This window comes from Nomascus leucogenys, chromosome 8 (genome assembly GCF_006542625.1).
Source record: "Nomascus leucogenys isolate Asia chromosome 8, Asia_NLE_v1, whole genome shotgun sequence".
Taxonomy (NCBI): Eukaryota; Metazoa; Chordata; class Mammalia; order Primates; family Hylobatidae; genus Nomascus; species Nomascus leucogenys.
Genome location: NC_044388.1, coordinates 25,186,998 through 25,330,590, shown reverse-complemented (window position 1 = coordinate 25,330,590; position 143,593 = coordinate 25,186,998). Strand labels below are relative to the sequence as shown.

General features: G+C 46.3%; 2 protein-coding genes, 1 long non-coding RNA gene and 1 other non-coding gene across 5 annotated transcripts; 1 reads left to right on the top strand and 3 right to left on the bottom strand.

Annotated features, from left to right (window-relative positions):
- The first annotated feature begins 36,844 nt into the window (after window positions 1-36,844).
- Window positions 36,845-94,925, top strand: LZTS1 (leucine zipper tumor suppressor 1). 2 transcript variants are annotated; one of them, XM_030816885.1, is made up of 4 exons: window positions 36,845-37,083; window positions 85,813-86,291; window positions 87,535-88,338; window positions 90,718-94,925. In XM_030816885.1, exons 2-4 carry the CDS (start codon window positions 85,947-85,949, stop codon window positions 91,357-91,359), a joined length of 1,791 nt encoding a protein of 596 aa, XP_030672745.1. In that variant the 5' UTR covers window positions 36,845-37,083; window positions 85,813-85,946; the 3' UTR covers window positions 91,360-94,925. The 2 variants fall into 2 exon arrangements, with proteins under 2 accessions (XP_030672745.1, XP_030672747.1); XM_030816887.1 differs by lacking the exon at window positions 36,845-37,083 and having other exon boundaries at window positions 85,305-86,291.
- LOC105740156 lies at window positions 50,289-65,319 on the bottom strand. The gene is made up of 3 exons (XR_001116185.2): window positions 65,178-65,319; window positions 51,444-51,543; window positions 50,289-50,938 (listed from the first exon to the last, which is right to left on the bottom strand). It is a non-coding gene; the product is annotated as an uncharacterized LOC105740156 (long non-coding RNA).
- Window positions 94,926-108,525: 13,600 nt separating the features above from the next.
- On the bottom strand, window positions 108,526-108,629 carry LOC115836437. The gene has a single exon (XR_004031521.1). It is a non-coding gene; the product is annotated as a U6 spliceosomal RNA (small nuclear RNA).
- Window positions 108,630-117,053: 8,424 nt separating this feature from the next.
- On the bottom strand, window positions 117,054-142,997 carry ATP6V1B2 (ATPase H+ transporting V1 subunit B2). Its single transcript, XM_003265222.4, has 14 exons — window positions 142,780-142,997; window positions 135,070-135,125; window positions 130,207-130,305; window positions 129,350-129,443; window positions 129,143-129,220; window positions 128,472-128,611; window positions 128,037-128,138; window positions 127,592-127,689; window positions 126,892-127,015; window positions 124,833-124,983; window positions 123,304-123,386; window positions 122,472-122,576; window positions 121,517-121,646; window positions 117,054-118,476 (listed from the first exon to the last, which is right to left on the bottom strand). The coding sequence occupies exons 1-14, from the start codon at window positions 142,913-142,915 to the stop codon at window positions 118,337-118,339; spliced, it is 1,536 nt and encodes a 511-aa protein (XP_003265270.1). The 5' UTR covers window positions 142,916-142,997; the 3' UTR covers window positions 117,054-118,336.
- Between the last annotated feature and the right edge of the window lie 596 nt (window positions 142,998-143,593).

Sequence of the window (143,593 nt, the reverse complement as noted above, 5' to 3'; positions counted from 1 at the left end):
AAGATGTACTTTGCTCATCTTTAGCTAGCAGCCACTACTGTCACTCATCCTTCCTGCTCTCAACCTGCTCCCACATGATGGCAGAGACCATCAAAACACCACTCCAAGTATGCCTGTCAGGCCTCCAGCATCCACAGTCCTAGACTCAGGAGCAAAGCAAGCAAGAAAGAGAGCAGGAAGTCCTCTTTTCTACTCTCACACCTTTTAAAGGTCTACCTTTCTGTTTTCCACCTAAGACCCAAGAGAATTTTGCTCCTCAAAAAGAATGAGCACTCACTGCAGGGGATGCCAGACCTACCCAAAGGGTGTGGCCTTCCTCAGCAGGCCTAAATTTTAAAAATCAGAATGTAATACAACACATCCACTCCAATATTCACACCAGGGACTAACTAGATGTTTTTTTTTTAAAAAAAAAAAAAACATTAATTTTTTAAATTGACAAAAGTTTTATTTATTTGTTGCATACAACCTTTTGTTATGAAATATGTATACATTGTGGAATAACTAAATTGAGTGTATTTTATGCATTTCCTCAAATACCATTTTTTGCATGTGATGAGAACATTTAAAACCTACTGTCTTAATTTCCTCCCATTCTGTAGGTTGCCTATTCACTCTGATGGTAGTTTCTTTTGCTGTGCAGAAACTCTTTAGTTTAATTAGATCCCATTTGTCAATTTTGGCTTTTGCTGCCATTGCTTTTGGTGTTTTAGACATGAAGTCCTTGCCCACGCCTATGTCCTGAATGGTATTGCCTAGGTTTTCTTGTAGGATTTTAATGGTTTTAGGTCTAACATTTAAGTCTTTAATCCATCTTGAATTAATTTTTGTATAAGGTGTAAGGAAGGGATCCAGTTTCAGCTTTCTACATATGGCTAGCCAGTTTTCCCAGCACCATTTATTAAATAGGGAATCCTTTCCCCATTTCTTGTTTTTGTCAGGTTTGTCAAAGATCAGATAGTTGTAGATATGTGGCATCATTTCTGAGGGCTCTGTTCTGTTCCATTGATCTATGTCTCTGTTGTGGTACCAGTACCATGCTGTTTTGGTTACTGTAGCCTTGTGGTATAGTTTGAAGTCGGGTAGCGTGATGCCTCCAGCTTTGTTCTTTTGGCTTAGGATTGACTTGGCGATGCAGGCTCTTTTTTGGTTCCATATGAACTTTAAAGTAGTTTTTTCCAATTCTGTGAAGAAAGTCATTGGTAGCTTGATGGGGATGGCTCATCTGACAAAGGGCTAATATCCAGAATCTACAATGAACTCAAACAAATTTACAAGAAAAAAACAACCCCATCAAAAAGTGGGCAAAGGACATGAACAGACACTTCTCAAAAGAAGACATTTATGCAGCCAAAAAACACATGAAGAAATGCTCATCATCACTGGCCATAAGAGAAATGCAAATCAAAACCACAGTGAGATACCATCTCACACCAGTTAGAATGGCCATCATTAAAAAATCAGGAAACAACAGGTGCTGGAGAGGATGTAGAGAAATAGGAACACTTTTACACTGTTGGTGGGACTGTAAACTAGTTCAACCATTGTGGAAGTCAGTGTGGCGATTCCTCAGGGATCTAGAACTAGAAATACCATTTGACCCAGCCATCCCATTACTGGGTATACACCCAAAGGACTATAAATCATGCTGCTATAAAGACACATGCACGCGTATGTTTATTGGGGCACTATTCACAATAGCAAAGACTTGGAACCAAGCCAAATGTCCAACAATGATAGACTGGATTAAGAAAATGTGGCACATATACACCATGGAATACTATGCAGCCATAAAAAATGATGAGTTCATGTCCTTTGTAGGGACATGGATGAAATTGGAAAACATCATTCTCAGTAAACTATTGCAAGGACAAAAAACCGGACACCGCATGTTCTCACTCATAGGTGGGAATTGAACAATGAGAACTCATGGACACAGGAAGGGGAACATCACACACTGGGGACTGTTGTGGGGTTGGAGGAGGGGGGAGTGGCAGCATTAGGAGATATACCTAATGCTAAATGACGAGTTAATGGGTGCAGAAAGTCAACATGGCACATGGATACATATGTAACAAACCTGCACATTGTGCACATGTACCCTAAAACCTAAAGTATAACAATAAAAAAAAAAAACCTACTGTCTTAGCAATTTTCAAGGATACAATATATTGTTGTTAACTACAGTAGCCATGTTGTACAATAGATCTGTTCCTTCTATTTGACTGAAATTTTGCGTCCTTTGGCCAGTATCTCCCCAACCCTCCCAACCTCCATAATTGTTCTTAATGCCAAGCCACCCTTCTTTCCACAGGGTCACCTACCTGGACCAAATGAATATTCCTTCTACTCCCCCTTTTTCTTTCCACCCGAAAATCCATTTCCTGAGTTTCTTACCTCACCTCCATCACAAAAGCAGGGATATAAGTCTGTTTTGTCTTCTTAATATATGAGTATATGTGGTAATATCCCTTCTTTCATTTCTGACACTGGTCATTTATGTCTCTGTTTTATTTCTTGAGATCAGTCTAGCTAGAGATTAGTCACTTTTATCTTTTTAAAGAAAAAGGTTTTGTTCTTTTCTGTTGATTTTTATTTTCTCTAATTTTACTTTCACTGAAATAAATAAAAATGTCTGCTCCTTATTTTCCTTCTGGGCATTTACTTTGGGTGAGATTTAATTTCTTTTTTTTTCCCCCTAGCTTCTTAAAGTGAAAGCGTGACTCACTTAAGATAGTTTCTATTGTTGTGGGTTTTTTGGGGTTTTTTTTTGTTTGTTTGTTTGTTTGTTTTTTGAGATAGAGTCACTTTGTCCCCAGGCTGAGTGCAGTGGCACAATCTTGGCTCTCTGCAACCTCCACCTCCTGATTCAAGTGATTCTCCTGCTTCAGCCTCCCAAGTAGCTGGGATTACAGGTGGCTGCTACCATGCCCAGCTAATTTTTGTATTTTTAGTAGAGACGAGGTTTCACCATGTTGGCCAGCATGGCCTCCATCTCTTGACCTCATGATCTGCCCACCTTGGCCTCCCAAAGTGCTGGCATTACAGGCGCGAGCCACCACACCCAGCCAGATAGTTTCTATTGTTGTATCTTCAAGTTTACTAATCTTTTCTTTTGTAGAGTCTAAACTTCTATTAATCTTATTCAGTGAATTTTTCATTTCATATTTCTATTTTTATTCCATGTATTTATTTTATATATGTATATTTCTTTCTGTTCTTCATATGTTCCTTTGAATTTTTTAGCAATTTTATGCTAATTTTGAGGTGGGAGGATAGCTTGACCCCAGGAATTTGAGGCTGCAGTGAGCTATGATCACACCATTGCACTCCAGCTCTGGGTGGCAGAGAGGCTCTGTCTCCAATAATAAGTAAATAAATAAATAACTATATAAAAGTCCTTGTCTACTAATTTTATCATTTCTGTCATTTCTGCATCTACTTTCATTGACTGATACTTCTCCCCATTATGGTCTCACATTTCTGCTTCTGTGTCTATTAATTTCATATTGGGTGCTAGAAATCATAATTTATATTTCGTGTGTTGAATTTTATTGCATTCCTTTAAAACGTGTTGGGAGTGTTGCATTTTATTCTGGCAGACAGTTAAGTTCCTTATGGCTTGGCTTGCTACTTTCAAGTCTTGTTTTTAAGCTTTATAGGGCAGATTTAAAGAAGCCCTTACATTAGCACTAGTTTAGCCCCCCTATTATGACGAGACCCTCTGGAGCTTCCATTGAGCCTGGAGGCTCAGTAAGCACTCTCCACTCTGGCTGGTCAGAACTAAAACATCTTGCAGACTGGCTCTGGCAGCTATTCAATCTCCTGCTCCTTGGTTGTTCCTTACCTGGCCTGTGAGAGTTTCACCCTATGCTGTGTAGCTTAGTATTGAGCAACAAATTTAGGAGAATTCTTATGTGGGTTTCTGGATCTCTTTATCTCTCTTTTTTTTTTTTTTTTTTTTTTTTTTAGACAGAGTTTTGCTCTTGTCACCCAGGCTAGAGTGCAATGGTGCAATCTCGGCTCACTGCAAACTCCACCTCCCAGGTTCAAGCGATTCTCCTGTCTCAGCCTCCTGAGTAGCTGGGATTACAGGCGCCTGTCACCACGCCCAGCTAATTTTCATATTTTTAGTAGAGATGGGGTTTCACCATATTGGCCAGGCTGGTCTCGAACTCCTGACCTCAAGTGATCCTCCCACTTCGGCCTCCCAAATTGCTGGGATCACAGACGTGAGCCACTGTACCCAGGTGGATCTCTTTTTTTTTTTGAGACGGAGTCTCGCTCTGTCATCCAGGCTGGAGTGCACTGGCATGATCTCGCCTCACTGCAAGCCCCGCCTCCCGGGTTCACACCATTCTCCTGCCTCAGCCTCCCAAGTAGCTGGGACCACAGGCACCCGCCACCATGCCAGGCTAATTTTTTTGTATTTTTAGTAGAGACGGGGTTTCACTGTGTTAGCCAGAATGGTCTCGATCTCCTGACCTCGTGATCCGCCTGCCTCGGCCTCCCAAAGTGCTGGAATTACAGGCACGAGCTACCGCACCCGGCTGGATCTCTTTTTTTATGCAGCTCCCTCATCTCCTACACACTGCTCCAGAATTTCTGACTACCTAAGCCTCTTCAAATTCTATCTTCTGTTTGTACCGCTCAGAAAGACTGTCGTGTTCTCTTGGAATCACCTCCCCATGCTAATGTCCAGGAAGTGCTCCAGGTAGAAGGCTGGGGAAATCTTAGGGCTCACCTTATTTGTTTCCTTTCTCTTAGGACCACAATCCTATGCTACCTATTTTCCAATGTGCAAAAACTTTTGTCTCATATATGTTTCCAGTTTTCCAGTTGTTTACAGCAGGAAGGTATGCATGGTCTCAGTTATTCCAAAAAGGACAGATGTGAAAATCTTCGTCTGTTTTGTAAACTTAGCCACAAAACCCTCCTAGATTTGAACAGCAGAGAGCTCCAGAGATCCACTATGCCTCCTCCAACAGGACTAAATGAAAACCCCAATATGAAATATAAGGGAGAAAATTCAGGGCTGCTTTTACTGCCACTCTCTTTTACCTAGAGAGCTTTTCTTGGCTAAAACTTCAAAATTCTCTGTACATTATTTGGTTTTCAAGTATCTGTCAAGCACCTGATTTCAAACGCCCAAGAGCAAATAGAAGAAGTGAGCTCAGGCTTCATTCGGTGAAAGTGAGATAAAATGAGCCCCAAAATTTTTATTTTTCTTTGCTTAACATAAGTCCTTCCGACTGACTCTTTACTTCAAATTAGTACACGCTGGCTGCCTGTTGGAAGCAAGTCATCGTAACTGCCTCCTCTGTAAGGATCTCATAGAATGCAGGTGATACCACCAATCTTCATTTCTGAAATATCAAAGAGAATTCACACTGTGTGGTTATCTTGGCCTGGTTAGACCAGACTAAACCTCAACAAATCCTTGTACTGCTTTTATCCTACTTCCTCATCACCTTAGTCCTGGACCATGGTCACCAGTAATTCCCATTCCAATTCAACCTCCTCATGCTGTATGGTCATGTTTCCTATAATTCAACTCTAACCATGTTATTGCCTAGTTGGAAAACGTTTGTCATTCCTCATTGCTATAAAATTCTCCCTAAAGTTGGCCACAACCTTCTTTTCCAATGTTTTTTCCCATGATTCTCCTTCACTGCATTTCAGCATTAATTTCCGGTTACTGTGCATGAATCATAATTTCCCGGCTTTCTCTCCCTCTCCCAGCTCATACTTTTTCCACCTCTCTGGAAAACTTTCCTTATACTGAAAATTTGAACATAAAAACATAAAAGTCCCACTCTAAGACTACCACATTCATGAAACTTTTCATATTGTTAGCTACAAGAAATCTCTCTCTCCTTTCTCATAGTACTTAATCTTATTTATTATATGTATCATTGTCTACCTCATATTTTAAAACCACCCCAGCAAACCCCTTGAGCATGGAGTCTGTATCTGACTCTGCTTTGTGGCTCTGTAAGCATCTAATGCACTGATCTTCACATAAGGGTGCTCAATGAAATATTTATTGAGAGTGTGAGTGAATGAATGGTAAACTGAAAACCTAATACAGTCATGAATCACTAAATGATGGGGATATATTCTGAGAAATGCATCTTTAGGTGATTTTGTCATTGTGGGAACTTATTGTGTCATAGAGTACACTTACACAAACCTAGATGGTATAGCCTGCTACATACATAGGCTATGGGGTATAGCCTATTGCTCCTGGGCTATAAACCTGTAACAAACAGCACGGCACTGTACTGAATACTAAAAGTAGTTAGAACACAATGGTATTTGTGTATCTAAACAGAAATGGTACAGTGAAAGTATGGTATAAAAGATAAAAAATAGTATATGTGTATAGGGCACTTAGCATGAATGAAGCTTGCAGGCCTGGAAGTTGCCCTGGGTGAGTCCATGAGTGAGTGGTGAGTGCGTGTGAAGGCCCAGGTTATTACTGTACATGACTGTAGACTTTATGAGCACTGTACACTTAGGCTATACACTACATTTAATTTTTTAAATGTTTCTTTCTTCAATAATAAACTTAGCCTACAGTAACTTTTTTACTTTATAAAGTTTATAATCTTTTAAAATTTTAAAAAGAGATACAGCTCTCTTTTGTAATAATGCTTAGCTTAAAACACGAACATATTGTACAACTGTACAAAAATGTTTTCTTTTTATCATTATTCTATGTCTTTTTCTTTTTTTTTTTAAACATTTTGTAAAAACTAAGACACAAACACACACATTAGCCTAGACCTATACAGGGACAGGATTATCACTATCACTGTCTTCCACCTCCACATCTTGTCTTGGTGGAAAGTCTTTGGGGCAGCAACAGGCATGGAGCCTTACTCTCCTAGGCTAACAATGCTTTCTCCAGGAAGGCTTCCTGAAAGATCTGCCTGAGACTGCTTTGCAGTTAACTTTTTTTTTTTTTTAATAAGCAGAAGGAGTACACTCTAAAACAAGGATAAAAACTATAGTATAGGCCAGGCGCAGTGGCTCACGCCTGGAATCCCAGCACCTTGGGAGGCCAAGGTAGGCAGATCACAAGATCAGGAGTTTGAGACCAGCCTGGCCAATATGGTGAAACCCCATCTCCACTAAAAATACAAAAATTAGCCAGGCGTGGTGGCACATACCTGTAGCCCCAGCTACTTGGGAGGCTGAGGCAGGAGAATCGCGTGAACCCGGGAGGCAGAGGCTGCAGTGAGCAAAGATCGCGCCACTGCACTGCAGCCTGGGCGAAGAGCAAGACTCCGTCTCAAAAAAAAAAAAAAAAAAAAAAAAAATTTGTAGTATAGTAATACATAAACCAGTAACATAGTTGTTTATTAGCATTATGAAGTATTATGTACTGTACATAATTGTATGTGCTGTATTTTCATATGACTGGCAGTGAGGCAGGTTTATTTACATCACCCTCACAACATCTCAGTAATGTGTTGCACTACATTAGGACAGCTACAGTGTCACTAGGCAGTAGGAATTTTTTAGCTTCTTTATCATCTTAAGGGATCTCCATTGTATATGAGGTCCATTGTTGACTGGAATGTCATTAGGTAGCCCATGACCATATATTCCTTGCTGTTCCTACTGGTTAACTTGAGATACATTAATCTGAATCATATGAAATTGCTGTAGGTAAAAAATAGTCAAATACCAGGAATTTCAAACGGTTCAACCTGATACATCTTCTACTCTGTTTTAGTGCGAATGACTGTTTAGCAAATTGTATTACATTATTAAATTCATAGGATATCTAAATTAATCATGGGCAAAGGATGCTCATTCATTAAATTAAAATGTTGTCATTACAGGCATGAGCCACTAAGCCCAGTCTTGCAGTTATGGAGATAACTGTAATAAGAGAACTGAGTATAAAACGGACACATATCTGTTAAAGACCATATACCTACAAGAGTAGGTGCAGTGGCTCACGCCTGTAATCCCAGCACTTTGGGAGGCTGAGGCAGGAGGATCGCCTGACCCCGGGATTTTGAGACCAGCCTGGGCAACATAGCAGACTCCGTCTCAAAAAAAAAGTAAGAAAAGGGGTGTATATGCAAAAGAATAGATAGATCAAATCAAGCTAGCTTATGTCTACAAGTGAAGTGTCAGCAGGATGTTGGGGCATCTCAGAGTCTGAACAAGTGGCATTGGTAATGGTGGAGTCCGGGCAACTTTGAAGCCCTCAGCAGCAGGTCTTTCTGGGTTTTTCTTTCTGGAGCTCTAACTTCCAGACTGTTTCAGTTTGAGTTCCAGATTCTTGATGGAGACCACCTGAATGACTCAGCCTGATAGAGGGGGCCGCTGGTGCATTAGTGAAGATAAGAAAGCTGTCTGGAGGATGGCCCTATAACCCAGTAGCTAGAGAGAGACAGTAGGTAGAGAGACATGATTTTTTACAGAAAAAGCACACAGATTAAAAGAAATGTATGCCACTCCTAGGGAGACACCTACTCTGCTTTGCTACCAGGAGAAAAATTTAGGGAGCATCAAGCTAGATGATCTCTATGGCGGTCTTCTAACTCTAGCTTTTCTCATTCAATAAATCTCCATAGATAGCCCGAAGCTTTCTTTTTTGTTCTCCAAGCTAGCTCACGTTTTTAAAAGTTGGTCTGTAGGTGGCTGGTCGGCTGTTCGGAATGTCTGAGATACGGAAGTGGAATTATTGGTGCAAGTTGATAGTGAAACACAAAAGAACTCATTTCAGCTTTTTCTCTATTGTTTTTTCTCTTTTTTCTTTTCTTTTCTTTTTTTTCAGACAAGATCTTACTCTGTCCCCTAGGCTGGAGTGTAGTGCTGTGATCACAGCTCACTGCAGCATCGACCTCTGGGCGAGTGATCCTCCCACTTCAGTTTCCCGAGTAGCCAGGACCTCAGGCACACACCACCACACCCAGCTAATTTTTGTGTTTTTTTTGCAGAGATGAGATCTCCCTATGCTACCCAGGCTGGTTTCAAACTCCTGGGTTCAAGCGATCCTCCTGCCTCACTCAATTCTTTATAATCCATTTTGTTCATTTTTTTTATTTTTTATTTTTATTTTTATTTTTATTTTTATTTTTTGAGATGGAATCTCGCTCTGTCATCCAGGCTGGAGGGCAGTGAGTCTCAGCTCACTGCAAGCTCGGCCTCCCAGTTTCAGGCCATCCTCCTGCCTCAGCCTCCTGAGTAGCTGGGACTACAGGCGCCTACCACCACGCGCAGCTAATTTTTTGTATTTTTGGTAGAGATGGGGTTTCACCGTGTTAGCCAGGATGGTCTCCATCTCCTGACCTTGTGATCTGCCCCCCTCGGCCTCCCAAACTGCTGGGATTACAGGCGTGAGCCACCGTGCCTGGCCCATTTTGCTCATATTTTTAAAGCATCTACTGTATGACAAAATCTAGCACTTGACAATACAAAATAGTGTGGTGAGAAATAACAAAGAAATCTAAGGAATAGTCTCTGCATTCCAGAAAGTTATCATCTGATTAGGAAACCAAGATCAACACATTGTAAACATTAATAACCATGCAAGCTTAGTGGCTAAGGGTGCAAGTGTGTCTCCTCAAATGCAAATGCAAACATATATGTTATTTCATCATCAAACATGACATAGACATGAACCAAAAGAATTATTTATTGCACGGGATTATTTGCTACAGAAAATTGGCAGCAACCAGACCAACAAAATCCTGCATGAGCTATTTGCCAAGACTTGGAAATAGAGTTCTTCAAAGCTCACCTTGAAAGGTGATTGGGGCTGGACGTGGTGGTTCACGCCTGGAATCCCAGCACTTTGGGAGGCCAAAGCGGACAGATCACTTGAGCTCAGGAGTTCCAGACCAGACTGAGCAACATAGTGAACCCCGTCTCTACCAAAAAATAAAAAAATAAAAAATTGGTCAGGCATGGTGGCGTGCACCTGTAATCCCAGCTACTGAGGTAGAAGAATCGCTTGAACACAGGAGGCGGAGGCAGTGAGCAGAGGTGGCACCACCACACTCCAGCCTGGGGAATAGGGCAAGACTCTGTCTCAAAAAAAAAAAAAAAAAAAAGGCGACTGGATCTTTATGCCTTTGAGTCTGATCCAGCCTCAGTGCTGAAAAACACTGAGTCGTGTCTAAGCTTTAGGCTGCCTCATCATCCCCTTCCCATTAAGGAAAGACAGCAAGCATTCCATAGTCTCGACACATAGGCTTTAGATGGGAACTAAGGCCCAGACAGGGAGGAACTGACAAGAATCATGAATTAGGAAACAGAAAACCTTGTTTCTGGTCTTACCACTGACCCTAACTTACGGCAGTGCATTGAACAAGTCACTTAACCTCTCTCTGTCCTAGTTTTGGTGCATTTGTAAATCAAGGTGTGTAGGAAAAGCTTTAAATTCAAGCTTAAATTCGAGCTTAAATGTAAAACCCTTGGGGGCTTTAAATTCCATCGTAAGCCCCCAAGGAAATGGCTTGTTTCATTAAATACCTGTGGGCAAAATTGCAAACTGAAGTTTGAATCTTGAACCTCCAGACTGTCTAATCCTAGACAATTAATGGTGCAACATCTGCTCCGTTTTTCTAATCCCTGGCCCTATATCTGACTAGACAGAACACATGCCACCACTCTCCGATGCAGCAAAAGTCTGTCTGAAAATAAGTTAACCAGATCCTTTTGGGGACTTGCTCATGGCTCCCACTGAATTTTAACTTGCAAAAAGCTCTCCCTTGTGGGGGTGTTAAGAGGATCTGATGTGATACTGTACATGAGAGCACAGAAACCAGTCTGGCTTCAGAAGCATTTCTACTGGAAGTTTATCGTTGAAAGTTGTGGGTTTTGATAGAGCATTACCCAGGGACAAATCCCACCGCTCCCAACCCTCCTCCTCTTCCGCCTCTGTTTATGCTCTTAGTTCCGGTGCCTCCGATGATGACAAAGAAGGGTCAGCGCTGACTCACAACAGCGCTGTGAATACCATGACCCTGGTGGGCTGCAGGGCCTGAGATGTTTATTTCATTTCCCTTTCATTCCGTACTCAGCTGGGCTCTCAGGGAAGGAGAGGGAAAGTAGCCCACGCTGACTAACCAGTCAAGAAATACTTACTGAGCCCTAGTCAAGAACTGTGCATTATGAGAAAACATGAGAACACATCGAACGCCTAGGGCTTTAGAGCTGTGCGGGGACTCGATGAGAACCCCATGCCCCGGCTTCCTTAAACAAGGTCACCAGCCCTGAGAAAGAACACTTTGGCTGTGTTGGAGTGCTTGGGGGCTGGGAGAGGCCTGGGATGGAGGTTGCTGGAAAGTGTTCATGACCAAGGGGCATCAGTGCACTCATGCATTGCATTTAAACATGTCAACATATCCTCAACCTGGGCAGAGGGGCATGCACTTACAATCTCAGCTGCTCGGGAGGTGGAGGTGGGAGGATCCCTTGAGCTCAGGAGTGCAAGACCAGCCTCTAAAAAACAGCAAAAGAGTGAAACCTCACCTCTTAAAACAAAAGAAAAAATATATATCTTACCAACATCATCAGTCATTAGTCAGTGGAAGGACTTTTCTTCAGATTTGAATGCTTTGGAGGGTATAGATGAGTGTCCTGAACTAAACACTCTTTCACAGAAAGAGGTGGGGCAGAGGGAAGAAAGGAAGTGGCGACTGTGTATCCCTCACTCCTCTCCTCCAGCCCCCACCCCAGTAACGAATCCAGAAGCCCCAAACTCTGAGGGGCCACAGTTACTGTTTTGCGTGTTTGTGCAATTGGGCGAGCTGCCTCTACCCTATCAAAACGTGCAGGGGAGATGATTCCCAAAAAAGCAGAGGAAGATGTTAGAAGTCCAGCCCCATGGGACCATGCCTGACAGCAGAGCCAAGAGGCTGGGGGTTCAGCACAATAGGGTGCCTCCACACCACACTACCTGGGGTGAGCTTTTTGCCCAAAGGAGGAAATAAGAACAGCTGCTATCAATTTCAGACCACTCACCAGGGGCCAGACACCATGCTAAATGCTTTAGTTGCATTATCTCCTTAACTCTTCATACCACCACTACCCACGCCCTCCAGGGAGCTATAATTCTAATAAAGGCGGAGAGCAGGGAAGTGACTTGGTCCAGTTAACACAGATAGCAAGAAGAGGAGGGAAGATGCTTATCAGGTTTGTCTAATTTCGAATTCTGTGTTGATCTATTCCTGATACTGCTTGCCAGAAAAGAAGCTGGAAGCTCTAGAAAGAGGGTGGAGGAGGGGAGAAGATGATGACAGAGGCAAGAGGGAGTATAAGGGCGAAGGCTATTGATCTAGTCTGGGTTCAGCAAGGGGAGAGCTTCAGCTTTGGACAGGATAGAGCTTGTTTCCCGGAGGCGCCCTTTAGGTCAGGGAATAGCACAAAGTGGTAAGATCTGTCTTCTGTATCTGCATCTGTAGACAAAGGTCTTGGGCAGAGATTCTCCAGGAACTGAGAGCAATTAGCAGACTTTCTGAGAACTCGCGCTCAGAGTTCATGGACGCTTCCTAACTTTTCCAGACATAATTGCAGATCGAGGCACTTATACAGCACTCCCACACCATGGTGGGCAATGACAATAAGAAGGGACCACCAGGGACAGGGGCAGGTCTGTGAGGTAATCCAATGGTGACAGAGTATCCAACGGCCACAGGCATAGAGGGAAGGGGACCGGCTTTCCAGCGCCTGTTGCTGTTGTTGGTATTTCTGGACCCAGCCTTCCCCAAGTGCCTTAAGAAAACTGCCTGGGGAGATGAACTCTCCTCTGCCCTGTGCAGGCTTCAGAAACATCACTGAGAAGGAGATCCTTTTATTGTTTTCAATGCTCTCAAGACTTGAATGGCTAGAGGACCTCAATCAAGTGCAAAATCAGTGAGGTACACTCCTTTACTCATTATCATTGCACAAATAAGTGTCAAACATGACCTCTACCTTCAAGAAGCAGGCATTTTTATTTTGTATCATTTGGTTTGTCTTTTAAGAGATTTACTGAGATGTAATTCACATACCTTACAATTCACCCAATTAAAGTGTACCATTTAACGATTTTTAGAATAGTCACAGAATTGTGAAGCCATCACTACAATCAATTTTAAAATATTTCATCACCCAAAAAGGAGCCCTGTACCCATTAGTAGGCAATCCCCATTTCCCTTCAAATGATCCCCTTTCCCTGGTCCTAGGCAACCACTAACCCACTTTCTGTCTCTATAGATTTGTGTATCTGAACATTTTGTGTCAATGGAATCACACAAAATGTGGTCTTTTGTGACTGGTTTCTTTGACTGAGCATGAGTTTTCAAGGTTCATTCATGTTGTAGCATATGCAAGCACTTCGTTCCTTTTTATACTGAGTCATATTCCATGGTATGGATATACCACAGTTTGTTTATCCATCACCAGTCGATAGACATTTGGGTTGTTTCCACTTTGGGGCTCTTATGAATAGTGTAGCTGTGAACATTCATGTGTAAATTTTTGTGTAGATGTAAGTTTTAATTCCTCCTGGGTACATAAAAGAAGTGAAATTGATGGGTCATATGGTAACTCTATTAATACGTTTTTTCAGGAACTGCTAGACTGTTTTCAAAAGTGGCTACACTCATCAGCAATGTTTGAGATTGCAATTTCTCTGTATTCTCACCAACACTTATTATTATGTGCCTTTTTTCCTAGCCATCCTAGTGAGTGTGATACCTTATTGCATTTTTTATTAACACTTAAAAAAAATTTTTTTTTGAGACCAGGTCTTGCTCTGTCACCCAGGCTGGAGTGCAGTGGTGCACTCATGGCTCACTGCAGCCTCGACCTCCTGGGCCCAAGTGAGCCTCCCACCACAGCCTCCTGAGTGTCTAGGACCACAGGTGTGCACCACCATGCCTGGCTAGTTTTTTCAATTTTAATTTTTTTAGAGATGGGATCTGTCTGTGTTGCTCAGGTTGGTCTCAAATACCTGGGTTCAAGTGATCCTTTTCCCTTGGCTTCCCAAAGTGCTAGAATGACAGGTGTGAGCCACCATGCCTAGCCCTTTTATTGCATTTTGATTTATATTTTTCTAATGAATAACGATATTGAGCATTCTTTCATGTATTTATGGGCATTTCTTTGTCCTCTTTGGAGAAATAACTATTTAGATCCTTTGCCTACTTTTTAATTGAGTTATTTGTCCTTTTATTATTTAGTTGTAAGAGTTCTTTTTTTTCTTTTTTTTGAAATGGAGTCTCACTCTGTCGCCCAGGCTGGAGTGCAGTGGTGCGATCTCGGCTCACTGCAAGCTCCGCCTCCCGGGTTCACCCCATTCTCCTGCCTCAGCCTCTCCGAGTAGCTGGGACTACAGGCGCCCGCCACCACGCCTGGCTAATTTTTTGTATTTTTAGTAGAGACGAGGTCTCACCGTGGTCTCGATCTCCTGACCTCGTGATCCGCCCGCCTCGGCCTCCCAAAGTGCTGGGATTACAAGCGTGAGCCACCGCGCCCGGCCAAGAGTTCTTTATATATTCTGAATATTCTGATATCTTTTTTCAGATATCTAAGAAATCGTTGCCTAAACCAAGGTCATAAATATTTTACCTGTTTTCTTCTAAGAGTTTTACAGTTTTAGGTCATACATCTAAAGCTACTATTGTGAGTTTTTCCTTTTTTTTTTTTTTGGTATGGTGTGAGGTGGGGTCCAAATCCAGCACCATTTGCTGAAACACAATTTTCTCCCTTATTAACTGTCATGGCACCTATGCTGAAAAGCAATTGACTAGCTTACCATCCTGTTTGAGGAGCAGGTTACATCACATCACTGAAAAGGACAAGATACCTATGAGAATTGAGGTAGCCATAGGTGTTGCTGTTAGACTCAACAAAAAAAATTCAGATGATTAAATACTTCAGAGTCCAATTAAACAGTGCTAAGAATGGCAAAAGTTTAGAGTCAAGATAAACTAAAGCTTACAAAATGCAAGCATGACAATGTAAAGGGCTTTGTTGGTTTGTTTCTTTTTAACATATCTCTAGAGCAAAACCTAAAGAAAAGAAGGGATGGACTCCCAGTTTGGGAACTCTGTTGCACAGTAGATTTATCAAACAGCCCTCTTACATTCCTATTTAATGCAACCTCTTCCACTTGGATGGGGGTGCACATCCCCCTCATTCAAGATCCTTCTTCCATAGGAAGGTGTGACACTCCTGGACTCTCTGGACTTCTCACTTTCCAGGGGAAAATGTATATTTTAACAGGATTCATAAATTTGAAGAGAAGAAACAGAGGATGCTCGGCTCAGCTCAGTTCTTCCCTTTTTCATCTTGGGAGTGAGCTGCCTATGGGGAGCAGCAGTTTTTTAATTTAAGGAGTTAGGAAGCATACTTGCCCAAAGATGTAAGCAACATCTTAAGACTTTGCTTTCAGCCAAGCACGGTGGCTCATGTCTGTAATCCCAGCACTTTGGGAGGCTGAGGTGGGTGGATCACGAGGTCAGGAGATTGAGACCATCCTGGCTAACACGGTGAAACCCTGTGTCTACTAAAAATACAAAAAATTAGCCGGGCGTGGTTGCGGGCGCCTGTAGTCCCAGCTACTCGGGAGGCTGAGGCAGGAGAATGGCATGAATGTGGGGGGTGGAGTTTGCAGTGAGCGGAGATCACGCCACTGCACTCCAGCCTGGGCGACAGAGTGAGACTCCATCTCCAAAAAAAAAAAAAAAAAAAAAAAAGACTTTGCTTTCATCTGTATCAGAACTGAGGTAGGGAAAGGGGAAGCCATTGATGGAAAGCACACTCAGAGACACCATCATTTGTTGCATGGGTCAGGAATACTGAGAATTAAGACAGGTGTATTAGTCCATTTTTATGCTGCTGATAAAGACATACCTGAGACGGGATAATTTACAAAGAAAAAGAGGTTTAATGGACTCACAGTTCCATGTGGCTGGGAAGGCCTCAAAATCATGGTGGAAGGCAAAAGGCAGGTCTTACATGGCGGCAGGCAAAGAGAGAATGAGAACCAAGCAAAAAGGGACACCTCTTATAAAACTATTGAGAACGGTATGGGGGAAACTGACCCCATGATTCAATTATCTCCCACTAGGTCCCTTCCACGACATGGGAATCATGGGAACTACAATTCAAGATGAGATTTGGGTGGGGACACAGCCAAATCATACCAACATGAAATGGAGTTTTGAAACCAAAATAACACATGAAAAGGTTTTTTGGTAGGGCCAGGGTGCATGGGTATTGATCTGGGCAAGGCCCTGGGGCCTTAGGTGGTTGTGGAGGTTTATATTGAGCCAGTTAGATTTTTAGCCATTGTGCATTCGGCTTTTAACTACTGCACCCTGAGCAAAAGCTTGTAATGGCTTTGTTCACTGGAAAGAGGCTGTTTCCATAGAGTCGAAATGGAATTATGGGCCAGGCACACAGTGGCTCACGCCTGTAATCCTAGCACTTTGGGAGGCCGAGGAAGACAGATCATTTGAGGTCAGGAGTTCGAGACCAGCCTATCCAACATGGTGAAACCTAATTTCTACTAAAAATACAAAAGTCAGTCATGCATGGTGGTGGGCACCTGTAATCCCAGCTACTCAGAAAGCTGAGGCAGGAGAATCAGTGGAACCCGGGAGGCGGAGATTGCAGTGAGCTGAGATCACGCCACTGCACTCCAGCCTGGGTGACCGAACAAGATTCCATCTCAAAAAAAAAAAAAAAAAAAAGGGACTGAATTATGGGCAACTTCCAGCAAATGCTGCTCAGGCTGTAGCTGTCTTAAGCAAAAATACTCAGGCCATATGATTGGCCGGAGAAAACACCAGCCTAGTAAGTCAACTGTGGCCTCAACACAGAAACAGTAGTGTCCATGCAGCCTGCTGCAATTTACTATGCAGAAGCAGCTTAGACCTGTATCTCAGGCTCGGCTGAGATGGGACTTCACCTTTTCAGTCCTTAGAGGCCAGAGCAATATCAGTTCCTTTTAAAAAGCAAGGCATCTTAGTTCTATGTTTGTTACAGGGTACTACTGAGGTTCTAATTGTAAATTATTAGTGCCACTGCTGGGCATGGTGGCTCATATCTATAATCCCAGGACTTTGGGAGGCCGAGGCAGGCAGATCAACTGAGGTCAAGAGTTCAAAACCAGCCTGGCCAACATGGTGAAACCCTGTCTCTACCAAAAAATACAAAAATTAGCCAGGCATGATGGCGTGCACCTGTAGTCCCAGCTGCTGGCGAGGTTGAGGTGGGAGGATCACTTGAATCTAGGAGGCAGAGGTTGCAGTGAGCCAAGATCACACCACTGCACTCCAGCCTGGGCAACAGAGTAAGACCCTGACTCAAAAAAACAAATTATTAGTTCCAGGCCTAAGTTGGCAGAGCCAAATTTGCTTTCCTGAATACCATTTTACATTCAGGTTCAAGGAGGGGCCTCTGGAAGAAGTAATTTTGTATTCATGAGGCTTATTCTAAGATGCAAACAAAAAATAAAATAATAATATTTCCAGGTGACTTTCAAGGTAATTCATGTATTGTAGGTAGACATTGGGCACTGCTCGGGCCCTGTGGCCACGTGTCCAAGACATGTATAGAATTTAGAAGTCTAGAAAATGCAGTGCCTCGAGAAGTCAAGGTGGAAAAATTCGTTCTTTCTGGGTCATGGAGGCAAAGGGTTTAAAAGCCCATTGCAGCTCCTCACCAGAATCATCAGAGGGTAATTTTTCCAGCTTAAAAAAATGTGGACATGAGGTCAAAACCTTCTGTAGAAGGTTCTTGGTCTTAAACAATTCCAAAACAAGAATCAGTGGCAGCCCTTGTTGTGGCCCAGAACTGAAAATATCTGCTCACTTGATAGAACGGAGGCCGTGTTACCCATCAGGGCTCACTCCTCAATGAAGCACTGAAATTCCAGAACTCAGGGCTACAGAGACAATGTAAATGCGAATTTGCAAGCTCTGCAAGCATCTCAATGTCCTTCTCATACGATGCAGACGGTGTACACAGACAGGGTCCCGCCCCAGTTTAGGTAAATTTATAGTGCTGAAAATAATGCACAGTGCCAAAATTAACCTTTTGCTAGGAGATTTCTTCCAATTGAGGTTAAGTTCTTCAGATGTGGATCCCAGACAACTGACATCCACTGAAAGGCATGATGGTGAAGTGGAAACCAAGGTCTCCTCTGTCTATTCCTCTGCCCTCAAAATGGCCCTGGGATAGCACTAAGTATTAGAGTCTGAGAATATAACTTTACCTGAGATAAGTGCTAAAGGTTGGCTGATTTTCTTAACTGGGGGTGTAGGCGTATGGAATGTCTCTAACTGTGATCTTCTTATGTGTCCTGTTAAATGATCAAGCTCTTTAAAAATGAGGTGTCGCCTGCCGGGCACAGTGGCTCATGCCTGTAATCCCAACACTTTGGGAGGCGGAGGTGGGTGGATCACCTGAGGTCAGGAGTTTGAAACCAGCCTGGCCAACATGGTGAAACCGTGTCTCTACTAAAAATATACAAATTAGCCGGGCACGGTAGTGGATGCCTGTAATCCCAGCTACTCAGGAGGCTGAGGCAGCATAATTGCTTGAACCTAGGAGGCAGAGGTTGCAGTGAGCCCAGATCGCACCACTGCACTCCAGCCTGGGCAACAGAGTGAGACTCTGTCTCAAAAAAATAAAAATAAAAAAAATTTTAAAAAAAGCAGCCAGGCACGGTGGCTCACACCTGTAATCCCAGCACTTTGGGAGGCCAAGGCAACTGGATCACGAGGTCAGGAGATCAAGACCATGCTGGCTACCACGGTGAAACCCCATCTCTATTAAAACTACAAAAAATTATCCGGGCATGGTGGTGGCACCTGTAGTCCCAGCTACTCGGGACGCTGAGGCAAGAGAGGAGAATGGCATGAACCCAGGAGGCGGAGCTTGCAGTGAGCCGAGATGGCGCCACTACACTCCAGCCTGGGCGACAGAGCGAGACTCCATCTCAAAAAAAAAAACAAAAAACAGTGAGGTATCTAAGACTTGGCATTGCGTTAATAAAACTCCTAAGGCCCTGCAAGGATTACATGATCTAATGAGAATCCAGGTTGAGGCTGCTGAAAGAATCCCAGCTCCACCCAGCCATCCTGAACTCTTCTGGCTGAGTCTGAGCAGAATAAGAAATCGAAAAGGATGAATTTCAGACTTTAATTTCCTTGAATTTTAACTCACACAAGCAAGTGAATTTGATTATGGAGATTAGCTTCTTTGAACTTTGACTTGGCAAGGGAATTTAGACTTTGAGCTTTGAATTCTCCTTGGGAACTCAATAATGAGAGGCATTTATATTTGAATTTGGGGTGTTCTGAAATTGCTGGCATTTTATTACTGAATTGTCTTCATGCAGTTTATAACTAGAAGATTTTAGTGGATCACTCAATTTTGTTCAAGGACTTCTGATGTACTATGTTGAAAAATGGGGTTGGACATAATTTGGGATGGGAAAGGGAGTCAGTTTCAACCACGGGTACAGAGCAGTTTGGGGTTTATTTAACCAGTGGACTGTTATGATTTATTTCAGAGCCTTCAGGGAAAAACTAAACTGTCCTGTAGAAGCACCAGGAAGATGTCCAACAGTGCTGTAGCTGAAACCTGGGAGGTGGGGACTAAGCTGAGAAGCTGGACTGCCCTGATTGAGTGTTGATCTTCACCCTTGATGGAGAGAGCCATATTCTTAGTTGGCCCTCAACTTCATGGCTAAACCCTGTGGGTTAAGCATCCAGGGCTTGTTAAGGAGAAATGCTTTGTACCTGTTTTTGATGTTTCCTTCCATGTGATGTGTGGCTTTCCTGATTTTCATTTCCTCACAGGAGGGTTTCTTGGGGTACTTTCCCACCAACTCAAGCCACATTTTCCAACCTAGTCTTTGTGAATAATAAACGTGGAGTTTTGATTTTTCGTGCACCTCCATTGTTTCTTTGTCTTATTGATCAATTGATTCTGAGTGCAAAGTAAAAAAAAAAATCGTGTTTTTTAACCCCCAAAAGACCATCATCTTCAAACTGTACCTAGTTCACAAGGTCTATTTCAGGTGCTTACACTAATATATGTACCTATGAGAATTATATTAATATAGTACACAATATATAATAATATAATTACATATATACATGAAATTGTAAATATATAAGTCTATATAAACTTACACACACAACTGTGTCATTTGTCATTATAAACATCTACAATACACATTTATTTTGCCCTTTATTTTGATTACTGATATTTGCAAAAGTAAAAATGGCCCTGATTTCTCAGATTAAAAGCAGTGATTCTCAAACTTCAGTGGTGCCACAAAACCATCCAGGCTGCTTGTCAAGCACAAATAGGGCCAGGTATGGTGGCTGATGCCTGCAATCCCAGTACTTTTGGAAGCTGAGGTGGGAGGATTGCTTGAGCTAAGGGGTTTGAGACCAGCCTGGGCAACATAACAAGACCTCATCTCTACTAAAAAACAGAAAAATTAGACAAGCGTGGCAGTGCATGCCTTTGGTCCCAGCTACTCAAGAGGCTAAGGCGAAAAGATTGTTTGAGACAGGGAGGTTGAGTCTGCAATGAGCTATGATTGCGTCACTGCACTCTATCCTGAGTAACAGAGGAAGACTGTCTCAAAAATAAAGAAAGAAATATACAAAACACAGATTGGTGGCACCATCCTCAGAGCTTCTGGTTCTACAGGTAGGGGAGGTGCATGAGATATTGCATTTCTTTCTTTGTTTCTTTTTTTTTTTTTTTTTTTTTGAGATGGAGTCTCACTCTGACACCCAGGCTGCAGGGTCATGAAGGCTGGTGCAATCTTGGTTCACTGCACTTCCACCCCACCCTGGGGTTAAGCAGTTCCCATGTCTCAGCCTCCCAAGTAGCTGAGTTTACAGGAGCGCACCACCATGTGCAGCTAATTTTTATATTTTTAGTAGAGTTGGGGTTTCACCATTTTGGCCAGGCTGGTCTCAAACTCCTGACCTCTAGCAATCCACCCGCCTCAGCCTCTCAAAGTGCTGGGATTACAGATGTGAGCCATCAAACCTAGCAGAGATGCTGCATTTTCTAACAAGTCTCGATATGTTGAATATCACAGCATAGACAATAGGAGCACATTGATTTCACAGCCATACTTAAATTTCGTACTTAAAGAACTTCTGCTTTACTGATTTCAATGCGTGTTTTAATGTCTATAGCCAAACGGAGATTTTATGGAGGCTAGCGCTAGTTGACTTCACCTTCATTCCTGGCTTGCAAGCAACTCAAAGACGAATTGTATGTTGTGTTTGAAGCAGGGAGTAGCCAATGGACCCTTGGTGAGGTATGATTTTGGGTGGCAGCCTTCGAGTCCTAGAGATACTATAAAGCTCAGTCAAAAAAAGCAGATGTTAGAATAGCTGACTGCAGGGACCGCAGACGCATACATCTCCATCCCTTCAGAGAACCAGTCTCCCTTTTTGGTTACCCTTCAAAGGCTAAATGTAGAGACAAAAAGATAAGGTATAGGGCAAGACACCAAGTGACTGCCAATTCCACCACAAGTCTGGGAACATCTTTGTTGATGCATAAGACATACCTGTTAAAACAGACATCTTTTAGATTAAAAATAATAAATCTCTCCTGGTTCAAGTGACAAGTGGCTGGGATCATGATTTTTGGCTCTCAGCACACACATGAAAACTACTTATTTTGTAAAGGAGGTACCATGTCTGAAATGGAGACACAGAAGGATAAAATCCAAGAAACTTAAAACAAACATTTAAATAAACGAAATCCCTATATAGATGAGGAGCTAATTAAAAGCACTCAGACACTTTTAGTGTATTTAAGAGTCTGTGTTCTGGCCAGGTGCGGTGGCTCATGCCTGTAATCCTAACACTTTAGGAGACTGGGCATGGTGGCTCATGCCTGTGGTCCCTGCTACTCGGGAGCCTGAAGCAGGAGGATTGACTGAGCCTGGGAGGTGGAGGCTGCAGTGAGCCGTGATCATGCCACTGTAGTCCAGCCTGGGTGATAGAACGAGACCCTGTTTCAAAATTCACATCTCTCTTCTGAGAGATTCTTTATGTGCCAGTGAGTGTGCTAGTTCCCCCACGAAGCCATAGCCCTGTCCATAGCTGATCAGGACAGAGACAGTACCTCATCCAAATAGCCAGGACTATATGGACACATGATTCTTAACACAGGTAGCTGACTCAGTCAGATCTTCTGAGCATCAGAAGCAGCAAATACAGGTGACACAAGTGTATACAAGTGGAAGGAGAAAAATAAAAGACAACAGGAAGAGGCCAGCTGTGGTGGTCCATGCCTATAGTCCCAGCTACTCAGGAGGCTGAGGCAGGAGGATCGCTTGAGCACAGGAATTTGAGGCTGCAGTGAGCTATGATCACACCGTTGCACTCTAGCCTGGGCAACAGAGTGAGATGCTGTCTCTTAAAAAAAAAATACAGGGAAAAAGAAAAAAAAAACAGGAAAAGGCAACAGGAAGAAATTGTGAATAGAAACCACAGACAGAAGAAGAGGGAAGAGGGCCAGGCAAGGTGGCTCACACCTACAATCCCAACACTTTGGGAGGCTGAGGCGGGAAGATCACTTGAGCTCAGGAGCTCGAGACTAGCCTGAGCAACATGGAGAAACCCCGCCTCTACAAAAAAATACAAAAATTAGCCAGGCATGTTGGCACATGCCAGTAGCCCCAGCTACTCAGGAGGCTGAGGCAGGAGAATCACTTGAGCCTGAGAGGTGGAGGTTGCAGTGAGCAGAGATATGGCCATTGCACTCCACATTGCACTCCAGCCTGGGAAACGGGAGTGAAACCCTGTCTCAAAAAAAAAAAAAAAAAAAAAAAAGGAGGAGGAGGAAAAAGAACAGAGAATAGACTAGGAAGAAGAGGTAAAGGAGGGAGAATACTTCAGTGGTAGACAGGTCCCAAGGCCATTCTCTTTTTTGCAGCTGCTGAGGTCACCTCCTCATTTATGAATAATAGTCCTTTCTCTGGGAGCCCTCACTGGGAGTCTGCAGAAGTTTCTCTTGTCTTTACAATAAACTCCCATGAACTCAGATAACCTGAGCATGTTTCTAGTTCTTGCAAACATATCTTTGTTAACAGAAACAGAGACAAGAAGGGATTGTTACAGAGTAGAATCTTGAGCCAAACCAAAAGGATGAAATATAATATGTGTAAATTGTTGATTGCTTCAGTGCCACTAAAAACATTAAACAGATCAGATCTGACTGGACAGTAGATCACATAGATTTTAGGTGAGCTCAAGCTACTAGAAGCCAGCAATACCGTGCATCTGGGGAAAATGCAAACTCAGCCTTAGCGTGCCTTAACAAAGGTACAGTGTGTGCAAAAAGAGAAAGAAAGAGAGGAGAATGGCTGCTCTCTGCCTTGAACAAATGTTTGAATTGATACAACCTTTTCAGGGGCCCACACATTAAAGAGACCTTAACGAGATGTACATAAGCAACAAGGATTGTTAGTAGCAGCACAGATTGGGTGCCTTCCCTAATATGGCTTCTAGATGTCCTAATCCCTCCAACAGCATAACACTTGCCTCGCCTAATCTCCTACAGCATTACACTCACCACATCTTATTTTATTTATTCAATGACTACACTCCCCACCAGACTGTAAGCTTCATGAAGGACACACCTGAATGTTTGCTACTCTGTTCCTGGCACGTAGCACACGTTGAGCAGAGTTGGTTCTCCAGAAGTACTTGTTGAATGAATAAGAAAATCACATCACACAACAAGGATGAAGTCAAGTGGGAACACTAAACTTAGACAGGAGGAAACTGCAGTAGACGGGATTGTCACAGCACCATTCACAATAGCAAAGACGTGGAATCAACCTACATACACATCCATAGTGGATTGGAGGCTGGGCGCAGTGACTCACACCTGTAATCCCAACACTTTGGGAGGCCGAGGTGGGTGGATCACAAGGTCAGGAGTTCGAGACCAGCCTGGCCAGCATGGTGAAACCCCGTCTCTACTAAAAATACAAAAAATTAGCCAGGTGTGGTGGCACGAGCCTGTAATCCCAGCTACTCAGGAGGCTGAGGCAGGAGAATTGCTTGAACCTGGGAGGCAGAGGTTGTAGTGAGCCGAGATTGTGCCACTGTGCTCCAGCCTGGGAGACACAGAGAGACTCTGTCTCAAAAAAAAAATAGTGGGTTGGATAAAGAAAATGTGAAATGTGGTACATAGACACAATGGAATACTCTGTGGCCATAAAAAGTGAAATCATGTCCTTTGCAGCAATGTGGTACTGCTGGGGGCCATTATCCTAAGTGAATTAATGCAGAAACAGAAAATAAAATGCCACTTGTTTTCACTCATAAGTGGGAAGTAAACATTGGGTATACATGAACATAAACATCGAGTACACATGGGACATCTTATTGTTCCCCTGAGATGGGAACAATAGGCACTGGGGACTGCTAGAGGGCCAAGAGAGTCGGGGAAAGAGTTGGAAAACTGCCTAGTGGCCATTATGTTCACTATTAAGGTGACAGGTTCAACTGAAGCCCAAACCTCAGCATCACGCGATATATTCATGTAACAAACGTGCACATGTACCCCCTGAATCCAAAAAAAAAATTTTTTTTTTAAAAGGTAGACTGGGTTGTGGTTTAATTTTTTATTTTACTTATTATTATTATTTTTTTGAGACCGAGTCTTGCCCTGTTGCCCAGGCTGGAGTGCAGTAGCACAATCTCAGCTCACTGCAATCTCCACCATCCTGGTTCAAGTGATTCTCATGCCTCAGCCTCCTGAGTAGCTGGGACTCCAGGCACACGCTACCACACCAGGCTTTTTTTTTTTTTTTAGTAGTAGTAGAGATGGGGTTTCATCATGTTGGCCAGTGGCCAGGCTGGTCTTGAACTCCCGACCTCAAGTGATCCACCCACCTCGGCCTCCCAAAGTGCTGGGATTACAGACATGAGCCACTGCGCCCAGCCTGGACTGTGGTTTTCAAATCTCTGCAAGACTTCCAGGTGGAAAGTAGGCTCATCAAGGTTGCTCAGGTGGGTAGAACTAACCTGGTGTAGTCAGGCTAAGAGGACCGGACTGGCAGGCAGAGCCCTGAGCTCACCCACCCACTCATGGTAACCCCATTACTTAGACCTGAGCCATCATTTCATCATTTCTAAGATCTGTTTCAGCTTCAACATTTAATGTACCACTGACTGATGGGTAAACATTACTAGGAGAGAGATTTTTGTTTTCATTTCATCAAAACTCCCTCAACATTTACAGATGTAAAAAAAATAGAATGATCTGTCTCATAAAATAGTGAGTTCTTTGTTAACATACGTCTTCCTGCGGATTCGGAACACCACCTGCTATGTGCCTGGTAGTGAAGATTCTTGCATTGGGTGAGATGTTGGACAGGAAGACATTTAGCCTCATCAGATTCTGTAAAATTCTAATTACAGGCTGGGTGTTTCAGTTTTGGGCCAGGAATGGGAACCAAAGAAACAAGTGATTTCTGCCTCATTCTGTGACTTGTAGGTATGTGACTTAATCTTACTGAAGCCCAAACCTCAGCATCACGTGATATATTCATGTAACAAACGTGCCTCAGTGTTCTCATCTGCTAAGTGGGGATAGTTAACACCTGTCTGTCCCGCATTAAAAGGCTGGCAAAGATCAAATGAGAGACTGTTTGGACTTTGAACATATAAAGTGTTCTACAAATATATTAAGTCTCTGCTCCTCAGGGAGAACAGAAAATTCACGATGACACATCCCCCAATATCCAGGCCAAGATTCTGTCAGTCCAAAACAAGATTATTTTTCCCTTAACCACTCTCTCTTTCCCTACTTGGTGATAATAGGGCTATTAACTTGTTTTTCAGTTGTGGTGACTTAACTTGCTGCATAAATGTCAAGTTCCACTCAACTAGAAGTTAATATACAATATCTCTTCCCTTCCCTCACGAGTACAATCCCGTTAAATTATCCCTTTATGCTCACATTGATTTTTTTTTTTTTTTGCTTTTCAGTTTTAAGTCTTAAAATAGCATCTTCTACCCAGCCGCTTTACTGCTTTCAAGGCAATGAGGATCGTGCCTGGCAATGTGGGAGTTTAACGCAGATCAGAGTGAAGTTGGCCGTTCTTCAAGATAACAAGAGCACCGCCAAATGGGCATTTATCAAGGAGAGCCGACAATCCCAGGAGCCTAAATTACCTTACGTTTTCAGCTTTTCATTCACAGTCTCCTGTCACCCTCATGCAAGCCAAATGGAAACACAAGATGAGTTTTATTATCCCCATTTTACTTGGAGGAAAAAACAAGATTACAGAACCCTGAAGAGCCTGCACAAGGATCACTGGGCCTGACCGGTACTGAACCCAAGTTCGGCTTCCTCTTGGCAAATTACTCTTGCTACGAAATCTTCAGATGCCAGTGGAAGATTCTGCCTGTGCTGGGGGTCGATTCTGTCTCCAATTCACTCTCATAATTATAGCACACCAGTCTCTCAATCACTGGCCAGCCTTGCTAAGAAAGGCTGGGATAGTCTCCACGGTACCTTCGCAGACAGTCAGAAGCAGATCCAGCGAGACTGTCCCCAAAACAAGAGGAAGAAACAAGGAACAGCAAGCTTGTCTTTGTTAAAAATTTCAGTGTTTGACCCTTAAAGCAAATGGGAATATTGGGTAAAAGTATCAGCCAGAGGCTTAAAATCTGCACGAGGGAGGAGGAGATTCCCCAGTGAAAGGAATGCATCTGCCGTGTGTTCACAGTGACTTACAGGAGCAGGTGGCTTCTCTCCACTTTACAGAGAAGTCAGCTCACAGTAAATGACCTATCCACCATCATGCAGCTGGTAAATGTCAGAGCTGCCCAAGAGCTCCGGTCTGCAGATAACACCTGCCCACAGATGAGCCCCAAGAATTGACTATCAATTACAGGGAAATATTTAGTGGGGAAAAAGTCTCTTTTTGGCCTCTCAGAAATAACTCCACAGAGGTAAATATTGTCCACTATTCTTTCTCTGCAAACGCTGGCTCTACATTATTCATCGCAGGTTCAGTCACATCTTTCCCCTGCAAGGTGAGGGAGGCCCCAGTTCCCTAGATCTGGCTCTTCCAGGAGAACCTGAAAGAGGAAGGCTGGGAATATTTGTTCCTAGTTTTCAAAACCAGCTAGAGACCTCCCCATGCCCAGAAGGAGAGGGAATTTCCCAGAAAACACTCTTGCACAAAATCCCCCCCCCCCTTTTTTTTACCCACTATCCACGGCAATTCAATGGAGAGTCACTTTCTGCAACATTTCTTCATCACAAAAGCCGGCAGGCCAGGCCACACCTGCTGCCTTCTTAGCAAACAGCCTCTCCGGCAACAAAATTCAGGGTCAGGGTCAGGGTCGGGGGAGTCAGAAGCAGGTCTGAGGCGACGGGATGCCTAAGCCGCTCTACTGAGGGGCTGTCAGAGTCAGCAGCAGTGGCCCTGAGAAAGCCCCCTGCCCCTCCCAGCACCGGGCTCAGCCCTGCATCAACAGCTGAGGCAGTGGCGGCAGGGAACCTCACCGCTGCAAGTTGAAACAAGACTCCCAGCCTCCCCTCTCAGCAGCCGGGCTTTAAATAGGATTAATGAGAGAGAACATTCTAAACACTGCTCTGAGAGGTTCCAGAACAGGCAGCCGGCTACTTCCTCTCAAGCTGCCATTTTGGATCGGTTCCCCGGGCTGTCTCTCCTAACTTGGAGCGAGGGCTTTCGCTCTCTGCCTTCCAGCTCCGCTCTGTACCTAACCTTGGGGTTTCAAGGACAAGATGATGCTCCACTGTCCAACCAAGTACCTTCTCCGCCCACTGCTAATGCCAAGAAGTTCAATGCTGCCTCATTCATTTAGATTAATTGATTATCTCCATTGATAAAATGAAAAGACCTTAGGGAAGCTGTAGCTGGGAAAGAAACAACATTTCACTGTCACTGGCCTTCGCAGTAGTGGAAAGTCTTCTATCGTTTAGCAATCACTATCCTTGATGTTAGTCTAAGTGTGGTAGAAGTTAGTCTAAGCGTTCTATTGTATAGCAATCACTATCACCGAGGATTGTGGTAGATTTTAATCTGTTGTACGTTTTTCCTGCGTCCAATCCTGTGGAATATTATCGTTAATATCACTCAAGAGGGCACAAACTTAAGCTTATGGAGGCAAAAGACTAAGCCAAGGTCACTCAGCTGCTAAGTGCAGAATAGAATTCCAACCGAGGTCTTCCACGCCAGGTCTATAGACTCGAAATGTTTTTTTTCCACTGTATCATGCTGAATGGGCTTCAGGCCAAATCATGAGACCTTTTCTAATTAGAAGAAATAGGGTAGAAAAGGCTCTGGGTTCATGATTGCGGGAGAGGTGGCAAAGAGAACAACCACAACTAACACTTAAGAGTTTTCCTATACATTTTCCTTGTCCTGAGCTCTGCACAAGTGTTAGCCCATTTAACCTGCATGGCAACACTGTGAGGTAGGCGCAATGACTGGGAAACCTTAACCAAACCAATGCTACTTCGCAATATTGTTTCCATTGAACCCTGAAGGCAAAATTAGTCAACATTTACCAAGAGCCATTTCTGGATGGGCCACTCAAACTGGCTGCCATCACAAACCTTTTTGTTTTTTTTGTTTTTGTTTTTGTTTTTTTTTTTTTGCTGTTATTAGAAACTGGGGAAAAAGAGACAGAAAATTCTGGAGGCCAGACCCAGTGGCTCATGCCTGTAATCCCAGCACTTTGGGAGGCTGAAGCAGGAGGATCACTTGAGGCCAGGAGTTTGAGATCAGCCTGGGCAACACAGCGAGACTCCATCTCTACAAAAAATTAGCTGAGTGTGGTAGTGAGCACCTGTAGTCTCAGCTACTCAGGAGGCTGAGGCTGCAGTGAGCTCTGGTTATACCACTACACTCCAGCCTGGGTGACAGAGAGAAACAGACAAACGAGAGAGAGAGAGAGAGAGAGAGAAAGAGAGGGAGGAGGAAAAAAGGAATGAAGGAAGGAAGGAAGGAGAGAGAGAGAAAGAAGAAGAAAGAAAGAAAGAAAGAAAGAAAGAAAGAAAGAAAGAAAGAAAGAAAGAAAGGAAGGAAGAAAGAAGAAAGAAAGAAAGAAAGAAAGAAAGAAAGAAAGAAAGAAAGAAAGGAAGGAAGAAAGAAGGAAAGAAAGAAAGAAAGAAAGAAAGAAAGAAAGAAGGAAAGAAAGAAAGAAAGAAAGAAAGAAAGAAAAGAAAGAAAGGAGAGAGAGAAAGAGAGAGAGAGAGAGAACACTGGAAATGACCTCAGTGTTGACCTCAGTGATGACCTTATGCAACTGCCCGCCCCCTTATGCTCCTCCCAAATTAAGTGATTGGATTGAGTCCATCTTTTGGAGACTACAGTCAGTATTGGGAATAAAAGCAAAATATATGGTCAACGCCTATAAAATTTGATATGCAAAGTAAAGGCAGTGTAGTTAATGCCAGAAGACATGAGAGAAGAGTGGAGATGCTCACTGAGAGGGGCAGTGACCTGGAGGACTCAATTAGAAAACCAAGCAGGCCAGCAGGACCCCAAGCCCAGGGCAGTCCCTTGCCCCAGACAACCAGTCTCTGATCTCCCCAGCCCTTTGTGTGCGGCATCCTCTCCTCTAGGACTCCTGGAACCGCTTCCTGAGAAACCACTAAGCAAATGTGTAAATTAAATTGCAGCACACAGGGTTTCCAAAGCCTCTGCTATTTTTTTCTCCTCTCTGGGGAGAGGAAATGAGCACGCCAGCATTCCCCATAGGGGAACTAAATGATTTCCCAGAAGTCATGATCTCATATGCTCTATTTGTTTAAATGAGTTTAGGGCTACAAGCAAATGTGAGTTTGACAGGGCCCATTTGCAAAAGACCTCCCTCAGAACTGACAAGGGCCATGCCAGCTTCTTTGTCTGCATGCCATTCCTTAGCCCTGGGGGGAAATTAGCCCCAAGTCAATTAGTCCATTAGTCACCAGCCATGTGTTCAGCAGCAGGTGGAGTGTTATTAAAGATATAGAAAAATAAGAGGTGGTCTTTGTCCTCATGTATTTCTTTAATGTTTATTGAGTGCCTATTATGTACTGAGCATTGAGCAGAACACTTCAAATCCAGTAGGAAAATGAGATTCATTCACCTGAAACAATAGCACTTAAGTTACAAAGTGAGCAATAAAGCAATGAATAGTAGGATGTGTATGTGTTGTTCAGTGAAACTTCATTCAGTGGGGTGGGAGTGGGAGATTAAGGAGGGTGGGTCAGGACCTGGCGAGGGCCTTGAAAGACGTCTCCATCTGGCTTGAAGGAGGGCCAGGACACGGACAGATATGGACGTGGCTTGATGGTGGGGAGGCAATGTGGAGCTCTGGGGTGACATAGGAGATGTGCATGTTGGGAAGGTAGGGGTGTGGGAAACCTAAACACGGCAGTCTCAACTTGATGTTAGAGGGGAAGCTATCCTATGCCTTGCGCTTGCAGTGGTCCTAGAAGGGTCTCATTCATTTGGGGCGGGTGGTCTCCAGCCTTGGGTAGAGCTGAAAAGAGCAGACTCTGGAGAGACAGCCTGGAAGACTAGAGAGAGCAAAGGGTGTGGATAAACCTGAATTCCAATTCTTTCTCCTCCACTACTAGTGGTGGGATTTGAGGCAAATTGTTTAGCCACTCTGAATTGAAGTTTCTTCATCTGGAAAACAGAGATAATAATTTCTGTGATTATTAAGTAAGATACTGTAGGTAAAATGTCCAGCAAAGGTGTGGTATGTGATAGGCATGCAATGGCTGTTAGTTTTTTTCAGGCTTCCTTCCCCCTTCTTGAAGACAAAGGTGAGCTACACAGTTATGTTCCAATATCTATCTACCGCCAATGGACGGGTCAAAGCCAATCAGGATAATTTTACTGAGTGTGCCCATGACTGCTAGATGACGTGGCCAGGCTGTTTAGGGCCAGCTAAAGGCCTTCTGGGAAAGGTTTCCTTGATCTTGAAAAAGAGATGCAGGAATAAGGAATAAAGGTCCTTTATTCCTCAGCCCATTGCTAGTTCTGGGTGTCCCGACTAGACCAAGAGATTCAACCTGTGATCATGAAGCAACCATCCCAAGGGCAATCCAAGGCCGTGCTCTGAGAATGGCAGAACAGAGACATAGCAAGGTCTGATTCCTGATGACACTGGGAAGCCAAGGTACAAAAGAACCAGGGACCTGATCTCTGAACTTATTAATTCATGAGGTATTTTTCTACTATTTAAGGGATTTTGAGTCAAGCTTTTCTGTTACCTGTACATGGAAACATCCTCATGATTTATAATTTTGGACAAACTTGTCAAAACCACAGAGGAGATAAATTTCAGAACAAGTGAGAGGCCAGACCTTTCAGAGATTGGATGTTAAATTAGAACTAATCTGTTGGCCGGGTGCACTGGCTCAGGCCTGTAATCCCAGCACTTTGGGAGGCTGAGGTGAGGTAATTGCTTGAGCTCAAGAGTTTGAGACCAGCCTAGGCAACATGGCGAAACACTGTCTCTATAAAAAAAATACAAAAATTAGCCAGGGGTGGTGGCACATGCCTGTAGTCCCAGCTACTGGAGAGGCTGAGGGCTGAGGTGGGAGGATCACCTGAGTCTTGGGAGGCAGAGGTTGCAGTGAGCCAAAATTGTACCACTGCACTCTGGCCTGGACAAAAGAGTGAGACCCTGTCTAAAAAAAAAAAAAAAGAAAAGGAAAGGAAGGAAATAAATAGTCTATTATACACTATTGAAAAAGATGGAGCGAGGGAGTCAACTCAAAATACTTCCTTCTGATTTCTCTGTAATTTAGTTCAATCCTGAGTTTACACATCAAAGGGCTTGCTACTTAATTTTCAGATGAGCTTTGCCAGCTGGTATCTAAACAAAGCCGATTCACGCTCGCAGCCCGTTAGTGCCATTTGAGCCCTCGCATTGCATTAGCCAAGTTAGCTGTCTCACTATTCTCTGCTCAGGAGAAGGCTGCCTGCTTGTGGTCAACACTGCCCAAATCAAATCACATTCAGGCCCTGTGTCAGTTACAAGGTTTCTGAGACAGGTAGGAGGCATGTGCCGTTAAACCCTGATGTCCCAGCTCCAGTGAAGCTGGGTCAATTTCTTGTCTTGCACTTTGACTCAGTTTTCCTTTCACTGAAAGAGTAGGGTGGACATATTTCCTGATATAACTTGAGTGTCTTAGTTGAATAGGAATTATATGTCAGCAAGTTCTCCCAGGGCATCTAAGGTTATTTGTTCTCTCTGTAACTTCTCTGGTCTCCCTAACCTGAATACAGGTGAAGACTTAGAATGAAGTTATGAATAATAATGCTAGTGATGATGATGATTAACAATTTCTTGAAATCATGCAACACTTTCGAGGAAAGTAGAAATACTACTTTGATTTTATCTCATTTGTCTTTACAACACGCAGGGAAGACAGAGAAGAGATGGTCCTGGCCGGGCGCGGTGGCTCACGCCTGTAATCCCAGCGGTTTGGGAGGCCGAGGTGGGCGGATCATGAGGTCAGGAGATCGAGACCACCCTGGCTAACACGGTGAAACCCCGTCTGTAATAAAAATACAAAAAATTAGCCGGGCGTGGTGGTGGGCACCTGTAGTCCCAGCTACGCGGGAGGCTGAGGCAGGAGAATGGCGTGAACCCGGGAAGCAGAGCTTGCAGTGGAGCTTGCAGTGAGCCGAGATCGTGCCACTGCACTCCAGTCTGGGCGACAGAGCGAGACTCTGTCTCAAAAAATTAAAAATAAATAAATAAATTTAAAAAAAAAGAGAGATGGTCCTTCCAATTCAGAGACAAGTCCCCTGAAGCCCAGAGATAACAGATGCAAGGTGCTCAGAGACCTACAGGTAAGGAATGAAAATTCTTGTTATAAAAGTTGCACATTCAAAGCAACTCCACAGGAACTGTTTTCTACCCTGGAAAGACAGGGATGGTTAGACATCTTCTAAGGTCATGGGACCATTGGCTCTGGCTGCAGAAAAACTGGTCTTCCTGGTCCTTTCCTGGGGTCACTGGGAAATCACTAGTGGCCTCAGTTGATTCCTTAAAGCTTTGCTCAGTGTTTTAGTCTCATATTTTTTCACCAGTTTTTGGAGGTTATCCAACCTCACTTAAATATAGTCAGCATTTCTTTTCTGTTAACACAAGGCCCTGGATTTTTAGACTTGAAATAATATTTAAAAATTATTTGATATTTTGTATTTTTCATACTACCTTTGACTTTATTAATTCTTTTCATTTTGTATTGTTGCCAAAAGATAGATAGGGAAAATGTTATTAGGCCTCTTTTACTGATAGCAAACTAAGCCTCCAAAAGGTTGTGAGAAGACTGCAGATTGGATGAAGTAGGAATACATGCGGATTTTCTGAATTTGAGTCAATTTATCGCTCTGAAACATCATCTCGCCCCTCTCCCCTCATAGCACTCATTCTAGTATTTTTTGTGTGCTTGCTTTGCGCCAATAATGTGCTGAGTTCTGTGGATTCAATGTTGACTAAGACAGACATGATCTTTGAACAAGAAACTTGCAGAAGAGTTGAACAGACAAACAAGAAGCCAGGCAATTAATTAAATTGTGATAGGTGACAGTACAGGCAGAGTTGTCTGTAATCCAAACAAGCTGCTGGCTTAACTGGTCTATGGGTATGGTCCAGTGTGGCCAATCTTAGGTCCTAGAGAGGAAGCATGATGCTCTGTATCTCAGGTGATGAATAGAGGAGGAGGTTAGGAAATCTTTACAAGAAATGTTTTCTGACCCAGCTTTCTAGACTCGACTCAGGCAAGGGAGAGCCTGAGGGATGCAGAGTTTCACATAAGACACCTCTCAGGAACCCAGACACTAAGGAAGGGCAGCGCCCCTTCACTAGACAAGGAAGAAAAGGAGCCACACTGAGAACCCACCGGTGGTGTTGGGGGTAGACACACCCAGCCATTGCATTACCATACCCAACTGCTGAATCAGGGAGCTAATTATGGCTTTGTGCTGCTGGAGACCACATTCCTGAGGCTTTCATGCACACATACGGAACCACAATACATACACACATGCTGTGCTGTCCATCACTGGTCTCCTCCATTCTGCCTTCTCATTTCCACCCCAATTTTCTACGCATTCTGTCTCTAAAGTATCCCTTCCGCAGGGTGTTTCTGTTGTTCCATAGTGTATCCCATTTCCACCCCTCATACACAAACCAACACACTGCTCATACCGTTTGCCTGACTTAGTCATTCCAGGAAGGCTGCACATCATACCCAGCTTTCACCTAGAATGTCACTGACAAAGGTGTCAGTGCTGAAGGAGGGTCCTTAAGGAGTATCTTCTCATCCAAACCATCCACTTTCCAGATGAGGAAACTGAGGCCTCATCAGGGACTCCAAACCATCTATTTTCCAGATAGGAAACTGAGGTCTCATCAGGGACTCCAAACCATCCATTTTCCAGATAGGAAACTGAGGCCTCATCAGGGACATGGCTTGTCCAAGAGCATATAGTCAGCGGTAGGGCCAGAACAAAAAGTGGGCTTCCAGAGTCCTTTGTCTCTTCCATGGAATCTCACCTCTGAAGACATGAAAATGAGTTTGAAGTCTGGAGCCCACCTTGTCCCTTAATCTACCTTCCAGGAGTCTGCTCTTTCCTTAAAGTGCTGGAATGTTTGATCGATATTAACTCATTCAGCTAAAATTCTTGAGATACTCTCACCAGCAAGCAAGAATACATGTTCTCTGTCAATGAATGGAACACAAAGAAGCACGGTGCTTTAGAAAAAGAAGGTATTATTTTGCCCAGGACGATAAGAGAAGGTGTGAGTAAGGGTTCAATATTTTGTCTCAGATTTTGAGAGGTAGAGTTAGAAGAGCAGGAGAAAAGCTTTTCAGACTGAGGGGCAGGTATATACAAAGGTGGGGAAAAGGAGGTGATGTTCAAGAAAAGGCTGAGTAGCCTTTGGGGTTGACACTTAGAAATTGTAGTATTGCTTGTAATCACTGCCATGTGTATGTACTTACCACAAGGCAGTGAGTTTCATTTAATCATCAGAACAAACCTATACATGAGAAATTCATTCATTTAACAAATACATATTGAGTGCCTAGTATGTTGCCTGGCAAGTTCTAGGTGTCGGGGATACATCTATGAATAAAACAGACCAAGTCCCTCAGCCACCAATAAAAGAGAACAAGTTCCTGCCTTCAGGGAATTTACACTGGGGGACTTGTTACCTCATTTCACAAATAAAAAAAGAAAGAAAGAAAAAGAAAAACTGAGATAAAGGGAGGGGAAGGTACTGGCTCAAATAACAAGCAGCGAAGCCTGTCTGTGTTCTTAAACCCTTGCTGTGCCATCTTTCAGGAAGCCTAGATTCAAAGGTCAGAGTCTTCAGGGTCAACAACCCAAGGCAGTGAGGTTCCCTACAGGGTTTTGGGCAGGGGTGTGGCAGAAACCAGATGGCTTGTTTTCCTTTGAGCTGTCCCCCTGCCACCAGAATTCTATTTAATTTTTTTGTATTTATTATTATGTATTATTTATTTATTTATTTATTTTGAGACAGGGTCTCACTCTGTCATCCAGGCTGGAGTGCAGTGGCACTATCTTGGCTCACCGCAACCTCTGCCTTCCAGGCTCAAGCAATTCCCAAGCCTCAGCCTCCCAAGTAGCTGGGATTACAGGCTCCTGCCACCACACCGAGCTAATTTTTGTATTTTTTTTTAGTAGAGACGGGGTTTCACCATGTTGGCCAGGCTGGTCTTGAACTCCTGACCTCAAGTGATCCACCAGCCTCGGCCTCCCAAAGTGCTGGGATTATAGGCATGAGCCACCGCAGCTGGCCCCCAGGCTAAATATTTATAATCAGATCAGCTATGTCAATCCTAATCCATTACATCTACCTCCCCCAACACACACACACACACACACACCACACACACACACGCTTCTTTCAAAGTAAGGCTAACACTCTTTGGGCAGAGCTGCCACCTTCCCGCCAAGCCTGGTTTTAGCGGATTAGCCTCAGTGCACCCTCAAACCCCCAAGCCTCATGCTGCACCTAGCACTCCAGTTAACTGACCCTTTGCCCTACAAAACCTTGTAAGCTTGAATCCTCTCCTGGCTCAATTGCTGGAAGTTAAAAGTGAGAGTGGTGGAGAAAATGATAGTATTATAAGGGGACTGGGTGAGAGTAATAGCTATAAACTTGAAACAGACCCCTGCTTTCACCTGAAACTCAGCTCCCTCAGAGCTGGAAAAGTTTGCTTTTGAAATGTTTTGGGAGTGGGAGTCTCCGTGCTCTGGACTCTAGTCTGTAATCCTGGTGTGGTTTGCAATGCCCCTCACTTGGGTGCTAGTCCAGTCCTTGAACAAAACACAAGCCCTTTAGTGCGAGTCGGGAGCGGGAGAGACGGTATTAAGAAAAATAAACTGGCGAGTGAGAGGAAGGGGTAATGAAGCAAGGGGAACATACACAGAACGGGAGAAGGAATAGATTAAAAGAAAACTGGAGTAAGAATTTCAGGTAATGAAAGGGAAAAAAGGATGCGATAAGAGCAAGACAGGAACAATCGGAGAAAGGGGGCCAGGCAAGAAAGGAAGACTGAGGGGGCAGGCTCGCCCGATGGGGCTGATGGAAGTGAGAGCAGAGAGACCGGACCCGGGACCCCGCGCAGGCCGCGGGCGCGAAGGAGCCGCGAGGTCGCGAGCAGCCCCAGCTGTCAGCCCGGAACAAAGGCCGCCGAGCGGCACAGACCAGGCTGCCGGCAGCTCGCTGCCAATCAGCAGTGCCGGCGCTGGCCCCGCCCCGGGCCGGCCCCGCCCCGCCCCGCCCCGCCCCGCCCCGGCTCCTGGACCCGCGCAGAGGCCGGCGCTCCTGGAGCTGGCGGGTTGGCAGCGGCCGGGCGGGGAGGCCGAAAGTTTCTCTGCCCGCCTCGGCCAGCGAGTGGGAGCCGGGAGCTGCATCCCGCGCGGTGGGACTGGCCCGGCCCGCTCAGCAGCTCTGGAAAAAGAGAGACGGGAACACACCGGGAAACACTGGGAAAAAAAAAATCTCAAGTGCGCCCGAGGCTCGGGGGCAGGTAAGGTGAGGTGGCCGGGGGTCTCCTCGCCCCTGGCGGGTCTGCTGCCCTGGCTGCGGGAAACTGCGCTCCCCTCGCCGGGCCGGCCCGTCCGTGCGTCCGCGCGTCCGTCAGTCTTTGTCTGTCTGTGTCCGTGGCTGTCGAAGTGTCTTTGTCTCCGTGTGGAGCTGTCAGGGTCTCCCCTCTGCAGGGTGGGCGCCGCTTCTCCGGCCTGGCCCGGAGGAGGTAACTGTGGGTCTGTCCTCCTGTCTTTGTCTCCGTGTCTCCTGCAGACGGGGTTCGTCTATTCCCAGCCCCAATGCTGATCCTGGCGGGGACGTCAGTGTTAGGTGACACTGGTGTCAGAGGTGAAGAAGTGGGAGGTGGGGACGCGAGGCCGCGGGGCAGGGGCCGCAGGAAGAGGGTCCCGCGGTCGGGCCGGACCGCTGAACTTCGCCGCCTGGAACTTTGCAGATGAGCTGTGTCCACATCGGTGGGGAGAACACCGGTGCGATGCAGCGAGAGAATTGAAAGGTTTCCCTCAAGGAATAAGTCACACGGGCAGAGGTGGTTAGAGAGGAAGGTGGTAAATCCGAGTGTCGAAGTGGCTCCCTGGGGCTGCAAGTTCCTGGGGTCGGTCCTGGATGTGCAATTCAGGAATTTAGTCAAAGCACCATGCACACACAGACAGCCCCACACTACCTTCACTGCTTCCACCGCCACCCTAGGCAGCCAGACCTCACCCCTCTACCCTGCCACAGGCTTTGCTCTGGCTGGAGAGGCTTCAGAGGTCGCAGCTCGGCAGCAACAGGCACCCCCGAGACACCAAGGTGATGTCTCTTTTTCCTGCTCCAAGTGGAAAGGTTTGAACTGTGGAGCAAATGAGCGTTGTGCTCGCCCACGAGTATGTCAGGCCTGGGAAAGTGCTCCAGACTTGTTAGCTTCGCAATCCTCAATTTCCCAGGAATAAGAAGTGCTTAGGGATCTGGCCTCCTAAAGCGTTTCCTGTCTCGCTTATTCCCTCCACACCGTCCCGCTGCCATCAGCCCCTCTACTCTCTGGTCCCGGGCGCCGGGAAACTACTGAGGAGGCACTGAGTTCTGGACCGTGCTGGGCAGGCGCTGCTCCTAATAAGGATCCCATACTCTGCTGCAAGTGCAACCTAATAGGAATGCTGGGAGCCCAGGAGACCAGCCACAAAGAGATGAGCTATCTGCTTGGCAGTTCCTGCACCAAGACCCTGAGAAGAGTCTGCGGGTACCGGCAAGAGGGTGTTTGTAACCTGAGCTGTCTCTAAGTTCAAAAACAATTTTCTGCAGGCATCCAGAGGGAGAATGGAGGTGTCTGAAGAGTGTGGGCATATGGGTATTAGAGATAGCATTTACAGAGGGGAAAGGTGTTTAAGAGTGGAGTGGAACATAGTCTGTGGGTAGGAGTCTGTGGGCAGAGAGCATGCAGGCTAATCAGGCGTGGCGTTACACCTTGTATTTATCCAGCGCTTTTCTTTGGAGGCGCTTTCTGCTCATCATAGACGTTATCTCATATGTTATCTCCTTTATCCTCACAACATAACTACCAGGTTGGTGCGGTGGGCTCTCTGTGCCTGCCAGTGAAGAAACGGAGGCATCAGACGGGAAAGGCATTCCCAGAGGTCCCACAGCTAATGGGACGGAGCAACTGGGAGTCCTAGTAAGAGGTCTCAGCTGGGTGGATGTGAGTGTGGGGCGCTCACTCTGCTTAAGAAGAGAAGAAAACTAGAAGAAAGAGAAAGGGCATCTCTGTGGGTGTCTATATGCAAGCAAAAGGGAGGACGGGACATTTGATGTGCTGAAGATCGTTGTTATTTACCATTTATAGCAGCGGCTGTGTGCTTCACGAGGTAAACCTGTCTCAGCCGTTCAGCTTGTGCATTTGTGTGTCTGCAGCCCCCAGCTGTGTGTGCCTGGGTCGATGTGGGGCAGGGGTGCTGTCATAGAAGGAGTGCTGCTGCGTGGGCTGCGCTGGGGAAAGCCAATGCTTTGGGAGTGTGTGAGGGAAAGATGTGCCTTTCAGTTTTGAGAAGCCGTGGGTCAGCGTGTATAGCAAAGCTATACATGGGCTCCAGACGTATATAAATGGCTTTCTAATCCTGAAAACTTATTTATATGCCTTTGCGCTTATTCAACATTCATTTCATAAATATTCATTGGGCGCCTACCAAATGCAAGGCTCTGGGCTAGGCAGCGAAGCTAGGAAGATGAATAATGTAATGATGACAAACCTATGGGTAAGCACCTTATAGACTAGTGTAATGGATAATACCATAACACTTAATACCAGCCACTAAATACACTGTGCGCCCGAAACTTTTTATTCATTATCTCATTTAATTTTCACTGCAGCCCTGCGGGGTATGTGTAATTATCAGATGAGGAGAGTTAAGTAATTTAGCCAGGCTACAAAACCGAGGGGCAGGGATTTGAGATCAGCTTAGTAAGGTTCTGGACCCTGGCTCTGTCCATGTTATTCTGTTACCTTTGTACATAGAAACACTGTTTCTTCTGCCTAGAATATTCCTGCCTGGTCTCTCTACCTTCTCCACTTAACTGGCTCCCACTTTTTTTTTTTTTTTTTTTTTTTTTTTTTTTTGAGACGGAGTCTTGCTCTGTCGCCCAGGCTGGAGTGCAGTGGTGTGATCTTGGCCCTCCGCAACCTCCACCTCGTGTGTTCAAGCAGTTCTCCTGCCTCAGCCTCACAAGTAGCTGGGACTATAGGTGCCTGCCACCACGCCTGGCTAATTTTTTATATTTTTATTAGAGATGGGATTTTGTCATGCTGGTCAGGCTGGTCTTGAACTCCTGACCTCAAGTGATCTGCTGGCCTCAGCCTCCCAAAGTGTTGGGATTACAGGCAGGAGCCACGACACACAGCCCCATTGTGGGTTTTAACCATAGAGATTAACTCCTCTAAGAAAGTTTCCCCTGTTTTTTTCCTCAATTCTGGGTCAGGTACCTTCCTCGGAGTCCCTACCATCATACCAGTATATTATGGCATTTACCCACTGGCTCCTGAGGAGTCTACAGAATTCCTAAAAGCAGAGATTGCATCGTGAGTTCCCAGCTCAAAATACAGTGTTGGCGGCCGGGCGCTGTGGCTCATGCCTGTCATCCCAGCACTTTGGGAGGCTGAGGCGGGTGGATCACAAGGTCAGGAGATCGAGACCATCCTGGCTAACACAGTGAAACACTGTCTCTACTAAAAATACAAAAAATTAGCCGGGTGTCGTGTTGGGCACCTGTAGTCCCAGATACTCGGGAGGCTGAGGCAGGAGAATGGCGTGAACCCGGGAGGGGGAGCTTGCAGTGAGCCGAGATTGCACCACTGCACTCCAGTCTGGGCAACAGAGCGAGACTCCGTCTCAAAAAAAAAAAAAAAAAATACAGTGTTGGCTTTCAGTAGATACTATGAGTACACCCTTAGTAAATGCTTGTTTAATAAGGTAAGGGGAAAGACTAGAGCTCTCAGAGACCTTTGGCAGGGAGCACTGTTCCCAACAGTGGATTTCTGCATGGGTGCCCTTTGCTAGTGTGGCCACTGACTTTCCTTCCTCCGTTACTGGGCCAGCTCCTTCAAGGCCTCTCCCTAGATGGGGCCATCTCAGGCCCCACCAACAGTTCGGGAGTCCGAGGGAACCCTCGCCCCCAACCACTCTATCTCCAGGTCAATCAACCCACAAGCACAGTTATAGAAGGGGACCATTCTAGGTGTGACCTAGACCTGGGGTTTTAAAATCCTGCACTTTGAGCCCCAGGGGCCAGATGGTTCCAGGGCAATGATGAGATGTTTCTGGGATTTTGCCAACAAAGAAGTATCCAACTGCCTGGGGAATCTTGAGGTGATTTACATATTAGCTCTTTGAGTTTGCTGTTGAATAGATCTTTGTGCTGCTACGGTTTGAAGCCTGAAATGGACACTCCTAGACTTGCAGTTCAGAGTGTGAATTGCTACCATGTTTGGGGAGGTAATCTGGCTGTGATTTCTCCAAGGCCACGCAGTCAGGTGATTCTCCTTCCATCTCCTTTCCATCGTCCTGTTATTTCTCATATCGGAATTACTACCTGTGTTCTAGGGGGTCCATGGTGATTTAAGTTTTCCTTTTAAAGATCATTGATCAAGTTTGAAAAACTCTGCATTTCACTATTTATTAAAGGTCTTATCCGTGTGAGGTGCCAGGGACCGGGGAATAACGGCAAAAAAAGACGAAATAATGCTTTGAGACTAAAATTTGTGATGACAGTTGGGAAGAAGAACTGGCACACCTGAACCAATGACAAGTAAATTGAAAATTGGATTGTATTAGGTTGGTGCAAAAGTAATTGTGGTTTTTGCAATTAAAATACTAACTTTGAATACAGCAGTTTCTCAGCAGGAGGCAGGTGAGCCAGAACTTTCCTTACCAGGGAGGAGGTGGCTGTGAACTGAACCTTGAAGTTGAACCTGAGGAGGGTATGAAGGGAGTCAGCAAAGCAGGAGCCAAGTTCATGGCTCCAAGATGCAAGCTGAGAGCTGAGGAGACAGGGCTCTCTCTTCCAAGAACCTTAGCCAGAGCCTGTTGCCTCCTTATGCTGGGTTTGGCCAGCCACCCAGACCAAACAGAGGTGGTGCATAAAAAATGGGAGGTTTTCAACCTCTCACCTCTTACCACTGCCTCCAGCCAGTGTGCAGATTGGCCTCCAGATCCCCTCCTCCAAGGGTTGGAGAAGTTGATGGGGATGTGTCAGCTACAGTCGAACATAGCTGGTGAGCTTACGGCTAGTTAGCTCCCTTTGCCATTTGGCAAAGCCCTCTGTATTGCTGCAGTTTTCATCCTGTGTCTCTCCCACTGGTTTTTTGTTTGTTTGTTTGTTTGTTTGTTTGTTTTTTAGAGACAAGATCTTGCTGTTTCTCTCAGGATGGAGTGCAGTGATGTGATCACGGCTCAGCTTACAGCAATCTTGACCTCCTAAGCTCAAGTGATCCCCAATCCTTCCTCCTCAGACTCCTGAGTAGCTGGGACCACAAACGCATACCAACACACCTGGCTAATTGTTTTTAATTTTTGTACAGATAGGGTCTCGCTATGTCGCTCAGGCTGGTCTTGAACTCCTGGCCTCAAGTGATCCTCCCACTCTGGCTTCCCAGAGTGTTGGGATTCTAGGTGTGAGCCACCGCACCCAGCCTTGCACTCTTGCTTCCTGCTGGACACTGACTTCCACCATCCCTAGACTTCCTTAATAATGATTTCAATAGTGCTTTTTACTTGTACAGGACTTTACACTTTAAAAAGGGGAATAAAATTATTATTATTATTATTATTATTATTTACACCTTACAACAACTCTGTGAGAAGATTCCCTTTGCCATTTGGCAGATGAGGAGACCAAGTGCGCCTTTGAAAGTTGAAGGAGGGCTGGGCACATTGGCTCATGCCTGTAATCCTAGCACTTTGGGAGACTGAGGTGGGCTTATCATCTGAGGTCAGGAGTTCAAGACCAGCCTGGCCACCATGATGAAGCCGTCTCTACTAAAACTACAAAAATTAGCCAGGTGTGGTGGTGCACACCTGTAGTTCCAGCTACTTGGGAGGCTGAGACAGGAGAATCTCTTGAACCCGGGAGGTGGAGGTTGCAGTGAGTGGAGATCACGCTGCTGCACTCCAGGCTGGGTGACAGAGCGAGACTTTGTCTCAAAAAATAAATTAAAAATTAAAAAAAAAGAAAGATGAAAGAGTTTACGCAAGATTTTTAAGAGGAATGCTGAGATTTGAACACCAGCTGTTCTGATTCCCAATGTTGGGCTATAACTACCAAGTCACTGGGGTTCACTAATTAAGTGGATTTAGGCTCATCGAATTGTTGGCAAGTGTTTAATATGCAGGAAAAAGAGATTTTTAAAATTACAAGAATGCAGTTACTTTTGTATTTATTGTAATTCAAGCATGATGAGGGCATTCGAATCTTCTTCACTTTTTCTGTGCTCACTTCACCCCTCATCTCCCTTTTCCCTAAGTGCTTGTGATGCATATATGTTAAGCTCAATAAACAATAAGCTAGGGCCTGGCATGATGGCTCATGCCTGTAATCCCAGCAATTTAGCAGGCCAAGGTGAGCCGATCACCAGAGGTGAGGAGTTCCAGACAAGCCTGGACAACACGGCGAAACCCCATCTCTATTAAAAATACAAAAAATTAGCTGGTCGTGGTGATGCACGCCTGTAGTCCCAGCTACTCAGGAGGCTGAAGCAGGAGAATTGCATGAACCCGGGAGGCGGAGGTTATAGTGAGCTGAGATCGCGCCCCTGCACTGCAACCTGGGCTAAAAAGTGAGACTCTTTCTCAAAAACAAACAAACAAACAAACAAACAAAAAAGCACAATAAACTAGGATGTAGCCAGGATAATGGAACGTCTACTTGGCATTTGCTTTAGAGAATGAAATTTATCATATGTCAGTTCTTTCTTTACAGCTTGTCAATTCAAAAGGTTTAGTCCTCTCCACGTTGAAATTAGAGCAAATGTTGCCTCTGCAGAATTTGAATTAATGACATTTCATTGGAATACCAACCTTAATTGCATAATATATTTCAGTGTTTCCACCTTGTCCGTGAGCAAGTACGTTCTGAACTAAAATGGGATAGCAGTCTCTTCACTGGTAGCTCAAGCAATTTGTGGAAACCAGACTTCAGGGGCAATCACACATGGAGGCTGCCCACAGGGGAGAAGAGAATTGGATGGAGCATCGTGGGAAGGAGGGGAGCGAAGGGAGGTGGAAGATGGAGACAGAAGACAAGCAGAGAGGGAATGTGTGTGTTAGCTAACAGCTAAAGCTAATTGATCTAATCAATCCAGCAGAGAGGTGATTTTTCTTACTAAGTGACAGGCCAAATCGGTGTCTGAACAGATGTGATGTGGGTTGCGTCCAGCACCTGGAACAAAGACAGCAAAGAGCTGCCCCATGGAGATCGCCAATAGATGTGCTTCATGTCAGTTAATCATTGTGAAGAAGATAGGGCTGCCTTCAGGCCAGTGCCAGAGCACATGCACACACACACGCACACACACACACGCACACACACACGTGCACATGCACACACACGCACCCATTTTATTCATCCACTCTCATCGTCTCTCCCTCTGAGACGTGCTTTCTTCTGATACCCAAACTCACAAGCCCAAGTACATCACATTACACAAATCTTCAGAAACTCCCAAGATGTCAGGACCCAGGAGATCCACACCTCTGCCTACGTGGGCTGGCCAATCTGTGGCATGGGCTGAGGTGAGCTCAGACAGCCCGTCCCCGATGCCATGCCTGGGGCAGTCTTTGGGTGGCCACGAACCCATCAGAGTTACAGATCCTCTGGAGGAAGAAGATGGGCCAGTCTAAGTGAGACTTTCAGCCTAAGGGGGGTACAAGAATGGGGGCCCCTCAAGGAGGTTGAAAGTGGAGGTGAGATGGGGTTGGGAGTGGACATTGTTCTCAAACCCTCCCATTCCTGTGCATGAATCTGACCTCACGGAATAACCTCTCAGGTGGCTGAGGCCATCCCTGCCCAAGGCACCAGGGCAGGGCTGTGCACTTGGCTCCCTGGCCTGTTGGCTGGGGGGGCATTTTCACTCTTCTTGCTGCTGCAGAGCCGTTTGCTGCTAAATCACCCTCCTCTTGGCACCCTGGACTGCTAAATTGGTCTCAACTTGCTGTACTTCCACCCACCACCTTAGTCATTATTCGCTGGCAGCATTCAGAGAGTGGGTGTAAGGCAGCCGAACATTATATTCCTGCTGTAAAGAGAGAGAATTGAGTATAGACATGCAAGGAGAGGGGAGAGAGGGAAGGAGGGAAGACAGCCTGAAGGGGGCAGGGAAACAAGGCCTGGGGTTTGCCACCACCTTTCCCTGGTGACCCCAGTGACACTGGATTTGGGGGGCATTATGGGTGAGTGGGTCCTGGCTCAGTGGGAAGAGACAGAGGGGTCCACCTGCTACTGAGTGTCTTCCCACCCCGGTCTGGAGGCAGGAAAGGACATTAGCCATGGGAAGAGAAGGGTTCTGCCCTCTGTGAACTCCCTGTTCCTTGAATTCTACAGTGTGCAACATACTTGTCACTCCCGTTTGAGCACTTGTTCCCATGTATTCATATTTAGCTTTTCATCTCTATCCTCCCTCCCAGCATAGCTTATAAGCCCCTTGAAAGAGAATGTGTGTCCCGCATCTGATATATAGCACCAGGCCCTGGGGATTGTCTAGGGCTCAGTCCCAAATGGCAGAGATGGATGGCACTAAGGCCCACAGTGCTTCTTTCTACCCAGCCACTTCAGATCTCTCTGTGCCACTCAAGGGCCACAGAAATTGGAAAGCCAGGCAAGCAAGAGGAGATGGAATCACAAGGGAACGTATAGGGCTTGGTCTGCAATCTCAGTGGGAAGCTCCAGGGAGGGAAAGGGTTACATTGCAGAACAGACCAGCCAGGAAAGCAGAAACTTAAGAGACCTGCGGTCCTCGTGCAGAAGGCTCAGGGTGATCTCCACCTGGCACATGGGCTCTCCTGATAGCTCATCCATTGCCCAATGCCCAGGCATGGTGCCGGGACTGGCAGGAGGTAGGAAGCAGAATCGGTTCTCACATCGGGCAGCAGTGACAGCGTCAGGCACGGCAGACTGACCTTGACAGGAGGCTCTCTGAGTCACTGATAACATTTGTTTGGGCACCAAGGGAGAGGTTAGAAAGGGAACTGATGCCATCCCAAGCCGGCTTGGGACCTGTTGGGGCCCCCAACCCAGGCTCCTTGCCTCCAACACTCTGCTTGGGGGAGATAATAGGAAAACGCCAAGAACAGAAGCCTCCCTAGCTAGGGAGGCGGGGAGACTCTTGTGGGATATGGGGATGAGCCCTGAGGCTGCCCTTGACCTTCCAGAGAGGCAGCCCCATGCCTGGTGTCTGGAGGTATCTGTGTGGGGTCTGCCCTCCTGTCTGTCTCCCATGGTCATTCCCAGCAGAGGTCCAGAAGGACAATCTACTCACTCAGGGTAGCTTCCCTTATTTATTGCAACCTTCAGACACTCCAGCTACAGCTCTTCCCTGCTCCCCGCCACCCCAAAGGGCATTTCCGCAGTGCAAGGGGAGGAGGGAGGGAAGCATGGACTGGACGGCGCACACATCTTGAGGAGACAGCCTCCCCCTCCTTACCTATCAAATTCCCCCAGCCCCAACGCCTCCGTGGCGCCAGCAGACAAACCACACTGCAAGCAGGTGGAGAAAACAAGAGGAGCCGGGCAGAGCCCCCAGCCTCCACCTGCACTGTAAAGCGAGCCGGCCCCTGAAGGAGGCCTGGGAAGGACTCCCCAGCTGCCTTCCGCTCCTCCCCTCGCCAGGCCCGCAGCTGGCCCCGCTCAAAGGCTGGGCAGCCGGCTGGTGGCTGGTGGGGCAGGTGTAGGCAGGATACGTGGCTATTCCCAAGACAGGATTTCTTCATCTATCAAACTAGAAGCACCAGGCATTTGGCTTCTCTGGGCTTCTACCAGTCCCTCAGACATCTGCTGATTCAGAAACTTTTTCTTGATGTTGGACTTACTTCTATACTAGAGCCACAGACGGGACCTCCAACTCTAGGGTCCCAAGATTTGTCAGTACACAAAAGAGCCTGTGCTGAAAAAACTTCAGATACTCTACATGCAAACACAACTCTTCAGGGTTGAAAGGATGTTTAAAACCCACTCTATCCATATCCTCTCCCTGTCTCCCCTACACACACACACAAGTACTCACTGCCAAGAACTTTTATTTCACACCCCAGGAACCCAGTTCTTTCCGTTTTCTTTTTTCTTTTTATTTTATTTATTTATTTTTTATTTTTTATTATTATTTGTTTTTTTCAGGCAGAGTCATGCTCTGTTGTCCAGGCTGGCATGCAGTGGTGCAATCCCTGCTTACTGCAGCCTCGAACTCCTGTTCTCCCACATCAACCTCCCAGGTAGCTGGGACCACAGGTGGGCATCACCGTATCTGGCCCATTTTTAAATTTTTTTGTAGAGGTGACGTTTTGCTACATTACCCAGGCTGGTTTTGAACTCCTGGCTTCAAGAAATCTCCCCAGTTCAACCTCCCAAAGTGCTGGGATTATAGGCGTGAGCTACCATGCTCCATCTCTTTCTATTTCAGCTCCATCCTTTCAAAGTCACAGAAGGCTAGGTTCATGTCCAGCCCTGTGCTACACTCAGATGCAAGACGAGCAACCACAGACCCTGCCACAACGAGTCACTTGTCTGGTATTGGGGGTGAGACAAAATATCCAGAAAAACATCATTTTACAAAACAGAATCAGCACCGAGTCTTCACGGAAGATACAGAGCTGGAGAAGAGCCCCTAGGGCTGGGTGTGATTTCCAGGCAGACGAAATGGAGGGGTGGCCAAGATAGGGAAGAGCAGGTGGTAGGGAAAGAAACCTTTCTAGAAAGGCATGTTGGAGTCAGATTGAGGAGGCCCTTGCACACCCACCTTGCATACTCAGCTGGGGAGAGTGCATGCTATTTGGTAGACAGCAGGGAACCACTGAAGTCAGAGGCCGAGGGGCGGCCTAGAGCAGACCCTGGTTTTAGAAAGTGAATCTAGCAATGGAATATAGAATAGATTCCAGGGTGGAGAGAATTCTTTCTAGAAATACCATTATTAGAATACCTATCTTCATCTCGTTTCTCCTAGTTGATAGCACAGGTTCCCAGAGACCTCTTGTAGCTGGGGAATATTTGGGGTGACCGAGGCTTCAAAGAGAGAGAAGTTCCTAATCCAAGGTCAAGATGCTGGGTCCAGGATTATTTATTTAATGGGACACATGGATAATACCTCCCTGCTTTGGACCTGAAAGAAATCACAGAGGGCTTTTGTTTTTTATGTAGATGAAGACACAGAGGCCCAGAGAGGGGAAGGGACTTTCTCAGGATCCCATGGCTGAGGGACATGGCAGAGCCAGGATCGATGTTCCACATCAGGGCTCTTTCTACTAACATGCTGTGGGGCCGGTGGATGAGGACTGAAGAGCTAGCAGAATTCATCATACCCTCAGACCTCAGTGGTAGGCAGGTTTGCCCCAGGGGGCATGCAAGAACACAGCAATAGAGAGACGCTTTCAGTCTTGGTGGATTTTTCTCCCTACCCCAATCAAAGAAGCCCCTGGACTTTCGCGACAGCTGATACAGCGCTCTGTATTTTTCTCACCACTCTTCTGTCTTGTTTCTCTGAGTGCTTGAGGCATCTTATTTCCGTCTGTTCCTCTGCCTTTTCTGTCCTAAGGGTTCTGTGACAGCAAAGGCTGTGCTGGTCGCAGTTGCTAACAGTCGGTACTTTCAAAACTGAAAAGCAAGTTCTCTGCCTCTCTCATATGTGCACAGCTTAAGCCAAACGCAAACAAAACGGAAGGGTTGCTGGGTGCCAGTCAGCAGGGCTAGCCACCCATAGAGCGACACCACATAGGGAGAGATTTCCAGACAAGAGGCAGATACATGTCCTGATGCCAGGTGGGATGTCAGTGACAGGGCAGAAGAGGTGGGACATCCCTCAATCTCAGACACACCTGGTGCCAGGGGTCCCTCTGCCTACTGCCATGAAACTCTCAGAACAGCATCTCCCACCTTCCTCTAGAAGATTCCTCAGCCTGGTACCCACTCAGGCATTTTCATCTTGCCTTCTAAAAACCCGATGAGCTAAGAGAGGGGACAAAGCTGTAGCAGTGTCCCATAAGGTTTCCAGAGAGGGGACCCCTGGAGGCAGGGCCTTCCTCAGGAAACACCTCCACCCAGGTCAGGCTCCCCTGGTCTCCCAGAGCAACTCACCCTCAACCTGGCTGGCAGTCTCAGAAGCAGGTGGAAAGAGCAGGTAAGTTCTAAAGACAAGGCATGAAGTTTTTCCTGTGTGTTGATCCCGAGGCCAAGTTTGGGGAATGGACAGTGGAAAAAAAACACGATTTTGGGAATTAGATAGATCAGTGTTCAGATATCCTGGCTCTGCTACCTGTTAGCTGTGTGACATCAGGCAAGTCACTTGCCCTCTCTGAGCCTCAATTTTCTCATTTGTAAAATGTGTTAGAAATAGATAATCAGTGCCGCGAAGAAAAGTCAGCATGGAGACAAAAGGTCTCTCAGCAAGGCAATCTTTACTTTCTGCAGAAAGGGTGCTCAATCGCAGATGGAACAATGGTGAGAGAGATCCTGGCTCTGCTACCTGTTAGCTGTGTGACATCAGGCAAGTCACTTGGCCTCTCTGAGCCTCAATTTTCTCATTTGTAAAATGTGTTGTGCCTCATATAGAATTTTTATGAAAATTACATGGCCAGTAGAAGTAAAAGCACATGAAGCATAGTAGAAGCTCAGTTAATGTTAGTCTCACCCTCTTCCCCTCAGTTCCAAAGGGAGGAAACCAGGCATGAGACTGAGTTGCCTGTGTGGGAGGGTCATGAGTGCTTGGTAGAGGCAGGTGTCCAGGGGGTCACGGAGGGACAACTTTAGGGTCAGGTGGTGCTGCCTGTGGAGCTACCTCCTTACCCTCTTATCTTCTTACTCTGGCAAAGGGAGATGGTTTAACTGGAAACAGTATGGGAAGGAATCATTTGTACCTTGATCACTCTGGATCTCCATCTATGTGGTCAATCTGACTAGGTTAAAATAGATTGAAAGCCTATGAAGTTATGTAGAACGGGTAGCTGTGATACCATTCAGTGTCCTGAGGTCAGGACTTAGCACTGAAAGTGGGTGTCGTGCTCAGATTGGCTTATGCCAGATGTGGTGCAGGAGTGGAGGAGTGTACATTGGCTGTACAGAAGTGGGGTTATTCTCCTTTCCTTTCTTCCTTCCTCCTTCCTCTTGCTTCAAAGCCAATGTCTTTCCCATCTGGATCATTTTCTGGATTATGTAGCACATAAGGTCAGGAAAGGGAGAGAAAGAAAAACAAATAAAATGAAACTTCTCTCTTAGTTCACTTTATGGGGGTTGTACACGTGGGAGAGGACATAGATCCGGCTGAGTCTCACATAGGAAAACGCAGAAGTCAAGTTAAAGAGTCTAATTCTGCACTGGAAAATTGGAGAAATAGTTATTCTGCCTAAACAGCATTAAACAAGATGGGGGCAGCCTGGGTGGGCTGAGACGAAGATGCTGGTGTTTTGGACACACATTCCCTACCAGGAACACATATACGAGTCCTCCTACATGAAACAGGCAGGCTGGCATTTAATGATTTAATGTACCTTCCAGGAGCGCTCCACATTGCCTTCCTTCTCCTCTTTGTCTTTTTCTTTCTTTAAGTGGAGGAAACTTTTCCCTGTTAATGGTGTGGCCCAGGCAGCTGAGACACACAGCTATTAGGGCTCAGATCTGATGGTAAAAGCTGCATCGTCAAAAGTCCAGCAATTTCTCCATTCCCCCACCCAAGTCCTAAGCAGGCCCGACCCTGCTTAGCTTCCGAGATGAGATGACATCCGGCCTGTTCAGGGTGGTAGGGCCATAGACAGTTTCTCCATTCTAACCTGTTGGTGTCTGCGGTGGAGAAAGCAGTGTCTCCACCAACACGGGGCTCGCATGGCTTGTAGGAATGCCCAGGAGAGGGGATTCTGAGTTTGTTACTTGTGTCAGTTCAGTTGAGAGCTGTCTGGTTCTAGGACCAGGAGTGCTCCAGGAGATATCAAAGAGCTGCCTGGAACCAGGGAGCCCTGGGACTTCCCCCCAGGCAGTCTCGGCCCTCCCTCTCAAAATTACGCACTGGTGGGAACCTCCCACCTGTGGGATTGAGACACTGAGTTCAAAGGGCTGCCCTCTGCACAGCCCCAGGAACAGCTATTAAACTCCCACTTGACCTTGCTTCGGGGAGTCAGGAGCTGATGAGAGATGGGGAGCTTGTTAAACTCAGGCAGCCTGGAATTAGGCCTCACTCGCATTGGTATAAAATGCTTTTAGGGAAGCCTGCCAAGAGTTGAAAATCACGGTGCTGCGATAGGGTCCCTGCTTAATAAGCCTCCACCCAGGAGGGTCTTAGGGAGGTCCCAGGACAGGAGACAAGAGGAAATGGCAACACAAACCCAGAGCCCTCCCTGCTTTCCTGCCAGCAGCTGAGAACTGTGCTCCATTGCCTGACCCCTGAGCAGTTGAGGGACCAGGAGGTGGGTGGGGATCTTCTGGCAGCTGCCAATTGTGGATGTGGTTTCATTGCAGTGCTGGTCTCAGGGTCTCGCCCAGACCTGAGCTTCTGAGGGAGCAGGACAGAACTCCACAGGAGGAAGTGGCAGGAGGACCCCCACGATCAGCCACCTGTCTGCCTGGCCCACTTTCTCCTAAGGATCAGGGAAGGCTCAGCCTTTGCAGGCCAATCTGTTACATCCATACCCAATGAGAGAAGGACGCCTCCAGAAGGGAGGGTCTGTCCTCAGGAAATTTTTCATCTGTTGGTTAGATCGGTGACTTCCAAGCACTTTAAGAGCAATTCCTGCAAACAATTGATACATGATTACAAATCTGTTTCCCTAAATCTAATCTCTAAAGGCCCCAAATGGAATTGTTGTGAGTTCTTTAGATAAGGAGCCAGAAGAAATAGAGCCCATGGCCCTGTGAAGTTGGAAACAAATGTAAAAAGAGTTTGAGCCCCAGCAATCCCACTGTGTCTTAAGTCACCAAGTCCTATATGTCTTAAAAAAAAAAAAAAAAAAAAAAAAAACCAGCTGCTATTTTTAAGCTCTTAATTATATCCTTCTTTTACAAATACAATTTTACTCAATAGTTACCAAAACCCTATGAGGTGGGTACTACCCGTAGCTCCAGTTTACAGACAAGGAAATGGAAGCAGTGGCCTAAGACTTGGGGAAAGAGGATTAAATGAAGGGATTACCTGAACCCAGAGGGGAGGGTTGGAAGACACAGGGGAGGCAGAGGAGGGGCAGGGTTGAGGGCAGAGTTGGGGTGAGTTCTAGAGGAGCAGGGGAGCTGTGGGGACAGGGGTGCCAGGGGCCCCAGTGGTGGGAGGGCCATGTGCTCCATGCCTGTGTGTGTGTATTGCTGGATTCTGTTGACCGCAACCTAGGTTTGAAGCCAGGTACTGCCACTGGCCAGATATAAAACCTGAGGCATCATTTTTTTTGCATTCATCATTTGGGGTAGTAACAGTGCCCCTCTCGGGGGGTTGGGGTGAGCCATGCACCAGATCATGTGTGTGTCGTACCTAGTCCCATACCTAGTGCACAGGACACACGCAGTGAATGGAAGCCCAAGAGGAAGCTGTGTCCTCCCTGCCTTGGACTGGGCACTGCTGTTTCCACTTGGGCATCACCTCTGGCCAGAGGTGATGGCGGGGGAGGGAGGCTGTCTCCAGGCAGCTTCTCCTGAGCAGTGGCCACCCACTTCCTGAGACGTGGGATGCTGGCAGTCAGCCTTTGCAGAGGCTCCTGACAACATCCAGGTCTTGATTCTGCAGCGAGGCGGTGATTTCAGAATCCCCCAGCTGTGTGGGGGAGGGAGGGAGACAGTGGGAAGACAAGCTCTGCTCGGCTGAGCTAACAACACCAGGAAAGCTTCACTCCTCTTTGAGAAGGAGAAGGAGCTTGTAAGGCTGAGACGGAGCAGGAGACAGGATTGCATCTGGGGCAGGGAGAGGCAGGAGGTGGGGGCTGGGCAGACCCACAGTCGGGATTCCCCACTCCCAGCAAAGGAGTGGAGGACCCCACCCTCTGCTTGGGGGTGGCCCATCTGCAGGTGGGCTGGCCTAGAGAAGGGGAAGAAGCCGGGCAGCATTTTTTGTTTTTGTTTTTGGCTGGAGTGCTTTGGCGCGATTAGCTCACTGCAACCTCTACCTCCCGGGCTCAAGCAGTTCTCCTGCCTCAGCCCCCCAAGTAGCTAGGATTACAGGCCTGTGCCACTATGCTTGGCTAATTTTGTATTTTCAGTAGAGATGGGGTTGCACCATGTTGGTCAGGCTGGTCTCGAACTCCTGATCTCAGGTAATCCACCTGCCTCAGCCTTCCAAAGTGCTGGGATTATAGGCCTGAGCCACCATGCCTGGGCCCGGGCAGCAGCATTCTTTCTCCCCTTCACTCACTCTTCTCTCTCTGGACTGAGTTCTGGGAGCATTGCTGTAACCTCCCTGCCCTGAAGATGGCACAGATTCTGCAGAGGAGCAAGGCAGGGTTAACAGCCAGGGCAAGCTCATAGACCCTCTGTAGAGCCAGGAAGGGAAAGAGTAGAGGGTGGGTGCGAAAGAAGAACGAGGTGGGCAAGAGTTTACATTTTATTCTCACCTTTTACTTCTTGCTGAGCATCTGCTGAGCAGCAGTGTCCAGCCCTGTGCTAACAGCAAAGATGTGGGAGTTTAGATTCCCTGCCTTCCAGGGCACAAAGCTCCAGTGAGGAGCTGGGCCCCGTGAAAGGGTGGACTTTACTCCACCTACAGTCAGGAGATGGTGTTTAGGAACTCACATAGTTGGGCTTGAATTCTAGCTCTGCCCCTTATTTCCAAGTGACTGGCACTGAACACCTTTCTTGTCCTCTCTGAGACATGTTTCCTGATTGGTAAATTGGGCAGAAAGAACCACCTTGGGCCGGGCGCGGTGGCTCACGCTTGTAATCCCAGCACTTTGGGAGGCCGAGGCGGGCAGATCACGAGGTCAGGAGATCGAGACCACGGTGAAACCCCGTCTCTACTAAAAATACAAAAAAATTAGCCGGGCGTGGTGGTGGGCGCCTGTAGTCCCAGCTACTCGGAGAGGCTGAGGCAGGAGAATGGCGTGAACCCGGGAGGCGGAGCTTGCAGTGAGCCGAGATCACGCCACTGCACTCCAGCCTGGGTGACAGAGCAAGACTCCGTCTCAAAAAAAAAAAAAAAAAAGAACCACCTTGTAGGATTATTGTGATAATCTTTTAAAATCAATGTATTGAAGTATAATATACATGCGGAGGTGTGCACAAACCATAGGTGAACAAATAGACAAGTTTGCAAATTTTTCATATAAATAGAAGCCTAGTCAAGAGAGAACATTAAAAGTACCCCCCGGAAACCCCTTGTCTTCCTCTGCTGATCCCTGCTGCTCCCCATCCTGACACCATAATTTTTACCTCTTTTTAAACATCTTACTGAATGGAATTGCACAGAACGTGTCCTTTGTGAAACTGGTCCATGTTGTGATTGTAGCAGCAGTGCTGTCATTCGTGCCCGTTGCTCCCTGGGATCCACTCTACACATGAACCCCAGCCCATTCATTCTACTGTGCATTGGCATTTAGGTCTCCAGATATTCTGAGTTGGGGACTCTTATGCACAAAACTGCTAGGTCTTTAAGTGAACACACGTGGCCATTTCTGCCAGGTGTACATCTACGAGTGGGATTGCTGGGCTTATGTTCAACTTGGATAGACACAGCCAAACATTTTCATAGTGTGGCTGAGCATGTCTGCACTCCCTCCAGTGGTGTATGAGAGTTTCACTTGCTTCACATCCTCACCAGCACTTGGTATTATCAGACTTTTTCATTTTACCATTGAATAGCGGCCTAGTGGTAGGGATTTAATTGTGATTTTAACTTACATTTTCCTAATCAGTACTCACAGTGAGTACCTTTTTATATATTCTTGTCCATTAGCACATCCTAGCCTGTTCAAATCTTTTGCTCATTTTAAATTTGGTTTCTCTTTTTCTATTAGAGATTTATGAGAATTGTTTTCTATGTTCTGATATGAGTTTTTTGTCAGGTGTGTGTATTGTAGATATCCCCTTCTATTCTATGGAATGCCTTTTCATTCCAAGTTGACAGCTTTGATGAAGAGAAGTTCTTGATTTATTAATATTTTTCCTCTAGAATAGTGCTTTTTTAATGACCTGGCCAATAAATTTTTGCCTATCCAAAGGTCAAGAAGATATTATCCTTGGTTTTCTTCTAGACGCTTTAGGGTGTTAGCTTTTGCATTTATATCTACAATCATCTGGAAATATTCATGTGTGGTAGGAAGTAGGAGTCAATATTTACTTTTTCCTAAATGGATACTAGTTGACCCAGCCGCATTTTTTTTTCTCACTGCCCTGCCATGTCTCCTTTTTCATAAATCAAGTGATCTTATATATTTGGGTTTGTTTCTGAATTCTATTTAGTTCCATTGGTCAATTTATTTACCTGTATCAATACCACATTGCTTTAGTTACTGTTAAGTCTTGCTGTCTGCTGACATACACCCTCCAGCTTAGTTCTTTACCAAATGGTCTTGGTTATTCTTGCCCCTTTGCATTTTAGTATCTAAGCTGCTAGGATGTTGATTGTGATTGTATTGTCACTAGGTCAACGTGCATAAAATGTAAATCTTTAGATCATCAAGTCTGTGACCCATGAACCTGGCATATCTCTGCATTAATATAGATTTTCCTTAATTTATCACAATAATACATTAGAGTTTTCGGTGTAGAGGTCGTACACAACTTCGGTTATATTCATTCCCAAGCATACACATTTTGTAAATTATGTTTTTCAATGTCTTTTTTGATTTATTTGTTGCTAGTATATGGAAGTTCAGTTGGTTTTTGTATATTAATTTATTGTGAGAAGTAAATGAGATTATGGGTAAGCCCCAGAGACATAGTGGGGCTCACTAACTCGTATCTGCACATGGAAGAACTGAGGCAGGTCAGGGTGGCAGGCTCAGTCCTAAAGGATATGGCCAGTGAAGGAAGGCATCAAGGTGTGGAAGTTGATGAGCTCACAAGGGCAGGATTTTCCTGATGAGTAAAAGGAGGGAGAATCTCTACGGAGGGAAACAATGTGAGAACCACAAGAAAGCCATCTTGCAAAGACTTGAATGGATGGGAATGTTGGTACTGCACTTTAGAGTTTGTAAAGCCCTTTGCATCCATTGTATCATTGATCCTCACTGTGTGCCTATGAGGTCACCACCTGTGAGCTCTTTATGTCATTTTCAGAGATAAGGAGCTGGACTCAGAGAGTAAAGAGGCTCGGCCGAGTTCTCCCCATGAGGAAGTGGTTGTAAGATCAGTTTCGATCACAGCCTTTTCATTTCACCACTTAATGGAGAGGTTTTCTAAGACTATTGGATGGGAGCATGGGTCTTGATGAGATAGGCTATGGGAGAGGGAAAGGTTATCAGGCAGATAAGTGACCCAAGTGTTGAAATCTGTGTTTAGAATGACCTTTGTATAGAATGGGTTGGAAACAGAAGAGGTAAGCCGGCCGCCTTGGGGGTTGTCATTACATGCTAGGCATGAGATGATGCAGGCCCCAAGGTAGGGAGCAGAGAGGGTGAAAATGAGCAAACGCAGAGGGGAGAACCACAGAGTGTGGCCTGGTACCCCGAGGTCAGGTCTACAGGTCTCCACGGACAATGTACATGTACGAGTGAAGAACACTCTCTTGGGCTTTTGGTTCATAACACTCTCTCCATTAAAAAAAAAGTGAAATGTGCATGCCTTTACCTTCTCTTAGCTAATCTTGTGATTAAAACAAAAACAAACAATAAACTCCTTGTTTCTCATCCTCTGTTCTGATGGCTGCGGGCTCCCAGCTGTTATTCCACAGTGATCTGGTTATCTTCAGAAGGGCAGCTGTGTTCTGGTCTCCCAGAGATGGTCTGCCTTGGCTGTGCTCATCCTGTTGGCCCAGTCCTTCATCCAGTGACTCCCTTTTAAATGGCCCTGGCATGGCCGGTGCTTCTTCAACATGAGGCTGAACTTGCTGGTGGGCATTTGCCAACAATCCTTTCTTTCTTCTCAAAGTGTGTTTGTTTGCTGATCCAGCCAGAGCCTCTCAGTCGGGAAGAGCGGTTATGAGGCTGCCCATGGGGAGATGATGAAAGGAAGCCCCAGAGAGAATGACTCACTCAAGACCACACAACTAGTCAATGGCCCAGCAGAGCAAGTTCAAGTCCAGGATGCCTGACCTCCAGTCCATTGTCATTTCTACTCCACCATCAAGAAAGAGGGGTTGGAGCATCTATTGCTTGGGCAACCCTGAGATTTCCTGTATTCAGTTGGTTTTGCCTCTGGCGGAAGCCTGATTTGCTGACTTGGAAGATTTCCATTGATCCTAGGCCTGAAGGAATAGAGAGGTCTGGATTTGGGCAGGCAGAATGTTGTAGTTGTTTAGGCCAGATGTGCAGTGACCACAGCTGGTTACTCTCTCCTTTGTGACCTGAAGTTGCAGCTTCTTCTGCAGCCAGAAGAAGCCAGTTGCAGACGCTGAGTCCCTCCATCCTGCACTCCAGCCAAGCTGACATCTCAGCAGTGTGTCTCACACTCTCTCCTTGCTGGTAGGAGCTGCTACTCTACATAACTCATATTCCCTCCTCTAGAATGGACCATCTGTCTCCCCAGAACAACCAGGTGTGGAGGAAGAACTGAAGTAGAAACGGGCTGTCTGCTTGGAAATGGCTCTCCGTGTAAACTGCTGAAATTGCATCCCTCTCCGTGTTTCCAGAACAGACTCCAGTCTGTTCGGGCTGCTATAAAAAAAATACCATGAACGAGGTAGCAAATAGGCAGCAGAAACGTATTTCTCACAGTTCTGGAGGCTGAGAAGTCCAAGATCAAGGTGCCAGCAGATTCAGTGTCTGGTGAGGGCCCACTTTCTGGTTCATAGCTGGTGCCTTCTTGCTATGTCTTCAGATGGTGGAAGGGACAAGGTAGTTCTCTGAGGACACTCATCCCATTTATGAGGGCTCCACCTTCGTGACCTAATCACCTCCCAAAGGCCCTACCTCCTAATACCATCACATTGGTCACTAAGTTTCCACATATGTATTTTTGGGGGACACAAACATTCAGACCATAGTGAGCTACCGAACATCCCTTTCCCATGAGACAGTTCCAGAACACATCTGAGCATCCATGAAATGTCTTCTTTTCAGCCCTGACCAGTGAAGCCACTGGGGAGATCACTGGGTGGGGATACCTTCTCCAGAGCTCTTCTCAGGCCCAGTCAGGCTCCATCCATCCCACTTCTGAGTCCCCAGGGATGCTCCATGGTGCATGAGGATAGAAGAGAAAGTGTCCTATTTTATTCTATTCTATTCAAAGAATTCTATTCTTGAAATATCCAGTGGGACCAACATGTATGAGTATCTACTACTATATGCTAGACATCATCAGACAACTCCCATGCACTATCACATCCTCTCATCTTTAAAATCCCAGGGTGTAAAGATCAGTGATTTTTAACTGAGAAAGATTTTGCCCCCTACCCACCCACCTAAGGAATATTTGGCAATGTCTAGAGACATTTTTAAAGGTCACTACTGGTGGAAGAGGGGAGTGAGTGCAACTGGCACATAGTATGTAGGGGCCAGGAATGCTGCTAAATGTCCTGCCACACACAGGACAGCCCCTTACAAGAGAGAATTACCTAGCCTTTGTCAATAATGCCAAGGTGGAGAAGCCCAAGCACAACTTAAATGCGAAAGGAAAAACTACAGTTCAAAGCAATTAGGTAGCAGTTCTTACAGCTAGTCAAGAAGGAGCTGTGTTACAGTCCTCATCTGTTTGACCTTACAGCCTATGCTTTTTTGGTTACCAAATGCTCCTGGTGCTCAGAAGCAACTGCCCCGAGGTCATATCTGTCATATCTGTGAGATAACTCGTTCTATTGTTTTCCACATGGCCAGCAAACACCATTCTGCATCTGCCAGATCAGAGGCCCAGCAGGCTCAGAGAGCAGCTGCTCAGAGGCAAGCCTTTCCCATCAGTGCTCTGGAGGGCTACAGAGGCACGAGCCGCCACCTCTTCCTCGCCAAAACTGGAAGTCCCTAATGAGTCATTATGACGTGTGCACATGAAGGGCCTTGTAAGTGCCAGTGAGGGTATTGCCAAGAGCCCCATAGCTGTCAAAGGACTGTGGACCCTCGTGGTGACTAGAGAAGGCCCTCTTCATGGAAAGGCAGAGCTAGAGTGAGTCTTGGAAGGCCTGGTGGTGGGATTGCAGTACTCAGAGGAGAAGTTCAGGTCCTAACATCAGAGAGAAAGGAGCCTGTTCCTGAAGGTCAGGGCATGGCCAGGGGCTATACTTTGGGGGGCTGGTAGCAGAATCAACTATAATGATAGCTCCATCCTTCCACCAACTCTTTTCTCTCTTATCTCCTGTATTAGTCCATTTATTTTTTCATTGCTATAAAAGAATACCTGAGATTGGGTAATTTATAAAACCACAGTTCTGCTGGTTACACAAGCATGGCCCCAGCATCTGCTCAGCTCTGGTGAGGCCTCAGGAAGCTTTTATCTATGGTGCAAGGCGAAGGGGGAACAGACATATCACATGGTAATAGAGGGAACAAGAGAGAGAGGAGGAGGTGCCAGCCTCTTTTCAACAACCAGCTCTTGTGCAAATGAATTCAGCAAGAACTCACTCATGACTGTGAGGAGGGCACTCAGCCATTCTTTTTTTTTTTCTTTTTTTTTTTGAGACAGAGTTTCGCTCTTGTTGCCCAGGCTGGAGTACAATGGTGCGATCTCGGCTCACTGCAACTTCTGCCTCAGGTGCAAGCGATTCTCCTGCCTCAGCCTTCCGAGTAGCTGGGATTACAGCTGCCCACCACAATGCTCAGCTAATTTTTTTTTTTTTTTGTATTTTTAGTAGAGATGGGGTTTCACCATGTTGGCCAGGCTGGTCTTGAACTCCTGACCTCAGGTGATCCACCCACCTCGGCCTCCCAAAGTGCTGGGATTACAGGCGTGAGCCACCGTGTCCAGCCCACTAAGCCATTCTTGAGGGATCCACCCCTGTGACCTAAACACCTCCCACCAGGCCTCACCTCCACCCTTAGAGATCAAATTTCAACATGAGATTTGGAGGGGACAAACATCCAAATGATATCCTCTCCCATCTCACAATCTTACCCTTGTCCTGCTTCTGTAATGATTTTCTTCAAACATCTCGTTAACCACTACGTTAAAAAATACTGAGTAGACACCGTCTTTGCTGAGTAGCTCAGGGAGAACAACTGTTCTTGCTGCCATTGCAACCACCCAGGCCCTGGGGAATGATTTGAAAGAACAGAGAAGCAAAGTGTGAGCTGCAGATCACAGGCATAGACCTGGCTGGTTAGAGAAGAACTCAGCCTAGAGAGGAGGTAGAAGGTAAGTGTGGGAGGTACTTGTGAGCAGTATTTTAGAGAGCCTTGAATGCCAGGCTAATGTCCAGGTGGAAGGTAGGGAGTGCAGCTCCCAGAACTGGCTGGATCTAGGGAGGAAGGATGGGAGGAGGAGAGCTGTGTCTGTCTGGAGTGATGTCGCTGACAGTGCTTTAAGGAAGGGAAATGTTAGGACTACCCTGCCCCTTCCTCCCTCCCTGCTCTGCTGTGCCCACCAATTCTCCTGGTACTTCTTGAAATAACATTAGCGCAATCGACTCCCCAGCTATTAAAGGGGAAGGCAGTTCCACATTCAGGCGGTGCTGCTTTTTATTTCAAGTGTTCTCACTGCTAATGGGACATGGGGTCTGAACACATGTGCACGCGCCTCTGTGCATGTGGCAGCGGGAGGAATTATCCCCATGAATGTCAATGAATGGGCAGGGACAATGAGGTACAGTGAATGAGCAAGTTGTAAGGGGGCCTTTCACAGAGGCCTGAATGACAAGTGAACTCTGAGGAAGACTGCCAGCAGGAACACGAGCCACATCCAGAGAATGAGAGAGGACTGTTATGCCTGACAAAGCCAGGCTGCGGGAAGAGCCAAAGTCCTTCCAATTAGCACTATTACTGGGCAGATGAAAGCAGAAGGAAGGGTGCACCCTTATTGTGGGCTACTGTAAGAAGATCAGGGCTGATTCTTCGAAAGAAAGAACTGAGAAAACGAGGGAAATCCAGCCTCATCTGGGGTTGGGGTGGTGCCTAAGGGAATAAGAGCACTTTCACTGTCTCCTGTGTAGGAGGATGGTATAAGGGCTCCTTCGCCTCTCTTTTCTCGGTCAGTAGCAATTCTACTTCTTGGGATGGAAGTGAAATCAGGAAAAGAAAATTCACTGGCAATTTCAGCAATTTTTTTTTTTTTTTTTTGAGACAGGGTTTCTCTCTGTCACCCAGAGATCATGGCTAACTGCAGCCTCAACCTCCTGGCCTCAGGTGATCCTCCCACCTCAGCCTCCTGAGTAGCTGGGACTATGGGCATGTGCTACCATGCCCAGCTTATTTGTTTGTTTGTTTTTATTAGAGTTGGGGTCTCACCATGTTTCCCAGGCTGATCTCAAACTCCTGAATTCAAGTGATCTGCTCACCTTGGCCTCCCAAAGTGCTGGTATTACAGGCATAAAGGCATAAACCACCATGCTCAGCCTCTTTTTTTTTTTTTTTTTTTTTGAAACAGGGTCTTGCTCCATCACCCAGGCTGGAGCTCACTGCAGCCTGTAACTCCTGGACTTAAGCGATCCTCCCACCTCAGCCTCCCAAGTAGCTGGGACTTCAGGTACATGGCACCACGCCCAGCTGATTTTTAAATTTTTTGTAGACATGGGTGTCTCACTATGTCACCCAGGCTGGTCTCGAACATCTGGCCTCAGGCAATTCTCTCAATTCAGCCTTCCAAAGTCCAGCAATGTCTGAGGCAAATAGCTAGATGTCTGCTATTTTTTATTTTCCTGTCACCAGCCCACTAACACGTCTTCCAACTTCTTTGAGCCTCTCTGATTTCCCTCCCTCCTTCCTTGGATGGCTGTTTAGCTGGGTAAATAGAGACAAAACAATGTTAGTCTTCAAAGAAGCCCAAAGACTAGTAGAGGGGATAGACAGATAAAGAACAGGCTACTTCAGAAACAGAATGAAATCAATGCTTTAAGAGTTTCAGTCTGCCATTGTACAATGACAGACAAGGCAGCAAGGAAAACGTAGGATGGCTTCCTGGAGGAAGGGATATTTGAGCTGGACCTTGAAGGATGGGTTTTCACAGGCAGAAGGCTGGAGATATAGGGGCAAGTTTTGTGAAAGAGATTCTAGGTTGTGCCTGTGGCACATGAGAGCATTATGTGCTGAGTGGCATTTGGAAGAAATGGTGAGAAAGCAGTGACAGGTGACAGGACAAAAAAACTGGCAATTGGGGTTGGGACCCAGGGCATAAAGGGTCATGAGTGTACTGCAGAGAATGAGTACAGATCTCCGAGGAAGGAAATTAAGACAATTATTGGAGAGAGGAGAGGCTGGAAAAGAACCTGAAGCTGTCAAGTCTGTGTTTTAGAAAGGCAATGCCTAGTTGCTGCAATGTGGAAGATCTATTTGAGCTAGGAGAGAACTAAGGCAGAAGGTCCATTCATTCATTCATCTGATGAATATGTATTGAGCTCCATATTAGCAGCGGCAAATCCGTACAGGCCTGCAGCAACCCCAGTTCTTGCCTCCTCAGAAGAAAGAATTAGACAGAGGAGGTATAAGGCAGAGTGAGAAACCGAGGCAAGTTTTAGAGTAGGAATGAAAGTGTATTAAAAAGTGTCAGGGCAGGAATGAAATGGAGTGAAGTACGCTTGTAAGAGAGCCAGGTGGGAGGCCTGAGAGAGTCAAGTGCACGGTTTGACCTTTGACTTGGGGTCTTATGTTGGCATCTTCCCAGGTTGCGTTATTTCCTCCTGATTCTTCCCTTGGGGTGGGCTGTCCACATGCACAGTGGCCTGCCAGCACTTGGGAAGGGCAAATGCTGTGCATGCACTGTGTGTTTACTGAAGTTGTGTGCATGCTCATTTGAGGAATTCTCCCCTTACCTGTCTCGTTCCTAGAGGAAGGTAATATACCAGTTATACCATTTTGCCTCTTAGTGCGCATGCTTGAACCCACACACCCAACTCCTGAGATCTTATCAGAAGCTGATCACCAGCTTCAGGTGTTTCTGCGTACTGGGAGACTGCCGTTCCCTGGCACCAGCTGTGACCAATTATTATTTTAGAGACACACTGTAACAACCGCCTGACCATCTGATGGTCACCTGACATTCCTGGGTTGGGGACTCTCCTGCCCCGCTCATGCCTGCCAGACTACCTACTGTAACACAGCTATGTGCCAGGCACTGTGCTAAGTGATACAGTGGTGAGCAAGACGTTCCAAGGTGCTCATAGTAGATGGGACTGTTTCCACACACATTCTGCTGCTCCCAGCTTCCCTCCAGTCCCAGAGTTCCCAAGCTCTGCATCAAGCTGGAATTGGCATTAGACACAGCGAGTCCTGCTGGGAAATGGCCAGGGGTCTGACAAATCCTGCTGTTTTGGATCTTGCACCAGATTCTCGGCTCTATGGTCATAGAAACAGAGAAAAGGGTGCTTTTAGGACAGTTTGCCCACCTGGAGTTGCTGGAATTTTCTAACACCGCACCCTACTTCCTCTAACTCATAGACTAGCCTACAAAGTGAAAAATCCACAGTCAAAGGCCCAGTTCTTAAACCATGTCTTGGTTTGTCCTGTTGGAATTAATACCAGCCTTATATACTTGTTACTGGAAAGAGGTCCTAATCCAGTCCCCAAGAGAGGGTTCTTGGACCTTGCTCAAGAAAGAATTCAGGGCGAGTCCATAAAGTGAAAGCAAGTTTACAAAACATAAGAATGGCTACTCCATAGGCAGGGCAGCAGCATGGGCTGTTCAGCTGAATATACTTATAGTTATTTCTTGATTATATGCTAAAAAAGGGGTGTATTATTCATGAGTTTTCTGGGAAAGGGGTGGGTACTTCCCAGAACTGAGGGTTCCTCCCCTTTTTAGACCATATACGGTAACTTCCTGACATTGCCATGGCATTTGTAAACTGTCAAGGCACTGGTGGGAATATCTTTTAGCACGTTAATGCACTATAATTAGCATATCATGAGCAGTGAGCACGACCAGAGGCCACTTTCATCGCCATCTTGGTTTTGGTGGGTTTTGGCCAGCTTCTTTACCACAGCCTGTTTTATCAGCAAGGTCTTTATGACCTGTATCTTCTGCCTACTTCCTGTCTCATCCTGTGACTTAGAACGCTTTAACTTCCTGGCAGTGCAGCCCAGTAGGTCTCAGCCTTATTTTACCCAGCCCCTATTCAACATGGAGTTGCTCTGGTTCAAATGCCTCTGACATGCTTACCCTTAATCCTAATGTCCAGTATTGGGAACACCTTTAATAAATATTGAGTGGGAAAAAACAAACCGTTTTCCTCTGATCTAACACCATAACAATTAACCCAGAAGACTTCTATTACCACATATGTGGGGTTTTCCCAACCAACAATAAAACAATGAGCTCAGCAGAGGACCCTCTGATGTCCTCTCATTCAGTTCACTTATGGCACTAACTACCTGGAGATTAATTCACCAGGTTGTTTCAGCGGTACCTCTGACTGGCTATAAATTGGAGTTCCCATGACCCCAGCCTTGCATTTGATTAATTTGCTAGAGCAGCTCACAGAACTCAGTGAAACACACCTACTGACTGATTGTACAGGATATTACAAAGGACACAGATGAAGAGATGCATAGAGAAAGGCAGCGGAGAAGAGGTGGGGTGCTTCCATGCCCTCTCTGGGCACGCCACCCTCCAAGACCCTCCAGGTGTTCAACTATCCAGAAACTTCCTGAGCCTTGTCCTTTTGGGTTTTTATGGAGGCTACATTGCATAGGCATGATTGATTAAGCCATTGGCCATTGGTGATCAACTTAACCTTCAGCCCCTCTATCATCCCCAGAGGTTAGGGGCAGTGGCTGAAAGTCCCAATCATCTAATCCTGCCTTGGTCTTTCTGGTGACCTGCCCTATTCTGAAGCTACCAGCCGTCAGTCAACCATTAGCATACAAAAAAAAAAAATCACTTTGGAGACTCTAAGGATTTTAGGATGCCAGGAAATGGGGTCAAAGACCAAATAGATATTTTATAATATCATAGTCATCCATTCATTAAACCAGCGTATCTTAAAATGAATCTATCCCAGGATTATATTATTTCTTGATAACCTAAAGGCCTCTTAAACATTTTCTTTCTTTCTTTATTTTTTGGAAGTAGTTATAATGGGGGAGTAGCTAGGGGGCTACTAGCTTTATAGATTTCTCCTCCCATTAAAATGTGCTCCAGTCCCAAAAAGCTGCCTTCATTTCTGCAGGCTACACCATTTCTTCTACCCATGTTGAAATGCACTCAACCACATACCTCCTTGCTTGCAGCTAAGCCCTGACTCCTTTTAGTTAATAACAGCTCACCCCGGCATGTGACATCTGCAAAAAAGAAATCCGATCCTCATAACCAGCAGCTATGATACAGTCGCTGCATTCAGCTCCTACTGCTGTCCTTGCCCTGCACCCTCATCCTTCCCCACAGGGCCCCTTCTCTCTGCCCAGTCACTCATTTACATCACAATGGAGGTTCTTTCCGGAGTCCCAGTCTTAACCCCTCCCTCTGCTGCTAGGACTGGACCCACCAGCACTTTCCATCTTCCTGGTCCTTCCTTGTTTCCTTCTCTTTCTCCTCTCCTACCCCTAAATTGCCCCTTACCCTTTAGGATTCCCTCACCTATGCCTTCTTAGACTTTTCCTCCTGCTTAGGCCCTTCCCCAACTCCCAGCCCACCTCTCTCTGGGGTCTGCAGGAAAGCTTCTCCCAGGTGGGGGAAGTAAGGCTGGAAGCTAACCCATATGCACAATTCTTTTTTTTTTTTTTTTTTCTTTTTTTTAGATGAAGTCTTATTCTGTTGCCCAGGCTGGAGTGCAGTGGCGAGATCTCAGCTCACTGCAACCTCTGCCTCCCGGGTTCAAGCAATTCTCCTGCCTCAGCATCCCAAGTAGCTGGGATTACAGGTGCCCGCCACCACACCCAGCTAATTTTTGTATTTTTAGTAGAGATGGCGTTTCACCATGTTGGCCAGGCTGGTCTCAAATTCCTGACCTCAGGTGATCCACCCGCCTCAGTCTCCCAAACTGCTGGGATTACAGGCCTGAGCCATGGCGCCCAACCATAATTCTTTCTGTCCCCAGTTAATGCCTTATCCATCTCTTCCACACACATTAGTCTCTGTCCCCCACCCACTGCCCTTCAGAGACTTCCCTCCAGGAAGCCAAGATCACACTCCTGAGAGGTAATCCCATTGAGACACACAGACACACACACACACACACACACACACACACACACACACACACAGTTTCATGGCAGCCACTCTATCTTTGTTTTTGATCACAGCGCTCCAGGGAGCCCACTCAGTGAGGGTCCAAGGGTTAGGTCAAAGGGTCACTGAAAACTAATTCAATCTTCTTTTGTACAAATCCTAACTTCCAGTTTAGATGGGGCCGCCAACGCATCCCGCTTTACTAGGACTTTCCTGGTGATTTAGCACGACATCCCACATCCCAGAAATTCCCACAGTCCCAGGCAGATCAGGACAGTTGGTTGTGCTGTGTCCCAGATTCTTTTCACAAAGTGGAGCTTGGAGTGCAGAAAAGCTCAACACCAAGGGAGTGTTGATGCTGGTACACGCACTTACGCCCCATCCCCCATTGTCCAGCTGTAATCTTATCTCCACATAAGGGGGGTCTAACACTCAGGCCCACAGACTCCAACACGCCCACAGCCTTGGACCCAATGCTCAGGCCACAGTGCCACTGAGGCATGAGTGCCCACATGGAGAAGCCTCCATCACACACCGGGATGGAGATGATTGCCGCTATGCTCCAAGCTACCTAGTGTATTCCAAGGGGTTCCCTAAGATGAGGAGAAGGGATGAAAAGTTCGTAAACACCCACTGTGTAGAGTGTTTTATGGTGTTGCAGTTGGGAAAGGGTAGCTGGTAGAACCTAGGCACCATAAAATAAAGTATGATGCATAAACACACGCTTATTCATTCATTCAACAAACAAGCACTGAGTCTTGGGCCAGAAGGTACTGTGCTCGAAGCTGGGAGTACAGTGTTGGGTGAAAGACAGTGTTGCCATCTACTGAGAAAGAGCTCAAAGTAGAGAGCAGCTGTGCTACAGAGTGATTAATGCCCACTGTAAGAACACACAGAAGGGGCCTCACAGACACAGGAAGGCTTCATAGCGGAAGAGTGCCTTCTGAGCAAAGTCCCAGGGGCTTTGGGCCTAGAGAGCAGCGTGGGAAAACCTAGGGCAGGGTCGGAGGGAGAAAATGACAGATTTACAAACTCCAGTCTCAGAATAGATGGAGGGCAGGACTGGGGAGGGGAGGGGAGGAAGTGGTGGCAGATGACATGAAGATACAAAGATACACAAAGTCCCAGTCATGAAGGCCTTCTCTGCCATGTTAGGACATTTGGGCTTTATTTTTGGGGCAATAGGGTAGCCTTGGGAGAGCTAGGAAAAAAAACACAAATATAACAGGTCTATTAATTTCCCAAGGGAACTATGATAGCAACTTAGACTAAGACAGTGGCTATGGAATTGCAGGGAAATGCTGGTTTTGAGGAAAAGCAATAGTGAGACAGGGCTTGGTGGCTGGTCAGATGTAGAGTGAGGGCTGAGTGGGAATCAAAAGTTCCTGGTTTGCTTAGGTTTCTTGGGACCGGTTTCTGGCTTGATCACAGTTGTGCTATTCACTAACACTGGGATTCCAGAAGGAGGGGCACGCTGAAGGCAGATGGATCCTGGCAAGGAAGAGAGAATGAAGAATTCCACTGTGGATGTGCGAGGGTGAGATGTGGCCCCTCCGAGGGAAGAGCAGTTGGATGTTTAGGGCAGGAGCTCAGGGGAGAGGATTTGGCTGCAGATAACGATCTAAAAATCATCCCCATGTGGATGCAGCTGAAGCTGTGCAGAAGGAGCAGAGGTCAGGGTCTCAGATGCAGCCTGAAAAGCATCCACATTTAGGGAATGAAAGAGGTAAAGGTGACAGAGAAGGACAGGCTGGGCAACAGGAGGAAAGCCAGGCAATCACGGTATCACATAAGCCAAGGAAGCAGTGTTTCGAAAAACACGGACTGAAAAAGAAAGAGACAGAGCCGCTGAGAGGTCAAGTTTGCTAACTATTGGGAAGGTCCATTGGATTTAGCAACATCCCGGAGGGCAGTTCTAGTGGATTGGTGGGGACAGAAACCAGGGCCTCTGTGGATTGAAGAGCCAATGAGAAATGATCGAGCAGCAATAGTGAGTATGATGTTCTGTCTCTCTCGAGAAGCTTGGCTGTGAAAAGGAGGAAAGACAGTGGTCCCTGGAGAAGAAAATGGAGCCCAGGAGCTTGTACGTTATTTTTGAATTGGGAGACTTGTGCACGTTTAAATGCTCATGGGAGAGAATAATAGAAAACTGAAAGTGAGAAGGTTGGCGTTGACGAGAGTCACACCATGACTGGAAGGATTAGTCTGAGATGAAGACAGACTTCTGTTTCATGGTGACAGGCACAGAGGAGGCAGCAGTCATGTCAATTGTAGGCTTATGAGTTCAGGGATTTGAGGGAGTTTCCTCCCAATGATTCTACTTATCTCTGTATTACAGAGATGAAGTTGTCTGCAGGGAGTGTGGCAGCAGAGGTGGGTACAGGGCTTGGTAAGTGGCAAAGGATTGATAAGATTTGAGAAATGCAAAAGGGAGCAGGAGAAGTGCAGGTCAGCTAGGAGGTCTTGATTCTAGGGTCCCCATAGGCATCTGGGCTCAAAAAGAGTTCCATATCTAGTGGACAAAGGCACCACTTCAAAACACAAAGACCACCCAGCAGGGAAAACCAATGAGGACCTGATCTGGGAAGGGGGGTCGGGCTCAGAAGGGAGAATTGGGCATGAGCAAAGCCATAGGGGAGGAAAAAGGCAAGACAGGCCCTTGAGGGTGGTCAAGGGACACCAGTAAGGTCACTCTGGAGGTCAGATGCAACCCAGAGTATCAGCGACTGCACATCATGGATCAGTCAAGAAGCAGGCCCAGTCATTCTAGCCTGAAATCGTGGGAGATGACCTGGGAAGACAGGTTGGGCTTAGATTGCATCGGACCTTGAATGCCAAGTTAAATGTGTTCATTGTCTGACATGATTCATGACATGATTCTATTAAGGCGGATTCTGTTCTGCTCAGTGCTATGTCTACAGGGCCCTGATGGAGACTGTGCACAATAAATGTTCAAGAAGTACTTGTGAATATCGAAAAAATGCACAGGTGCTCCCAGCAGCTCACCCCTCCAGTGGCTGTTCTTTCTACCTGTCAAAGCTCGTGCTGACACATGTACTGGGAGGTGACCCCCAGCTGCGCCTGCCCCACCAGGCACATCAAGCCAGGCCCCGGCCCTGCTTTCACCTGGCTCACCTATGGCTAGTCTGTCCAGCAGCCACTGTGCACCCACCAAACCACAGGCAATGGAAATGCATAGTCTTGGGTTTGAATTCTTAACAGAGCATAGGACTGGCATTGCTTTATTCAGACACAGTCAATGAAGGCAAGGGGGAGGGAGAGGTGCTTTTCCACTATCCCTGCACTGGTGAAGCATCCATGGTCAGGGAGGTTGTTCCCGGCAGAGGGAAGAGCAGGTGGGAAAGAACCGAGAGGATGGCAAGCAGGGCCTACAAGTCACTCAGCATCACTGGGGCCAGAAGGGCAAGGAGGTTCAGGAGCAAAGCAGGAGTGACCCTGAGCATCTACAGGTGGCTCTTTGGAGCCTCTTTAAGCACCTCTGGCCTTGCTGGCTGGTCCACTCACCAGGAAGGTTCACGGAGACAGAGGGGGCACAGCTGAGGGACTTAGGTGGCAGCTGGGGGTCAACACTGCAGGAGCCCTGGGCTTCCAACAAGAGGTTAATTATCTCACTGTCAGGGGCTGTGGGGTCCACAGGCTCCAGGAGAATGGAAACATGGCCAGATGCTCAACCCAGGCTCAGCAGCTCCTGTGCTAAATGTGAGGCTCTAGTTCACTGAGAAGCCTTGGAGGAGGAGGCAAGGAGCTTGAGGAATCAGGACAGAGGTGACACAGAAGTCAAAATTCCTCAGCCAGACACATCAAAGGGTACCAAGAGAGCTTTAACTCAGGACAGGTAGAGACTCGTTGGGAATGGCCACAGGCTTCCTGGCTTGTGCACACAGAAGCCCATGCTGTTGAGCACACAAAAATGCACTCAGGCGCACGCAGACAGTGCCAGGTACCCAAAACTGCCCTCCCTGAGGGACCAGGTTAAACTCTTCGTGCCACGCCAGGTCATTTCCAGCACCCAAAGTCAGGAATCTGAGCTGTGCCTCCTGCTGGGGCTTCCTCGATTCCAATCCTTTCTGGATTCCGAAACCCAGAAATGTGAAATCAACCAGGTCTCCCTGCTCCACCCCTTCCCCCTCCACACACACACACACACACACACACACACACACACACACACACACGACACACTCAGTACATCTAAAAGATGAGCCCTACTGAAGTACTGGTGAGGGATAAGGCCAGAAGGGGAGGGAGTGTCTTTAAGACTTGTACTGTGTTTCCCCCACCCTTCATCCTGTCCCACACCTGCCCACCTCCTGGAGGAGTCTGTGCCTTTTGTCCTAAGTTCTCCCTCTTCTCTGTCCAAACCAGAGCCCTCCCGGGGGTGGCAGAGGTGGCAGAGGGCTTTCCAGCCTGCCTGCTTCTTTCTATTCTGTCTTGCCACCTCTGTCCTTCGCCATACTCTTGCCCCATCCAAACTCACAAGCTCCAAATTGCCCTTGATTTTCCATGGAAAGACAGCACTTATCACCTGCCCTCAGCTGCTGTTGATGGCTGATGACACGGGAAGCCGCAGGCTGCTGGGGTGCAGGGCGGGAGACTTGGCTTCATCCTTGGTCTGATGGGAGTAATTTTGTAGCAGCGCCTCTCAGCATAGAATGATCTTCCCCCTCCACCTATGCCTCCTTCCTACTCTGTTGTGAAAGAACGATATAAGAGGAAAGAGCACTGGGGAGGGAGCTGGCGGGTCAGGCTTCCAGCCCAGCTCTGCCCCTGCCTTGCTGAGTGGCCTAGGACATGCCACCTACGCTCTGTGGGCCTGGAGGAGCACTGAAGCATCGCTGGCCTTAACAGCTTTTCTCCATTCTGTGGTTCCATCTGTGATCTGGTGCCAACGCATTTGACTGCCTGGGACGCCTGGTCGTGCCCGCTCAGGAAGGGCCTCAGGCATAGGTGGAGTAAGGAGGTGGGTACCTCTGTAATGCCCTGAAGGGGCCTCAACGCCCTCTCTCTGCTTGAGGGTGCCCGTTAGTGAGAGGCTTCCGTGCCCATCCCATCTCCTGGCATGAAATGGAGAGTCGTGCACCTGCTGCACTTCCCTCCATGGAAGACCCTGGTCTAGAGAGTGAAGAGGACCACAGTGTGGACCTGGGGACTGTGAAGGAAGATCAGAATTTTGGAGAGAGGGGAGGTACAAAGGTATCCCACAAAGTCAGAGATCCGTTGAGAGAGTTCCCATCCAATTTAGAGTTGTCGGATTTGCCAAAGGCTAACCAGGTGTCAACCTGCCTAGGGAGCTCACGGCAGCTCCACTCCCCTTCTCCTTGCCCATGCATGCCATCGCTCGGTTTCCATTGATTCTTCCGTACTGAACCTGAACTTGGCCTCAGAATACCGAGTTGATCAATGGGTAAAACCTACGTTTCAGTCTCCGTCCAAGGCCCTGTTGGTTCATGTCGGTTCATCACTCACACTCAGACCTGGGATCTTTAAATTCACCTTCCAGGAGTGCCCACTTAGTCTCTACTCTGGGTGTTAAAAATCTGGCAGGCAGGGGGCCATCTGCCCCCAACATGCTGGCCTCCAGAGTCCCATCTGCTCCTAGGTTCCAGTCTCTGTCTCTCCAGGTTAGACGGGAGGGAGTCTAGCCAGATGCCCAGCCCTCCTCTGGAGATTGCACCCACTCCACTGTTGGAGATCTGTATCACGGGTCGTCAGAAGAGGCTCCCTTCATCTGGCGGTGCCCGGCTCACTTGGGTCCTGGTGTCCAAGCCATGCATGTGGATGAGCCTGCCTTCTGCTCTCTCACGTGGGACCAGCCGCAGCACAAACAGCAGCAGGGTGAAATTTGCATGAGCTTTGCATGTAACTGTGGCTTTATTTTTGGAAGGGGGAAGGGCAGGCTGGGATTGGTGGGTAATCTTGTTCCTGGGGAGAAATGTCAATCAATGCTGCTAAGACACAAGCTGCCCACCGGGACGGAGGAAGACTCCCCGGCAGCTGAACGCTGACGACCTGCGCACAAAAGCCCGCCCGGCAGAGTGGCTTTTGATTCCTCCAGAGCAGTGGGAAGCCGAATTGCTTCCGATTGTTCGACCCGATGGAATGACTCAGCCTGCCAGCGATTTCCCTTTCACTTTCTGCCTTTCCATGGAATCCAAGTGCACTTAATTGAGAGCTGCGTGGGCCCCTGCTCCCAACCCACCAGCAGCCTCTCCCGCCAGCACCTCAGCAACCTCAGCCCCTCCTCATGTTGCCCACGTTCACCCACCCCCTTCCTCCTCCACTCTCGCCTCTTTTTCATTCATGCATTCACTCAGAAAATCTGTATCGAGCTTTGCTCATGTAGGCCTTCAGGCGTCTGCAAACTGAGCACGGGGAGCTTTGCAGCCTGGGCTGAGATGATTAACTAGCTCAAAGGCTCACCCCTGCCCCAGCTCTGGCCCCCGACCCCTTTCCCCCTCATCTACAGCAGCAAATGGGAGGAAGGGTCAAGGACAAGGGATACAAACAAGAGGAGGAATTCCAGATAAGGAAAGCTGAATCGGGCAGAGTATGTATGGGGGGAGGGGGAACGGGGAGAATCATCATAAAAGGGGAGTCAATTAGCCCTGGGCACGTGCCCTATTCAGCCCCAGAGAGACCTCTGCTGGGGAGCTGGCTGGAGGCCCGCCCACCAGTCTGGTGCAGCCTGGGCCCCCCAGCCCCAGCTGGCAGATGCCTGGGGACTGTTCTCACATCTCTGCAAGAGCAGCTGCCCTCCTGGAGGCCGAGAGGCAGGTCTGGTGAGATGGGAGTGGGGGTGGGTGTGGGTGTGGGGAGTTCTTCCTAAAGGACCTGCTCTTTTGACTTTAAGAAATGAGAGGATCTAATTCTAGCATCTTTCCATACTGCTCTATAATTTCACATGCACTTTGGTTTCAATGCATCCAACGTGTACTATCGTCACTGGTCAAGCATTTTTTGTATCTGTGATTTCATTTAATCCTGACAGTGGCTGGGTGTTGGTAACAACTGTGCTTGTCTGACACATGAGGAAATGGAGACCCTGAAAGACTGAATTGTATGCCTGATGATACAGCAGATCCATCGGTCTGGGATCTTTTGTCTAGGGCCTAATGCGAACATGCAAGTAAAGTGTGTGCCAAGTGTGAGGTCTGGGCTGGGCGCAGTGGCTCACGCCTGTAATCCCAGCACTTTGGGAGTCCAAGGCAGGTGGATCATGAGGTCAAGAGATCGAGACCATCCTGGCCAACATGGTGAAACCCCATCTGTACTAAAAATAAAAAAAACTAGCTGGGCGTGGTGGCACGAGCGCCTGTAGTCCCAGATACTTGGGAGGCTGAGGCAGAAGACTCACTTGAACCTGGCAGGCAGAGGTTGCAGTGAGCCGAGATCACATCACTGCACTCCAGCCTGGCGACAGAGTGAGACTCTGTGTCAAAAGTCAAACAAACAAGCAAAAATCAAGTGTCAGTTCTGATGAATGATGCCTGATGGTTTCCTCCTAAGGACCTACAACTGTGCTGGCCACATGTAAGAGTAGGCAGGGCCCAGTAAGTGGGATGAGTGTCCCAGAGCAGGAGTGAGGCAGCCCCAGAATTAGAGCTCTGGTTCCCTGACTGCAGCACCCCCCCGACCCCCGCACCTCTCTGTTATCCAGCCCCCAACATGGAGAGCAGGTCTACATTCTTGGGCTCTCAGCACCCTGGGGACAAAGAAGCAGGAGGAAAAGAACACAAGGACGATGCCAGAAACCAGGGGACCCAACAGCCCAGACAGCATCCTCCACCAGGGTGCCTGAGAGGTGAGGCGGATAAGAGAGTAGCTGTTTTCTTTTTTTTTTTTCTTTTTTTTTTCTTTTTTTTTTTTTTTTTGAGGTGGAGTTTCACTTTGTTGCCCAGGCTGGAATGCAGTGGTGCGATCTTGGCTCACTGCAACCTCTGCCTCCTGGGTTCAAGTGATTCTTCGGCCTCAGCCTCCTGAGTGGCTGGGACTACAGGTGTGTGCCACCATGCCTGGCTAATTTTTGTATTTTTAGTAGAGACAGGGTTTCACCATGTTGCCCAGGCTGGTCTTGAACTCCTGACCTCAGGTGATCTGCCCACCTTGGCATCCCCAAGTGCTGGGATTACAGGTGTGAGCCACCATGCCTGGCCAAGAGAGTAACTTTCACCTCCTTTTCTATAAAAGAAAAAATTAAAAACCGCTCACATGCTAGGGGCAGAGACAAACTGGCTCTAACTCAGCAAATTCCTGAGAAAGCTGCATTTTCAGTTAAATTCATGCTGCTTTTTAAACCCTTTTTGTTTAGGTGTACATAGCTGTCAGATCTCTCTACCAGATCCTCAAAAACAGAAACTCTGCTTTGTATTTTTTTTTGTCTTGGTCCAAAACTCTGAACAGGATTGGTTGTTGAGGAAGGGGATGGATGTACTTCCCCCGGGTGACCAGTTGTCTCAAAGTCTACGTGATGAATGTTTGAGTGAAAACCAGATTAGGGTTCCAGTAGTATAGACTTGGCTTCGGTATCTGCATATGTGGAGACCTCAGTTTAAGTCACATGCCCTCCCAGGACCTCTGCTTCTCTTCTGTGAACTAGGTCAGTAGTCCCTGTGCCTCCTTATGGGCTGGTTTTATTAAAAATATTTATTGAGGGCCACGTGTGATGGCTCACACTGGTAATTCCAGCACTTTGGGCAGCCAGGGCAGGAGGATCACTTGAGCCCAGGAGTTTGAGACCAGCCTAGGCAACATAGCAAGCCCTGCCCTGTCTCTACACAAAATTGAAAAATTAGACAGTTATGGTGGCATTATACCTGTAGTCCCAGCTACTTGGGAGGTGGAGGCAGGAGGATCTCTTGAGCCTGGGAGGTTGAGGTTGCAGTGGGCTACGATTGCACCACTGCACTATAGCCTGGACAAGAGAGTGAGACTCCGTCTCAAAAAAAAAAAAAATTGTTGAGCACCTATTATGTTCTTAGCACTGTGTTTGACCCTGTGTGTGATACAAAGAAGCTTTAGCCCTATCTGCCTTCAAGGGGGTTTAAAGATAAGTGGGGTGACAGACTTTCACCCCTGAAAAGTTAGATGATGCAAGAGCTGTGCAGGCTGAGGGCCAAGGGAGCTGAGCACTGAGGAGCAACTGTGGCCAAGGGAACTTCCTGCCCTCTGCGCAGAGCAGGGAGATGGGAGACAGGCCTGAAACAGGGCTGTATTCTTTCTTGGAAAGGAAGCTGAGGTTTCATGATGAGATTCAGGGGTTGTTTTCTCCCCTGCCTTTTTTTTTTTTTTTTTTTTTTTTTTTTTTTTTGAGACAGAGTCTCTCTGTTGCCCAGGCTGGAGTGCAGTGGCATGATCACAGCTCATTGCAACCTCCAACTCCTAGGCTCAAGCAATCCTCCCACCTCAGCCTACCAAATAGCTGGGACTATAGGCATTGTGGCACTGTGCCTGGCTCATTTTTTAAAAAAATCTTTTGTAGACATGGCAGGGAGGGTCTCACAATGTTTCCCAGGCTGGTCTTGAACGCCTGACCTCAAGCCATCCTCCTGCCTTGGCCTCCCGAAGTGTTGGGATTATAGACACGAGCCACCATGCCTAGCTGAGATGCAAGTTCTTTATGAGAGGCCTTGCTCCCCTTTTTCTCTGCAGTCAACACGATGCTTGCCATGCCGCTACCCTGGGGGACAATGTGAATGAATAATAGTGGGTGTGAAGTTCTCCAGGTTGCACAGATGGAAATGAGCATGAAAAGGCGAAGGCGTGGTTCCCATGGCTAAGATTAGAAATTACCCTGGGCTGGTGATGCCGCCCCAGTGGGAAGGAGAGAGCTACAGGCAGAACTCTGATCCCTGCCCGGCAACCTACCAGCCATTGCTGCAGACAGCTTGCGCCCTGACCTGGAACGGCAGCTGCAGCCTCCTCTGCCTTCCCGGCACTTGAACCCACAGGGTGACCCTCTCTGATTCGAGCAGCACCGTGAGCCCAACAGGCTGGACTCCCATTTGTATTAGACAACCTGACACACACACGTACACACCCCACATCCCCCCTTTCCACACGCATCCAGGTAGATCAGGGGCTGCTCTTTCTTCCCTTTCCCTCTTCCTCTCAGCTGGAAATGAAACCCGGTTGGCCCTGTCCTTTTAGTCAAATAGACAGAATACAGGGTTGGAGCCTGGAATTTGTGATATGAGCTTGGCAAATCCCTTTTCCGCTCTGGCCTCAGGATGTGGTGAAGTATTTGGGGCAGAGGACGGCCAAGGTCCTGCCTGGCTGGTTGTGCCTCGGGTTCCAGGCTGCCGCAGAGCAGGGGGCTCCTCTGTACCTGCAGCAGGTCAACCCCTCTGCTCAGCCAAAGCTCCTTCACCACACCTGGTCACAGGGCTCCTCCCTAGGCCTCATTTCTGCCAGTGCCCCTCTTCTGAGTAACAGCAGCTTCTCCTCCCCTCCCCCAGGGTAGCACAGCCAAGTGTGACTCAGGGGCTGTCTGTCTCACTGCCATTGGCTTCCTTTGATGTCTTGGCTAAGAGAGGTCCTACATGTCATCTCTCCTGGACAATTTAAGGAACGGAGCTTTGAAAACTGACAGCTTCTGAGACCCCCAATAAAATAAATCTTAGTAAAGCTTTCACACGTGGAAAAATAATCATATATAAGAGGGTTTTTGCAACAGAATGGAAACATCTAAGTAGGGAATAGTAAAATAAATGAGGTGGAGTATTACACAGCAGGTAAATAGGAAGATCTAGCTCTACATGCTGTCAACATGCATGGATCCCAAGTATCAAATAAAAGGTCGAATAAACCAATCAAGGTTGCAGAATGATATATAGGACGTGATATCACTTATGTAAAGTAAAAAACATACAGCATTCATAGACGTTAAAATATGTTTAATGATCCAAAAATGTTCCCACTCAAATCCTGAGAATTTTCCACCTGGGGAGAGAGATTACGGGTGGGAGTGGGGAGAAGGAATAGGGAATGGGGACTCCAACTCTGAGATGTTTGTTTCATTTCTGAAACAAATATGGCAACATTTTAACAATTGTCCATTCTGCACGGGGTACTTGGGTTATTTTTGTACATATTTCCATATCTTAAAAATTTATTAAACACAAGGAAAAGTAAGCTGCCGTGTGGGGTGTCCGATGAGCATCGGACGAGCCTTTGGGAGACACTGTTCCCTGAGCCCTGCTTGCCAGTCCAGAGGGCCTGCCCCTCTGACCATCCAGACCCCTTCTTCCACCTCGTGCCCCACTTTGATAGGTCTAAGGTCCGCCCACCTCTTGGGGATTGGAGCGGCTGCAGGCTGGAGTCTGTGTGGAGGGATGGGGCTGCCCTGAGAGGATGCAACGCATTTGCTTTAGTTTCACTTCCAATGGTCTCTCCAGTTCCTGAAGGGAAGCAGGGAGTCATTAAAGTGGAGTCAGTAATCCAAGACCACGTTATTTGTTCCTCTCCAAAGTTCATGTTCTATCCCCGCAGAGCAGGATGTATTAATGTTTTTAAACTAGGTCAATCAAGGGGCATTAGGGGTTAGGGAACCCTTAGAAGTCAGAGCCAAAATGTTGGAGGAGGGTGCGTTTTTCTGAAGAGGGGGTTGACAGCTCTCATTAAATTCTTAAGAGGTCTCAAAAAAAGAAGACTGAAATGAATCCAGACCCTTGTGTTGTGGTTGGAAACCGAGCCCAGAGGGGGCTCAAGGCTCTGCACCAGTGAAGGGAAGACCCACATCTCCCTGTCCAGTCTTCACCTGCTTCCAAGTTCAAGGCAGTCGTGGGGTAAGCAGTGGCACTAAGACCTCTGTGGCCAGGCCGGCTTCTGCCCTGGGAGTCCAGCCCCACAGTGCCTCTCAAATCAACAGAGCATCTCAGAGAGCTCTCCTGGGGAATAATAATGAGAAAGAATACTAACAATGACCAGCACTGGGGACTTTTCAAAATACTTTCTCAGCTCCTACTTCTTTCCCTCTCCCTCCTGAAGTCATGTGGCAGGGCCAGTATGGTTACCTTCATATTACAAGTGAGGAAACTGAGGCATAGAGAGGTTATGTAGCATGTCCACGGTCACTGAATCGTGACTCAACTGGTGTTTTAAACTCGTATTTTCCTCCTCTTCTCCCCAAACCAGTTTCTTAACCACAGAACCGTTGACATTTTGGGTGAAATCATTCTTTGTCGTGGGGCTGTCGTGTGCATTCATTGTAGGATGTTTAACAGCATTGCTGGCCTCTACTCACTGAATAACAGTGCACCCCCATCATGACAAGCAAGAATGTCTCGTCTCCAGGTCCTGCCAAATTACCCCCATTTGAGAACTGCTGCTCTGACACCAAGCCCAAGTTCATCCAGACCTCAGCACCTTTGCACATGCTGTTCCCAATAAGGGCATCCTTTTACAAAACCACTTTATCAGGCTGGCTTTTCTCGAATGTCATCTTCTCAGAAGCTTTCCTGGCCACTCCATCTAAAGTAGTAGACACACATGCACACGTAAACATACACATGTTCACACATGCACACACAAAGACGTGCACACATGAACACACACTCACACACCTGTCCTGCCAGTCTCTCTGGCTTTTGTTTAATCTACCATTCATTAACTATTCTCCTTCTTTCTCCCCTCCCCTCTTTTCCACCTGATCCTCTACATTTTGCACAGTCCTTAGCCCATGTCAGATGCTGAATAAATATTTGTTGAAGAAATGACTAAATGTTCCCCCACAGTGCAGGCCCATCAGCTCAGTCCTGCCAACAGGCTACTTGGCACAGCAGTTATTGAGGACACACTTGGCTGGCTGGGCTTGGGGAGTGGCCAGCACAACACTTTGCATCGTTGTGGGCCTGCCAAGGGCAAAAGTGCTGGGGGGAATGGATGGGGTAAAGAGGGGCAAGTGCAGACTGCAGCGATGCCAGAAGCACAGCACAGCCGTGAGCTCACCGCTGAGTGCTGGCGGCCTTTCCCCCTGCTCCTTGCAGCTTAGGGGAGGAGGTGTGGGATGGAGAGGGGGAGAAGGAGGGAAGGATGTCAGGGAGCAGGAGGGGAAATAACAGAAGCTGAGTGGGAGGGAGGAGGCAGGAGGCGGGGTGGCTGGAGGCTGAACATCTCCGGCTTGGGGAGTGACCTCTGCACACTGCATGGCGGCAGAGGAGGAGGAGGGTGTGTGTGAATCCTCCACTTCCTTTCCCAGGCAGAACCCGGGACTTGGCGTGGGCCAAGGCATAGCTGCTTCAACTCATGGGAAGGGAGACTATTGGTTTGGGATGAGACGATGAGTCAGGTTAGTTCACACCTCTCTGCATCCAGAAAGACACTTTGCAACTCCATGCCTCTGTCTCCACATTCCAGAAAGGGACCATCAGAGGCAGGTGTCACTTTGCCTTGAGCCTTGGTTTCCTTTGGGAAGGAGAATGCAGAATGGGATTGGGGATGGGGCAGCTCAGGTGCTCCCACTACTTTTGAGTAGAAGCTGCTCAAAAGTGAGGGCTTTCCGCAATATCCCGGGCCCTTCCCTGTCCTGGTGGAGCAGCCACCCACAGTGCAGGTGGGCTAGTTGAGGGGAGGTCATGTCAGGGAGGGGTGTGAGGGCTGGGACTGGTCCAGGGGCCAGATTCTGAGAAGGGTAGGCTGGACAGTCCCAGCTGCTTTGGGTTCCTTTTCTCTTTTTCTCTCTTCTCTTAAGGTCTAAAGTCCAACTCTAGCTGGATTCCTTCCGTAGGAACTCACGTAGCAGGTCACCATGCCATGTGGAGTGTGAGGCTCTGTGGTTCCTTTACTTTCTCTCCATCCTTCTTCCCTCTTCCTGTCCCCTTCCTGAATCCCCAACATCTATGTGATTTCTTATTTTCACCCCAGATAGGTGCTCCCAGTCAGTAGGAATTTGTTTCCTAGCAATAAAAATGTGTCTGTTGACCCTGTCCTTATGGAGGGCAGAGACAGCAAGTTGGACGGGGGCAGGTAAGAAGATGGATTTGGAACCAGGATGGAACACAGCCAAGTTTTGTGTAATGCTCTCTCCAAGTTGACAGTGAAACAAGTCTAGACACTTAAAGGTGATTAGCTTAGCTTCAAGTGGATCCCAAACTCTCCTCAAACTTCAAAGCTCTGTGTGTCAAGACCTGGGGAGTGGCAAGCTGGGTATCTGGGCTGAGGGATAGGAATGCTCTTGGGAGGACTGGAGGTGGCCATTCTTCAGCCACCCCTCTCCTGGGCTCCTGGCATTGTCCGTCTTCTTCCTCTTGACCCTCTAGGATGCAGCACAGGGCTGCTGCCCAGGTGAATGACAGAGCTTCCGAGTGCCTACAATCTTGTTGGCATTGGCCCGAAAGGGAAATGAAGCTCGGCTAGAGAAGTCTGCTTTTGATTCCTCCTCTAGGCTTCCTCTTCCCTAACCCAGGAACCTCATTTTGCTATCTGGGACAGAAACCCTAACATCTCTGGGCCTCACCTACAGCCCCCAATTGCAGCATGCGATTTTAGCATGGAGATTGTGGCATTTGGGCCTGGGTTCCAATCCCACCTCTGTCACTGGTCACTGAGTGGCCAGGGCCACAGCATCTCACCTTGTGAGTCTGTGCCTCAGCCTCCCTTTTTTTGTTCTAGGAGCTCTAGATACAAAAACCTTTGCTCTCAGATTCTGGTAGAGATACACACAATAAACCCTAAATTTGCAGGGAGCCGAGATTATGCCACTGCACTCCAATCTGGGTGACAGAGTGAGACTCTGTCTCAATAAAAAATCAATCAGGCAATCAATCAGTCAACAAAATAAGATATGACCGGGTGTGGTGGCTCACACCTGTAATCCCAGTGCTTTGGGAGGCCAAGGTGGGAGGATAGCTTGAGGTCAGGACTTTAAGACCAGCATGGGCAACACAGCGAGACCCCTGTCTCTACAAAAGATTTTTTAAATTAGCCAGGAGTAATGGTATATGCCATCATCCCATCTACTCTGGTGGCTAAGGTGGGAAGATCACTTGAGCCCAGGAGTTGGAGGCTGCAGTGAGCTGTGATCACTGTTACCTTCTGCACTCCAGCTTGGATGACAGAATGAGACTCTGTTTCTAAAATTTAAAAATAAATAAAAAATAATAAGATTAGTATAGGTGAGAGCAAGCATTATGTAGGGAATAAACAGGTTGGTAGAAAGTAATCGGGGAGGGATGCAAGGGTTTCAAGATTAACTGGAGAAAGCCACCTTACGGACATGAGACTCAAGTTGAGAACTAGAAAATGAGAAATGCTGATGTATGTGAAGAGCCCAGGGAGGAGAATTCCAGGCAGGGGAAGCAGCAGCAAGTGCAGAGGCTCCTAGATGGGTCAAGGCTTCATATGTTCACCCACCAGGAAAGAGATGAGTGTGGCTGTCCCTAGGACATGCAGGACAAGGTGAGGAGTCCGTATTGTACTCTAACACGGTGGGAAGCCTAGAAGGGTTCCTATTAGGAAGTGCTATGACCTGGATGCTTCAGATGTGTCTGATGAACAGACTGGGGAAACACATTGGGAGGCTCCTTCAAGGCCCAGGTGAGAGGAGATGGAGGTGAGAGGAGATGGAAGAGAACCATAAACAGATCCATTTAGCACTGATGCACCGATGTTGTTGATAGCCTCCAGCGGTGTCATAGGCTTGAAGGCAACACATATCGTGCACACATCTGTAGATCGCCTACCACGTGCCGGGCATTGTATTTTCCTTCTGTTCGTTTGTTTTGTCTCCCTAATGTTCCTATTTAATATTAATGTTTTCATTTTGTAAATGAAGAAACCTCAGAGAGATTGATTTTCAAATCAAACTCCTGCCGATGCCGCAGCTGATGGTCTTGTCTGTACAGCCCTGCAGGTAGAGCTGCTCATCAATGTGTATTGCGTGGCAAAAAACGAAGGAGCTGAGCATATTGCGCAGAGCACGGGAGGGTCTTTTTGCCCAAAATGACACCCCTGCATGTGGACCAGAGTAGTATTTTCGCCCCATAGGAACTAGAGGTGTCAGCTAAGCTAGAGATGGATGACCTAGGGGGATGAAAACACACTTTGTCAGTGTCAAGTTTATATCAGCAGAGCCACCCTGTGCTCCTAAGTCACGCCTCGCAGGAATGGGAGGCAGAAAGGTTGCATTTAGAAGGAAAGGATTAGCTCTGGAAAGTGAGCGTGGACATTGAGGCTCCCAATATCCACAGGGATGATGGATGATGGTAAGAACAATGGTCACAATATAAGTAACAGATACCGATAAGACTGCCAAGCATTTATTGAGTGCCTACTATGTACTAAGTATTAAGTAAATGTTCCAGAGCTGTTATCTTATGGTGGTATTTCTTAAATTTCTCATAACAATCCTATGAGGTAGGCTGCTTCACTGTATTTCTTCGAGTCTACAAAGCCATCAATTCAATAAAAAGCTTTTCACATCAAAACATATATTAAACTTACACGATGAAGTTTCGTTGTGTCATGCTTTTCCTAACGAAATATAGAACATATTCATTCATAACATAACCTCTTTATTCTTCAGGATAATAATGCAAATTTGAATCACAGCCTAGATATTCAGAGGCACAAAGTCTCCATGCACAACTGCTAATTGTAAAATATATATATAATTAAATTAAAATAAAAAACAGAGTCAGAAAGTTTCTGGCTCCCTTTCAGCTGTGCCCATGCAGTTCTCCATGTCCCACCTGGGATTTCTTCAGCCCCTTTAGGATGGATGGTGTAATTTAGAGCTCAGCAAAGAACAGAGGCTCCTTCCGCATCTCCTGTTTTATTAAACTTGTGGCTTTCCCCCTCTTAATTGGATTATCTGTCTTTTGACTAAGAAATACTTCACGGTTCATGACAATCACACAACCTTTCCTAGCTTTGAAAATCGTGTGATCTAAACTTAGAGATTTGCCTGAATCTGCACATGTGCTGGCATTGACATCCCAATTTCTCCTGTCTGGTGACTGACAAGGTAGTTATTGTTTAAGCATTGATTATTAGATGCTATCCTATTACTTTAAAAAAAAAATTGCCCAGTCCAGTGGCTCACGCCTATAATCCCGGCACTTTGGGAGGCTGAGGCAGGTGGATCACCTGAGGTTAGGATTTCGAGACCAGCCTGGCCAACATGGGAAAACCCCATCTCTACTAAAACCGCAAAGATTAGCCAGCCAGGCATGGTGATGCTCACATGTAATCCCAGCTACGTGGGAGGCTGAGGTGGGAGAATCACTTGAACCCGCGAGGTGGAGGTTGCAGTGAGCCAAGATCATGCCACTGCACTCCAGCCTGGGCAACACAGTGAGACTCTATCTCAAAAAAAAAAAAAAAAAGTTTAAGGGTATCTTAGAATTAGTTTGTAACACTGAAGGTTAAAGATGTTAAACAGTTTACCTTCCATGTCATAGCTGGCAGGTGATGTAACTAGAATGCACACCAAGTCAGCTGGGTACTTCTCAACATGAAGGCTGTAATGACTTTCTCCTTCTTTCTCTCTTGAATCCTCTCAGTGAGGCCTTCCTTCCACCGTTCCTCCAAAACTGCTCTTGTCAAGGTTACCAAAGATCTCCACATGGCCAAATGCATTGACTAATTCTCAATTGTTACCTTACTTCAGCACTACTTGCCAACTTTTTTTTTTTTTTTTTTTTTTTTTTTTGAGACAGGATCTTATTCTGCTGTTGCCCAGGCTGGAGTGCAGTGGTGTGATCTCAGCTCACTGCAACCTCCACCTCCCAGGTTCAAGCTATTCTCATGCCTCAGCTTCCTCAGTAGCTGGGACTACAGGTGCATGCCACCATGCCCAATTTGCCTGGCTAATTTTTTGTATTTTTAGTAGAGACGGGCTTTCACCATGTTGGTCAGGCTGGTCTCAAACTCCTGACCTCAGGTGATCCGCCTGCCTAGGCCTCCCAAAGTGCTGGGATTACAGGCTTGAGCCATTGCACCTGGCCATTTGACACCATTTTTAGGAAACAATTTCTTGACTTGGCTTTCTTAGGTCTTCTATATCCGCATCACCCTGAAAACCTTCTCTGCTGCTCTTCCTCACTTCTCCTAATCTGCCTGACCTCCAGATGCCAAGTGCTCCATGTTAACCATCCTCAGGCCTCTCTTGTCTTTCTGCATCTGCTCTTTGGTGACCCCATCTAGTCTCATAGCCACTTCCACACTCCCAGCTCTGACAAGTGCATCTGCAGCTCCCAGCAGCTGCCCACTCACCCTCCTGCCTACTCTCCATCACTCCCTGGATGCCAAATAGGCTTTGCAAACTGAATGTCTTCAAGCAAACTCCTCTCTTTGGCATCATCCCTGACTCCTCTCTTTCACTCACTCCCTACATCTGATCCTTTAGCAAGTCCTGTCAGCTCAACCTCAAAATTACATTGAAAACTGTTTTTTAGAGACAGGGTCTCACTGTGTTGCCCAGGCTGGTCTTGAACTCCTGGCCTCAAGTGATCCTCCTGCCTTGGCCTCCCAAAATTCTGGGATTACAGACATGAGCCACCACCACATCTAAAACTTAATCCACAACTACCACCCTAGACTAGCTCTATTAGTCTGTAATTGGCCACCACTTCTTTCCCTGTCTCCTCAATAAGCCTCTTCCCCACCCGGAAGCCAGAGTGACCTTCCCTAACCTAAGGCAGATCAAGGTATCAGCTGCTTAAAGCCATCCCGGGGCTCCTTGTCTCAACCCAAGCAAAGCCAGAGCTCTTTGAGCCGCACAGCCTCCTTGTTGTCTGATGTCTGCTGGCTCCTGGTTTCTGTTTCGCCTTCCCAGCCTTGCTAATTGTTCTCCAGCCAGGCTGCTTCCCATGCAGGTCTCACACAGCCAAGCCCCCTCTGCCTCAGGGACTCAGGCTTTTATACTTGGGGTTTCTTCTGGTAACCCCTCTCCCCCCAGATTTTCATATGACTTGCGCCTCATTTTCTTTTCTTCTTTTTTTTTTTTTTTTGAGTCAGGCCTAGGCTGGAGTGCAGTGGCACGATTGTGGCTCACTGCAGCCTTGATCCCCAGGGCTCAGACGATTCTCCCACCTCACCCTCCCAAGTAGCTGGAATTACAGGTGTGCACCACCACGCCCAGCTAATTTTTGTATTTTTAGTAGAAATGGGGTTTCTCTAAGTTGCACAGGCTGGTCTTGAACTCCTGGACTCAAGCAATCTGCCCACCTCAGCCTCCCAGAGTGCTGGGATTACAGGCATGAACCACCATGCCTGGCTGCCCCCTCATTTTCTTGAAGCCTTTTAAAATGCTACCCTAACAAAAGAAGACCTTCCTGCATAAAACAGCCACCTCCCAGAATTCTGTTCTGTCGTCTCTGCTCCAGTTTCCCCCGCAGCACTGGTACCACCTGCTGTAGTGTACATTGGTTTGCTTCTGGCCTCTCCACACCACTGTAACCCTAAATTCCAGGAATGCAGGGACTGTGACTGTTTTAGTCACTTGCTGGGTCCCGAGTGTTTAAGCGTAGAGGCTTGTCTGAAGTGAGCTTCCAGTGAATGTTTGTTGAATTATCAGACAAACGAAGAAGGAACGGAGCACCCGGTGGTGGAGACAGTGCTGGGCTCTGACATGTGTTTCTCTACTGCCCAGATTTGGAAGTCGGAATCAGCAGTGTGCTGTGACCACTCCCACCCACGCTGACTTCTGTCTTGTGTCTTCTTCCAGGTCTACGGCTCTCGCAGTCTCTGTGAGGGCTTTGCTATGACCTCAGTCCCCTCACGGAACCAGGACTGCCCCTTGCTGCCGCAGCCTCTCAAGGTCCCTGCCCCGCCCTGCCCCATCCTCAGCCCTGAGTCACCATGGGCAGCGTCAGTAGCCTCATCTCCGGCCACAGCTTCCACAGCAAGCACTGCCGGGCTTCGCAGTACAAGCTGCGCAAGTCCTCCCACCTCAAGAAGCTCAACCGGTATTCCGACGGGCTGCTGAGGTTTGGCTTCTCCCAGGACTCGGGTCACGGCAAGTCCAGCTCCAAAATAGGCAAGAGCGAAGACTTCTTCTACATCAAGGTCAGCCAGAAAGCCCGGGGCGTCCACCACCCAGATTACACGGCACTGTCCAGCGGGGATTTAGGGGGCCAGGCTGGGGTGGACTTTGACCCGTCCACACCCCCCAAGCTCATGCCCTTCTCCAATCAGCTAGAAATGGTAAGCGGGGGTCGCCAGCAAGGTTAAGTAGGTTGGAAAGGCAGGAGAAAGCAAAATGGGGGTGGAGAGTCTGGGGGTTCAGGGGGAGTGGTGACCTGAGCATTTAGACTCCTAAAAGCCAGAGCTGCAGGGTTGCTGGCGGAAGCCTGTGGCCACACCGCACAGATCAAAGGTTGCACAAAGGAATTAGAGCATCGCTCAGTCCCCCTGAAGCAGAAGTCTTGGGTCAGCCCGTAAGCAAAGAGCACAGAGGACATGTGAGCTTTCTGCAGTCCCACTGAAATGTAGCTGGACTGTCAACGTAGGATCCAGGCATTTGCCAAGCCTTGGGAAGGAGAGGGAGCACAGTTCTCATCTGGAAGCGCAGATGAAGAGGATGCAGGCCGGGAGTTAACCGCTTCTCTCCCCAGAAGACTGGTGGGGATGGGTGTGGTCTTCTCATTTGCTGCCCTGGTGTGCATTAGCTCCTTGTTCAAGCTGCGCCTGGGGGCATCTTTGAATACAGGATGGAATTTTGTCATCCATTTACCAGAGATTAGGGCAAAAGAGGCCCAGGCACTGAGAAATCCAGCCCTCACACCAGCTCAAGCCCTCGTGCGTCCCACGAGTGGACACTGAAATCAATTTTCCTATTCAGTCCTCTGCCCCTTGCCCTGGGGAAATGAATCCCCGGCTTTGATTTACTAGGAAAGAGCCTCTTATGTTAACATAGAGCATTCAGCTTTTCAAACTAAGGGGCTTGTAAACTGCGAAGCACTCTACCGGGGAAAATTACAGTTTTACAAAAGGATTGTGATTTGGAGTAAGCCTCCCAGCCCTGTAAGGAGGCCAGGTCCATGTCCTTGCTCCAGGCTTAATGGAAGAGGCAGTGAACAGGAAGAAGGGATGGACCTAGAGAGGGACAGCAAGCTCGGCCAGCCTAATACCCTAACCTGCCCCACACAGAGACCTAGAGCAGAAGCCTCAAGATGGTGTTTATCACCTCAGGAGGACTGGGGCAAGCTGGTGGCAGGTTGCTATTTCACAGAACAAAGTGCCCAAGTCACCATTAGGGTTTTTTCCTTCCTAAGAGAGATCACTTTCAGCCGCTTCAAAGCAACAGGCAAGATCTGCTAAGACAATTGACCAAGAGGGGTGCTGCATGTGCTCAGAGAGCCCAGATTGGCTCCAGGTCCGCACACGTGCCCGGGGAGGGAGGGTGCAATGCGCGTGCATGAATCACCGCGGTCCTTTTCCTCTACAGGGTTCCGACAAGGGTGCAGTGAGGCCCACAGCCTTCAAGCCTGTGCTGCCGCGGTCAGGAGCCATCCTGCACTCCTCCCCAGAGAGTGCCAGCCACCAGCTGCACCCTGCCCCTCCAGACAAGCCCAAGGAGCAGGAGCTGAAGCCTGGCCTGTGCTCTGGGGCGCTGTCAGACTCCGGCCGGAACTCCATGTCCAGCCTGCCCACACACAGCACCAGCAGCAGCTACCAGCTGGACCCGCTGGTCACACCCGTGGGACCCACCAGCCGTTTTGGGGGCTCCGCCCACAACATCACCCAGGGCATCGTCCTTCAGGACAGCAACATGATGAGCCTGAAGGCTCTGTCCTTCTCCGATGGAGGTAGCAAGCTGGGCCACTCGAACAAGGCAGACAAGGGCCCCTCGTGTGTCCGCTCCCCCATCTCCACGGACGAGTGCAGCATCCAGGAACTGGAGCAGAAGCTGTTGGAAAGGGAGGGCGCACTCCAGAAACTGCAGCGCAGCTTCGAGGAGAAGGAGCTCGCCTCCAGCCTGGCCTACGAGGAGCGGCCGCGGCGCTGCAGGGACGAGCTGGAGGGCCCGGAGCCCAAAGGCGGCAGCAAGCTCAAGCAGGCCTCGCAGAAGAGCCAGCGCGCGCAGCAGGTCCTGCACCTGCAGGTACTGCAGCTTCAGCAAGAGAAGCGGCAGCTCAGGCAGGAGCTCGAGAGCCTCATGAAGGAGCAGGATCTGCTGGAGACCAAGCTCAGGTCCTACGAGAGGGAGAAGACCAGCTTCGGCCCCGCGCTGGAGGAGACCCAGTGGGAGGTGAGGCCACGCAGGGCGCATGGGCTTGGGTGGTCAGCGATTTGGCGCCAGTACCCCCCTTCTCCTTCTGGTGCCGGCCAATAGCGTGCAAACACAGACCGCGCAGGCAAGCGGGGCTAAGGTGCTGGCTTTATCACCCAAAGAAGGGGCTCCCTGCAAACCATGTTAGGGGATCGACTTACATCTGAGCTTCCTCCTGTCCCCACCATCACCCTCATGGCTCCTAGATTTCAATTTCCCAAGTGAGCCATTAATCATGAAGCCGGAAGCCAGATGACCAAGGCCCAGCCAGGCTGTGGGCCGACCTCCCTTCAATCTGCTCCCAGGAGGCTCAGAAGAAGCACAAGCCGTGCCTGAGCTCACGCGGGGCCAGGGGCCCAAGAGAGCACAGAATGTATTTGTTGCTTTGGAGGGAGGGACCACACCCACTAGTAAGAGGGACCCTATTGGTGGCAGGTTTCAGTGATGGAAGTGGCCACTTCTTGCTGAAGTGTAAGTGGAACTTCTATTTGGTGAGCTGAGATGGAAACCTAGGAGAGGAAGGAAAGAGTCCCACGCTCACACAGTTGCACACTCACACACACTCACCTGGTCACACTTGGAAATGAGGCACCTGTACCTGACCGTCCTGGAGAACCACATAACCTCTGCATCTATTAGTGGAAAGCAGCTTTTCTCACCAGCCCGATGGTCTGGATGACCCATGGAGTTCAAGTCCATTGTTGAGCCTCTTTACATGCTCGCACCCAGCTTGGTCTGTCTACGTGCCTGCCTCACCCCCAGTTCAGAGTCCAAATCTCAGTCTACATGCAAACCCCTGGCTATGTGCAAGTCAACAACCAGTGGTTTAACCTGCCCGCTGCTGGCAGCTGTATCACCCCCATTTAACACCAATGGTATTGGTTTCTGTGTCAGCCTGATTTCCGTCATCCATGTTTATGCCCACACCCTCTGACCTCACCCCTGCATGCACCCAGCCCTCCTCTCTCCCCTCTACTGGGATAAAGACTACATTGCAAATTCACTGCTCTACCCAGTGACTAGCACGATGCTGGCTTGGATGCAGAGCCCAATCCATATCTGTCAAATGAGGAATCATTGTCTTCTCCTATTGCTCTTCTTCTCTGTTTCCACCCCTATCCCCCATCAAAATTTGGCCAAGAGCAATGACGAAAACCGAAGCCACAGGTTAGACCCATGTGTCTCTGGATCTTGGCCATTTGGGGTCATGGGAGACCAAGGCCAATCTGGCTGAATCTTAAGAGTGAATGAAGGCCAGAGCATGTGGCTCTACAGAATGGATTCTTGGAACAAGCCTGGAAGCCACCTTCACATTTCCTTTCACAGTAGAAATTTCCCCTTGCCCTCAGTGAAACATTGCGCAGTCCTGGAGAAAATCCGACCCTACCCAGGATGCCTGCTTGGGACCAAGAATTTCATTCCAAGGCCAACCCTGTATTCATGCCATGAAGGGAATGACACAGTCATGGCTGAGGCATGGGCCTGGCTTTGAAGCTCAGCTTGACTGCTTATGATCCAGGTGATTGTAAATACATTAGCCATGGTGGCAATGAGGTGTAGTGATTAAACTGTTAAGATCAAATCCCTACTCTTATACTTTATATATATATATATATATATATATATATATTAGCCCTCAGGCTGGTCACTTCACCAGCTGTTTGCTATCATAACCTCTCTGTGCCTAAGTTTCACTGATGTAAATTGAGGATTACTAATAGTACCTACTTCATCGGGTTGTAAGGAATAGATGAGTAAATGTACGGCTTGGCACTTAATAACATGATAAATTATTAGTGAAAGTATGTTTATAATAATATACTTATGTGTGGCTAGGCGTGGTGGCTCACGCCTGCAATCCCAGCACTTTGGGAGGCCGAGGCAGGCAGGTCACTTGAAGTCAGGAATTCAAGACCAGCCTGGCCAACATGAGGAAACCCCGTCTCTACTAAAAATACAAAAATCAGCCAGGCATGGTGGCAGGTGACTGTTAATCCCAGCTACTTGGGAGGCTGAGGCAGGAGAATCAGAGGGGAGGCGACGGTTGCAGTGAGCCAAGATCACGCCACTGCACTCCAGCCTGGGTGACAAAGCGAGACTTCTTCTCAAATAATAACAATAATAATATACTATTTGTCATTATACATGATGATGATTATTTTATCATTTTACTATATAGCCTAGCTCGATAACCTGGGGAAAAGGCCACAGCAATGTCCAGCTTACTTTCAGACTGGACAAAGGCTGGAATGCCTGACACCGGGCCACCGCATCCGGAGTGGCTTGGTTATTTTAGGCAGCTGAGCTGGGTAAGGACACTCACGTCTTGGCACTCTGTCTCCACCCCACCCTCGGCAGGTGTGCCAGAAGTCAGGCGAGATCTCCCTCCTGAAGCAGCAGCTGAAGGAGTCCCAGACGGAGGTGAACGCCAAGGCTAGCGAGATCCTGGGTCTCAAGGCACAGCTGAAGGACACGCGGGGCAAGCTGGAGGGCCTGGAGCTGAGGACCCAGGACCTGGAGGGCGCCCTGCGCACCAAGGGCCTGGAGCTGGAGGTCTGTGAGAATGAGCTGCAGCGCAAGAAGAACGAGGCGGAGCTGCTGCGGGAGAAGGTGAACCTGCTGGAGCAGGAGCTGCAGGAGCTGCGGGCCCAGGCCGCCCTGGCCCGCGACATGGGGCCACCCACCTTCCCCGAGGATGTCCCCGCCCTGCAGCGGGAGCTGGAGCGGCTGCGGGCCGAGCTGCGGGAGGAGCGGCAAGGCCATGACCAGATGTCCTCGGGCTTCCAGCATGAGCGGCTGGTGTGGAAGGAGGAGAAGGAGAAGGTGATTCAGTACCAGAAACAGCTGCAGCAGAGCTACGTGGCCATGTACCAGCGGAACCAGCGCCTGGAGAAGGCCCTGCAGCAGCTGGCACATGGGGACAGCGCCGGGGAGCCCTTGGAGGTTGACCTGGAAGGGGCTGACATCCCCTACGAGGACATCATAGCCACCGAGATCTGAGGGGCTGCCTGGGATGGCGAGTCTGGGGACCTGGCACCGGGAGGCAGGGCTCTCCCGTGCATCCCCCCCTGCTCAGCAACTCAGACCCCTCTGAGAGACGCCACTCCCCGACACACAGACCCAGGACCCCCGAGGCGAGGGCAGGATGGCCTTTCCTTCCCTCCCTGATGTCCCAGTGCTCACCAGCCCTGCAGCCCACCAGACCTCAGGCCCTGACTCCTCTGGCTTTCCCAGGAGATGGGTCCAGGGGTCTGTCTGCTTTGGTTAAGGGCTCCATAAACTTTGGCCTTTGTTCAAAATAGATTTCCTCTCCCCCTCCTCCAGGGAAGGTGGCCACACCAAGTACAGCGGCTCCCCTCTGCTTCTCATCCCAACCTCTTTTTCCTTCTGGGCACATTGGAATGCCTTGGAAATAGAAAGAAGCCATATAGGACCAGAAGCCTTGGAACAAGCCCCATCAGAACCTGAGCTATTTTCCTCTGGCCGCAGAGGTGTAGGGGTGGAATGAGCTGTGGGGAAGCTGGCTTTGAAACCTCAGGGCTGTCCAGGCCCCGGCAAGCCACAGGAAGGAGGGGAGAGACAGGCAGCCCGGTAGTGTGGAGACCCTGCCACAGCCAGAGGAGGGCAAAGGGAGAATCCAAGGGTTGAGAGCCAGTGGCGGGTGATGGCCAGCCCCTGGGGCCCAGCCCCTGTTTACTGGTTCTTGCGAATGGCAGCTGAGCAGCCTGTGGACAGCTGGTGGCCTTTGACCTCAGTGACCACTCTCCTTTAAGCCATAGACCCTGAGGCCCTGGGCTGGGTGCTGGGAAGGGAGGGTTGAAGCCACCGTGAACCAGAGGGTGTGGCTTTCCAGTCGCCCTCGGGGAGCCTCCCCATCTGTCCAGCTGGGGCCAGAGGCTGGGAGTCCCTACCTGGTTCTCGTTGGCCGGTGGCTACTCTGGAATGTTTTTCCCTCCCGAGAATCAAGCTGTTGCTTGATCCAGAAGAGCCCATATCACTAAGATGGCATATATGTGATCTGGGCATTTTCTTCCTCTGCTTACAGCCAGGTTCAGTGGCACACCTTTCCCCCTTAGCACCTTCAGGGCTGAGTTCTTGGTTTCTAGAGGTCAGGACGGCTCCTCAGAGTGCCAGGGAGCCAGAGCCCCAAGCAGGAAGAAAAAGAGACATATACACAGCAGTGTGCATAGCCTGGCCACCAGCCATCCTCCCTCCACATCAAGACCCCCATTTGTCCCAGACTAAAGGATCCAGAGAGCAGCTCCCTTTCTCAGGAGCTTGGGCAGTGCCCCAGGGAGTCCAGGGTTTCTCGGCAGATGTGCAGAGCTGGAGGCGGTGGTAGGGAAGGATAAAAGGTGCAGTTTCTCTGTGGTTTGGTTCAGGGATTTTATTTTTATTTTTATGAGACAGGGTCTCGCTCTGTCCCCCAGTCTGGAATGCAGTGGCATGATCATAGCTCATTGCAGCCTCATACTCCTGGGCTCAAGCAATCCTCCTGCCTCAGCCTTCCAACTAGCTGGGACTACAGGTGCACGCCACCATGCCTGGCTAACTTTTCATTTTTTTTGTAGGGACGGGCTCTCGTTTTGTTGCCAAAGCTGGTCTCAAACTTCTGGCCTCAAGCAATCCACCTGCCTTGGCCTCCCAAAGTGCTGAGATTGCAGATGTGAGCCACCGTGCCTGGCCAGATTTTTCTTTTATTCTTCTTTCTTTCTTTTTCTTTTTTGCTTTCTTGTCTTTTCAGAAGCAAGCCAGACCTAGCAGCCTGTTCCATGTTCTATTTTTGACTGTAGCCACAGCTGCTGTTCTCAGGACAGCAGCCCTTCCCACATGCCTGTGCCTGCTGCCTGCTGAGATGAGGAGGGGAGCGTCTGGGAACTTGCGAGTCCGAGGCCAGTCCCCATTTCTGCCTCGCCCACCGCGGGCCCTTAGGGACCCCGAGGTAGGGGTGGGGAGATGCTTCTCTCCTTGCCCCCTGCCCTCATGGGTCCTAGCCCTTCCCTGAGTGCCGGCTGAGGCCAGAGTCACCTTTTCTGCGGCTGGCTCTACCTTCCTGTCCCTGGGGTTAAACGGTGCCCATCCTGCCATCCTCAAACGACAGAGGAGCTTTTCTGGAATTTCAAACCATTGCTCTTAGTCCCAAGCTAGGCTTAAACCTGGAATCTACAAGCCAAAAGTCCCTCCCTGCCTGAGGGCGGTACCCTCCATTGGGCACAGTTCAGACCTAAGTCAAAGATGCCCCATTCCTTGGCCCTCGGCCCTCAGTTCCTTCATTTCCACCAGGCTGTGCCTTGTTTGAGTTTTTCCTCCCAGTGAGACTGCCCCACAGAGACAGAGGAAAGGGCTGGCTCCCCCTCCCCAGGCTGGAGAACCCCCACCCCACCACCACAGGAAAGAGCAGCCAGAGTCCAGCACTCTGCCCTCAGACATTGCCTGAGAAGAAGTGGCTGCCGCACCCAGGGGAAAGCCCTGAGGCGCGAGGCTGTGCTCCGCCATGGTGTCCCAGCACCCACCATACACAGGGGAGTGCAGCCTTCTCCATATCTCCATGGCCCTGTCCCAGGCCAGCCCAGACATGTCCCCCCCAGGCCTTGTCCAACGTCCAAGGTGGCAGATGTCTTCCCTGGCTGCCACCAGCCCCGGCCCCAGAGTGGCCCAGAGTGGCACTAGAATGCAAGTGTCCTGTGACCTCGCGACCTCACCTTCCTGTGAGTGTTCTTTCCTGCCCTGTCCAAAAGCGCCCTCACTATTCTTGGACCATGCCAGATTCTGCCTCTCTGGAAAGAGGCTCTGGACAGCAGAAGCCTCCAAGCACAGAGCCCGGCCCCAGGCCCCAGACAGGGTGGGCTTCCTGCCCTTCCCTCTGGGCACGTCTGCTGGCCAACCCACTGACCCACTCGGATGGACCAAACTGCTCTGTCCCCAAAGGACGCCTGCAGGAGAGAGCAGCACTCCACACCACCTCACCAAGGATCGGACTCTGCCCCGGACCTCAGAATGACTGGACTGTCACAGGGTTCCCTCCTAGCTCTCCTGGTGAACTCCTGCCAGGCACACACAGCCCCTATAGCACTGAGCTCACATGGGACTGGGATATGGGGGCATCTCTTCCCCAGAGAGGCACTCGGTGAGCCTCCTGTGCCTGGCCCCAGCCTGGGCCATCTCTTAGGTGAGACAGTTGCCCAAAACTAAGCCAGGCCTGGCGGGAGGAGCAGCAGCTTTGGGAGAGGGATTTCCCTGCAGACCTCAAGTCATCATGCAGTGGGTGCTGCCATGACAGAGGCTGCACCCCTGGGCAAGCAGGGCTGCTCACTCACCTCTTGTGCAAGGTGGACTTCGTGCTGCACCTGCAGGCAGACCTGGAGCCCCCAGCAGAGGCAGGCTGGGATGGACCAGCATTTGGAAGATGTACATAGTTAATTTTCTCTTTGTGGTTTCTTGTTTGGTTTGGTTTGCTTTTGACAGCTTCATTTTATTTTTGATGTCACTTTTTGGCCATGTAAACTATTTGTGGCAATTTTATGTTTTTATTTATGAATAAAGAATGCCATTTCTCACGCCCTCTAGAACCACGTATGTCTGCCCTCCTCTCCCCTCGCTGCGGTGTGGCAGCTCCCTGGGACTTCTCCCCCTGAAACAGGAAAGATGATGTCCCTTCCACCAGCGAGGGGGGTGAGGAAGGCAGTACAGGGCAGTGGGAAAGGGGCCCCAGGGGTCAGATAGGCTTCAGCTGGCTCCTGCACCCATCACCTACCCCGGGGCTTTATCTGTGAAATGAGAGGAAAAGGGACCCAGGGACAGGTGTCCATGTAGAGTCAGAGCGTCCTCTCCAAAAGACAGCCCCTCCCCACCCAAACTGCATGCCCCACTGGCTGCTTACCTCACCAGCCAACTCCTGGGTCTACTGCATATGGCCTCTTGGCAAAAGACCAGCTTGGCTACAATTGCCACTGCCCCAGGGCCCCCTGGTGGGGCAGGTGCAGTCACCACCATGTCCATCTGTCCAGCCTTCTTGGTTCCAGCCTACCTGGTTCCAGCCTATCTGGTGCCCCCTTGACAACCTTCCCTACCATCCTGGGCTCACAGCCTAGGCCCAGAGGGCTGCTGCTTGGGTGGCGGGAGACAGAAGGGACATGTTACGAAGAAATTGAAAATGCAAGGCAGCCTAGGGGGCACATAAGGGGCAGATGACAAGGCCTCTGAGGTGGGGAAGGTTAGTGTAGACTGGGGGGTCCGGGGAGATGCAGGCAGGAGAAGACCCGGGGCAAGGGTAGGACACAAGAGGAGTGGGAGGGAGGAAAAGACCAGAAACATGTCTCCGGGGCAGGTGTTTACATAGCTCCCTGCCCACCTGTGATGGGAAAAGAGCAGCACTGGGTGTTGGAGAGGCAGGAGGGCCAGGGTGCAGGGGCCCCTGCAGAAGCTCAACTCACTGAGCCAGGACAGGAGCCAAATTCTGATTAACATATAAGCCCCAGCTTTGGGACAAAAGGGTCATGTCAGACCTGGGGTAACTCTTCCCCGTCTTCCTCCTAGACCTGGTCTAGGCTGGTGACCTCACTAAAACATGCCTCTCACTAATCACACCCTTGGGTCACCCCTTCCTATTTAATTCCAGCAGGCCCAGAGACTCATTTTAACCAATGGGATAGAGCAGGAGTGATGCTCTGCCAGTTTTAGCCTAAGCCTAGAAGGTCTAGCAGCTTCTACTTTTATTCTATTATTTGAGACAGGATCTCACTCTGTCACCCAGGCTGGAGAGTGCAGTGGTACGATCGTGGCCCACTGAGCCCTTCACCTCATGGGCTCAAGCAATCCTCCTGCCTCAGCCTCCCAAGTAGCGAGAACCACAAGCATGCACCACCATACCTGGCTCATTTTTTATTTTTTTTTCTGGAGATGGGAGGGTCTCACTGTGTTGCCCAGGCTGGTCTCAAACTCCTGGCCTCAAGCCATCCTCCTGCCTTGGCCTCCCAAAGTGCTGGGATTACAGGCACGAGCCCCTATGCCTGGCCCGCTTCCACTTTTATACTCTCGGGAGCCCTAAGCTGCCACATAAGAAGCCCACCCTCCCATTTTGCTGGAAAGGCCACGTAGGGTAGGAGGGGCCACTTGTCCCAGAGTCTCAGCTAGGTCCCGTATCCAGCTAAGCACAGCTGACTGACTACCCAAGACCCAGCCGACCCCATGGGGAGCAGAGCCTTGTTCCCCACTCTGCCCTGCCACAGTCCTTACCCTCAGATTCCTAAGCACAGTAAATGATCATGTGTTTAAGCCACTGAAGTCAGGGGGATATATTACATGGCATAAAAATACATCACCAGAATGCTTATCAGCACGCTCCTTTGCTTGCCACTTGACAAGCCTCTCTCCATCCAAAGGGCTCAGAATGACATAAAAAAGCACCCCTAGAAAAGCACAGGGCCGGCCAGGCACGGTGGCTCATACCTGTAATCCCAGCATTTTGGGAGGCTAAGGCGGGCAGATCATCTGAGGTCAGGAGTTCGAGACCAGCCTGGCCAACATGGCAAAACCCCGTCTCTGCTAAAAATACAAAAATTAGCTGGGCATGGTGGTGCAAGCCTGTAACCGCAGCTACTCAGGAGGCTGAGACAGGAGGATCGCTTGAATCTGGGAGGCGGAGGTTGCAGTGAGCTGAGATTGTGCCACTGCACTCCAGCCAGGGCAACAGAGCAAGACTCTGTCTCAAAAAAAAAAAAAAAGATAAAGAAAAGCACAGAGCCGTGGGAAAGACCATTCCAGCTGGAAGGGCAGCGGCGAGGCAAGGGGGCAAAAGAGTGGAGAAATGAGGGCTTTTCCTGACCCCATTTCCTCCAGAGCCCTGCCTAGGAAACAGCCTTCCTGGAGGCTCCCAAACATGCTTATTGTTTTATTTTTTGTCTTGTTTTGTTGTAGAGACGGGATCTCACTATATTGTCCAGGCTGGTCTCAAACTCCTGGCCTCAAGTAATACTCCCACCTCAGCCGCCAAAAGTGCTGGGATAACAGGCATGAGCCACCCCATTCAGCCCTCTGCTTATTACTTTAGGAAAAAGAATAGAACAAAATGGAAAAGAGAGAGAGAGAGAAGACACAGGGAAAAGGGAAAGAAGCAGAGAGAGACTCCTTCCTTGACAACAAGCAGCTCAATCCTCAGCCTCCACCGCACGCATTGCACAGTCTCAGAATATTTTTAGTGAGCCCCAGACGGACTCAGTGAACAATTGAGCCTGTGAGAAGGAAGACAGTTGGGGATCATCCCTAGGCATTCACAGCAGCAGGTGTTTTCTGAGTTATTTAAGGAAGGTCACACTGTCCCCAAATATCTCCCCAACCCAGGTGCCACAAGGCCTGAAATATCACAATTTCATACAGGCATGCATGTATTCCTTCAATAAATATTTATTGGACTCCTACTTTTTGCCAGCCCTGTTCTAGATGCCAGAAATACAGAGATGAACAAAGCAGTCAAGGTCCCTTCTCCTGATGAAGTTTGCACTTCGGAAGAAAACAAATAAATAATTTTCCATTATAATAAGTGCTACAAAGGAAATGAAGAGGATGATATAAGCTGTCTGTGGAGAAACTGGAGGTGCTATAACTGGAGCAGAGTGAGTGAAGTGGGGAAACTGGTACAGTGAAAGGCAAGTTGGAGAACCGCAAATATCACCTGATGTCACTATCTTGACAGCACATGCTGTCCTTTTCTAACGTGGATTCCCCACCCTCCATGCCAAGTTCTTTCTCTTAGAAATCTCTTCTTGGCCAGGCTCGGTGGCTCACGCCTGTAATCCTAGCACTTTGGGAGGCTAAGGTGGGCAGATCACGAGGTCAGGAGTTCGAGGCCAGCCTGGCCCCAACTCTACTAAAAATACAAAAATTAGCCAGGCATGGTAGCAGGCGCCTGTAGTCCCAGCTACTCGGGAGGCTGAGGCAGAAGAATTGCTTGAACCCAGGAGGCGGACGTTGCAGTGAGCCGAGATTGTACTCCAGCCTGGATGACAGAGTGAGACTCCATCTCAAAAAATAAAATAAAATAAAATTTAAAAAAAAGAGATCTCTTTTCTGGGGGTCTCAGTAGATATGTGTGTGTGTGTGTGTGTGTGTATGAGCACACAGGCATGCAAGACAGGGTCTCACTCTGTAACCCTGGCTGAAGCACAATGGTGTGATCACAGCTCACTGCAGCCTCCACCACTTCCAGGGCACAAGCAATTCTTCTGCCTCAGCCTCCCGAGTAGCTGGGACTACAGGCGCACACCACCATGGCTAGCTAATTTTTGTATTTTTTGTAGAAACGGGGTCTCACTATGTTGCCCAGGCTGGTCTCGAACTACTGAGCCCAAGTGATCCACCTGCCTCAGGCTTTCAAGTGCTGGGATTACAGGGGTGAGCTGCCATGGCCAGCCCTCAGCACTGCCCCCCCACTGCCTCAATTACAGCTAATTGAGAGGTAAATAGGCTCATGACAGCAGCTGTAATCAGTGACATGTGAAGCAAATTAAATTTCTTACACCAAAAATAACAGGACGATTTGCCTGCCATGGCCCGTCACTCAGATGGCCCCCTCTTGGGTTGCGGGGGCCGTGCACACATAGCCTGCGGGTTTCAAGGTCCAGGGTTCCCTTTGCTTGACTGGCTTTTCCAGGCAGAGACTCCAGGGGTTCAGCAAAGCAGGCTGGGGGTGGCGGGTATTATCCATACCAAATAGAAGGGAAGTGCCCTGGAGTCGCTGGCATTGACTGGGCTGGGTGCTGGCTGACTTCTCAATCCTGTCACTTGCATTTAACCCTCACAGCAGCCCTGCATTCTACACTGTCCTGTGCACAGTGGATAGTTGCAGCCCCAGGCCTGACTGTGGCCGAGGCACAAGCTCTTGGTCTGCTGCTGGGCTGCCTCCTCCTTCCAGCCTTGCTACAGCTGTGGACAAAAGTCACAGAGGTGGTCAGGGTCACCTTGCTGTCCTCCCACACTATGCATCAAAGTGGCCCAGCTCTCCCAGGCCACCGTTTCTTCTGGCCCCTGAAAAACACCCATCTGAGTCGGGAGGTGCTTGGCCTGCTCTGCCCACCTGGATTGCTGCCGTGCTGGAGCAGGGGGGTTGCCTGGGACCCGCCCACCCCTCAGAAAGAGGAAAGGAGTGGCCTGAGCGCCACTGCCCACTGTCAACCTCACCTGCCTCCTTCATCAGCTTCCCAGGCCCCTCCCCTGTGAAGCAAACGCTTTCCAGGGAAATTCTGGCTCCAGCCTTCATCTGGCTGGGCCTCCAAGACTATACTTAGAAAGTGGGAGAGGACACAGCCGTGCCAATGGGCCAGCTCCAGGGAGAGCTGGCATCACCCAAGACTCATGCTGCAGAAAACCAAAGGCAAGTACCCCACTCAAAGTCCCGCTCCTGCCACCCAATCCGGTTACCCCCTGCCTCCCCCTGCTTCCTGAGCCCAAGAGCAGTGAACGCGCTCAGGCCCAATTTCCTGCTGCTGTCTCACAATATTATAGTTTGATCGAGGATTTTCCTACTTATAGACTTCCAAAGGGTACAGCTATATCAGAAAAGGAAAAAGCCTATCAAGCAAATGTGCTTTTCCTGTACACACACACACACACACACACACACTGCTCTTTTTCTCTAGCTTCTAGATGTCTTTTAAACGTAGGGCTTCAGAGGTGTCTGTGTGTGTGCATGCATGTGTTTGTATGTGTGTCTGTGTATGTACGTGTGTATGTATATGTGTTCATGTATGCATATATGTATAGCTGTGCATGTGTGTCTATGTTTATGTGTGCATGTGTATATATGGGGGTGAGTGTATGTGTGCATGTATGTGTATGTCTGCATGTTTATGTGTGAGTGTGCATATGTAAGTGCATGCATGTGTGTATGTGTGGGTGTGAGTCAATGTATATATATGTGTATGCATATGTTTATGTAAATTGTGTGCATATATGGGGGTGGGTTGAGTGTACGTGAATGTGTATGTGTATATATGTATATGTGTATGTGTGTATCTATTGTGTGTATACATCGGGGTAGGTGTGGGTGTGTATGTGTATTATGTGCATATCTGTGTGTATATGTGTATATGTATATGTGTGCATATCTGTGTGTATGTGTGTACATATGTATATGTATATGTGTATGTATGTGTGTGGGGTGGTAGCTGTGTGTATGTATATGTATATCTGTGTGTATATATATGTATATGTGTATGTGTGTATTTGTATGCGTGTGTATACATGGGTGTAGGTGTATGTATGTACATGTATGTATGTGCATATCTGTGTGTATATGTATGTATATCTGTATAGGTATATGTGTATATGTATGTGTATAAATGGGGGTAGCTGTGCCTGTATGGTGTATGTGCATATATGTGCATATCTGTATGTGTGTATATATATGTATATGTGTGTATTTGTGTGTGTGTATACATGGGGGTAGGTGTGAGTGTGCGTGTGGGTATATGTATGTGCATACCTGTGTGTGTATATGTATATGTGTATGTATGTATGCATTTGTGTGTATGTGTGTGTATACCTGAGGGTAGGTGTGAGTGTGCGTGTGGGTATATGTATGTGCATACCTGTGTGTGTATATGTATATGTGTATGTATGTATGCATTTGTGTGTATGTGTGTGTATACCTGAGGGTAGGTGTGAGTGTATGTGTGTGTGTGTGTGTGTGTGTGTGTATGTGGATGTGTGGATGTGGGGGGAGGGGCTGAAGGGTGTCCCCATATGGAACGTGCTGCTTTCCTTCCATTCTTTCGTTTTATCCCCACCCCCACAGGCACCAGGGCACCTGCTAACCTCCCAGAAGTGCCTGCAATGCAGATGAGGACTCAGGGCGCAGACCTGTCCGAGGGAAGAAGTTTCTGGGCGTAGAGCTGTCTGAGGAAAGCTTTTCTGGCTATACCTTGGGGAAGACTTTGGGGAAAAGAAGTCAGGAGGATGGGTAGAGAGGCGAGTTCACCACAGGGCAGTCACAACGGAGGGCTCAGCTGCTCCTCACCCGGGGTGGGGTAGGAGGGCTAGGCCTTGAGGTCCCCACCCTTACTCCAACCCCACACCCAGCCAGTGCCTGGGCCCCCTCCCCAAGCTGGGATGGATGTGTGCCTGGGCCAGGAAGCTCTCTCCAGCTGAGGGCAAGCCTCCGTGAGGGACACAGCTTTGCACTCTTGATAGCTGGGGAGTGACAGCCTCACCCTGGAGGGGAATCCAGGTCACCCCCGAGTCCCCCCACGCCCTCCTTTCTCTCCCCTCTTCTCTGCACTCATCATTGCCACACCCCCAGCCTCTGAACCCTGCCCCACAAACCAAAGCCTAATGGATGTGGCAGAGTCTCTCACCAGTCCCCACCCCCCAAGCCCTCCATGGATGGCATCAAAACCAAACTGCACATCCCGGGCCAAGCTGCAGTGTGGGCTACATTCACGCACCTCCTCCTGCCCCACGGCCAACTGTGTAGAGATTTGTGGACACTCGCCACCAGGAAGCAAACTGTCAGGGAGAAGGAAGCTTGCCTGAATGTCTCCCATGTGCCTCGGTGTCCAGCCAGAGTCTGGACTGGTGAGGGAAGAGGGCTAGGGCAGAGGTGGCTGCTTGTAGTTGTTCTGTGGGTTGCCCAAGAGCCAGGCTCCTGAGAGCCAGCTCAGCTGTAGGTGACCCCTGACAGGTGGCCCCATCTTATCCTTCAATGCATCGGCCCCAGAAGCCAACCCAGCACCCACTGGCCCCAGGAAGTGCTCAGTACTAGGGCAGGAAGGGCTCTGGATGGGGAGTCAGACTTCCTAGGAACTTGTGGCCAGTTCTCCCAATTGGCCTTGAGCAAACCCCTTGACCTCCAGGGGCCCAGCTCCTCCTACCCACAGGGTCATGGTGATCCAGAAAGGACCTGGGCTGCCTGGCGAGACCATTCTAGGCAGTAAATGACAGAGAAAGTGGCTGTTTCCAGGCTACTGTACTCGACAGAGAGAAGAGAGAAAAGATTTGCGACCATGGGGGAGGTGGCCAGGAGAGCTGAGGGCTTTCCCTGCCACAGCCCAATGAGGCACATGGAGGCCGTGAAGACCCCCAGCACCCTGGGAGTGGGGGAGCTTGGAGCAGGGTTAGCAAGAGGTGGGGTCTCCCCTGCTTTATGTCCCTCGGAAGGGTGGGCACAGTGACGGGCCCCGCTTTCTCTTAGAGGCTCTGAGAGGAAGGGAAGCCAGCAACGCCTGCCCTGCGGGGAGAGAAGGGGTGGTCTTTGCGTCTAGTCCAATCTGTCCATTTCGGGATGGGGTCTCAGGGCACTGGTTACTCCTTAGTCACTTCGGGGCTTAATTACAAGGGTGGGGGCGGTGGAGGAGAGAAATGGGGAGTGGGTGAGGGGTGCGAGCCCTAGGGCTGGTTATCACAGCCATGCTTCAGGGTGGCATCACGCCATAGCGAGATCCTTGTGACGCTTTGCCACGAAGTTCAGGGGTCTGTCAGTTTCCTAGGGCTGCCATAATGAATTACACAGACCACGTGACTTATAACAACAGAAATTAATTCTCTCCCAGTTCCAGGGGCTGAGAGTCCAAGATCGAGGTGTTTGGTCCAGGGCTCCGTTCCCCCCAGAAGGCTCCAGGGGAGATTTCTTCCTCGCCTCTTTCAGCTTCTGGTGGCCCAGGTGTTCCTTGGCTTGTAGTCACATCAATCCCATCTTCGCCTCTGTCTACATGGCTACCTCTTCCCTGTCTCTGTGTCTTTATGCGGTGTTTCCCCCTCTGGGTCTCTCTTCCTATAAGGACACCAGTCCTATTGGATTAAGAGCCACCTCCTCTTAACTAATTACATCTGCAATGACCCTATTTCCAAATAAGGTCACATTCTGAAATCCTGGGAGTTAGGACATCAACATGTCTTTTGGGGGGACACAATTCAATCCATAAAAAGGGGCATTGGGAGGACTGAGATTCAAGGATGCAAGCACAGGTTTGGGGCTTGCTAAACGCCCGAGTCCCTCCTGCTCCATCCAGATAGGAGCAAACCCCATGAAAAGGAGAGCTGCCAGACGGGGGAGGGTCCCGGGGAGTGTCTAGCGAGTGCCCGTGAACTCCGAGAGGTTGTTTAAACCGCCCTCTGTTAAGAAGGGGGTGGGGCCCGGGTGGGTAACTCACTCAAAGCAACATGATTTTCCCCAGAATAGACCCAGGTCCCAAGAGTGGGGCACAGGGGCCCGCCCTCTTTGAAGTGCAAATGCCGGCCCCTGGGTGCAGCCCTCCCAGAATAATCAGTGTCTTGCATCTGCTGCCCTGCCTGAAGTGCGACCCGCCAGCTGCTCTCGTTCTCTGGATGCCCCACTGGCTGAAGTCAGGTGGCTGGAAGGATCAGGCCCCAGGCAGACCCAGTAATCAGCACTTAGCAGGGAGGGGGAATTAAGAAAACAGAGTGTTTAATGTGCTGGGTGGCAGCTGCAGTTCCGCTCCCATTTGCTTAGATACCTGCTGTCCCCGCTGGGCCCTGGGTAGGGGGGAGGGTGGCACGAGCAGCCCTTTGTCTAACAGCAGCTCACTTACAGGAGCCCCAGGCTGTTGGGCAGGTCGCAGGAGGAGGATGGGGCATTTGGTGGTTTTGATAACGATCAGCAGTGACCTTGGTGATAAGGATGCTTAGCGCCAGGCTCCCCTGTGGCAGAGTCCCAGCTCGCTGCTCTAGGGCCACCCATGAGGCTCCACCTTAAACCCCAGAGCTTCTCCACAAGAGATGTCAAAACCAACACCATCAACAGGAGGATTCTGTTCTAAAAGCTGGGGTTTGGGAACCAGACGGAGCAAGAGCAGCTATGGAGACTGGTGGTGAGACCCAGCGTGCCGTCGGACTTTGCTTATCTAGCCCAAACCTCAGTTTTCTCATCTGTGAAACAGGAATCAGTCATTACAGGGTGGGCATGAGAAAGTGTATGTAAAACACCTGTCAATAATATTCAACATACTCTTTACTCACTGAGACCCAAGGTGCCTCTAGAAAGGGTTAAGTCCTGGCACCTGCCCCCCCAAAAAAGGGGCAAGGTCAGGTGAGAGAAAAACACCAGGTAGCCCCCTCCGGGCCTCCTGGTGCTCAGACCTTGCTCAAGAAGGGATGGCTTCCTTCTTTCTTCCTCCCTCCAAACCCTTTATCTGTACCTTCTCAGCCGTGACCATGTTACCTCTTGGGCTACCTGCCTCTTTTAGGGCCCTAGTGAGGCAGATCTGTCTTGGCTGAGATAAAACAAGGCCAATCTAAACAGCACCTAGGCTGAGCAAGACAGCCTAAAATTCAATGTTCGCTGAGTGAGTGCTCTGGACATTCGACCACTAGTGAACAAATCCCCAGCACTGGCACCCGGAGCCTGGGGTCTATAGGCCCAGCCAGAGCTGGGGAAGGTGGGCTCGGGCATGCAAAGCTGCTACCTGGGGGTGATGCCCAGGGCTGCCTTCTCCAAAGCTTCTCCTTGGAGGGGACAAAGCTGTGCCCCTGAGACTCTAGAGCCCACAGGGAAAGGCCTCTTGGGGCTGGAACCTGCTCCTTGTGCCTTTCTAGGCCCCTCAGGGACATCAGTCCTGACCTGCCACAGGGAAGACCCCGTGGCTCTGAAGAGGAGACACTGGAATAGGAACTATATTCCTTTGCTGGGGTACTGTAACCAAGAACCACAAGCCAGGTGGTTTCAACAACTGAAATATATTCTCTCACAGTTCTGGAAGTCTGAAAATCAAGGTGTCAGCAAGGTTGGTTCCTCCCGCAGGCTGTGAGGGAGAATCTATTTCCTGCAGCTCCCTCAGATTCTAGTGGTTTGCTGGCAACCTTCAGCATTCCTTGGCTTGTAGCCACATCACTCCAATCTTCACACAGGCCTCTGTCTTCACATGGCCGTTTTTAAATAAGGGCACCAGTCATATTGGATTAGAGGCCCACCTTACTTCAGTGTGACCTCATCTTAACTAATATCTACAATGACCCTAGTTCCAAATAAGGTCACATTCTGGGTACTGGCGGTTAGGATTTAAATATATAGTTTTTGGCAGGGGACACTACTCAAACTGGACTTAAGTGTAGAGTAGGATTTGTTTGTTTTGAAGACAGAGTCTCACTCTGTCACCAAGGCTAGAGTGCAGCGGTCCGACCTCGGCTCACTGCAACCTCTGTCTCTTGGGTTCAAGCGATTCTTGTGCCTCAGCCTCCCAAGTAGCTGGGATTACAGGCATGCGCCACCATGTCCGGCTAATTTTTGTATTTTTAGGAGAGACGGGGTTTCATCATGTTGGCCAGGCTGATCTCAAACTCCTGACCTCAAGTGATCCACCTGCCTCGGCCTCCCAAAGTGCTGGGATTACAGGAGTGAGACACCACGCCCGGCTGGATTGTGACCAAAGAAGTAGCACCCTCCTGATATTTGCTCTCCTAAATCTAGGGCAAGAGAGCTTTCCAGTATGACTTATTTGGGAGAAGACAAAAAAACTGGTGTGCTTGGGGCCAGGGCCTCTGGGGCAGGAAGGAGGCTGCCCTCCTGCAGAATCGCTCTCTCTCCTCTGCCTGTGCAATGTGCTGGGAAGAATTAAGTCAGTCTTTGGGCTTTGCCATGAGGTAGCAGAAACTATTAAAAGTTGTCCTGTGAGCTGACTTAGAGCCCAGTGATTTAGCTCAATTTGGAGAGAGGAGTGGCCTCACACCTCTGCCTCATGGCTCTGCCTCTGGGGAAACCACCCAGGTAAAGTCCACATGCCTGCATCCCACGAAGCTGCCCTTCATCTCTCCAGGCCCCTTCCTGATCTGTCAATCTGCCTAACTAGTTGTGCCTATGTCAGAGAGCTGTTTTGATAAGTAAATCAGATGATTAGTGCAAGCTGGCACACAGTAGATGCATGCATTCTGGCCATTGCTAGCCTGAGTCAGGGAGGGATGCCCTGCAGAGAACACAGAAAGCATCTTACAGTGTAGAATTGCTGGGAATACAAGGGCAGACCAGACCAGGGGTGGAACAAGGGCAGCGGGCATGGGGAAAGGAGGTGCCTAGTATGACTCCCACTAAGAGATCCACAGGAATACGGAGGAGGAGCTGCCTCCCCAGGCACGGACTTGAGCATCCCGGCTCTTAAAGCTCCCTCTTCCCGTGTGGTCTACTGACACCTGATGGTAAATAATGGAAATGCAGCAAGAGTTGCAAAGTTTTTTGTGTGTGCGTTTTTTTCTTCTAATTTTACTTCTGTAACAGGATTACACATACTGCTGCCTCTTCAGACACACAGATACCTGCACCTATGGCTACTCTAAGTTTCCCCACGTACACTAACTGACACAGACCTGAAACTTATGAGGGCTTTACGCTGGGGTCCATGATGGTGCTGCTGCTGCTGGGCATCTTCTTTCTGTTCAGGGCCCGGTCAGTCCCAGGGCAGGCTTCAGAAAAGAGTCAGGCCGGGCACGGTGGCTCATACCTGTAATCCCAGCACTTTGGGAGGCCGAGGTGGGCAGATCACTTGAGGTCAGGGGTTCGAGACCAGCCTGGCTAACATGGTGGAACCCCGTCTCTACTAGAAATATAAAAATTAGCCGGGTGTAATGGCTCACGCCTGTAGTCCCAGCTACTCAGGAGGCTGAGGCAGGAGAATCGCTTGAACCTGGGAGGCGGAAGTTGGAGTGAGCCGAGATCGTGCCATTGCACTCCAGCCTGGGCCTGGGCAACAGAGTGAGACTGTCTCAACAAAAGAAAAAAAGGGGAGGGGAGAGTCAGTCCTTTCTGGGCCTAAAAATCTCTATAGAGTAGAAGCTGTTGCTGCTACTTGATTACAATATGCCCTCACTTTGTCCTCCAACTAGCAAAAGAAACCCAGGCGGCCCCAGCCAACCCAAAGGGCTACAGCACAGCTGTCTCCGTCATTCTGAGCACCTGAGTGGATTTGGGGAAAGAAAGTGGGAGGGGGAGAAAGAGGAAGAGAAGAAGAGAGAACAGCTTGAGAAGGACACATCTGGTCCTTTCTAGAAATCTATTCAAAAATTAGCACTTCCTGGAGATGCCATGACGTGCTTAATCACCCATCTAGGAATTAGGATTCAAGCCCTCTCTCCTTTTTTTGGGCACTGAGCTGAGAAGTAATTCTTGCTCTCTGGTGACACAATCTCTAGGCATCATCAATGACCAAACTGAGCAGTGGTGGCTGGGCCTTGGGGTCTAAGGGTGCAGCCAGAGCTGGGGAAGGTGGGCTCCCTCTCTCACATGAGCAGCTGCTGCCTGGGGGTGATGCCCAGGGCTGCTTTCCCTGGAGCTTCTCCTTGGGGAAGGGCACTCACTCCTTGATGGGACAGGGCTGTGCCACGAAGACTCAGGGACCTGCAGGGGAAAGGCTTCTGGAGCTGACACCTGCTCCTTGTGCCTTCCTGGGTCCCTCAGGAGCCACAGGATCTTGTCTTGTCCTCAGGCTGTAAGAGCTTTCTAGTAACTACCCATCCCCGTCCTCTGAGACCTGCTCGTTGCTGGGTGTCACACAGCAGAAATGAGAGGTCCTCTGGGTTAGTGGGTGCATCAGACCTTCCAGCTGCCATGCCGACCACCCTCAGGGCAGCTCTCTGGGGCCCTCTCTTTTAATATGGTTAGGAGTCGTGGTGGTGGACGTGGAGAGAAGATAGTACAAGGTCAGAAGAGTTTGGTATTTTATTTTGCTCTTATGACAAGGGTGCCAATCCCAAGCCTGTCTTTCCTGAAATAGTTTTACTTAGGAATACAATTCTGGTAGCCCTAAGGTTAGCCATCCTACTAAGAAATTTTGCATACCCACATTTATAGCCATTGACCTTATTTCTCTGATAACACTTAAGGGCCTGGTCATAACCTTCTTACCCTACAATACAAAGACAAAACAAACAAAAAACCACGGTCTTTGGAGAACAAGCTATGAGTTAAAGCCAGGCTGGTCACACTGCCTATGTGAACTCGGGCAAGTTACTTAACATCTGGCTTCAGTACTGGCATCATTAATAGAACGTCTCTCATTAGCCACATGAGAGACACAATAAAACATTAGCTTCCTCTAGACACTCAAGGCAACTTAAGATCACTAATTCTTCTAGGAGACATGGAATCTTACTCTTTTCCCTTTGTTTTGAGATCATGAGATCATAAAATAGTTTGCATCTACTTTTCTACTTTTGGTTCCTTTTTCTTTTAAAGAAGAAAGAAATTTTTTTAAACATGTCATCCTTGTGCAGGAGCCATGCGAAACTTCTCTGTATCATTCTAATTTTAATGTATGTGCTGCTGAAGTGAGCACCTACTTTGGATGTCTACAATCACCCGGTGATAGATAATACCTGCTCAGATTGCTTTACAGATAAGGAAACTAAGGCTAAATGACATAGTCACTGAGGCATGGGCCTTGAATCTCTCAAAGCTGTGAACTCATTTTATCATAAAAATATAAGACTTGTTGTTCCTCTTCTTTTAGAGACAGGGTCTGGTTCTGTTGCCAACGCTAGAGTGCAGTGGCATGATCATAGCTCGCTGCTACCTTGAACTCCTAGGCTCAAAAGATCCTCCTGCCTCAGCCTTCTAAGTAGCTAGAACCACAGATACAAGCCACCAGGCTTGGCTAATTTTCACTTTTATTTTTGTAGAGACAGGGTCTTGTTATGTTGCCCAGGCTGCTCTCAAACTCCTGGCCTCAAGTCATTCTCCTGCCTTGGCCTCCCAGAGTGCTGGGATTATAGGTGTGAGCCACTGCACCTGGCCCCTAGGCTTTTTTTTTTTTTTTTTAAACGTATATTATTAGAGATGTAGAAATGGAGGCGATGAGATTAAAACAGTTCCTCCACTCACCCAGAGGACCTCTCATCTCTCATTTCTACTGTATGACATTTCTGCCATTTGTCATGCAATCAATTAGAAAAAGGCAAAGCCAGGATTCAAACCCAGATACTCTGGTAGATATTTTGTAGTGTTTTCTCTTAATCTTTAACAGTTTATTGTCCCCATTTATATGATAAATAGGGTCAGAGATAGTAAACAACTTGTCTAAATTCTCATAATGTAACGGTAGAACACAGATTTCATCTCGGATCTGCTGTTCTCCAAAGCCCATGATTTTCCATGTTAGGCTACCACAATCTGAGGACCTTTCTGCATAGCAGGAACACAGAGTGACAGAAGGAATCCACTAGATTTCAGCATTCCCGACTTCCAATCCCAGTTCTTCCACTAAATCTGGGTCAGTTACTTGGCCTCCCTGAACCTCAGGTAGCGGGCAGTATTTGTTCCCCCTGCCCTATCTTCAATATTAGAGGATAGTGGGCTGAGGTGGGCATGGGGATTCGTGCTGAGAACAGCAATGCACTTGGAATCTTTCAGGCTCGAGGAAAACTCTATTCCTTATGCCTTCTTTTTACATGGCAGCAGCAGAGTACTAAATGCCTCCCCAGAGAGCTCCAGTTGCTTGAATTTGTGTTAATGTCACTTCCTGTATGTTGGTATTTGTATTTTCCAAAGCAAGGGGAAGACCAGGAACAGATCCCAAGAGGCAGAGCTGGGGAAAAGTGCCAGGTCTGATCTAAGAAAAAGATCCTGTTGTCCTCAAGCTGAGAAGCCAGAGCTTCCCATTCCAGGCTTCTGTACAGGTCTGTAGGGCAAAGAGCAATGGCCCCCTAAGGTATTTATTCTATCCTGTTCTAGAAAGAGAACTCACCACCTCTAGAAAAATTGATCAGGAGTAAAGTGGTGAGTTTAGCAGTCTCCTGCGTTGGGTGAAATGGTCCATTCATTGTGTAAAAGTTCTGCTGCTGGCTTTCAGTCTTGGATTGGCATCCCCTGGAGTTTGATTTGGTGATATAGGAGGGACAGGAAAAAGCCCATCATTACCTAGACAAGATGGCAAGAAAGAAATCCCAGGTGCGGCCCAAGAGGGATCCTGGGCACCGCCAGGGCACACTGGCCGCAGGCCAGAGTCAGATTTCCTGGACTGTAGAAATCATGTGAGCCCCCTGTCCTCCACCCATTTGGGGACCTTAAAATGAAGAAAGCTATCTTTGCAAAGTACATGGCTAGGCCTGGATTTCCACAGGAAATACAGATGGCTTAAAAATGTTGGAATTCTGTGATAACCTGGTTTAATACAGTATACTTTTTTATGCATTAAATTAGCAAGGATTTTTTTTTTTTTTTTTTTTTTTTTTTTGCCTATTACAAGTCAGGATGGTGGTTTCTGGAGAGAAAGGGGAGACGGTTAGTCACTGAAAGGGGACAGGATGGGGACCTCTGAGAGGCTGGAAATGTCCTGTCTAGTAACGTTGGTCTTGTTACACAGGTGTGTCTATTTTGTGGAAATGTATCAAGCTATCACATTAATGATCTGTGCAGTTTTCTATGTATGTTACTCTAATGGAAAATTTTCTTAAAATTAAGGTGTTTCTGGTTTTAGCATTTTAACAAGAATGAACACCCAGTGCTAGAGAGGATGCAACGAAATCATGGTGAGACCAAAGGCTGTCAAACAACCTTTTTTTTTGAGACGGAGTCTTGCTCTGTCACCCAGGCTGGAGTGCAGTGGCGCGATCTCAGCTCACTGCAAGCTCCACCTCCTGGGTTCACGCCATTCTCCTGCCTCAGCCTCTCCGAGTAGCTGGGACTACAGGCGCCCGCCACCACACCCGACTAATTTTTTTTGTATTTTTAGTAGAGATGGGGTTTCACCGTGGTCTCAATCTCCTGACCTTGTGATCTGCCCGCCTCGGCCTCCCAAAGTGCTGGGATTACAAGCGTGAGCCACCGCGCCCGGCCCATACATCTTTTTTAATGCAGTGGAGCCAATATAAGTCACGAGCTTTGGTAGTGTTCATATTCTTTGTCCTATACTTTTGGAAGTCTCTTAAATATCCCAGAACACAGATGAATATTTATGTACCAACAAATTCATCACAGTGTAAGCAAAAGTTGAAAATATGCTAAATGTTAAACAACAGAGGAAATATGGGTATATTTATGATAAAGTGTTATATAGTCATTAAACTGAATGCTTAATAAGTGCAGTTTCCCATGCAATTAAGAGGCAGAATGAAAAATTTATGTTTCTTTAGTTTCAACTATATTAAAGCACATGGAGTCTCATAGTAAATAAAGACCTGGTTTTTCTTAAGAAACGACATTAAGTATATCTTTAAAAGCTCAATAAATAAGCTGGAAGCTACTTGCTTCCTGAATAAATCCGACTATTGGGCATTATAAAAAACCCCACTCCTGCACACTGCCAGTGAAAATAGAAAACGGGGGAGCCACTTTGGTAAGTCGTTTGGTAGTTCTTCAGAAGGTTAAACACGGAGTTATTGCATGACCCAGCCATTCCACTCCTAGGGATATACTCAAGAGGAATGAAACATACATCCACACAAAAACTTGTACATGAATGTTGATAGCAGTATCAGTGGCCCAAAAGCAGATACAACTCAAATGTCTGTCCACCAATGAATGGATACATACAAAGTAGTATATTCATATAATATTATTTGGTAATAAAAAGAAATGAAGCCTGATTATGTGTTATGACCTGGATGAACCTGGGAAACATTATGCTAACTGAAAGAAGCACTGTATGATTCCATTTATAAGAAATATCCAGAACAGGCCGGGCGCGGTGACTCACGCCTATAATCTCAGCACTTTGGGAGGTCAAGAAGGGCGGATCACTTGAAGTCAAGAGTTCAAGACCAGCCTGGGCAACATGGTGAAACCCCGTCTCTACTAAAAACACAAAAATTAGCCAGGCATGGTGGTGCGCACCTATCATTCCAGCTACTCGAGAGGCTGAGGCATGAGAATCACTTGAACCTCGGAGGCGGAGGTTGCAGTGAGCTGAGATGACACCACTCACTCCAGGCTGGGCGACAGAATGAGACCCCATCTAAAAAAAAAAAAAAAAAAAAAAAAAAAAATCCAGAACAGGTAAATCCATGGACACAGAAAGATCAGTAGTTGCCCGGGACTGGTAGGGTTGGGGAAAAATGGAGAGTAGCTTCTAATGGGTACAGTCTTTTGGGGGTGGGGAGAGAATATGGAAATGTTATAACATTGATTGTGATGGCTGCACACTCCGTGACTATACTAAAAATCATTGAATGGCACTTTCAATGGGTGAATTGGATGGTATATCAATTATATTGCAGTAAAGCTGTTAAATACACACACACACACACACACACACATACACACATGCACACACACGTAACTCTTCTCTGCATCACCTTCAATGGTTCAGTGCACATTCCGTGCTTCAGACATCATCTACTAAGGCGGGTTCTTCTGTAATCAGGGTATGCAGACTGAATCTGTTATTACATTTCTTCATGCCAGCCCTTATTCGCTTAAAATATATCTTCCACACTCATGTTTATCTTCCAGAATCCTTAGAAAAATGCATGGGTAACTCCCTGGTATTTTCACAGGTTGTTGAAGCACTTAGAAGTAAGCCACCTAGGCCCCATCTCTCTCTCTCTCTCTCCCTCCCTCTCTGGATAACCCAGAAATGTGCACACAAACCTTTCAGCCCTTATTCCGCCCCTGCCTTCTGGTGGAGGTGGAGGAGGGCTACTGCATCTAACACTTCAGCCTGGTTTCATTTCTCATCATCTCACAGGATTCACCCTCACCACTTCAGTTCCTGGGGTCTCATGATGGGAAACGGGGGTAGCAAAGGCCAGAAAGAAGCACAATGGAGGATGGTTTCCTGAACCCTCCCTGAAAACCAAAGTGGCTGAAGGAAACAGCAGCAGACCCATGAGAAGCAAGGGGCTTTTGCCTGTGTGCAGTGGCTTGCGCCTATAATCCCTGCACTTTGGGAGGCCGAGGCAGGTGGATCACTTGAGGTCAGGAGTTCAAGACCAGCCTGGCCAACATGGTGAAACCTCGTCTCACTAAAAATACAAAAATTAGCCAGGCGTGGTAGCACGCACCTGTAATCTCAGCTACTCAGGAGGCTGAGGCAAGAGAATCGCTTGAGTCCGGAGGCAGAGGTTGCAGGGTGCAGTGAGTCAAGATTGCACCACTGTACTCCAGCCTAGGCGACAATGTGAGACATCTCAAAAAAAAAAAAAAAAAAAAAAGAAGAAAGGGGCTTTTGAGAACTACTGCTAAAGGACCACAATTCCCCTCATGGCACATGTAATCTAAGGAATTCAATAGAACTTTGTTATTTGGAAATTATTTTTTTCAATGGACCCCTCAGATTAAACCACACGGCTGTTTTGTAATCTCATGTACTGAAAGTTTACACCTTAAACACATCTCTTCTTGACATGATTCCCATAATCTTATATATATGTGGTCCTCAGGAGAAAGCAGCCAGAATTGCCATGGGCTTTGACTTAAGAAGACAGAAGGGCAAAGCCGCAGGTGGTAAAGTCATGATTGTTGAAAGGTTCTATATGATAAAGTGTTAAATTTCCTCAAAGTCATAGGATTATGGAACTCTCTTCTTCATGCTTACCTGCACTTTCCAAGTTTTATCTGAACATATCTGAACAATGAACATCTAGTAGGTAAACCACTAATGAAGCTTCCTTGGTACTACAGCCACACTTGAGTGCTACTGAATAGTAGATCCTGGGGAAAAGTATAGTAGAACCAGAGAATAGAATGTCTTACACATTAGAGTATACTGAGGTTTCCAGTAACCTAAGCTTGAATCAGAGTCCCAGCCTCTGTGACTTGGTCCCAAGGCCCATGGTCAGTGCCCACCTCCAGCTCCAGTTTCCCGCTTGGGGGAGGCCTTGATTTCCATGAGCTGAGCCTCTAGATTTTGGAGAAGATTTTCTATGGACAGCACAGACCCAATAACAAAAGTACTATGTGAGGAGGCTAGATCTGACTTCTAAACCTGTTCAGTTACCAGAGAGATGAGTAAACCCCTAACTCATAAAGGGAGGGATGGTTAAGGGAACTAGAAATATTTAGACTGAAGACTTAGAAGTGGCCAACTTCTTCAGAATGGTAGAAGGTCAACACCTGGGAGAGCCCTAGGGGACAGCCCAAGGATACCCCTCCGTGAAATTAGAGGGAGGCAAGTTTCTTGGTTTAGGAAGATTATTCCAACTACCAGAGATGCCCATCTGTGAGTGGACTGCCTCCTGACACTGTCCCACCTTCACCAGAAGCTGGATCTCCCTGCTTCAGATGCTCAGAAAGCCCTTCAGTTATCAGGAAAGGGCTGGACCAGATCATCCTTGCCATCTCTCTACCCCGACTTCCCGATTCCACAGTACAGGGCTCCTTACACCGATTTCAGTTTATTTTTATCAGAGCATGTTCCCCTACAGTCCCCAGGCTAACATGCAGCTCCAAAAAAAGCACTATTTGATTCAGTGAACTGTTGATTGCCAGTCACTGAGCCGAAAGTGTCTGTTTCTGGAACTCAATAAACATTGAGTATGTTTCTGGAACTAAACAGCCATTGCCACACCATTCAGGGGCTGCTGCCCTCTTGTGGAAATGAAGAATACGACTGCTTAGAAAAGAAACTAGATGCATTTGGAGGCTATTGTCTGTACACACATTCCCATCTTACCTTCCCCTAAAAGCTTAACATTTTAAGTGAGCCCTAAGCTTAACTTTTTAGTGGGAGCCCTGAAGTTCTTAGGCCCAGATAGTCAGGGCCTTTGGTTTACATTCACGCTACCATTCTGTCCACCAGGATACGGAACTTTAGCCACAATACAAAATCCTGGTTTCTGGCGAGATTGACATTTGTGAACATCATTTTGATGCATGGAGTGGCCTTTGGATGTTAACATTGTGCTGTGGGAAGAGCACTAGCCCAGGCTTAAAGACCCAGGTTCCAGCTCGTGTTCTGCCATTCCCTTGTAACCCTGGACAAGTCATTTTCCAGTTGCATCTATGGATAAAGGGCTACATGACCACTGGTACCTGCAATGCTATAATTTATTAGATTTAGAAAGTGCTCTAGGAGTTTGGAGATGAAACTCTTTGGAGAACAGTGGCATATCACATGTGCACTACTTGTAGCTGCTAACCACAGCAAAGAGCCATGGGCTTGATTCTAGGTTAGGGACCCTCAGGCTCCTACAAAGGAGACCTAGGCATTGTTCATGTGTGCCTCAGCCTCAGGGATAGCCATGGTCAGATGCTTTGCTTTTCCCTTAAGTAGAAATGTGGCAGACTGTTCAGGGAGGGTCCCACAATTCCTAGCCTTCACACGTGTCTGAAAAACATTTACTAAGTTTTCTGGACGAGTTTTGCCACTAGCTGAGGATACAAAGCTCTGTGACCCATTAGTGACTGGAAGTGATTTCTCATTGTTTCCAAACATCAGTCACCCGCTCCTTGTTACCACTGCAGGGCTTCATATGGAGGAGGGGGCAGCTGGGGACACCACATGGTTTGCCTGAGTGTGAGGCAGGTGTTCAACCCCAAACTGGAAAAATGGCTTGAAATAAAACTACAGTTCGTAGCTGAGTTAAGGAACATGACTGTTTCATTTTTAAAAAACCCACTTCCTTCTACTTAAGTTTTCCCACAAAGGATAATTTTCCCTCAAGAACTGCCTTACTAAGTATATCTTGTTGTAGTCTCTAAATGCTATTTTAAATGTAGTCTGAGGAACTATTTTCTGTTGGCTCCTAATACTGAATTAAGCTAACTTTCCCTTATGAGAGTAACAAAAAATTTCAAGAGCAGAGGATGCTTTGTTGACCTCAGACGATTTGTACCCCCACACTTGCTGAAAATAAAACATCTTAGCGAGGTATTTATGACATTAGTCTGAAAACATTTTTTCACTTACATGAAATCTTACACAATGAAGTGGCAGCCAACTGCAAGAACAAATGCCAAATGAGTCATTTTAGTTAGCCTGACCTTTGAGGACACTTGGCTTCATAACAGGTCTTTTCATTAGGTCTTATTCTGGTATAAAAAGGCTCCTTAAGAAAATGTTTTCACTAAAAAATAAGTTACAAACTAACAAGAGTGCCACATAACCAACAATTCCTAAGTATTATGTAAGAGTAATAAGGCAAATTCATCTTAAAAAAGGTTTACTAGTAACAGTGGCCTGCTATGGGCCAGGCACTGTCCTAGTGTTTTACACACAAAAATCTCCAGTCCCTACAATAACCCTAAAAGGCATACAAGCAGACAACCAGACTCGAATTTGTTGAATGATTAAGCAAGGCCATATAGTACTGGTAGAATCAGAAAGAGAACTCAGGTCTACCCAGTTCTTCTTATGATTAAGCTTTTTCCCCTCCATCTCCTGAAAGTTGCCTTGAACTGGAGTGGGGAGAAATGGGAGGCTCCATGACAGCATGCCCCGTGCTTTCACCAGGTTTCTTTATACACCGGCCATCCATGTGAGATTTTATGTGAAACAAGTTTTGGCTTGCTTCAAGCTGTATTTCACTATTTAGCACCCTCTTTTGCTCACAGCAGATGGGCTCTAGAGGTCCTGACAAGGCCTGAAATGAGGAATGCTGGGGAGCACCTGTAGGAATGCTCAGCCCTGGATGAAACTACAGCACACTGTAAGGGACAGTACTGAAAAGAACGACAAGGGCAGTCTGGAAGCCATGTCCCTACAACACAAGGACTGGTTCCCAATCCTGATTATGGTGCTCAGAGCTGTGAATTGAAGAGATGCGTGATTACATATTTGCTTGTTGCTTTCCTCGTTAGAAGATACACAGTCACTTTAGTTAACTTCCATTTAATTTAACATTTATTTTCATTTTATATCCAGATGTCACATTTTCTACATTAAAATATAATCATGCTGACTCCCCCCACCCCCACCCCTCAAAGAAAAAAGTGAAGAACTTTACACAACATGAAAGATGGAATGCATGGAGTAGGGAAGTTGCTATTGCACCCAAGTAACAAAGAACACAGAGAGACCAACAGGACACATGGCAGAAATGCATAGAAGATCGCTCAGGGCTCACGTCAGGAAGGCGCAGGAATTCAGAAAACTCTAAAGCTTGGAAATGCTATCGTTTGTGCCACAAAGAATACCCTGAAAAGGTAGAGAGAGGTGAAAAAGCAGAACCGAATTGGGGATTTTCAAAGGCTGCTCTCTAACAGAGTTTAAAATATCCGTAAACATAAGTGCTTCTGCTCCCCCCAACTTGCCTTCAGCATCTGGTAAACACTTTAGAAACTTAAACCACTGTTAGCATGTCAGAATGTAGAAAGGCTGTAGGTTTTTTTCTTCTCATCTTGTACCCCAAACAACTCTATTGGCGATTGTAATCACGTGACTCCTCTGCTTGGAAACCCAGTGAGGATCACCAAGACAAGGGGCCTCACTGCTACCAGACGATACCAGCTGTGCAAAAAGTTGCAGGATTCTGTGTATTATTTGGAGAGGCAGAGCTGTAAGACACAGGAATCCCAATACATAAGTACGAGAGAAAAAGAAAACTCCTTTCACTTATCTATTCATTATACAAGAAAGAGCAAGTAGACAGTCAAAACCATCTGCTTCGAGCAGCAGCACAGCCCAGCAATACAGGCACACCAACAAACCGAAAGCAAACACTCAGGAAAGAGCCTCTTGGCCCTTCTCAAAGGAGACTTCTTTCAGACCGGATCTTGCCCCTAATGTAGAGACCAAAGCATTATAACTTCAGAGACTGGTACTCTTGAGGGAGTTGAGAGGTAAGGTCTTAGAGACCCAAATAATGAGACCGTTATCAGGTAACTAACCATTCCACTATGTACAATACATACAGCAATAAGAAAACGCCACTCCATCCCTGCAGCACTTTAAACATAGCACTGAGGACCCAGGTAAGGAGATATTTTAAGGTCTGTTAGCAGTTTAAAATGTTGCAACACTGGCACAATATGTTACCTATTCTTTGTTTTTAATTACAGGGTAACACGGTAAACTCCAACACAAAGGTGGGAACTGGGGAGCGCAAAAGGAATAAAGAAAACAGAACCAGTATTTCACAAGAGCGCGGAGCAATGCGGAAGCAGCAGCTAATGCTTTGCAGAGTCTCGAGGGTAAAATTCGCTGAGGGTGCTCTGAGGGATTCTCTTCAGCATTTCTTTGGGGAAGATTCGGAGTAGCTGCCAGCCAATGTCCAAAGTCTCAAAGACAGTGCGATTTTCGTAAGGACCTTAAAAAATTGAGATTGAATTAATAAATGCAAATGACTTCCAACCTAGCAGTGTTATCCAGTATGTATTGTTATATGACTAGCAGTGTATTAAATAGATATTGAAAAAAAAAGTTGGGACTCCCAAGACTAAATGAGAAGGATTGAGGAAAAGAAGGCACAGATGGTGAGTATCATAAGGAACCAGAGATGAGGAAGGGGCGGCTGGGCTGAGACAGGGAACAGTCTTGCGGGAGAGGATGGTGAGACAGATCTGAGATTTGACAACTGGGTAGAATACTTGAGCAATGGAAACTAGAATCAATGTTTTGTCCAGAGATTAGTGAGAAAAGTCTCCCTAGCACAGAAGGTTCAAACAAAGAGAAACGGCTGAATTTGAAGGTGACTAACACAGATGCTCAGAAGGCCATAAATGCCAGTCAAGCACCTGAATACATACAACCCTCTCCAGAATATCACTATCTGAAGGTCAGTGGTTTTCTAAGTTGTTAAAATTATTTTTGATGGCAGAATCATCCTTATCCCCACAAATAAATCTTATTCTTTGATTCCAAAGCTGGAGGTCTGGGTTCTTTTCTCTAGATGAAAACTTTATTTTGTTTGAGATATTCAGGTTCTGCATTAAAAAAATTCCAACAATCATGAATATTTTGGGGATTTGAATATTAATAATGTATCATATAACTGGAAAAGTGCACATCTTAAGTGTACAGCCTGATGCATTTATTCCAAAGTAAACGCACCTGCTGTAACCACCGATGTTAGAGTATCACTAGCATTAGCAGGGGTGATGGGAGAGACCAAGCAAAACAGCTTGAAAATCCTGCCTATGCTACATCACAAAAACCATTATAGGATTTTTTAGTAGAGGGACAACCAATAAAATTAGTAATATATTTACCCTGGCAATGGCACACAGGGAGTCAAGGAGATTGGTGAAAAACTTGGCACCAATGGCCAAGGGTGATGGGACAAAGGTTTGGACTAGGGCCTTTGGACTCAAGAGTGGTCAGAGACCAGCAGCTTCAACATCACCCAGGAATTCACAGAAATGCAAAATCTCTGTCCCCACCAAGGTCTGCTACATCTGAATCTGCATTTTAACAAGATCTCCAGCTGATTCAAAAGCATATTAAAGTTTAAGAAACACAGGACTAAGGTATAACAATGGGAATAAAAACTGAATAGGGTAAGATATTTCAAAGGAAAACAACACAAATTAGTAAATAATTGATCACTGGACAATAAGCAGTTACCAAGGACTTCATGTCTAAAACACCAAAAGCAATGGCAACAAAAGCCAAAATTGACAAATGGGATCTAATTAAACTAAAGAGCTTCTGCACAGCAAAACAAACTACCATCAGAGTGAACAGGCAACCTACAGAATGGGAGAAAATTTTCACAACCTACTCATCTGACAAACGGCTAATATCCAGAATCTACAATGAACTCAAACAAATTTACAAGAAAAAAACAAACAACCCCATCAAAAAGTGGGCAAAGGACACGAACAGACACTTCTCAAAAGAAGACATTTATGCAGCCAGAAAACACATGAAAAAATGCTCATCATCACTGGCCATCAGAGAAATGCAAATCAAAACCACAGTGAGATACCATCTCACACCAGTTAGAATGGCCATCATTAAAAAGTCAGGAAACAACAGGTGCTGGCGAGGATGTGGAGAAATAGGAACACTTTTACACTGTTGGTGGGACTGTAAACTAGTTCAACCATTGTGGAAGTCAGTGGGGCGATCCCTCAGGGATCTAGAACTAGAAATACCATTTGACCCAGCCATCCCATTACTGGGTATATACCCAAAGGATTATAAATCATGCTGCTATAAAGACACATGCACACGTATGTTTATTGCGGCACTATTCACAATAGCAAAGACTTGGAGCCAACGCAAATGTCCAACAATGATAGACTGGATTAAGAAAATGTGGCACATATACACCATGGAATACTATGCAGCCATAAAAAATGATGAGTTCATGTCCTTTGTAGGGACATGGATGAAACTGGAAAACATCATTCTCAGTAAACTATCACAAGGACAAAAAACCGGACACCGCATGTTCTCACTCATAGGTGGGAATTGAACAATGAGAACTCATGGACACAGGAAGGGGAACATCACACTCCGGGGACTGTTGTGGGGTGGGGGGAGGGGGGAGGGACAGCATTAGGAGATATACCTAATGCTAAATGACGACTTAATGGGTGCAGCAAAACAACATGGCACATGCATACATATGTAACAAACCTGCACATTGTGCACATGTACCCTAAAACCTAAAGTATAATAATATTTAAAAAAAAAAAGAATAATGCCCAGTTACTGAGCTTGGGTTAACTGGGACAATGATTATACCAGAGGTAGATAAAAATTGAAAGGGCACTGCTAGGCAGGTCAGTTGGAAAAAAAACTTTGGTTCTGAGTACACTAAGCCTGAGGGGATGGTGGCATAAACAACAACGGTGTTCCTAAGGCAGCTGGAGGTGTGGAACCAGAGGTCTGGACAGTGGGTAAAGGTCCACACATCATAGAGCCCACAGCAGAGTGAAAAGTGGACGCTGGGAGGGAAAGCAGAAAGAACAGGTAACCGAGCTTTTTGGATTATTAACAATTAAGAGGCAGGAAGGTAAGAAATGAGAAAAAGAGATGAATACAGATGAATCAGCAAAGTCCCAAGCCCCAAATGTCAAAGCAGATCATTGCTAAGAAGTTAGCAGCAAGGAGAAGTGGCAATGAAGTTGCACCGCAGAGGGCCTGGGAAGGAGGATTCAGAAGGGCGATGGAAGAAGGAAAACAGTGAGATGGTAGCTGAGTAACTGGAAAATCAAGTCAAGATCTTCCCAAGATGTTTAGAGGGCAGAGGAGAAGCCAGAGGGTTAAGGCAGGCAGGTGACAGAGCCTCTAACCAGAGAAATAACTATATAGAAACCAACGAGAATTCTCTTAGGCTTGGAAAGCGTTTTCAAAATTACATGAGGCTTTTTATGTTTGTAAGACAACGGTCATCTTACCCTGAGCAATGAAGTTCCTCTCAAACTTCTGCAGAAATTCCAAGTAGAGAAGATCATCTGAGGTAAGGGCTTCTTCTCCAACGACAGCTTTCATGGCTTGCACGTCCTTCCCAATAGCATAGCACGCATACTAAAAAGAAGAAAGGCTCCTATCAGCAGAGAGAAGCTCTCAAAATGTTGTCATCTGGGATATAGGAATGTACTGCTCTAGTTCTCCTTACAAGAACCCATAGAAGGAATTTACAGAAACAATTCACATAAAATTCATATGAAAGTACCAGAAGGACTACATTCTCACTCAGAAAGGAGTCTTCAGGCATACAATACATAGACACTCCTAATGCTCTACAAAAAACACACTTCTTCAACATGTTAATGAGCTCGAAATTTATAGAGCACTTGAAAATCAGAACTCATAGTTAAACCATGGAGAAATCCGTCTTGAAGTTCTATTCAAAAAAAATCTGGGATGTCGCTAAGTTTACCATTTCTACTTTATGGCCAGAGTATTTTTCTTTATTTGTGTTAGTGTACAATCTTATATGAGTATAAAAATCAAGGATTTCAGAGCCTACATAAAACTGTATACGTTAGTGTTCTGGTGATGGCTTAATATGTTAAGCAAGAAATAGGTCAGAGTAGCCTTTCAGGAATACTCTATAATTAACATTAAAATTGCTAATAAAAAGTTTAAACAACCTCATTGCTTGGCTTTTTATTTGGAAACTTGATAGCATTAGACATGGGTTTCAAGCTAATCTTGATCATTTGCATCTATCCTTATGAGAAAAGGCTGCTTTGGTTCTAATGAATGATGATGTATTCCACATCAAGCCTACACTAAAATTCCACGTGGATGGGGAAGAGAAAAGTGGTAAGGGTGAAAGACAAGAGGTGTAAGATAGCAGAAACGTATCCCTATTTTCAAACACCATTCTTAGAAGAATGTACGTACCAGCTGGTTAGATACATCGGCATGATCCTTCCTGGTCATCCCTTCTCCAATAGCAGACTTCATTAACCGTGATAGTGAGGGCAGCACATTGATAGGTGGATAAATCTTGGGTAGAATGAGAGGGGAAAAAATACTATATTTAAGTACAAAACTCAAGTTTTACTGGTAATAAAAAAACATATGAAACTCATTATTACAACTTAAATCACAGAAAACTGCTGCATTTGTCTCCTAGATGAATCCTACTGTCTCTTCCTGGCAAGAAAAGGTAGTAAGAAACACTTTATAGCATAGCATTTCTTTCGAGAATCAAATCCAAAAAAGTGTCATCTGTAACACTGTACAAGACTATTTTAAAAAACTCAACTTTCACATCTGTTTGGTAAGTACTACCACATTATCAAGTCAAAATGGTCTTCTGAACTCTGACTCAAAAAATTATACACAAAATAAAACAAATTAACAATAATTCCTAAAAGCTGATTTTAGAAGTCAGCATCTACTACAGAAGCATGGAAAAGTCATTTTTTTTCTATTAATAACAAGATTGGTAGATGATACCATTATGGAACAGAATTCCCAAAAAAGTTCTTGGAGACAAGTGACTCCGTTTTAAGACACAATAAAGAAAAGTGTTAAGAAAATTCTTAATTCTGGCGCTCTGCCGACACCAGAATTGAAGATAACAGAAATGACAATTTTATAACCATACTAAAAACAATTCAAGTTGATACTTTCTAAGCAAAGCAATTCCTAAGAGCAAAATCCAAGTCACTAAAGAATAACGGATGAGCAGGTCTGCAAGCTTCACAGCACTGCTCACGTCTAGTACCTGTCTGTTGTGCAGCTGTCTGTCCACATAGATCTGCCCCTCTGTAATGTAGCCAGTCAAGTCCGGGATGGGGTGAGTGATATCTACCGGAGGAAGACAGTTGGCATTAAGCATGGCATCTTTAGGTTATAAGTTTTAAAGTGGCCATCTCTCGGAACCAAACCCACAAGAAGTCCCTCTGTACTACCTATAACATTACTTAGAAGAGTGTTCTTAGAGTCATTTTCTGTGATGCTGCAAATGTTCTGTGTCTGTGCTGTGCAGTACGGTAGCCATTAGCCAAATGTGGCTATCTAACACTTGAAACGTGGCTAACAAAACTGAAAAACTTAATTTCAATTATTTTAGTTAACTTGAACTTAAACAGCCAAATGTGGCTAGCGGCAACCATACTGGCCAGTTTAGTTTGGTTGTAGCAGTTAGATGTGTGTTGGCTCTATGAGGTAAACTGGCTGCATTCATAAAAAATACTCTCTCCCCTAGGTAAGCGCTCTCCCCTCTCAATATAAGTAAAGTTTCATTTTAAACCCAAAGTTCCCTTATAGAAATTTGCCAACCTGATGTATACTGAGAACATTCTTAGTTCATAAGCTATGTCGGATGGATACACAACATTTCACCATGCAAAATGCAGGCATATAGACAAGTAAACAACACTACACAGGCTGCACCAAAAAGGTCACACAAAACACCACACTTCCAAATCTGTTAAATTACATCATTTTGTAGCTACTCCCTTGGAACAAATCATTTTCACGTCAGAGGCAGTACAGAGTAACGGTGTGAGTTATGAACTCAAACTGGGTCCTAAATCTATCACTTGCTAATCTCAACATATCATTTTACCTCCCTGTGCCTCAAACAGCATCTGCCTCAAAGTTGCTATGAGGAGGAAATGAGTGAATATTTATAAAGCACTCAGAACAGTGCTCAATTACAGTAAGTAATAACTTACCATATTTTGTAAAAGTGTTGTTCAAAAACTGAAATAAGGACAAAAAGGCGACACAGGAGAGGAATTCTGAACAGTCGTACCCCACAAGCCACCCTGGGCACACACGCAGACAGGCATTGGAAAGTCATTTTTAACCAGCCTTTGGTTAAAAAATTTGTCTCTAAGTTTTGTGGAGTTTACCACTTGTACTCCTCATGTGGCACTGAACATGGCCATCTTAAATTACTGGTGCACACACATAAAAAACATCCCCAATTAGACTAACTTACATTAAGTAGAGACCATAAATTCTTTTCAAAAATTCTTTACATTTAGAACAGTGTCCTGCAAACAGCAGGCACTCACCAGTACCTAATAAAGTTAAAAACTTAAATTATGAAGAAAATTGCTTTTCCTCCACAATAGGATAGTAACTATGGGTAATTTTCAAATGAAAAATGTTTTATTTAGGCAAATAACCAGGATAAACTCTTAGGGGATGTGTTCTCAAAATAACTTCAACTCGAAAAGGTAGATGGGTCTTCTCTCTCCTTAAAATGATTAGGTGTGTTATAATCCAAATACCAAAACTTACCATCATTAGGCATGGTTAGAATAGGGATTTGAGTAATCGAGCCATTTCTCCCTTCCACTCGCCCAGCGCGTTCATATATCGTGGCTAAATCTGTATACATGTAACCTGGAAAACCTCGTCGACCAGGAACCTCTTCCCTGGCTGCTGAAACCTGACAGCAAGTCAAGGAGAAGAGTATCACATACCATATTATAACAAGCTTGCTTAGAACATGTTTGTTTGAACATGCCAAAGTACAAAGTTGAAAATCCCATCATGTTCATTTTAAATACTGTCCTTAAGAATGATTTAGAAAAATCTCCCGGCAATGTAAATTCAAAGTATTCTATAACAAAAATGTTGACAATGGGGCACCAGAAGGTTTTTGCTAAAATCATATTGCCATAATGTAAGTTTTCAAATAGTTTGCTAGAAGAAAATCTGTTTGCAATTCTATAAATCAAAGGAAGTTAATTTTAAAACAGAAAAGATTCTTGGTTCACAAGATTTATTCCACGTGGTGGAACTAGCCATATTTATCCAACCTAATCCCAAAAAGGTCAAAAGGGAAGGAAATGTACACCAGGAATCATCTGCTGCACTTTACAACATTATTTAACTTAATCCTCACAGCAACCCTATGAGGAAGGTGTTACCTCCAATTTACAGTTGGAATCAAGGGTCAGAAAAATTAAACAATTTCTGAAGGTCACAAAGTCAAGAGTCCATCCACTGCACAAAATAAGAATGGTGAGAAACGATCTTTCCCTTAGAGACATGGATACCAGACTGTAGGCGTGCATGTTAACTTACAATCAACTAGAACCCTAAAGCATTATGAAATGCAACTTCTAAGTGCTACTCTGACATCTTCAAAGGAGCGTGCTACAGCGGTGCTCCTCACAGTGCGGTCTGCAGACCAACTGTTATCAACATGCAATGATCACACAGAAAGCAAGATAAGCATTTAGAAACTTTCAGGGCAATTTGGAGGAATAATTTAATGCCTGTTGAATCTAACAATTTTAAAATCTGCATTTGTAAATTATATATATAGTTAAAATTTCACTTTTCTAATAACTCATTTTTATTGCATTTTACAAGAGTGTTGGTCTGTGATGGATGGGGGAGAAAAACTAGTCCTTGACTAGAGTTAGTCTGAAACAGCAATACAGCAGAGTAAGGTATGGTGAGGGCACTGAGGGAATTTTAAGAAGCCTGTCTCTTCAGAAGTCTTTTTACGTGCTTTAAAAAGTAACTTACTCAAAATTTCAGTAACTTGTATTAGAACAAATACCCCAAAACTTCTAGGGGTAACTGTTATAATTTTTCTTTAAGAAAGGTCTCGATCTGTCACCCAGACTGGAGTGCAGTGGCACCATCATAGCTCACCGCAGCCTCGAATTCCTGGACTCAAGCTATCCTCCCACCTCAGCCTCCTGAGCAACTAGGATTACAAGCGTGTGTGCTACTATGCCCAGCCAATATCTTAATTTTTTTGTGGAGATAGGGTCTTGCTATGTCACCCAGGCTGGTCTTAAACTCCTGATCCCAAGTGACCTTCCCGCCTTGGCTTCCCAAAGTGCTGGGGTTACAGGAATGAGCTACTGTGCCCAGCCTGCTAGAATCTTAATATTGTTCCTAAATAAACACTGGGTTTTCTGAAGAAAAAGGTGCTGAAGAGAGTACTGTGAGAGCAGGGTCTTTATAAAATATTAACATCATTAAAAATAGAATTACAAAAAGGTTTAAAAATTAATAGTCTGGACAGAAACAGAACTTCCCGGGAGAGTAACTGAGTAAACAGCTTGAATTATTTACTCCCTTTTACAATCATTTCTTAAGCCATGGAGATAGTGACAGTATGATAAACAGGCTAACCATTTAAATCTTATCCTCTAATCACTTCTACCAAGTTGACAAAAAGGAAGTATTTTCCTTTCTGATTTATTAAGGCATTCTATTAATATATGAACAGTGGAATTAAAAAACCATAAAGAATGAAAACTTGCAAAGCGACAAGCTAACCCTGAAAATTAACCAATTGTGTTTAACTGAGGGAAAAACACGAACACCTTACCTCTCGGAGTGCTTCAGCATAAGAACTCATGTCTGTTAGGATAACCAATACATGTTTCTCACATTGGTACGCCAGAAATTCAGCTGTGGTTAGAGCCAGGCGAGGAGTGATAATTCGCTCAATGCTGAAAGGGAACATTAAGTCTTAGGCCATTCAAACCAAAAGACCAAAAAGAAGAGACAAAAAGAAATGATTCTGGAAATAACGGTACAATTCCCCTTTTAAAGTTTTAAATAAATTGAGGAGAGTAAAGCAATTGTTACTTTACAAATTCTTAAGTAAGGTATTAACAGTTACTTATAAATGTCCCAAATTTCTCAGTTGTATGGTTTCTCAACACTGGAGTGGGGCAGGGAGGTAGGAAGGAGAGAGAGAGGAAACAAATGAAAGCCAGATTTTTGAGGTAAGAGGAAAAAATCATTTACAGAGAGTTGATTGTGTATTAGGTAATTTATAAGTATGATCTCATTTAATATGCAAAACAACTCCATGAGACAAGTATCAGCTGTCACATTTTATGAGCTTCAGAACCTAAGTTATTTGCCCAGTGCCAGATAACTACCAAAAAGCAGGGCTAGACTTTAAATACAGGGTTACCTCATTGCTAGGTCCAAATGCTGTTATTACCACATTTCACCTCCCCAACCTTAAGAAACACTTTTGATCCCGAGTCTGAGTCACAGAAAGAAACAGCTCTTACGTTGGGTCATTAGCCAAGTTCAAAAAGAGGCAGACGTTGTCCATTGAGCCATTTTCTTCAAAGTCAGATTTGAAGAACCGGGCAGTTTCCATGTTTACCTAAATAACAACAACTTCATCAGTGCTGGGAGAAGAAAAATCCTTAACATTTATTTCTGATGAAAGCCAAGCTACAGATTTGAATTGTTCCTTCTTTTAAAACCTCAAGTACATCAAAAGTCTTCACAAAAACCAAGAGAACAAAGAGCCGGTATGGGGCACAAACAATATTATTCTTAAATTTCAAATTAGTCAAATGCCAAATTTTACTCCTGTTTGGCCAAAATGCCAGATTGCAAATTCTTTACCTAAAGAAAAATTCAACTATATATGTAGAGCTTACAATGTTCTCATAACAGAAGCAAAATTTTATATATCATACTAAAACAAAAATAACTTCTACTTACACCCATAGCAGCAAATACAATTGCAAAATTTTCCTCACTGTAGTCTACTACATCTTTGGATTTCTTTACCAAACCAGCCTGGCGACAGATCTGAGCTGCAATCTGATGAACAAAGTAGAAGAATTCAGTTGAAATCTAAAATAACATTTCTACCAGAAAGTAACTTTCACCGTTAACTTTTTGGAATAGTAATCATAAACGAAACCAGGATGTTTTAGGGGATTTATTCAACAAAACTACTTTGTACTTTTTGCAAAGATCTGTAAGGATAAGCAAGAAGACGTGCAGAAATAAAGATGTGAGGTAAGTGGATTATAAAAACAATAACACTGAGTATTTATTTTGAAAACCCTTTATTCGGTTTCTCAGTAACAGTGATGCATTACAGAAATTCTTGTCTGCTAAACTTCGTAGCAAACCGATCCCAGTCCTCACCTCATTGTGTGGTAGCCCAGCAGCAGAGAAGATAGGAATTTTCTGCCCCCTAGCAATACTGTTCATCCCATCGATGGCCGAAATGCCGGTCTGAATCATTTCCTCTGGGTAGATTCGACATTGAGGGTTGATTGGCTGACCTAATGTATTTCCAAAAGGGAAAATTTTAACATGTTGCCACATTATTCATGAATGAAATTAGACATCCTATCAAATTAAAAGAAAAGAAAAAGCACCAGAAGACCAGAACTACATAAAGCATCTCTTTACTACAAAAAAGAATCAGTTATTTTTCAAATATGAAACTTGAAATAATTTTTTCCTTTACTCTTTTGTAGACTCACAAAACATAGGGTAATAGAATTCAAGTTCCTAAAGTAAAATAAAGATACAGCAAATAAGAGAGAAGTCCTAATTTCAAATTCATCGTTTTACCATATACATTTCAGATATATCCTAGATATTTTACAGTATCTTAAGATATTAATACATAAAATTTTACGATAATTTCTAAGAAAATATAATGAAATAATAAAATAATTTATAACCTACAGAGCATGTTGCCTATCTACATTAAATGATATCACAAAAACCACTCTCTATCTGGCAAAGGTACAAGACAGAGAGAGGTTATTTTCTCCCAAACACAGCAATCCATCTACTGTCCCTACCCATGATATCAAGGAAGTCTTCGGCCAGTACAACAGGACCTCTGTCAATGGGTTTTCCCGATCCATTGAATACCCGACCTAGAAATCAGTAAGAAGGCAGGACAGAGTAGATGCTGACTTTCAAATGTTCATAATTTTTAAAAGACATTATGGAAATATGTTTAAAAGGAAACAGATCTCGGCTTAGAATGAATAATATCCATTTACCAAGCATATCCTCAGACACTGGTGTTCGGAGAATATCCCCAGTAAACTCACAGGACGTTTTCTTAGCATCTATACCTGAAGTTCCTTCAAATACCTATCAAGAAAAAGAATTAATCAGAAGGGTAAAAGTAATTTAGATCATGGACATTTACATTTTATTTGTCTGTTAAACAGCCCTTATAAAGTAAAACACATGAATGTATACTACTTTTGATATAATGAGCAAAGAAATATGATAATAAATCAAATTGTCAACCTTTAGATCAAGGGTTCACGCCTACGGGCCAAATTCGATCAGCAAGCTAAGCATGTTTTTATATATATATACTTTTTTTTAAAGGGTTGTTTCAAAAAAAAGAAAGAAAGAAGAATATGTAGGAGAATTTAGTTGGCCCCACAAAGCCTAAAAGCTTTACTCTCTGGCCCTTTACAGAAATCTTGACAATCCCTGCTTTAGGCTATTTTTAAGGGGAACATGTTATTTCAGAAAATTGCCATTACCCATAGTGAGGTAACATTTTAAAACTAGGAACTGTATGAGATAATTTAAAGGAAGAAACTCAGACAGATATCCTTTTGGTTTCATCACATCATCAGCGAATTATGCTTTTCATCTCTCTCCTTCTACACGGCTACTTACTTTTATCCATTTTTAAAAAGCCATTTACTAGTGTTGCTATTGGACTAAATGACACTGAGCAAAAAAACATGCAATAATAATTTTTTTCCCTGCAGCTGGTAACCAATCTCTAAAGACTCTAAAAACACTTATGCAATGATCATCACAGAAAGAAACAAGCAGTGTTCCCTATGTGTCAGCAACTAGGAAACAGTTCAGCTGGCCAGCTGAAACTTACCTGAACTACTGCCTTGGAACCACTAACTTCCAGAACTTGCCCACTTCTCTTTGTGCCATCTGGTAAGGTCAAATGGACAATTTCAGCATACCTGGGAAACTAAAGAGAAAAAAATAAAGGATCAATATCCAACATTTTACAAGCCCCCCAGATTACTATACATGCTCTGTCTCTCCCATGTTGTGTCTGAATGTGCAGCCCTCTACTCTTCACAGACACAGGTTTTTGCTGAGAGCTTTCAATATCCTCAGGTAGTTTAAGTCCTTACAACAAACATCACTGTCACATATACCAGCAAACAAACCATAAGGTACAGAAGAAGGGTCCTAAATCCATGAAAACATGCGAATTAAATGTATTGCTTTTCCTCTGCATGCATATTTTATAGTTTTGAGGCCACAGAAAAGTACAGATAAACATGTTCCCACCACCTAGAACTGATGATTGCTTTCTAGGCTGTGTAATCAACTGTGTGCTCCAGATATGGTTGACAGGAAAAGAATAAAATGTTACTAAATACGCTAGGCGCGGTGGCTCACGCCTGTAATCCCAGCACTTTGGGAAGCTGAGATTGGCAGATTATCTGAAATCAGGAGTTCGAGACCAGCCCGGCCAACATGGTGAAATTTTATTTTTAATTTTTTAAAAATAAAAAATTAGCCAGGCATGGTGGCACAGGCCTGTAATCCCAGCTACGCAGGAGTCTGGGGCAGAACTGCTTGAGCTGGGGAGACAGAGGTTGCAGTGAGCCAAGATCGTGCCACTGTACTCTAGCCTGGCTGACAGAACAAGACGCTGTCTCAAAAAAAAAAAAAAAAAAAAAAAAGTTACTAAATAATAATTACTATTATAATAAGATAATGCTTAAGTCTCATCCTCAATCTAGTTCTCCTAACAAGATATATATTCCTCTAATCCATTTTTACTCTTTAAAAAGACATGTCTCCAAAAAATGAAGTTTGGTGATTTACATAAATGGCAATGTACTAATCATTCCGCAACTTGTTTTTCATGTGACCTGATATTAACATGACATTGTGTCATGTTAATACTTATTTTACCAACATAATTTATTGAAAGATGCATCATTATTTTGTGTGATGTGAAAAGAGAAACCTGCCAATTAAACTATGATGTGCCATTGGTTTAAGACCCTTTGGAGATATGGGCACCTTAGAATTAATGTTAAAACAGAGCAGATATAGTTAAATCAGATAACTACACTGCATTTCATTCAGCTCTTCTTCTACCAGTGGAGTTCTAAGTTGTTCCAAATTTACACTAGCACAAAAATGTTACAATGAGCATTCTTGTATGGGGCTCCTCATATAAGTATGCCAGAATTTCCCAAAGCCATTTGGTGGGCCACATACAGGCCATGCCCATTTTCTGCCAAATTAACTCTGCAAAGGAATGTTATTAATTTACAGTCTCCCTAGCTATATAAAGAAGTATCCTTTCCCTCCATCTTTGCCAATCTATGCTTTTAAATGTAATTTTTGCCTTTTTAATAAAAACAGCATCGTTTTAGTTTGCATTTTCCTGACTTCTACCAATATTGAGGAACTTCCCATGCTTATCATTGTCAATTATTCATTCATATTACTGACAAGTCAGACTTCATTTCCTATGAATTGCTTATTAATATCCTTCTCTTACTTATCAAGTAAATCCTTCTTATTCATTTATAGAAGTTTTATAGATTCTCTATATTAATCCTTGTACAAATATCTTCTCTTAGTCTCCTTCCTTTTAACTTTGCTTATGGTATCTTTTCATACAAAAGTTTTAACACTTTTTTTTTTATACTTTAAGTTTTAGGATACATGCGCACAACACTTTTTACGTAATAAAACACACTGTGGTCCTTTACGAATTTATGTCTTTTGTGTCTTGTTTGGAAAACAGCCTGAAGTCATAAAAACGGTCTTCTGTATAGTCTTCTATTAGACTTATGTTTCCTTTTCTATATTTAGATCTTTAATCCATCTGGACTTTTGGTAACTAATTTCATGTTTCTCATTTTTATATGGGAAACCAATTGCCCTAAGAATATTCTGAGCAGCACAGTGTCCCCCACGGCCTTGTAATGTTGATTTACCAAGTCGAATTCTCATGTGTGAAGAGTTGATTTCAGGGCTCTAAATTTTGCTCCACTGTTATATCTGCTTATTACTGAACCAAATCCTCTTTTTTAATTACTCTTCCCTGATTGTGTTAATTGGGGAGAATTGAGTCTTTTCCCTCATGAACATGGAATCTTCACTTATTTTAGGTCTTCTTTTATGGTCTTTCACAATGTTTTATAGTTTTCTGTAAATAGTTACTCTGGCATACAGACCACTAAAAATTTTTGTAAACTGATCCTGTATCCACTACCTTGTTTGCTACCATTGTTTCTAATTGTCTGCCACTGGATGACTTGGGTTTTCTGATTCATTAATCAGATTATCAAGAAATGATGATGGTGGTTCCTTTTCCCTTCTAATCCCTTTGTACCCTAATTTCTTTTCCCCATAGCACTGGGTAGGTTTTTAGCAGAAAGATGGATAGTGATGCTGAGTGAGGATTGGAAATTTCAGCCCCATCCCCTGACTTCCTGACAGAGTAGTGGTACTGGAAACTGACTAATCACTGCTGCTAAGGACTTGCCTAGTCATGCTTATGTCTTCAAAAAAAAATCTTAACTGAGGGTGTTTGGAGAGTTTCTGGGTTGGGCAGCAAGAATGCATCCACGTGCCAGGAAGGTGGTCCACTCCGGCTCCACGAGGACAGAAGCTTCTGTGCTCGGGACTCTTCAGGGCCTCACTCTATGATCATCTCTTCAGCTGGCTATTCACTTGTATCCTTTAATATACCCCTATTCAGTAACAGTAATATTAATATGTTAATATACCCTAAATCAGTAATAGTAAGTAAATGGTTTTCCTGAGTTCTATAACCTATTCTAGCAAATTATCGAACTTCAGAAGGGAATCTTCAATCTGTAGCCGAGTTGGACAGTAGCTGTGGGTAACCTGGGGACCCACTACTTTTGATTGGCATCTGAAGTGGACTGCAGTCTTGTGGGATTAAGCCCTTAACCTATGGGGTACACACAACTCTTTGCAGTGAGTGTCAGAACTGAGTTAAATTACAGGGCATCCAATAGGTGTTTGCCAAAGAATTGAATTGTTATAGGAAAACACACACACATCTGGTGTCTGAAGTGAAGTACATACTAAGAACAGCAGTAGAGAGGAAATAGTTGTTTTCCTTTCACTGATTTCAATGGGAATGTTTATAGCATCTTCTAAGTACGTGGTTTGCTGCAGGTTGTGGTAGATACTCACTAAGAGGTTAAAGGTTTGTTATATTCCTTATTTTTGAAGAGGCTTTTTAAAAAATGAGTAATTTCATCAAATTTTTTTTTGTATTTATCGAGAATATAAGCTTTTTCTAGTTTAATCCATGAATGTGTTGAATTACATTGTTAGATTTTCTAATATCAAATTGTCTACTTTTGCTGATATTTTACATAGGTATTTTGCTAATATCTAACATGAATGTATCAAGAATTTTGGAATCTGTGTTTATAAGTGAGAACAGCTATTTTTCTTTTCTAATACTACCCTTTTTCTGGTTTGGAGTCAAAGATATGCTAACTTCACAAAATCAGTTGGCACAGTGCTTCATCTTCTTCTATTCTGATATAATTTGCCTGAGATTATCTGTTCCTTGATCCTGTAAGTTTTATGTTAAAAACAAAAGCCAAAATCTAAAATCAAAACAAATCACTATAAATCTCATGGTCTAAATAGATTTTTCTACAACTACATAAAAGTGATTTACCAGTCTTCCCTCACCTATAACTACAACCCAATGTAACATTCAATGAAACTTTTTTAGGTCTCTTAAAATTACTTCCTCAGAGACGGTTTCTAAGTCCTTCCCAGTATCATCTTTCACAGCACCCTAACTGACTCTTCACAGCACATACCAATTAGACATTGATACTATATCTGTATCTCCACTATACTATGCTCAACTAGGGGAGACCCCATTCTCGTGGTCCACCATTATATTTTCTGTACTGGACTCAGCACTTAACACAATTGAGCCCAAATATTTTTTGAGCTGTTTCAATAATATACTTACTAATATTAAAAAATTTATATTTTAAAAATGAGTCCAAAAGTTTATTTAACAAAGAATATAGAAAACAATTAAAATATAAAGAAACAAACAAAGCTTCCTAATATTTTCCTCAGAAAACAAAAGAGGAGGCTGTATTCTTTTACAAAACGTTAATGGGCACCTGCCTAAATCTTGTACAACTTCAGTTTGATTATGGCTTTGAATCAATCTGCAGCACGTATCAAACTGTAGTCAGGAGGTCAACTCGCTAGGTTTCATCTTGAGATTAGTTTCTACAGGTACCTTATCATACACAAAGATATTACCTTAGTGATAAAGCAGAAGAGGCAATGCACTTTGCCCTTTCTTTTAAGAAATGTTTCTCAATGTATTTTCTGCTTCCAGAGGGGTCACATGCCAAGCACAAATGCATCATTAACCTCTCTCAACAAACTAGTAATTGTATGCCTCTCCCTGACCCACCCCCTTAACCAATGTACAATTACTGTTCTAGAAAACATATTATCGAAATTGTTTTCTTGGATGATATTTTGGTCAAACAGCTCAGGTAAGCTTAGCCCAGGGTATCTGATAGCCCAGGGTATCAGGGTATCTGGGCTTTAGACTGACTGACACTCAGTCTAAAGTATGGCTTTAAAATCATAACAAAAATTTAAAGTATACTAAATAGGACTTAATGCCACATTTTTAACTACATAAATAGACCAAAACAGATAGTGGTATTACCTTAACATGATCTAAGATCACTAGTGGACCATTGACTCCAGATACTGTCTTGTATGCTGGAAAGAAATACAGAAGAGTCGGTTTTAGTCAAATAGCACAAAAGCTTAAATTAGCTCTCTGGCATTACCAAAAATCCTTTCTACGTTATCATATCTATTAGAATACGGTACATTCAAATAGTTACAAAATTTTTCAATGCATTTATAAAATACGTCTGTGCCTATACAACTTTTCATAATCCACTGTCATCCAACCAAAAATATTTTGAATCCTTAGTAAGAGTAAGTCATTGTTGTAAGCACCCAGCATACAAAAACAAGACACAGAGGGACAGACTCTGCTTGTCTTCAAAAGTTCAGTCTTATGTGAGGGGGTGGAGTTAGAATGTGATGAGATAACGGCTCTAACTATTGCCTGCACAGCGTTTGTGGGAGCACAGCAGAAACAGGGGGATAGTTCTCACCTCAGGGAGAAAAGTAAAAACTTTATAGAGGAGGCGGCATTTAGCTAAGTAGATGAGGAAAGGGAATCCTTAATGTTAAGCAGAAGTGACAAAAGTCACAAAAGAAATTGTATAGCCTGCAAGGTAAAAAGCCACAATTAAATGGTGTCATAAAAACTAGGTGAAAAGAGCTTTTGAAGGAGGGAGTAGGCAACGGAAAAAAAGGCCAGGAGGTCAAATAAGATAAGAAAAGTATCCTTTTAAAAAAAGTCAAACGTTACTGCCAGGTTAGAGACTGTTGTTTTCCACTACAAAGTGCGCCCTAGGAATAAACTGCTACTCTACCCCAGCAGGTCCTACCCAAAGCCCTCACCTATCACACCTGCATGGCAAGAGAAATGGGGATCAGGTATAAGAACACTCAGGGGAGAGTAATTCTACCAGACACCTACAAAATTCACTAAATTTCGTAAGCAGAACAACTGAAAAAAAATACATGAACTAAAGTTTTGAAGAAAATTTACTATAAGGCCTAAAATAATTAACATGAAGCTGTCTAACAACTGGGAATTTTTCACTTGCTTGATTTCTTTTGAGGTCTTATAATGAGCTTGCACAGAGATTCCTGGCATAGATGTGGACTCCCAAGAATGAGGAAACCATTTACTAACCAGTCTGTCCACTCAAGGGGCTTTGGAATTTAAAATTACAATTCCTTCAGCCTCAGGCGGGGAAGCCAGAGCCCTAGTACAAATGCTGGGACAGAGCAGACAGCGCTGTCAGGGCTTCCATCTTTCCTGCTAACAGGACATTTAAATCCAGACATCACATATTTGCTTGAATACATCAGTAATTGTACTGTAACTGTCTCAACAGAGGCCCCCCAACTGAAGTGTATTTTTTTTTCCGCTTTAGATAAAAAGCAAGCTACTTGGATGGATGGTCATGCGAAAGGATTAATCATTCCACTAGATTACTAGAAAGACCCCATTTGCCACATTTTCTACCACTTTTATGAAAACTATCCCTACTGTTTTAAAATGATTGAATACTCTTAAAAAACATAGTTCCAACCCTTTAAAAGATTTCTTCGTTGTTCTCATTTTAAAAAGACTCCCAGCATTTTTTTTTCAATGGCTTTCTAAAATTGCCAAGTGGAAATGGAAAGTGAGCTACATTAGAAATGTTTTCTTGAAACCAGTTTTCAGAAATGCAGAAACGTAGACCTTTCCAAAACCTTTCCCAAACAGCTGGGGTGAGGGAGGGGATATGGTAATGAGATTTATGATAAACTGTTTTGAATAAAATGCAACATCAGTGAAATACATCAGGTTCTTAAAATTCTCTTTATTTTTTCAACAAGATTGTATCTCCTTTATACGTCTAATTTCTACAACAATAATGCTTTAGAATCTCATGTTTAAAATTCAAGCTCATTCCAAACTATGAAATTTTGCCAGTCACGAGCAAAAGTATGACCAAGAAAAAGAAACACTAGTCATAGCTTTTCCTGGAAACAGTGAATCAAGTTGACTTCTACTACAGAAGACAAGATTCTACTTCATCAAAAGTCTCTAAATTTGCAACAACATAACCAGCCTTTTAAAAAGTCAGTAACCTTGCAAGTTAATTGATAACACCAACATACATTTAGTAAGTACTTTTCAGGAATTCTCATTTAATCTCTGTAACAGACATATGAGTTAGCTATCATTATTCTAAATTTTAGAAGGGAAAATTATTCTCAGAGAAATTATTGTGTCTTGCCCAAGGACACAAGTAACCAGCCCAACGATCTGAATGTGTACACTCTAGCTCCAAAGCCACTTATTCTTTGATTCTACTACAGCCCAAATTCTAAAACTGAACTGGTTCATTTTTTGTGGTATGGTATCTTGTAAGAATTATGAAGCGATACTACCCAAAACAATTTCACAAGCCTGCAATTTTAGCTATGCAAAACAGGTTTTTACTGTTTAATGCACCAGGCAATATTTCCGTGTGTCTATGTTTTGTCATTATCGCAAAACAATCTTTTTCCAATGGAGTCGCAGCTACTGGAAGAGTTTAAGTAGAGAACGGAGTATCTGGTGGAGGTGTTTCAGCAGTTTTCCTGCATTGAAAATCATGAAAAACATGAGGCAATGAGGAGACACTTCCAATACAAACCAGAGGTTAAACATGCTTGGTTTAAATTCAACTGACATATAAAAACTAAGCTAAGACATGTTATAGTCCAAATAAGATAAAAATGGGACCCAGCTTTATAGCTGGAAAGAGCTTCATGCTTTTACAGAGCATCTTCAGATAGCCCATCTGATTTCATCTTCACAGAACACAATGAGGTGGGTGCTAGGGTTTGAACATCCCCTCGGAAACTCCAAAACAAGTTGAAACTTCATCCCCGATGTGGCAGTACTGACAGGTGAGGCCTCTAAGAGGGGACTGGGTCATGAGGGCTCTGCTCTCATAAATGGATGAATCCATTCATGGGTTAATGAATTATCGTGTGAAGGGAACTGGTGGCTTTACAAAAGGAACAGAGACCTGAGCTAGTGCCCCCGCATTCTCAGCCCCCTCACCATGTCATGCCCTGAACCACCCTGGGACTCTTTCAAGTCCCACCAGAAAGAAGGCTCTCACCAGATGCGGCCCCTCCACTTTGGACTTCCCAGACTCCAGAACTTTAAGAAATAAATTCCCTTTCTTTATAAATTACCCAGTTTCAGGTTTTCTGTTAAAAGGAGCAGAAAACCGCTAACACAGTAGGCAAGGCTGATGCACCCTAAGGAAACTAAGGCCCTGATAAGTTGGTTTTTAAATGGGGGAGCCCGGCTTCTAACTGTTTTGTTTTTCTTTAATTTTTTTTTTCTTTTTTTTTTTTTTTTTTTGAGACAGAGTCTCGCTGTCGCCCAGGCTGGAGTGCAGTGGCGCGATCTCGGCTCACTGCAGGCTCCGTCCCCCCGGGGTTCACGCCATTCTCCTGCCTCAGCCTCCAGGAATAGCTGGGACTACAGGCGCCCGCCACCTCGCCCGGCTAATTTTTTGTATTTTTAGTAGAGACGGGGTTTCACTGTGTTAGCCAGGATGGTCTCGATCTCCTGACTTCGTGATCCGCCCGCCTTGGCCTCCCAAAGTGCTGGGATTACAGGCGTGAGCCACCGCGCCCGGGGTTTTTCTTCAATCTTAGGATTGGTACTCTATGACCCTTATAATATTTCTGGCCTTAGTCTTCAGTACAATTAAAAAGTATGGAGATCATACAGCTTCTAGCACTTGGACTACAAGTGGGGACAAAAAGACAATTTGTATAAAACTACAGCTCTTTTCCACGGTACTAAAACTATCTGCAAAGAAAACCAAGCAGAATGATAACAAACACTACCTTTTATCTCTAGATTTATCTAGCCTTCCTCACCATTACCATTAACAGCCCAAAACAGAGATACCAGTTTAAAGTATGGCTGTCAAAGACATTAAGTTGCCCTTCAAAAAAGGCAAAAACTCATTTGCAAATTACCTAAATATTTCTATTTACCTACATATTGACCACTCCTCTCCAAATGAACAAGAATTTGAGTCCCTAGATGTGTGAATGGGGGATAATCAGAACTTCTGACAACACAGAAGATACATGCTTATATTACCTTCTTAACATATTTTACAACCAAAATGTCTTGGCTTTGATTCTGAACTATCATATGAGCCAGACAAGTATTTATGAAGTAACATCTAAAACCCAAAATCTACACAGGTTTTAAGGAGCACATATTTTATCAGACGACATCCTCTTCCTCCTGCAGGATAGGAGCTTGCTCAACACCACTAACACCATTTAATGATTATGAAATACTCAGAAAAAAAGTTGACAGCCATTGCATAATAAGTGTCCTAGCCTTTTACTCTGCCTTATTACCAAAACAAAAACCCAGAGCAATCATCTTCTCTTGTACAAGAAGAGTAGAGATCTACATGATGAGCAGTGAGCACCTGAAGAAGAGGTTCTAGGAAAAAAGCAAGAGAAGATTCCTATTTTGACTTTTTGCAGGGCTAGCTCTGCTTTATGATATAAGAAACTTAAGGCCAGTTGATCTAGGGTCTCAAGAAAAATGGAGATGACCAAATTCAAAATATATAGCACCTGAAAGCTCTATGTATGTTGTTGAATCTTTTCTTTTAAGAGAAAATCACGTTTTCATTCCCTGTGACTTCAAAAATTCAACTAAAATGCTCAAGATAATTTCCTAATTTCAAGCCTGAATATGTTTTCCATTTCTTTTAAAAGTCCTATAATCTTGAAGCTATTTTTAAAAAGGATCTAATTTGTACAGTGGAACTGTCAACACTACTCCATTTCTTCATTCAAAAAAACACAACTTTTTGAGTTTAAATGCAAGTTACACAATTACAAGGCACATTCTACGTGTCAGGCACTGTGCTAGGCAGTGGGGACACAAAAAGGATCTCTGACTTCTAAAGGTTCAGTGTGAAGCTTTAGGCTGGGCGCAGTAGCTCACACCTGTAATCCCAGCACTTTGAGAGGCCACAGCAGGCGGATCTCTTGACCTCAGGAGTTGCAGACCAGCCTGGGCAACATGGGGAAATCCCATCTCTACCAAAAATAAAAAATAAAAATTAAAAAAACTAGCTGGAGGTAGTGGTGTCCGTCTGTAGTCCCAGATACTCGAGAGGCTGAGGTGGGAGGATCGCTTGAGCCTGGGATATGGAGGTTGCAGTGACCTGAGCTCACACCACTGCACTGCAGCCTAGGCAACAGAGTGAGACCCTGTCTCAACACACACACACAGACACACACACACACACACACTAAATAACTATAATTACATATCCCCTTAAATGATAACATCAATTTACAAAAATTTACAATCAATTTATTAAGAGGTTGGCTGGGTGCGGTGGCTCATGCCTGTTATCCCAGCACTTTGGGAGGCCTAGGTAGGCGGATTGCCTGAGCTCAGGAGTTCGCCACCAGCCTGGGCAACACGGTGAAACCGGTCTCTACTAAAATACAAAAAATTAGCCAGGCATGGCGGTGTGCGCCTGTAGTCCCAGCTACTCGGAAGGCTGAGGCAGGAGAATTGCTTGAATCTGGAAGGCGGAGGTTGCAGCGAGCCTAGATCGCGCCACTCTGCACTCCAGCCTGGGTGACAGAGCAAGACTCCATCTCAAAAAAAAAAAAAAAAAAAAAAAACCCACAAAAATTAAGCGGTTAATCAATATTTACTCAGAAGCAATTAAAAATTTTGAGTAAAATAAAAAATATGGCAAAATACGAAAACACTCAAATGCTGTTAGTTGTTAGCCTAAGTATGATATCATTTATGCTTTTTAGAATAACACGGATATATAAGTGAAACTCAACTCAACCGGGCATTTCAACTCCCTGCTCTGATTCCACCTATTTTCACAATCTATCCACTGAATTATTCGAGCAAGGAGTTTAAATGCAAGTTACACAATTACAAGACACATTCTATGTGTCAGGCACTGTGCTAGGCAGTGGGGACATAAAAAGGATCCCTGATCTCTAACGGTTCGGTGTGAAGCCCTATGCTACAACAGTTTTGTCAAGAATAACGTCTGGAAAAATCCTTCAGCAACTGGCTAAGTAGGTACAAACCATGGAGAAATCATATTCATCTCTCTTAAAGGTTTACAATCTTAATCATGGAGTACTCTTTAAACAACATTATTTCAGTTGATATTCTCTGAATTGACACTGAATGATTAATTATATGGAAACTGACTACTGCACCTTTATAACCTTTTTTGAGAGGCACCACTAATGTCTATCTGTTCTACCCAAAGAAAGGCAATGCATACAAAAGCAATTAATAAAAGAGAATTTGTAATTCATAGGTATAAATTTATTGCCAAGGTTTGCATAAGAATGCAACATCTGCCGATTTCCTGAAGTAGCTACTTCAGCTAAGCCCCAACATACATTTTCTAATTCGAACAATTCCCAGTGTAAAAGGCACATCTCAGCAATCCACCGAATCAAATGTTTTCCTTTTTCTTCACACTGCAGTGCTATCACATGACCCAGTGACAGATCAGGATGTGGATTAGTCAGGCTTCAGATCGCCCAGACTAACACCCTTCATCTGAAATCCTTTTTAACCAGTCGGCCACCTAGAGACAGACACTCTGGCAATTAACCAGTGAAAATGCAGTCTCACCACCCGGGGAAACATCATGTGCTTTTCCCAGTTTTTTAAAAAGTCTATTTCGAGGGCTCATTGCCAGTTCCCAAGAAAGCTGTGAAGAAGTTAGATGCTACACAACTGCATTCTCTAGTAATCAAGAACCATTTCTTTTGGAATTGCTGAGCTATCCACTTAAACCTAGTTCATTAAGGCCTTTTTATTTAAACAATCACAACACTTAAACAAGCCTATGCACACACACCACCTATGGGCAAAGCCATTTGGCTTCCCCAAAGAACCCTGCACTCAACCAAGTTTGGTTAACTGGTCAGTAAATGAAGAGGCAACTGTAGAAAAAGGCCCAGCGGGAATTTAAGAACCTGGATTTTTAGTCCCTGCTCTGCCAATAATTAAGTGTCTGAAGCATGGCAAATCCTACCCCTTCCAGAACCTTAGGCTTCTCACCTGTAAAATGATAAGGTTGGACTGGATGACCTGCAAGGTACTTTTCAGCTCTAGCGTTCTCTGATATCTAGGTGTCCTTCTGTGGAGCAGCCCCTCCACCAAACACCAAGCCACATCTCCCCCTGGCTACTGGCCTGACCTCCATCCACGAAAGGCCTGACCACGTCAGCGATGGCTCTACCGTCTGCCCTCCGCAGGAGTTGAAGAGCCCATTGAGGTCCTCACCAGGGGGAGGGGAGAAGAAGGGGCGTTCCCTCGACCCCTAGATATCCAAATGAAGTCAGGGGAAGATTAAGATCGGAGTGACAAGAAGTGGCCCTCGGGGACGGGAAGGAAGTGCCTAAGAAGGCTCCAGCCTAGGGAAGCTGGGGAGGGGAGGGGGTAGGGCAATAGCCAGGAGCCCACCAACCCCAGGAAAAAGTTCCCGCTGGTGCTCTTGCCCTCAGCCCATCTCCTGGAAATATTAGGTACAGGCAAATCTCCTTCTAAAGAGACAGGTGGGTCAGGGTCGGAGGGGAGACGCGGGAGGGAAAAACAAATCCTACCCCCTACCCGCTGGCTAAGCAGGTGACTGGGAGCAAAGGGCTAGGCTACGGAGCAAAGACCGGAGACGTATTACTCTCTGATACTCACTGAGGCGAGGCTGGGAGAGGTAGTTCCGACTGACTGCCAGCGCCTGCTCCCGAGCTCCCACCGCCGGCCCACCGGTGGGCACGGGTAGCTCGGGTGCGGCCCCGTTGACAATCCCCCGCATTGCCCGCAGCGCCATCTTGTCTCCTCGGTCCCGACTGGCCCAGCAGAGACGCCGCGCACGCGCAGATATACCAAGGCGGCCCGGGACCCGAGGCTCCGCCCATGCGCGCTGCGGCGCCCCGGCCTCGCCCCGCCCCCTTCGCGCCCGGCCGCCCCCAGCCTCGTGACTTCGCGCCGCTTGGGCCAGGCGGGCTTGCGAGCAAGAGGAGCTGACCAGCGTGCTGGGAGGCGGGCGCGGGCGCGGGCGCAGAGGGAAGGGAAGCGAAAGAGAGGAGATGGAAGGAGACAGGAAAACCAGCCGAAAGAGAGGCGCACGAGCGGGGTGAGGGGAGGAAGGTAAACGCGTGCAGGCCAGCGTCAGCTGATATCCATTTCGAATGGGCTTTCATGACGCTAAATGGAGAGAACTCAAGCTGTGAAAACCGCTTTGAAAAACAGAAGCAATGGAAAACATGTTTCAGTGATTATTAACACATGTGGCATCATTTAGTTCACTTTACTCCCTACCCAATTCGTTCACGCGTGTATCCATTCAACAAACATATATTGGCTTGTTATAGGATGTGCGTAGCGGTGTGAAAAATAGGAGCAGATTTGGAAGCTGTCTAAGGGGTGGGACTGGTGTAGGATGACAGCCCAGGCTGGAGGCCGGAGCAACGGAATGGATTATTATTATTATTATTATTATTATTAT

Excerpts from the sequence above, each read along its gene's own strand:
- LZTS1 (XM_030816885.1), top strand. The coding sequence starts at position 85,947 with ATGGGCAGCGTCAGTAGCCTCATCTCCGGCCACAGCTTCCACAGCAAG. Across the intron at positions 86,292-87,534 it reads TCTCCAATCAGCTAGAAATG|GGTTCCGACAAGGGTGCAGT; the intron begins GTAAGCGGGGGT and ends TTTCCTCTACAG. Across the intron at positions 88,339-90,717 it reads TGGAGGAGACCCAGTGGGAG|GTGTGCCAGAAGTCAGGCGA; the intron begins GTGAGGCCACGC and ends CACCCTCGGCAG.
- ATP6V1B2 (XM_003265222.4), bottom strand. The coding sequence starts at position 142,915 with ATGGCGCTGCGGGCAATGCGGGGGATTGTCAACGGGGCCGCACCCGAG. Across the intron at positions 123,387-124,832 it reads TCTAACCATGCCTAATGATG|ATATCACTCACCCCATCCCG; the intron begins GTAAGTTTTGGT and ends TTCCTCCGGTAG. Across the intron at positions 122,577-123,303 it reads GACAGCTGCACAACAGACAG|ATTTATCCACCTATCAATGT; the intron begins GTACTAGACGTG and ends ATTCTACCCAAG.